Source organism: Trichomycterus rosablanca, chromosome 13, assembly GCF_030014385.1.
Source record: "Trichomycterus rosablanca isolate fTriRos1 chromosome 13, fTriRos1.hap1, whole genome shotgun sequence".
NCBI lineage: Eukaryota > Metazoa > Chordata > Actinopteri > Siluriformes > Trichomycteridae > Trichomycterus > Trichomycterus rosablanca.
In genome coordinates, this window is record NC_086000.1 from 35040307 (window position 1) to 35184485 (window position 144179).

Here is a 144179-nt window from a genome sequence, read left to right on the forward strand (position 1 = left end):
CTTAAGCAAGACCCTTAACCCTCAATTGCTTACATAATATACTGTCACAGTACTGTAAGTTACTTTTGATAAAAGTGTCTGATAAATGCCAAAAATGAAAATGTAACTCTTGAAATTAAAGAGCTGACTGTGAAGTGTGGTGGTGGGAGCATCATGCTACTCAGAGGGAAGGACTAGAAGACCTGTAAGAATTAAAGGACGAATGAATGCAGCCAAATAAAGGAACAGAGGGTCTGTCTGAAAACTTAGTGATCTCTCTACATAGACACATTTCACGTCATCCTACACTCCCGAGAAGAGGGCGTGTCTAAATTCCTAGATCCCTTAAAATGTTCCTAGTGAGGCGCCTTAATTCTGATCGTCAATTCTACTGCCAGGTTGCCATTATTGGGCCCTTAAGCATGATCATTAAAATGCTTGGATTGTGTTCAGGAACAAAGTTGCTTTGGAGAAAAATCTCCTCTAGAGTGGCTGCTCTGTAGTTATGGAACTGGACTAGTAATCAAAAGGTTGCTGGTTCAAGCCCCACCACTAACTTTCAAATGGTCATTAACCCTTAATTGCTTGAATTGTATTCAGGAACAAGTAACTTTCAAATGCTTGGATAGTAACAACTGTAAGTTGCTGTAAAGAGAAGTGTCTGCTAAATATGGGCTAACTAAAGGGCAGTGGCTGCTCAGTGGTTAAGGTACTGGACTAGTAATCAGAAGGTTGCTGGTTCAAGACCCACTACTGCCAGATTGCCATTATTGGGCCCTTAAGCATGATCATTAAAATGCTTGGATTGTATTCAGGAACAAAGTTGCGTTGGAAAAAAATCTCCTCTAGTGTGGTAGCTCTGTGGTTATGGTACTGGACTAGTAATCAGAAGGTTCCTGGTTCAAGCCCCACCACAAACAGGTTGCCATTGTTGGGCCCTCGAGCATGGTCATTTACCCTTAATTGCTTGGATTATATTCAGGAACAAAGTTGCGTTGGAGGAAAAAAAATCTCTTCTAAAGAGTTTGGTCAGTGCTTATGGTACTAGACTAGTAATCAGAAGGTTGCTGGTTCAAGCCCCAGCACCACCAAGCTGCTAAATGCCGTAAATGTGAATATCCTAAATGCAAAAGTCGTTCGCTGCGGTCAAAATCACTAACAAGGAGCCAAAAGGTCGCAGTAACAAGTTAAACCACACTAAACTACACTAAACTGTCCCAGATTGATCCTCACACGTAAAGCTTTATGACGTGTTTGATGGTTCTGAGCAAGTTTTCCAGTCTTCAGTGGAAGATCGGTGGCGTGGAGTGCAGCGTGGTGCTTTAGTGAATTTATCTTCACGCTAATCCAGAGTCGTCACACGGCCGCCCGGGCTCGCCTGCTCTCGACTTAATTGGACGAGCTGGTGTCATTATGTACGGCATCAGAGTGTAATTGCGCTGGAATGTAGCGGTGTAAAGCTGTCTGCTAAATCAACACGCATGCTAACGTCGTCCGGCGCTTTAGAAGCGCGTGTCATGTCGGATTAGATACAGAATCCGTACGAATTTATTTAATTTACTATATGCTAATTATTCCAGATCATACTCCAGGCCTGGTGGACTGAATAAATTGAATTAGCCGAGGACCGGAGTGAACGGGGACCGGTGTGGAGATGGAGTGTGGATCCGAGGATCATTATATCCGATTGAGTTCACATTCGTCCGTCCTTTCCTTTTAATCATTGAATTCATTGTGATCATGGTCAGGGTCATGGTGGGTTTGGTGCCATGCAGAAAGCTGAAATACAGCCTGGTCAGGGTGCCAGTCGATCACAGTGAAACCAAAATCTGTGGTTCACTTGGTCAATTCTAGAGAAAATTTTAAGTAATTGGGTTAAACGTCATGCTTTTGGCAGGAGGGAGGAAACCAGAGTACCTGGAGGAAACACAGACAGACAGTGGGAGAACATGCAAAACTCTAGGAGAGACTAAAGACGCCGGGATCAAACCCACTCTACTACAGTCGTGATGTGTTTTTGGTCAATGATTCATTTATCTTCAGTAACATTGTGGATGGTAGTGAAGGCGCCACCAGAAGGTGCCATCCCCTTTTGTAAGTTGTTTTGCATGTTCTCTGCAAAGGTTTGTTCTGGGTACTACAGGTTTTCTCTAACCCTTTAAGGAACATGCCAGTAAATAGATGGGCTATTTTAAACTGCCCCTGTCCAGAAATCTAAAACTCACTCACTCACTTTCTTAACTGCTTATCCAATTAGGGTCGCGGGGGGCGCTGGAGCCTATCCCAGCTTTTCAATGGGCGCAAGGCACACAGTAACACCCAGGACAGGGTGCCAGTCCATCACAGGGCAGATACACACACATACACACACACACACACACACATTCACCTATAGGACAAATCAGGGACTCCAATGAACTATTTTTTTTTAATGCATTTTCTCCTCTTTTTCTCCCTCTTTAACACGTCCAATTGCCCAGTTTGCATCACGCATCCTCTCTGCCTCTGCTGATCCCTGCCCTGACCGAGGAGATCGAAGCTAACCCACATCCCCTCCGACACGTGAGCAGCAAGCCGTATGCATCTTGCCACCCACACATTGACGAGTGTTGCGCCACCTAGCGTTGCGTGCGGAAAGACACACCCTAAGAGCACTCCTTCCTCATCTCCATGTAGGCGCCTCTAATCAGCCAGCAGAGGTCGTAACTGCACCATTCTGACAGAGAGAGTCCCGCCCAACTGAACAACAGGCCAATCGTTGTTCTTAAAGCCGCTCATCCTCGGCCGGTAAGGCAGAGCTGGATTCGATACGACATACTCGAGATCCAGCTCCGGTTGCAGTGTGTGTTTTTACCGCTGCGCCACCTGAGTGGCATGTCTCCAATTAACTTGACTGCATGTTTTTGGACTGTGGGAGGAAACCTGAGCACCCGGAGGAAACCCACGCAGACATGGGGAGAACATGCAAACTCCACACAGAAAGGGGATCGAACCCAGGACCTTCTTGCTGTGAGGCCCTAATAGATTAATTATATAAAGAAAATTCAATTCTTCCAACTTTGCAGCAACAGTTTAGGGAAGGCCCTGTCCTGTACCTCCTCCAGCATGACTGGAACTAAAGAGATGTTCAGCTTCACTCAACAGCTTTAGAATAAACTGGAACACCAAAATCCAGCTGTTGACTGAATGGGCACAAATTTCCATAAACATTTACTTGAAAAGCCTTCTTAGAAAAGTGTCTGTTGTTATAGCTGATAAAATCACATAGAGGTTACTCGGTTTTAATACTATTTCTTTTAAAATGGGATGTCCAACAAGCTCGTGGTCAGGTGTCTGAATACTTTAGGACCAGTGTATGTAAACAATCCTTCATAAATGAATGAGTTAAAGTGTTTTAAACCAATGAACTTTTAAACCAATAAACATCTGTGGGAGAATTTGGAAAACTGATTCATCGTTTGATCTTTGGGCACAAATTCCCACAGAAATGGATCCCAGAAGAGTGGAGGCTGTTAAAGCCGCCAACTGGGGTGGGCAGTTGATTTAAGTATATTAATAGCCATGATTTAGAAGTGGAATGGTGAAGAAGCTTATATTCAGGTGTCCACACATATGAATAGTAACATCACTGCTCGTAATCTAATGTGTCACTCTGTTCATTAGTGAGATTGAAGGTTTTGCATATTTAGCAATTTGGGACACTGAACATCTGCCTCAAACATGTTCATGTACACATCTGGAGAGTCACTGCACCCACCCACCCACACACCTGTCTTCATAAACTGAAATCAGATTTACAATTTAGACCAAGGGCAGCACGGTGGTGCAGTGGGTAGCGCTGTCATCTCACAGCAAGAAGGGCATGGGTTTGATTCCCCAGATGTCCTTTCTGTCCGTGTGGGTTTCCTCCGGGTGCGCTGGTTTCCTTCCACAAGTCCAAAGACATGCAGTCAGGACAACTGGAGATGTGTGTGTGTGTGCCCTGTGATGGACTGGTGACCTGTCTGGGGTGTTTCCTACCTTTTTCACATTAAATCAAACCCACTGCGACCCTGACCAGGATAAAGTGGTGGTAAAACAGACACCGAATGAATGTTATTATCAACTAATCAGCATTGTGGGCAACACGGTGGCTCAGTGGGTCGCACTGTCACCTCACAAGAAGGTCCTGGGTTCAATTCCCAGGTGGAGCGGTCTGGGTTTTTTCTGTGTAAAGTTTGCATGTTCTCCCCGAGTGTGCGTGGGTTTGCTCGCAGTCCAAAGACAAATTGTGTGTGTGTGTGTGCCCTGTGATGAACTGCCAACCTGTCCAGTGTTTTTTCCTACCTTTCACTTATTGAATCGGACCCACTGCGACCCTGACCAGGATAAAGTGGTGGTAAAACAGACACTGAGTGAATGTTTTCAAGCATTCATTAATGTTGTATTACAGTTTAACCACTGCTTTAACCTGGTCTGGGTTGTGGTGGGTCTATTTTTCCTGGAATCACTGGGTGCAATAGAGTACCACCCCTCCCCTCCGCAATGTCTGTATGTAGACGCCCGAATGGCTGATAGCATCGCTGGGGATTCAAACTCTGGGCTAGCATTATTTACCACTGCACCACCCATCATTTCATTTATTTATTTACTGGGTTCGATTCCCAGGTGGAGCGGTCCGGGTCCTTTCTGTGTGGAGTTTGCATGTTCTCCCCGTGTCTGTGTGGGTTTGTTCACAGTCCAAAGACATCCAGTCAAGTTAACTGGAGCTACTAATAATTGCTCTAAGTGTGTGTGTGTGTGTGTGTGTGTGTGTGCCCTGTGATGGACTGGCGACCTGTCTGAGGTGTTTCCTGCCTTTTGCCCAGTGAATCTGACCCATCATGACCCTGAATTGGATAAAGCAGTGGCAAAACAGACAATAAATGATTGAATTAATAAATGAATGATCAGGGTTGTGGTGGGTCCGGAGCCTTCATGGAAACACTGATCATGATTACGGATTTCACCCTGTTTAGGGTAACAATCGATTACAACCTACTGCATTGTAAGGTGACAGGGAGTTAACCAGAGTTCCCACATGGATAGAAGGAGAACATGTGAAAGACCACCCAGACAAGTGACCAGGGCTGAGATTCAGACCCAGGGCCTCAGCCACCACGGTAAATATATTTATTTATTATCTACTAATCAGTGTTACGGGCAGCACGGTGGCTCAGTGGGCAGCACTGTTGCCTCACAGCAAGAAGGTCCTGGGTTCTATTCCCTGGTGGAGTGATCCGGGTCCTTTCTGTGTGGAGTTTGCATGTTCTCCTCATGTCCGTGTGGGTTTGTATGTTTGTACTACGTTACTACGCAAGACGTAGTGCATTATTACCCCATTATAACCCCTCTCACCCCCTCACCCCCGCTTACAGAGCCATCACACTCAGAATTAAATAAAGTTGATGATTACTCAGAAATAGAGGGTAAAAAGAAAGCAAATAGCCAAAGGGGTCACATATGTACCCCCGATAAAGGTCATTTCTAATCCCATGTCGCTGTGCCCGCCTGCACCCCGACTCCTCGACAGCTGAGCAACAAACCGTCGTGGCGGCTCCCTGACTGACAGCTTTCCTAATTGTATCCAGTCATTCATGACAATTTGATTAAAATATTATACCAAAGTCTCGCCCCCTGTTTGTTCCATTCCTCCAAATCTAATTCTGATTTAGGGAAAAAAAGTGAAAGATTACCTCCACAAGCATGACTGAGGATGCTATTAACTTCTACTTAATCTTTATTACTGCAAAGATTTTAACATATGTATAGCTTTCGTCTCGCGCCCGTCGTCTTTAACTCCCGGATTCTGAATTGTGAGCTGAGATTTGGGATTTGAAACAAAAGATTTGTGATAATTTGTGATTCAGAAATGAATAAATAACTAAATAAATGAAAGCAACAGCTACAACTTATATTCATCATCATCATCATCATCATTATTATTATTCATTATTATTATTCATTGTTATTATTATTATTATTGTTATTCGTTATTATTATTATTTATTATTATTATTATTATTATTATTATTATTATTATTTATTATTATTATTTATTATTATTATTATTATTATTATTATTATTATTCATTAATTCATGTCTGTTTTACCACCGCTTTATCCTGGTCAGGGTCACAATGGGTCTGATTCATTAGGTGAAAGACAGGAACCACCCCCCCTACCCCCCCATCTTAACTGCTAGGCTAAACAAAGGTTAACCTTTCTACACTCACTGTCCATTTTATCAGCTCCACTTACCATATAGAAGCACTTTGTAGTTCTACAATTACTGACTGTAGTCCATCTGTTTCTCAGCATACTTTTTAGCCCCCTTTCATGCTGTTCTTCAATGGTCAGGACCCCCACAGGACCACCACAGAGCAGGTATTATTTAGGTGGTGGATCATTCTCAGCACTGCTGTGACACTGACATGGTGGTGGTGTGTTAGTGTGTGTTGTGCTGGTATGAGTGGATCAGACACAGCAGCGCTGCTGGAGTTTTTAAATACCGTGTCCACTCACTGTCCACTCTTAGACACTCCTACCTAGTTGGTCCACCTTGTAGATGTAAAGTCAGAGACGATCGCTCATCTATTGCTGCTGTTTGCGTTGGTCATCTTCTAGACCTTCATCAGTGGTCACAGGACGCTGCCCACGGTGCGCTGTTGGCTGGATGTTTTTGGTTGGTGGACTATTCTCAGTCCAGCAGTGACAGTGAGGTGTTTAAAAACTTCAGCAGAGCTGGTGGTCCTGGGGGAGTCTTGACCATTGAAGAACAGCATGAAAGGGGGCAACAAAGCATGCAGAGAAACAGATGGACTACAGTCAGTAATTGTAGAACTACAAAGTGCTTCTATATGGTAAGTGGAGCTGATAAAATGGACAGTGAGTGTAGAAACAAGGAGGTGGTTTTAATGTTATGGCTGATCAGTGTATGTATAATGTATAATATGTTGAGACTTTCAGCAGAAGTCACATGATCTGAAGTGCAACTCAATTATGGACGACCGTACAATCCGTTATCTAGCAAATCTGAATAATTTAATTAGAAATTTAAATAAAAATCATCTGATTATTTTCACATTCTGTCATAATCCTTCTCATCCACATCAGAATTAATTAGAAACACACAGAGATGATGTAACAGTAATGAGAAATGGCGAAGCCGATCCGGGAGCCGGGAGCCCGCAGGACTCCTGCCGAATTTCTGCGCCTCGCTTCTGCTGCAGAGCGATCAAACGAAACACCAGACGAAACATTAACACTTCTGAATCGTCTCCGAGTCGCTGCGGTGATCTGACAAACGTGCGGCGCGTCCGTCCTTGTTTTAGATCATCGGTTCAATTAGAACACGCAGCTACGCCTCCGACGCGACAATAAATCTACACACGCGAGCGCGCGGACCTCAGCCTGCAGCTAAAATCAGGTTCAATAAAGAAGAACGATATTGTAATGTGATCTCAACCAGCAAGACCGAGCGCTCGGCAACCAGGTGTGGGTGGGGCGGCGGTTCGGCTCGGAGGGTTTGAAGAAATACGTACAGTGTATCACGAAAGTGAGTACACCCCTCACATTTCTGCAAATATTTCATTATATCTTTTCATGGGACAACACTATAGACATGAAACTTGGATATAACTTAGAGTAGTCAGTGTACAACTTGTATAGCAGTGTAGATTTACTGTCTTCTGAAAATAACTCAACACACAGCCATTAATGTCTAAATAGCTGGCAACATAAGTGAGTACACCCCACAGTGAACATGTCCAAATTGTGCCTAAAGTGTCAATATTTTGTGTGACCACCATTATTATCACTGCCTTAACCCTCCTGGGCATGGAATTCACCAGAGCTGCACAGGTTGCTACTGGAATCCTCTTCCACTCCTCCGTGATGACATCACGGAGCTGGTGGATGTTAGACACCTTAAACTCCTCCACCTTCCACTTGAGGATGCGCCACAGGTGCTCAATTGGGTTTAGTCCATCACCTTTACCTTCAGCTTCCTCAGCAAGGCAGTTGTCATCTTGGAGGTTGTGTTTGGGGTCGTTATCCTGTTGGAAAACTGCCATGAGGCCCAGTTTTCGAAGGGAGGGGATCATGCTCTGTTTCAGAATGTCACAGTACATGTTGGAATTCATGTTTCCCTCAATGAACCGCAGCTCCCCAGTGCCAGCAACACTCATGCAGCCCAAGACCATGATGCTACCACCACCATGCTTGACTGTAGGCAAGATACAGTTGTCTTGGTACTTCTCACCAGGGCGCCGCCACACATGCTGGACACCATCTGAGCCAAACAAGTTTATCTTGGTCTCGTCAGACCACAGGGCATTCCAGTAATCCATGTTCTTGGACTGCTTGTCTTCAGCAAACTGTTTGCTGGCTTTCTTGTGCGTCAGCTTCCTTCTGAAATGACGACCATGCAGACCGAGTTGATGCAGTGTGCGGCGTATGGTCTGAGCACTGACAGGCTGACCTCCCACGTCTTCAACCTCTGCAGCAATGCTGGCAGCACTCATGTGTCTATTTTTTAAAGCCAACCTCTGGATATGACGCCGAACACGTGGACTCGACTTCTTTGGTCGACCCTGGCGAAGCCTGTTCCGAGTGGAACCTGTCCTGGAAAACCGCTGTATGACCTTGGCCACCATGCTGTAGCTCAGTTTCAGGGTGTTAGCAATCTTCTTATAGCCCAGGCCATCTTTGTGGAGAGCAACAATTCTATTTCTCACATCCTCAGAGAGTTCTTTGCCATGAGGTGCCATGTTGAATATCCAGTGGCCAGTATGAGAGAATTGTACCCAAAACACCAAATTTAACAGCCCTGCTCCCCATTTACACCTGGGACCTTGACACATGACACCAGGGAGGGACAACGACACATTTGGGCACAATTTGGACATGTTCACTGTGGGGTGTACTCACTTATGTTGCCAGCTATTTAGACATTAATGGCTGTGTGTTGAGTTATTTTCAGAAGACAGTAAATCTACACTGCTATACAAGCTGTACACTGACTACTCTAAGTTATATCCAAGTTTCATGTCTATAGTGTTGTCCCATGAAAAGATATAATGAAATATTTGCAGAAATGTGAGGGGTGTACTTACTTTCGTGATACACTGTATATCATTCACCTGATTTGAATCGTAGCTCCTTTTTTTGAGCTTCTGCCAATTCATTTTGTACATTAAAAATTGGTCAGGCTTGATAAGGTTCCATTTTCATGGTTGGCAATGCAGAACTGGAGAAAGAATACAATTACAGACCCCCGAGTAAACTCTCGCAATGTCAACCTGATCTACAGCAACACAAAGGTACAGCTTCAACATCTCCACCTTTACTCTCTCTCTCTCTCTCTCTCTCTCGTTCACTCTCTCAGACTAAACTCTCACAATTCCAACTTGATCCACATGATGAAAAGCAGCAACACAGCTTCAACATCTCCACCTTTACACATTCGTTCCCTCACTCACTCACTCATTCTCTTTTTCTCTTTCAGACTAAACTCTCGCAATTTTAACCTGATCTACAGCAACACAAAGGTACAGCTTCAACATCTCCACCCTTACTCTCTCTCTCCCTCTCTCTCTCTCTCTCTCTCTCAAAGTAAACTCTCACACCTTCAACTTGATCTACAACCTTAAATCAGAAAAAGTATGGAAAATGCAAATAAAATAAGAACACAGAGTTTCCTACATATACTTTGACTTTTATTTGATGTCAGACAGGATGAAGCTGAGATATTATTAATAAACATCCATTCCTGCATTTCAGGCCTAAAACACATTCCAAAAAAAGTTGGGATGGGAGCCATTTAGGGCTAGTAATGAGGTGAAAAAACTAAATAATGATGTGATTCCAAACAGGTGATTGTAATCATGGTTTGGTACAAAAGCAGCATCCAGGAAAGGCTGAGAGTCTCTGATGAGTAAAGATGATCAGAGGATCCAGTTTGTCCACAAATGTGTGAGAAAATGATTGAAATGTTTAAAAACAATGAACCTCAAAGAAAGATTGGAAGGGATTTGCATATTTCTCCCTCTACAGTGCAGAATATCATTAAACCATTCAAGGAATCGGGAGGAATTTCAGTGTGTAAAGGACAAGGGCGCAAGCTTAATCTGAACGCTCGTGATCTTCCATCCCTCAGACGGCGCCGCATCAAGAACCTCCACTCAACAATAGCTGATATAATCACATGGGTGAGGGATTAGTTTATCAAACCTTTATCAAGCTCTGCACAAATGATACTTAAAACTTTACTGTGCAAAAAATAAGCCTTATGTTAACCATGTCCAGAAAAGTACATTGAGATCTCAGAGCTGCCTTCAAGCAGTCATCTTTTCCAGGGACGTCCAGCATTTTTCAACAAAAAAAATGCAAAACTACCTGCTGCACACAGTACAAAGGCATGGCTTTGATGAGCAAAGATCTCAATGTACTTTTCTGCATTAATGCTGCCATCACAGAGTGTAAATTACCTTTGCCAAAGGCACTGACACACCCCCATACCATGCCAGACCCTGGTACTGACACGACCTCATACCATGACAGACCCTGGTACTGACACACCCCCATACCATGCCAGACCCTGGTACTGACACGACCTCATACCATGACAGACCCTGGTACTGACACACCCCCATACCATGACAGACCCTGGTACTGACACACCCCATACCATGACAGACCCTGGTACTGACACACCCCATACCATGACAGACCCTGGCACTGACACCGCCCCATACCATGACAGACCCTGGTACTGACTCCGCCCCATACCATGACAGACCCTGATACTGACACACCCCCATACCATGACAGACCCTGGTACTGACACCCCCCCATACCATGACAGACCCTGGCACTGACACACCCCCATACCATGACAGACCCTGGCACTGACACCGCCCCATACCATGACAGACCCTGGCTTTTGGACTTGTTGCTCCTAACAGTCTGGATGGTCCTTTTCATCTTTGGTCTGGAGCACACGGCGTCCATTTTTTCCAAAAAAAACCTGGAATGCTGATTCATCTGACCACAATACACATTTCCACTTTGTGATGGTCCATCCTATATGCCTCTGAGCCCAGAGAAGTCGACATGGTTAACATAAGGCTTTTTTTTTGCACAGTAAAGTTTTAAGTATCATTTGTGCAGTAACTCTGTATTGTAGAGCTTGATAAAGGTTTGATAAACTAATCCCTCACCCATGTGGTTATATCAGATTTTGTTGAGTGGAGGTTCTTGATGTGGCGCCATCTGAGGAATGGAAGATCACGAGCGTTCAGCTTAAGCTTGCGCCATTGTCCTTTACACACTGAAATTCCTCCTGATTCCTTGAATGGTTTAATGATATTCTGCACTGTAGAGGGAGAAATATGCAAATCCCTTCCAATCTTTCTTTGAGGTTCATTGTTTTTAAACATTTCAATAATTTTCTTAGACATTTGTAGACAAACTGGATCCTCTGATCATCTTTGTTCATCAGAGACTCTCAGCCTTTCCTGGATGCTGCTTTTGTACCAAACCATGATTACAATCACCTGTTGACGTCACCTATTTTATTACGTTTTTTCACCTCATTACTCGCCCTAAATTGCCCCCGTCCCAACCTTTTTTGGAATGTGTTGCAGGCCTGAAATGCAGGAATGGATGTTTATTAATAAATGAAATGAAGATGAGCAGATAGAACATGAAATATCTCGGGTTCATTCTGTCTGACATCAAATAAAAGTCAAGGTAAATGTAAGGAACATTTATATATACAGTGTATCACAAAAGTGAGTACACCCCTCACATTTCTGCAGATATTTAAGTATATCTTTTCATGGGACAACACTGACAAAATGACACTTTGACACAATGAAAAGTAGTTTGTGTGCAGCTTATATAACAGTGTAAATTTATTCTTCCCTCAAAATAACTCAATATACAGCCATTAATGTCTAAACCACCGGCAACAAAAGTGAGTACACCCCTTAGTGAAAGTTCCTGAAGTGTCAATATTTTGTGTGGCCACCATTATTTCTTAGAACTGCCTTAACTCTCCTGGGCATGGAGTTTACCAGAGCTTCACAGGTTGCCACTGGAATGCTTTTCCACTCCTCCATGACGACATCACGGAGCTGGCGGATATTCGAGACTTTGCGCTCCTCCACCTTCCGCTTGAGGATGCCCCAAAGATGTTCTATTGGGTTTAGGTCTGGAGACATGCTTGGCCAGTCCATCACCTTTACCCTCAGCCTCTTCAATAAAGCAGTGGTTGTCTTAGAGGCGTGTTTGGGGTCATTATCATGCTGGAACACTGCCCTGCGACCCAGTTTACGGAGGGAGGGGATCATTCTCTGCTTCAGTATTTCACAGTACATATTGGAGTTCGTGTGTCCCTCAATGAAATGTAACTCCCCAACACCTGCTGCACTCATGCAGCCCCAGACCATGGCATTCCCACCACCATGCTTGACTGTAGGCATGACACACTTATCTTTGTACTCCTCACCTGATTGCCGCCACACATGCTTGAGACCATCTGAACCAAACAAATTAATCTTGGTCTCATCAGACCATAGGACATGGTTCCAGTAATCCATGTCCTTTGTTGACATGTCTTCAGCAAACTGTTTGTGGGCTTTCTTGTGTAGAGACTTCAGAAGAGGCTTCCTTCTGGGGTGACAGCCATGCAGACCAATTTGATGTAGTGTGCGGCGTATGGTCTGAGCACTGACAGGCTGACCCCCCACCTTTTCAATCTCTGCAGCAATGCTGACAGCACTCCTGCGCCTATCTTTCAAAGACAGCAGTTGGATGTGATGCTGAGCACGTGCACTCAGCTTCTTTGGACGACCAACGCGAGGTCTGTTCTGAGTGGACCCTGCTCTTTTAAAACGCTGGATGATCTTGGCCACTGTGCTGCAGCTCAGTTTCAGGGTGTTGGCAATCTTCTTGTAGCCTTGGCCATCTTCATATAGCGCAACAATTCGTCTTTTAAGATCCTCAGAGAGTTCTTTGCCATGAGGTGCCATGTTGGAACTTTCAGTGACCAGTATGAGAGAGTGTGAGAGCTGTACTACTAAATTGAACACACCTGCTCCCTATGCACACCTGAGACCTAGTAACACTAACAAATCACATGACATTTTGGAGGGAAAATGACAAGCAGTGCTCAATTTGGACATTTAGGGGTGTAGTCTCTTAGGGGTGTACTCACTTTTGTTGCCGGTTGTTTAGACATTAATGGCTGTATATTGAGTTATTTTGAGGGAAGAATAAATTTACGCTGTTATATAAGCTGCACACAGACTACTTTTCATTGTGTCAAAGTGTCATTTTGTCAGTGTTGTCCCATGAAAAGATATACTTAAATATCTGCAGAAATGTGAGGGGTGTACTCACTTTTGTGATACACTGTATATACCATTAACCTGATAAATCACTGTTTTTAGTAGAAATGCTATTTCTACATAGCAAAAAATTTACTTGAAAGTGTAGTACAGTAATGAAAACAAAACAGTTAGCCAATTAGCCAACCCAGCCAATGATCACCTCCAGATTGATCAAGGAACATCTGAAGTTACCAGTGAGTACAGAATATGATCAAGTGAAGCCAATTTACCAGCAATAACTCCTTACAAAGTCCCGTTGTTAAGAAAAAGACGTTTCCTGAATGGGTTCACATTTGCCAAGGAACACATTGACTGGTCCAACGAGAAATGGCTCAACATTTTGTGGACTGATGAAAGCAAAATTGTTCTTCTTGGGTCTAGTGGCCGTAGACAGTATGTCAGACGACCCTCGAGCACTGAATTCAAGCCAAAGTTCTCTGTGAAGACAGTAAAACATGGTGGTGCAAAATGATGATATGGGATGTTTTTCATACCATGGTGTTACGCCTATTTATCACATACGAGGGATCATGGATCAGTTTAAATATATCAGAATACTTGAGGAGATCATGTTGCCCTATGTCGAAGAAGAAATGTCCTTAAAATGGGTGTTTCAACATGACAATGACCCAAAACATCTTGGTTACAGACAAACAAGATTGAGGTAATAGAGTGACCAGCACAATCCCCTGACTTCAATCCCATTGAGAAGTCGACACTGCTTCTGGACATGGTTAACATAAGGCTTTTTTTTTGCACAGTAAAGTTTTAAGTATCATTTGTGCAGTAACTCTGTATTGTAGAGCTTGATAAAGGTTTGATAAACTAATCCCTCACCCATGTGGTTATATCAGATTTTGTTGAGTGGAGGCTCTTGATGTGGCGCCATCTGAGGGATGGCTAAATTTTGTTAATGTTTTGATTTAGAATTGAAAGTGTAGTATTTTCAGTGCATTTGCATTTATGGAAATAAAAGTTATTATAATGAATTTGTGCTTTATTCGCTTTTTTAAAATCACTGCTATTTTTTTTGAACACCACTGTATATATAGTATATGTCTATTCAATCAAATTTTTATTCAGTTAAATATCCTCAAGCCACCAAGGAAGATGAGCGTCCCAAGTAAGTCTGGTTTTAATTTCTTCCTTATAATATTTAGGGAGATTTAACTTGCCACTGTTGCCCTCTGCTTTGGTCATAAGGGATTTCGGACCTGGAACCTGTAAAGACGCTTTGAAACGTCCAGTGTTCATTGTAAAAAGGGCCAAAATAAATTAATTTGACCTGAATATTTTTTCTCTAATATATTTTACATAGCAGCAGTAAATGGTCAGTGGAAATTTGGTTATCACACGCTGAACATTTGGACTAAGGTGTACAATAAAAAAAGAATTAAAATCTCAGTATGTACCACGTTTTTTTTTTATTAAAGGTTAAAGATCAACATTAATGCTTGTGGTTTTGGGTACAATTTCCAAATATCGGGCATCTGTAAATGATATTAAGCTATAAGTAACAGGCTCAGATGCATATACGCTCTCTTTGTGTAGCTTAAACATTCGCAGTAAACATCCACAGATGAGTTACGTCAGGCCCGGTGACCACAGAGAGACCTGGGAGACGAATTCGCCTGTTCGGGATGCACATTTCTAATTGGGGGCTTGTGATGGAGCCACATGATCGGCTGCATTAGAAGCCTGTAGCTCTTGCTCCGGTGTCTGTCAGTCTTGTTAGCGATGAATGTTTTCTTCCTGTATTATTACCCAGGGTTTAAGGTCAGGATGAATATATGCACGGACAGCTGAGCTTGGCATCAAGGCCTCCGTAAGGTTAATGTGTTATTCTGTGCATAGGAACACAATAATATTTCTTCTTTACGGCGGGATTTTCTGAGCCTTTGATGTTGGATGCTCCCGTTTTCACGTATTTGTATTGCAATTAGCTGTTTACCCTTTAAGAGCAAGCTAATTAAGCAGAGCAGGCAGCGCAACGTAATGAAAGAAACAGATTTCACCAATTTGCATTTAGCAGAGCTACGTGGACGCAAACAGTACATCAGGCTGAAAATGGGGCTGAGCGTTCCCCTGCGGACGGACTATCAGAGACGCGGGGAAACTGGATTACGGCGAGTAGATTCAGTGCGTGTTGGAGTGCCGTCCACACAGCAGAAAGCGAGAGGGTGAGGAGATACACGGGCAGAAAATGGCTAGCTCTGACGGGTAGATGGATGATGAGCGGAGTGTAAACGCCAGCTTCATTCTGAGGACCGTTTTGCTCTTATGGTGCTATCATCACATCGCACAGGTTCAGTGTATGTTACCCCACAGCCAAAACCGAAAGTGGAACAGTGGAAGATAAACCTCCAGGGCTGACAGGAGGATTAACAGTGGAAAGCGGTCAGACGTATTTGCTCTGAGTCGCACAGACCGGTCAAACAGGTGGTTCAACTGATATATTCATTCATTCATATATATATATATACTGTATATATACACTGATCATCCATAACATTAAAACCACCTCCTTGTTTCCACACTCACTGTCCATTTTATCAGCTCCACTTACCCCCACAGGACCAGGTATCCACTACCTAAATAATACCTGCTCTGTGGTGGTCCTGTGGGGGTCCTGACCATTGAAGAACAGCTTGAAAGGGGGTAACAAAGCATGTAGAGAAACAGATGGACTACAGTCAGTAATTGTAGAACTACAAGGTGCTTCTATATGGTAAGTTGAGCTGATAAAAGGGACAGTGATTGTAGAAACAAGGAGGTGGTTTTAATGTTATGGCTGATCAGTGTATACTTCCAACTGTGCAGCAACAATTTAGGGAAGGTCCTTTCCTGTTCCAGCATGACAAGCTCTATAAAGACATGAAGAAAATCTTGATTTAAAGAAACCCCAGTGTCCTGCACAGAGTCCTGACCTCAGTCTCCCTCAACAGCTCTGGAATGAACTGGAACATCAACTGAGGCTTTCTTGACCAACATCAGCAAACCAGAGTACAGACAGGAAAACCCAGTTGGCATTGGGAAAACATGACCCAACACGACCCAAATTGGTGTCCAGCACCTACACTACTTGCTGTACCACTGTTCCACCTGTAATATTATTATGTTTGATGTTGCTCATGTGACCTTAATTATGATGAAGCAGCTACTAAAAATAAATAAATAAATACATTAATTAATGTTATTTGATGATAGATGACTGTGATCTCATTGCACACCACCTGACTTTACATCACAGAGCCCACATCGAGTACCAACAGGCCAGACGACATCAGTGACCCATCAGTGACCCCAAGAGACACTTTCATGCACCGAGCACATGTAGCTACACACTCACTGCCACATCATGCTGGACATGTGTCCTGCGCCCGCTCCGGTCTGGCACAGTTGTACACAGCATCAGGGAGGCATCATGCAAATCAAAGCTGACACCATTTGCGGAGTGGAAATGAGGTTGAGCTGGTAGAGTCTGATGCCCGCGTGGCATTGCCCTCCCTAATGACCACATGGCCGTCTCTGAAAGCCGAAGGAACGGGCCCTGACAGCCATCTGATGCTGCACACGGAAAAAAAGGAAGCGGCTGGGATGGAGGTTACTTTATTATGCAGCGAATTAGAAAAATTCATAATTTATCATTACACCCAGCCGAAATGCCACCCGACTGAGCCTCACCCTGTGAAAAACATCACGCGGAAAGTGCTGTCGGAGGCCTGAGGCAGCCAACGGGCGAAATTAATATGCAAATGTATGCAAGAAATTAAAATGCAGAATTACACAGGCAAATGAGGTAGCTACACTTGAATTGTTAGGATTATGAATAATTACTGCGAATTTCCTGCTCCTAATATAACTTGTTTTTTGATAAACAAAGACTTAATTATCGAGATGCGCTGGAGAATTTCCGCGGCACTCATTAATCTTGCAGAAAAAAACAAGTCCCCGGTGGCCGGCGGTAATGAAGAGAGCGTGCCCTGAATCGGCAGAAAGATCAGAGGCACCAGGGGTGCCAGGGTGGAGGAAAGGAGCCGGCGGTGCCACTGTCCCGCTCGCACACCCGAGAGTGTCATAACTTCTTCCGTTAACAATCAAAGAGACTTATTTATGCTGGCAACTCAGCCATAAGTCCAATTTTACGAGGCCTGGAGCGCTTTGAGCTATGACGCCGCTGATGCGCTCTGGAAACGCCGCTCTCCTAAACTCCCCCAGCTCTGATAGCGAGCGCTAATGGACCTGAAGATGCCTGGCAGAGTGCAGCACATGGCTTGGCACACCACGGTGCCAACCTTAAGGGGACCATGCAGCTTGGCGCCACAGGGACCCACACTGTAGGTCCCAGCAAAAGAGCCGGAGTCCAGTGTGTGTGTGTGTTTGTGTGTGTGTGTGTGTGTGTGTGTGTGTGTGTGTGTGCGTTGGGGGAAGAGAGAGACTCCCGATGGAGCACCGAGCAGATAAACAAGGACACATGCTACAGATGGCTTTAATGGGGCCTGCAGGTACCGTTAGTTCTACAGGGAAATCAGTAATCGTCCAAACCTTTCCACCGAGCAGTCGGAGACAGACAGGACATCCACACCAAGAGAACGAGCACCGCCCAGAGACCATAAACAATAAAGACAAAGAGAGAAAGGGAGAGAAACAGTCAGTTAAAATCAAAACTTAGAGATATGTACTGTCAGATCTCATGCCAGTTTCACTTAGATTCAATAATCAGAACACATAATTCTTAGTCCAGATCAATAAATAAAACAAGTCTTTTATAAACTGAACTGTACTAGTGCACGGGTGTCAATAACCAGACCCGACTGCCGTGGATTTAGAAGATGCTGTGGATCATGATGTGATCCGCCAAAAACTTTAATCACCTTTAAAGCCTGCTAGACAGTAAACAGTGACCACATTGTTCCATGTTTATTCTGCTTTTTTATATTGCACCTTACAGTACATATACATATGCTTTTATTTTTGCTATTCTTTTTAATAGTTTTTATACTTAGATCACGACAGAAATGTGAAGTCCTAGATCCTAAAACTTGTAAAGTTTTCAGTTTCCTGATTGCATGTGAATCTGTCCTGTTTCTGTCTAATTTTAAGAAATTGTTCTATATTTGTTGTTCTCTCTCATAATTTAGCTAATTTTTAATGAACTGTCTTATGCTGCTCTCTTTGTTTTTATCTTAATTATTCTTGATGTTGATGTACTATTTTGATTTTGTACTATGATTTGTATGGTGTATGTATTTGTTTTGATTATTTGTCTTATGTAAAGCGTCTTTGAGTATCTTGAAAAGCGCTATATAAATAAAATGTATTATTATTATTATTATATACACTGATCAGCCATAACATTAAAACCACCTCCTTGTTTCTACACTCACTGTCCATTTTATCAGCTCCACTTACCATATAGAAGCACCTTGCTGTTCTACAATTACTGACTGTAGTCCATCTGTTTCTCTACAGAGCAGGTATTATTTAGGTGGTGGATCATTCTCAGCACTGCAGTGACACTGACATGGTGGTGGTGTGTTAGTGTGTGTTGTGCTGGTATGAGTGGATCAGACACAGCAGCGCTGCTGGAGTTTTAAAACACCTCACTGTCACTGCTGGACTGAGAATAGTCCACCAACCAAAAACATATCCAGAAACTTATGAAGGTCTAGAAGATGACCAACTCAAACAGCTGCAATAGATGAGCGATCGTCTCTGACTTTACATCTACAAGGTGGACCAACTAGGTAGGAGTGTCTAATAGAGTGGACAGTGAGTGGACACGGTATTTAAAAACTCCATCAGCGCTGCTGTGTCTGATCCACTCATACCAGCACAACACACACTAACACACCTAAACATATAATAAACATATAATATATAAACATATAATCAAAAGCCTGAGAAAACATATTTATTTTCTCAGGCTTTTGATTAGTATAGACAGAGGCGCAGAGCTTGGGGGTTCTTGGTCATAGAAACTTGTGGTGATCAGGGATGTTGGGTTGCTGTCGTTCTGCCTCTCTTATCCAATCACTCAGGTTTGATGACGGTGTGGGAGGTGGGCGCTGATGTCCTGTGAAAGCCTTCATGACCTTGTTACCTGCTCGCTCTCCCTTTTAGTTATGCTGTAATAATTAGGGCTGCCGGAGTCTAAAACTCTCTATAAAACTGTTTTACTTCACTAGCATTGTACATTATTAACTACATTCTCTGTTGTTTTACCCCGAGGGCATTCTGATGGAAACCTGTTTACCCGCCGAGGTTAAGGATTAAAGTCGAGACTGCAGTGCCAATATTGCTGCTCCTGCCAGATGTGACGGGTCTGGAGTAATTGCACCAAGAATGACAAGAACTAACTACAGACTTTATTAAAGACTAAACCGAATAATAACTCTATTATTATTTATTTATCTATTTATTACCAGTTCTAACTTTTAGTTCATTTAATTCTGTGTTTGTATGATTTGTGTAAATCCTATTTATTTGAAGTATCCTCCAGACCACCCAAGAAGGATGGGGGGCCCTGCTGAGTCTGGTTCCTCTCAAGGTTTCTTCCTGTAATTTTCAGGGAGTTTTTCCTTGCCACAGTCGCCCTCGGCTTGCTCAACAGGGGTTTTTGTATCTGTTGGTCCTGGATTTTGTAAAGTTGCTTTGAGACAATGTCTATTGTAAAAAGCGCTATATAAATAAAGTTGACTTGACTTGACTAACACACCACCACCATGTCAGTGTCACTGCAGTGCTGAGAATGATCCACCACCTAAATAATACCTGCTCTGTGCTGGTCCTGTGGGGGTCCTGACCATTGAAGAACAGCATGAAAGGGGGCTAACAAAGCATGTAGAGAAACAGATGAACTACAGTCAGTAATTGTAGAACTACAAAGTGCTTCTATATGGTAAGTGGAGCTGATAAAATAGACAGTGATTGAAGAAACAAGGAGGTGGTTTTAATGTTATGGCTGATCGATGTATATGCAGTCCTACAGAACCATGGAACACATTAACAGGTTTCCCAAACATTCTTATGGGAAAAAATACCTTGAAACTCAACTTCTTTTGAACTTGACGCCACTCTCAGAACCAACTGACGTCGAGTTTTAAGGTACCACTGTAAATAAAACAAGTCCGACATGAATTGAAACCTACTGGAGCATGGGTGTCAGTATCCAGAACCAGCATTAACCTCCTTTTAATTTTAATCAGTTTAAGTTTAAGCAGTTTACTCTTACAGTAGCTCATCTGTTGGATCAGACCACACAGGTCACCCTTTGCTCCCCACGTGCATCAATGAGCCTTGGACGCCCATGACCCTGTCGCCGGTTTACCCGTTCCTTTCTTGGACCACTTTTTAACCCTAGATACTGACCACTGCAGACCGGGAACACCCCACAAGGGCTGGAGTTTTGCAATACTTTTATCCATTTAGTGTAGGTTGGGTTGGATTTTCCAGTAGGACAGTGATCTAGATTAACAGAAAACCAGTATGATGACAACAGAAGTAAGTTTGTGCCATGGTTATCCCATTCCAGAGTCCTTAAGAGAGGACAACTGCTAACGTGTGTATAAAATCAATTATATACAATAAATTATTTAACCCTAAAAGTCTAAGGAAAGCCTCACAAATGCTTTTTTTAACTTAATGGGCACAAATTCCCACAAATAGAAACCCCAAAAGCTTGTAGAAATTGTTCTAGGAGCAAAATGAAAGGACCAACTACAGTACATATTAATGCTTCATTGATTTAGAATGGGATGTCTAACAAGCTCAAAGTCAGGTGTCCAAACACTTTTGGCCATATAGTATACTAGCTGTCTCAAACTGCCTTTGTATGTACTATTTAATATACACCCATCAGCCATAACATTATGACCACCTCCTTGTTTCTACACTCACTGTCCATTTTATCAGCTCCACTTACCATATATAAGCACTTTGTAGTTCTACAATTACTGACTGTAGTCCATCTGTTTCTCTACATACTTTGTTAGCCCCCTTTCACCCTGTTCTTCAATGCTCAGAACTCCCACAGGACCACCACAGAGCAGGTATTATTTAGGTGGTGGATCATTCTCAGCACTGCAGTGACACTGACATGGTGGTGGTGTGTTAGTGTGTGTTGTGCTGGTATGAGAGAATCAGACACAGCAGCGCTGCTGGAGTTTTTAAATACTGTGTCCACTAACTGTCCACTCTATTAGACACTCCTACCTAGTTGGTCCACCCTGTGCATCTCCAAGGGCGCTGTTGGCTGGTTGTTTTTTGTTGGTGGACAATTCTCAGCAGTGACAGTGAGGTGTTTAAAAACTCCAGCAGCGCTGCTGTGTTTGATCCACTCATACCAGCACAACACACACTAACACACCATCACCATGTCAGTGTCACTGCAGTGCTGAGAATGATCCATCACCTAAATAATACCTGCTCTGTGAGGGTCCTGTGGGGGTCCTGACCATTGAAGAACAGCATGAAAGGGGGCTAATAAAGCATGCAGAGAAACAGATGGACTACAGTCAGTAATTGTAGAACTACAAAGTGCTTCTGTATGGTAAGTGGAGCTGATAAAATGGACAGTGAGTGTAGAAACAAGGAGGTGGTTTTAATGTTATGGCTGATCGGTGTATATATACTCATATTTTGTACATTTTCTTATGTAAAATCAAAGCAGTGGGAATGCGGGACCCTGACTGTGAACTGCTTGTGCACATCAAATAATGGCCAGTGCATCAACACAGGCCCTAATGCACACTGCAAAGAGGCCAAACTGGTCCCAGTTGTTTTGCGTAGCCCAGTGTGCAACACCAGTTTAGTGCCTGCAAAGTGGCTGCAAAGTGGCCACAGGAGGTCATGGAGCCTGCACCATTAATAGGCTACTAAGGCCCAATTAAATGCAGGTGACCCAAAGGAACCGAGTCCTCTCCCTCCATCTGGCCTCTGTGGGGCTTCATTAAAGAGAAAGATGCAGGAGGTGCATCTCCAAGGATGTCATGGACACAGCAGCAACCCCTCCACCACCTTTCAGCACACACACACACACACACACACACACAAACACTCACACAAACACGACAAATTACACCGGCGAGAACACAAACAACGACGAAGGGCCAAGGCCGGGAAACGATGAGCATGCAATTAAGCCAACAGGGAAAAAAACAACGTGCCGTGTGCTGGAGACGCTGCGGCCCGGACGTGCTCACGTACAGCGCCGGTGATTACATCAGCACTGCTGACAGAAAGCCATCAGGCTCAGTAATGAACGTGTGACATGTAGAGTTCAGGTAAAACATCATCAGCACCAAGACCTGAAAATCTAATCAGCAAAGTTAACTTGTTTAGTTTTGGACTGACCAACAAGGTACTGAGTTAAATCGACTTGTTGAAAGCCCCGAAACTGTGATGCTCTGTGTATTCTGACACCTTTCTATCAGAACCAGAATTAACTTCTTCAGCAATTTGAGCTACAGTAGCTCGTCTGTTGGATCGGACCCACGTGCATCAATGAGCCTTGGCTGCCCATGACCCTGTTGCCGGTTTACCACTGTTCCTTCCTTGGACCACTTTTGATAGTTACTGACCACTGCAGACCGGGAACACCTCACAAGAGCTGCAGTTTTGGAGACGCTCTGACCCAGTCGTCCAGTCATCACAATTTGGTCCTCACGCTCGCCCATTTTTCCTGCTTCTAACATCAACTTTGAGGATAAAATGTTCACATGCTGCCCAATATATCCCCCCCCCCCCCCCCACCTAAAAGGTGGGAGATAATCAATGTTATTCACTTCACCTGTCAGTGGTCATAATGTTATGCCTGGTCGGTGTACAAAAGGAAAACAATAATATAAATGAATAATAAGTAAAATGCAAGTACAGTGGAACCTCGGTATACGTCCACTTTGGAATAAGTCCAACTTGGAATACGTCCTGTTTGGACGCGAAAAATTTTGCTTAGTATACGACCTTTGTTTGGAATACGACTCGCGTGCTAGAACTTGTACGGGTCAAAATGAGTCATGACACCGCGCGCTACCCTTGTTTACCTCTCGCGAGACAAAGCCACGAGCTTCATTACGCCAGTTGCTACCATCCAGTGAACAACCCGTGCTATAACTCTCTGTGAATTTAATGATTAGGATTACTGTTTATATTAATCTGGACATTTCCATGTATAGTACATGACTTAAAATAGTGTTCAACCAAGTTTGTACTTTTTCTTTTCAGTGGCGTATTAATATGGAATGATGTGAGGTGGTCATAGGTGCGCATATTTCAGGGATTTTACAACGGCTTTGAACGCAGCTCAGCCAATCAGATTTTAGGACCGGAACTATCCGTTTTATAAATTATTTTATACAACCCCATCAACGTATGATATGCCAATAACAATAGGATTTTTTTTCACGGGAATGGATTAATAATTTTCCCTTTATTTCTTATGGGAAAAATTTGTTTGGTATACGTCCTGTTTGGTATAAGTCCAAGGATCTGGAACGGATTAAGGACGTATACCGAGGTACCACTGTAAGTGAAAAGAAAAATGATGCTTCCAAGATAAGGAAGAAAAGGAGTTTTAACCCTTTAAAGGTCTGCTCATTAATTTCGTTGAGCTTACTTGGGTAAAAATAAGTTGTATTTAAATAATCTTGTTAGGGCCGTATCTACTCCTTGGTTGACGTATTTAACTCAAAAATACACCAATCAGGCTTAACATTATGACCACTGAAAGGCGAAGTGAATAACACCGATTATCTCTTCATCGCGGCACCTGTTACTGGGTGGGATATATTAGGCAGCAAGTGACATTTTATCCTCAAAGTTGATGTTAGAAGCAGGAAAAATGGACGAGAGGATCTGAGCGAGTTTGACGAGGGCCAAATTGTGATGGCTAGACAACTGGGTCAGATCGTCTCCAAAACTGCAGCTCTTGTGGGGTGTTCCCGATCTGCAGTGGTCAGTATCTATCAAAAGTGGTGCAAGGAAGGAACAGTGGTAAACCGGCGACAGGGTCATGGGCGGCCAGGGCTCATCGATGCACGTGGGTCCGATCCAACAGACGAGCTACTGTAGCTCAAACTGCTGAAGAAGTTAATGCTGGTTCTGATAGAAAGGTGTCAGAATACACAGTGCAGCACAGTTTGTTGTGTATGGGGCAGCACAGCTGCAGACCAGTCAGTTAGCAAGGTGGTCATAATGTTATGCCTGATTGGTGTATTGGTAGATGACCCTGGGGTTTTAAGAAAACAGCCTTTCAAACCATTGTCAACTTGCAGCTGCAGCTGAAAAATCATCCATGAAAGTTGAATCATTTTTGTGATTGTATCAACTCTTTGGTAGAGGCCCATTAAAAAATACTGTGTGCACTAGTAAAAAATATTAATAGTTTGTTGTTGGTATAGTCCATGGAACTAAGAAATGCAAAGAAATAATTTTTAAATGTTATTTTCTTGATGGGAACAAATAGTCCATCAGTTTAGGAGCAATGTATTTTATTGCACGATTGCATGGAATTTTGAGATTTCCCCATCAATAGTCCATAACATTATTGAAAGATTAAGAGAATCATCTTTGATGGCTTCTCAACTCTGAAGGGTACGTATGTATTTTGGATCAACATACGCTGCTATCTAGACAACAACTTTGTAGGACTGTCTCTTACTGCAATTGTGTGGTGATCCAGTATTTAACATGTACATTTTTGGCATTTAGGAGACGCTTTTATTCAAAGTGGCGTACAGGTATAATGTCTATTGAAGTTCAAGGGACTTACTCAGAGGTCCAGCAGTTAAAACCTTGCGGTGGTGGGGCTTGAACCAGCGACCTTTTAATTACTAGTCCAGTACCTTCACCGCAAGGCTACAACTGCCCTACAGTTTAAGGGTCCTTTTTAAGTGGAGTTTGTATGTTCTCCCTGTGTCCACATGGGTTTCCTCCCACAAGTCCAAAGACATGCAGTCAGGTGAATTGTCCTAACAGTGTGTGGGTGCCCTGTGATGGACCTTATATAGACCTTTAAGATAAAGAAATCTGGGTTTTGGGTGACGGACAGTTCACATTTTATTATTAATATTATTATGACCAAAATTCCTCCCGATGCACCTTTACAGATGTAAACCTCTGGCTAGAGAAATTTTTTGCTATAAGATCATTCACGTATTTAAAAAAGCAGTTCGCTGTGTGTGTGCGGCAGGCTCGGCTGCACGGAGAGACGCACACCGTGGTTGTTATAGCGGACGTGATTGCGCTGGCAGTCGAACCGCGGCGGCTGGTGTGAAGAGGTGATTAACAGACGTAGGAGATCACACATATACGTGTCATCAAGCGGAGCTGTTGATGTTAGCCTGGGGACCGAGGGGAGCGGCTTCCGAGCTCATACGTAGCGCTCGTGCGGGTGTGTTTGCATGTTCGCAGCAGGCCGAAGGGAGAGAAATATAAAAACCTAAAGCAAAAACAGTCAGAAAGTGAGAGGATTTACGAGCTGATTCTGCACAGGATGCTGGTGAGAGCTCAGTAAACAGAAAACAAAATACCTTGTTTGTGCACCATGTCTTCCTGCAGAAGCAAATCCTGCTCAGCATAAAACATAGATAACAAGGGTTTTACAAGGGTTCTTCAAAAGGTTTAACATTATGTCCACCTCGTTGTTTCTACACTCACTGTCCATTTCATCAGCTCCACTTACCATACAGAAGCACTTTGTAGTTCTACAATTACTGACTGTAGTCCATCTGTTTCTCTACATACTTTTTTAACCCCTTTTCTCCCTGTTCTTCAATGGTAAGGACCCCCACAGGACCACCACAGAGCAGGTATTATTTAGGTGTTGGATCATTCTCAGCACTGCAGTGACACTGACATGGTGGTGGTGTGTTAGTGTGTGTTGTGCTGGTATGAGTGGATCAGACACAGCAGCGCTGCTGGAATTTTTAAATACCGTGTCCACTCACTGTTAGACACTCACTCTATTAGACACTCCTACCTAGTTGATCCACCTTGTAGATGTAAAGTCAGAGACGATCGCTCATCTATTGCTGCTGTTTGAGTCGGTCATCTTCTAGACCTTTATCAGTGGTCACAGGACGCTGCCCACAGGGGCGCATTTGGCTGGATATTTTTGGTTGGTGGACTATTCTCAGTCCAGCAGTGACAGTGAGGTGTTTAAAAACTCCAGCAGCACTGCTGTGTCTGATCCACTCATACCAGCACAACACACACTAACACACTGCAGTGCTGAGAATGATCCACCACCTAAATAATACCTGCTCTGTGGTGGTCCTGACCATTGAAGAACAGGGTGAAAGGGGGCTAACAAAGCATGTAGAGAAACAGATGGACTACAGTCAGTAATTGTAGAACTACAAAGTGCTTCTATATGGTAACTGGAGCTGATAAAATGGACAGTGAGTGTAGAAACAAGGTGGGGTTTTAATGTTATGGCTGATCGGTGTATTAAAGTTCAGAAACTTTCTAAAGATCCCTCATATTTCCTTGTGAGCTAATCTGGATAAAGCAGATATTAGAAGGTGGATAAATGAACGTAGCTATACGACAGAGGGAGCTTGTCCTTCAGATGGAAGAGAAAAGGGAGGCGGTGAGAGGCGGGTGTGAGGCGGGTGTGAGGCGGGTGGGCAGAGGCCACATTTCCATCCGCAGAGGGCAAATCAAACATGCGTTAAACAGTCCAACATCCAGTCGCCGCCGCTCTCTCTGCATGTCAGATCATTTGAAATGCATATTGATTCCACTAATTAATTCCAAATATTTCACAAGAGCAAAAAAGGGGAGGGGGGGGGCAGGCACAGAGACAAATTCATACACACACACACACACACACACACACACACGATGTGTAATTAACTTTTCTGTGCTTGAACTTTTTTGTGCTGAACGGTTTGTGACACTGCACTATTGTGTAAGGGTGTGAATATAGGGGTGTGTGTGTGTGTGTGTGTGTGTGTGTGTGTGTGTGTGTGTGTGTGCGTCCCAGAGGAAGCCCGCACACTAGCCGTTTTAATGAAGTCCCACAGAAGGGAGCGAAACCTGTCTTGTTTTTTTTTCCAGCCCTCCTCTCGCACCCATAGCGTAATTGGGGACTGAGTATCCAATTAATGCCGAACAATCGAGGGGCGCATGTGGAGAGCATAAGGTGACTTGGTTAATATTGTTTGTAGGACCGGCGTAACGTTAGGGTGGAAGGATGAGCCGGCGCTTTGGGACACGAGGGTCTAATGGAAGCGGCGTTTAATCCGCTAGCCAGAGGGACGATTAATGCAGAGGGAGGGAAGCTGGCGATCGTTTACTGTAAGTGGGCGCTCTTTTCTCCGAGGAGGTCCGGCTTACTGAGCAACAAACAAAAAGGTGGTGTTGATGAGTGAGAACATCTGTCGCATTTTTGAAATTTTACCTTTAAGATTAATTGTCGAATAAAGATTTAAGATTAATTATCATATAAATAATAATGATTTGCAGTGCTGTGGTCAATATTTTATGGCACTTATGGTTGCAGGTATCACTAATGAGGAGGAAATATCTGGAGAACAGGATGAAACAGAACTGTCGAAACAACGTCATTAAAACAAATTCATGACATGGCTGAGAATAAAACATTCTGTTCCTTCTGCTAATCGCATTATAGACAAGTTTACAATGTTTTACTCTTCTAGAATCTTGTTTCATGCATTTGTTCTAATCTAGTTTTATTCAATGAGTCAATGTAGCGGTTTAACACATGTCCGAGGAGGCATGTGCTAGCAGAGGTATCCAGAGTGCACAGCAAAACTAAGTTGATGAAAGGGACCAGAGGCAGAGAGACGAGTCACGAGTCGAGTCCGAGTCATTTGAAACGAGTCCGAGTCGCACCTAAGTCGCACACACAGCGACTTCAGACTCGACTCGGACTCGTTTCAAATGACTCGGACTCGACTCGTGACTCGTAAAAAATTACTTGTGGACAACAAGCACAACATTAGTTACGTGTGACAATTATATATATATATATATATATATATATACAGTGTATCACAAAAGTGAGTACACCCCTCACATTTCTGCAAATATTTTATTATATCTTTTCATGGGACAACACTATAGAAAATAAAACTTGGATATAAGTTAGAGTAGTCAGTGTACAACTTGTATAGCAGTGTAGATTTACTGTCTTCTGAAAATAACTCAACACACAGCCATTAATGTCTAAATGGCTGGCAACATAAGTGAGTACACCCCACAGTGAACATGTCCAAATTGTGCCCAAATGTGTCAATATTTTGTGTGACCACCATTATTATCCAGCACTGCCTTAACCCTTCTGGGCATGGAATTCACCAGAGCTGCACAGGTTGCTACTGGAATCCTCTTCCACTCCTCCATGATGACATCACGGAGCTGGTGGATGTTAGACACCTTGAACTCCTCCACCTTCCACTTGAGGATGCGCCACAGGTGCTCAATTGGGTTTAGTCCATCACCTTTACCTTCAGCTTCCTCAGCAAGGCAGTTGTCATCTTGGAGGTTGTGTTTGGGGTCGTTATCCTGTTGGAAAACTGCCATGAGGCCCAGTTTTCGAAGGGAGGGGATCATGCTTTGTTTCAGAATGTCACAGTACATGTTGGAATTCATGTTTCCCTCAATGAACTGCAGCTCCCCAGTGCCAGCAACACTCATGCAGCCCAAGACCATGATGCTACCACCACCATGCTTGACTGTAGGCAAGATACAGTTGTCTTGGTACTTCTCACCAGGGCGCCGCCACACAGGCTGGACACCATCTGAGCCAAACAAGTTTATCTTGGTCTCGTCAGACCACAGGGCATTCCAGTAATCCATGTTCTTGGACTGCTTGTCTTCAGCAAACTGTTTGCTGGCTTTCTTGTGCGTCAGCTTCCTTCTGGGATGACGACCATGCAGACCGAGTTGATGCAGTGTGCGGCGTATGGTCTGAGCTCTGACAGGCTGACCTCCCACGTCTTCAACCTCTGCAGCAATGCTGGCAGCACTCATGTGTCTATTTTTTAAAGCCAACCTCTGGATATGACGCCGAACACGTGGACTCAACTTCTTTGGTCGACCCTGGCGAAGCCTGTTCCGAGTGGAACCTGTCCTGGAAAACCGCTGTATGACCTTGGCCACCATGCTGTAGCTCAGTTTCAGGGTGTTAGCAATCTTCTTATAGCCCAGGCCATCTTTGTGGAGAGCAACAATTCTATTTCTCACATCCTCAGAGAGTTCTTTGCAATGAGGTGCCATGTTGAATATCCAGTGGCCAGTATGAGAGAATTGTACCCAAAACACCAAATTTAACAGCCCTGCTCCCCATTTACACCTGGGACCTTGACACATGACACCAGGGAGGGACAACGACACATTTGGGCACAATTTGGACATGTTCACTGTGGGGTGTACTCACTTATGTTGCCAGCTATTTAGACATTAATGGCTGTGTGTTGAGTTATTTTCAGAAGACAGTAAATCTACACTGCTATACAAGCTGTACACTGACTACTCTAAGTTATATCCAAGTTTCATGTCTATAGTGTTGTCCCATGAAAAGATATAATGAAATATTTGCAGAAATGTGAGGAGTGTACTCACTTTTGTGATACACTGTATATATATATGATCCGACATCATTCTGATCGTGTCATTTTCTGCTCTCTAATAACGCTCCGGCCGTCTTAACCAGCAACACACGCGATGGGTAAATATTACAGCCAGCTTCTGGTGAAGTGATAAAGCGTCGCTCCCTACTTACAGTGGTGGAATACCCTACGTAGTGCACTTCACAGTAACAGATAATGTGAATGGAACGCTCCTACAGAATTGGCACTAATGATTGTAAGAACCGCTTTCTGAACCAATCAGACCTTCTGATTTTAATTGTTAGTAAGAAATGCTGTTATTTGTATTTATTCAGTTTGCAGCGTCACACAGATGACGTGGTAATGAAACACTTGATCGACTTTCTAACGAGTTTGTGTTTTACTTCACAACCGGGAAAAGTTTGGAGGTTTTTAATTATAAGCACATTTACAAAATAATGGATTTAATAGCATCTGGAAGAACAGAAGCTAAGGTAAGCAGTGAATATGACTGTTTTTGCTGTGAGTCCAATACCAGTGTGGTTTATGCCAATCCAGCAAACTAATCTCACTGGTCTAACTAATCGATGGTCCTCTCCTGTGAGCTTGTGTGGCTTTGTGGTTGAGCTGTTGATGCTTCAGACCAGTAGTTTCCAAACCGTTTTATTATTAACTAGGCTGCACCAGGCCACAACACTGACCAAATGGGCCACACTGATCAATATAATATAATATCAATATATACACTGATCAGCCATAACATTAAAACCACCTCCTTGTTTCTACACTCACTGTCCATGTTTTTCAGCTCCACTTACCATATAGAAGCACCTTGTAGTTCTACAATTACTGACTGTAGTCCATCTGTTTCTCTACATGCTTTTTTAACCTGCTTTCACCCTGTTCTTCAATGGTCAGGACCCCCACAGGACCACCACAGAGCAGCTATTATTTAGGTGGTGGATCATTCTCAGCACTGCAGTGACAATGACATGGTGGTGGTGTGTTAGTGTGTGTTGTGGCAGTGGTAGCTCAGTGGTTAAAGTACTAGACCAATAATCAGAAGGTTGCCGAGTAAAACCCCACCACTGCCAAGTTGCCACTGTTGGGCCCCTGAGCAAGGTCCTTAACCCTCAATTGCTCAAAAATTTTGTTCAGTCATAACTGTAAGTAGCTTTGGATAAAAGCGTCTGCTAAATAGTGAAAATTTAAATGTTGTGCTGGTATGAGTGGATCAGAAACAGCAGCGCTGATGGAGTTTTTAAATACCATGTCCACTCACTGTCCACTCACTAGACACTTCATTAGACACTTCTACCTAGTTGGTCCACCTTGTAGATGTAAGGTCAGAGCCGATCGCTCCTCTATTGCTGCTGTTTGAGTTGGTCATCTTCTAGACCTTCATCAGTGGTCACAGGACGCTGCCCACGGGGCGCTGTTGGCTGGATAATTTTTGGTTGGTGGACTATTCTCAGTCCAGCAGTGACAGTGAGGTGTTTAAAAACTCCAGCAGCGCTGCTGCTGTGTCCAGAGGCGATTTAACCTGCCTGTGGGCCCAGGGGCTACAGCTGCTTGTGGGCCCCCACGTATAGTTTTCATAAAATCAGTACACAACGCAAGACAACAGAGTTCAGTGGCAGCTCATGGGCCCCAGTACAAATATAAATATATATATAGTCTAGTAACGTTAAGCAGGTTACACAGATTCCCAAAATCGCTTGCTGTGCACTCACTGTGTATTGTGATTACATGTATTTTGATATTTCATTGTCTTTTAGTTATTTTTATATTTTACTTAACGAAAACATTGCCGTGTTTTTTTTTTTTACTTTCGCTATCGCAGCACTTTACCGCTAGCATTAGCCACTTGCTACTGTAGAGGGTCGGCTCACCTATAGCCGCTGTCCGGTGGGGATGCATGGGTCTTTTGCTGTGCGGTGGTGGAGGTGTGGGAATAAAGGCACACGACAGGGTAGAGTCACTTTAACTGTTTAGTCAGGACTTCAATGAGCGTTACAGCACTTTAGATCGCCGAGCTTCAGAACCCGAACTTCAATGCTGGGACCATAAGGCGAGACTCATATACAAAACTAACTGCAGAACGTCCGAACGCACGTGTATAAACCTGGTGCTGCATTCTGATTGGCTGAGCTGAATGTCACTCACATACTAGCTCTAACCAGAGCGGTAGAGAGAACAGAGTGGCGACACTCCCACAGGGAACCGTTGGAAAGGGGGCGGGACATTTTTTCTGCGCAGCTTCCGGGTTGTGGAGCTCTGTATAGTTCCAAACAACCCATAAAGCCCCATTCATTTCCACTACTTATCAAACATTTTTAGCTGTTTGTTGCTTTGTTTTAAAAAAATTATGAATTTAATGTCATTAATATACTTAATACTGTTATTGTTTAGCATTTGCTCAGCACTAAATGTTACATGTTTATCTTAATTAATAGGTATAACCCAATTTAGCTTAGTCAGTTAAGCTTAATTAATGACACACGAGTCTTTTCACCTAAAATGAGTTGATTAATCAAGAGTCTTGTTACAGAAATGATCATAAAACATTAGAACCACAATAAATCATTATACTTTTACTTTCATACTTAAGTACATTTGAAGGTAAATTTAGTTTAGTACTTTAGTGGAGGTAAAGAGTATTTTTACTTTTACTACTACTTTTACTGGAGTAATATGTTACCTTGGATATCTCTACTTTAACTCAACTACACGGTTTGTGTACCTTGTCCACCACTTACATTAGACAAAATGAACTAGTGCATATTCATAATTAATTCATTCATGTATTACATGTAGGAATCAATTATTAATCACTCATGAAATAAGAGATGAATGAATGCTTTTTCATGTACCTGCACTATAATGTTTTTGGTACGGTAATGTGTTTATCAATCTGTTCATTCAGTGCAGGTAAACCTTATGAATCCAGCCACATGACTTAGTGTTTAGCCAAAATGATTATTATTATGAATCCTCAGGAAAGTGAAGGGAGATTAATTTATGCAAAAAACAAAACATAAAAAACTTTAATGTCTATATTGTATATTGTATCTACTACTTAATGATATCGCATTATGTAATGTATGCTAATATAATGTACTGTGTGTTAACAAGAACGACCTATTAACAAGTCATTATAAACATCAATCTTCCACTTTATATACCAAATTGACATTAAAGCAGATGCAGTAAATGTAAACGCAGTTGAAAATACCCAGAAATTGTACAAATGTTTATTATTTGCCGTTTAATATTTACTGCTGCCTGTCCCATATGAGAACATGACAGCGCCGGGTTTGTTTGGAACTATTGAGGGTTACATGAACCACGTGACCGCGTAGCGGCGAGATCAAGGAGTGTCGCAACTCTCTCTATCTACGGCTCTGGCTCTAACGTTCACGTTGCTTAACTGAAACCACCAATCAGAATTACAGCAGCTCGTTTATCTGGCCAATCAACAGCCAGAAATATGAATAACACGTAAATGATTTTGTAAGCTTCCCCATTCTTATTAACCAAAATAACTAAATAAAACAGCCAATCCGGGGCCCACAATTATTCGGGGCCCCTGGGCTGAAGCCCAGGTAAGCCCGTGCATTAAACCGCCCCTGGCTGTGTCTGATCCACTCATACCAGCACATACCAGCACAACACACACTAACACACCACCACCATCACTGCAGTGCTGAGAATGATCCACCACCTAAATAATACCTGCTCTGTGGTGGTCCTGACCATAGAAGAACAGCAGGAAAGGGGGTAACAAATCATGCAGAAGTGGAGCTGATAAAATGGACAGTGAGAGTAGAAACAAGGAGGTGGTTTTAATGTTATGGCTGATCGGTGTATATTTTATTTAGGTGTTGCACAGTGGATCTAGTCACACAACATCCCTATTTCTATCCACGCTTGTGAGCACTGGAAAGGGCGCCTCCCAATGGCTGGGCTGTTTCGCCCACCACATTCCCCCCATTTTGACATTCCATGCAGATGCCCAAACAGATCTCAGCAGTAGTGAGCTAATGGGCTACTTTTACCTCTGCGCCACATGAGCGCCCTCTAGATCAATATATAGGAATAACAGACCTATAGCATAACGCAGGCCAAAAACAGCCCACGTGCCACAGGTTCAGAGGATCTACGCTCTGTGTTTTATATCACACTAACAACACCGACAGCTGAAGAAAGTCAAAGACAGAAGGTCACTAAGCTCCTAAATATAATTAATTCTCCTGTATGGTTGTCTGCTTCATTTCGAGCAATTTATTTCGTTAAACCTATTAATTATAAGAAACGATGGTGATCCGCTGATTATGCCATAATCACACCATGGTTTCTTTTACACGGTGTCCTTCCACTCGACCAGCATCTAGGTCACGACTAAGCACAGCGAGAAAAGCAGCAGCGACGGCGGCGGTGGCGTCTACCGAGGGGGCAAAATCGCATTAATGCCACAGGGACAGGGAGTCCCTCAATCCCTTCTTCATTAAAATGAAATAAAAACACAGGGTCATTTATCTCTTTTCCTCTAAAGCCATAAACACAAACAGCTTCACTCCACTATTTTTCTTTCACTCAACACCGCGGCATAGATCACGGACAATAAAAGTCGAGCTGTCATGATCCACGGGGCTAAATTGGAATGTAATCAAGAGGGGTGTAATTGGAAGAGATGTGGTGTAAATAATGGCACCGGGTTACTCTCCGCTTACCTCTTTTAAATAAATAATAAATAAATAAAAAAGCCGTGGGAAATCACAAAGCCGTGCTGGTCAGTCAAACCCTCTCTTTTCTTTTAAATAACGCCCACCTACGCACGCCACAAACACATCATTAAAAGAACAATGGCCAGCATGGCAGTGTCGGCAGAGCCATGGGAAAGCAGGGGTGAAAGAGGGTTGCGGGGTGTACAGCTGGGACCACTAAAAAACACGCAGGGTGCAGGAGGTAGGTACTCTAGGTACATCACTGTGTCTGTTATTAATTGGATTACAATTAGCCGGATTTAACTCGTATTAATGAAGTCCCCATAAGGGTGACACGGCACACCCCTTGCCGTCCTCAGTGCCACCGTGCTCTTTGTGGAAACGGAAAGCAGCACGACGGTGACAAATCATTTCTAAATGATAATAAGCTCACTTTTGTGAGCGGGGCAAATTGTACCCGTTAACCCTTTGAAGTGATTCTAGATTTGGGACATTTTGCAATACATTCAATTAAATCTCATTATTATAAATATCATCATTAATATCAAACAATCAATTATTATTTAGTCTGGTCAGGTCAGGTCAAGTCTGGTCAAGTCAGGTCAAGTCTGGTCAGGTCAGGTGAAGTCAAATCAGGTCAAGTCTAGTCTGGTCAGGCCAAGTCTGGTCAGGCCAAGTCTGGTCAGGTATAGTCATGTCTGGTCAGGTGAAGTCATGTCTGGTCAGTCTGGTCAGGTGAAGTCAGGTCAAGTCTGGTCAGGTGAAGTCAGGTCAAGTCTGGTCAGGTGAAGTCAGGTGAAGTCAGGTCAAGTCTGGTCAGGTGAAGTCATGTCTGGTCAGCCTGGTCAGGTGAAGTCTGGTCAGGTCAAGTCAGGTGAAGTCTGGTCAGGTCAAGTCAGGTGAAGTATTTTAGGAAAAGTCTGGTCAGGTGAAGTCAGGTCAGGTGAAGTCAAGTCAGCTCAGGTCAAGTCTGGTCAGGTGAAGTCATGTCTGGTCAGTCTGCTCAGGTGAAGTCATGTCTGGTCAGTCTGGTTAGGTGAAGTCAGGTCAAGTCTGGTCAGGCTGAAGTCAAGTGAAGCTAGGTATTTCAGGTCAGGTCTGGTCAGGTCAGGTCACGTTAAGTCAAGTTAAATAAAGTCAGGTCAAGTCAAGTTAATACAATAACACAGCTACAAGAGAAGACAGAACTAAATAATGCACTTGTGCAGACAAAACAGAACAGTGCAGACAAAACAGAACAGTGCAGGACAAAAGTAAGCTAACAATCATTCATTCATCAATTTATTTATTTATTGGTTCACCACCGCTTTATCTCGGTCAGGGTCACAGTGCATCTGATTCATTGGGCAAAAGTCAGGTAACACCATGGACAGGTCTATCACAGAACACACACACACACACACACACACACACACTCCAATAGTCCGATCTGCATGTGTTTGTACTGCGGGAGGAAACCGGAGCACCTGGAGAAACCCACACAGACATCGGGAGAACATGCAAACCACACAGAAATGACAGCATTATTATTATTATTATTATTATTCTTAACAATAATTGTTTGTTTATTTATTCTGAGGAGGGAGGTGAATTATAAAGGCTACTTCATCTAGTTCTACTTCATTCAGGACATCTTAGTAGAATTTAAAATTAAACGTTTATTAATGCATTATAATCTACATCAAGGTTTTTAAGGGGTTTTTAAGGGGTTTTTAAGGGGGTGCATCGTCTCATTTTGGGTAATAAATGTTTTTCTCCAAACCGGCCATGTGAAAGTCAGTGTGTTTTTAAAGGTCTCTAAAAGTGAATGTTACCAAGGGGACAGTCTCCAGGCCCGGGTCACGAGGGCCGACCGAGAGAGGGAACATTATTACCATGGCTTGAGCACAACAGAAGCACCACAGGGGGCAACAGATCAGGCTCATCATTTAAATTGGCTCGTTCGTTATGCTTGCTGATTGGACGAGAGGATCGAACAAAGCGCTGACTCATTTAAACCTGAGCTAGAGCTTCAGAAAGAGTCACGTCAGTGAAATCAGTTAAATTACATCTCAACAGCATTTTCATTCATTCTGTTCTCTTTAAAACCACTTCACCCCGGTCCGGGTCACAGTGGGTTCCAACGGGCACATTGTGGAAATACAGCCTGGACAGGAAGCCGGTCTATTACAGGGTCATACACTTTCACATTATCTTACTCACACCAAAGGTCAGTTAAGGTGGTCGAACCTGTGGACAAATGATTGGAACAAATTAACTAACAAAGAAAGTAAGTAAGTAGGTAGGAAGAAAGAAAGACAGGAGGAAATAAAGAAAGAAAGAAAGAAAGAAAGAAAGAAAGAAAGGAAGGAAGGAAGGAAGGAAGGAAGGAAGGAAGGAAGGAAGGAAGAAGAGAAGAGAAGAGAAGAGAAGAGAAGAGAAGAGAAGAGAAGAGAAGAGAAGAGAAAAAACGGGAAGAAAGAAAGGAAAGACAGATGGATAGACAGACAGATAGACCAAAAAGGACAGACAGGAAGGACAGAGAGAGAGAAAGAGAGAAAGAGAGAGAGAGAGACAGAAAGAAAGAAAGGAAGGAAGGAAGGAAGGAAGGAAGGAAGGAAGGAAGAAAGGAAGAAAGAAAGAAAGAAAGAAAGAAAGACAGAAAAAAAAGAAAGAAAGAAAGAAAGAAAGAAAGAAAGAAAGAAAGAAAGAAAGAAAGAAAGAAAGAAAGAAAGAAAGAAAGGACAGGAGAGACGAGAAAAGAAGACAAGACAAGAGAAAAAAGAGAAGACGAGAAAAAAGAGAAGACAAGAGAAAAAAGAGAAGACGTGAGGAAAAAAGAAAAGACAAAAGAACAGAAAATAAGAGAAAACAAGAGAAGAGAAAAGAAGAAAGAAAATACAAACGAGGAGAAAAAAGAGAAGACGACAAGAGAACAGAAAAAAAGAGAAGCCAAGAGAGGAGAAAAAAAAGAGAAGCGAAGACAAGACAAGAGAACAGAAAAGAAGAGAAGACAAGAGAACAAAAGAGAAGAGAAAAGAAGAGAACAGAACAGAAAAAAAACAAGACAAGAGAACAGAAGAGAAGAAAAGAGAAGAGAAGAGAAAACAAGACAAAAGAACAGAAACGAATAGAAAAAACAAAAAAGATGAGAAAAGAAGAGAAGACAAGAAAACAGAAAGAAAGAAAGAAAGAAAGAAAGAAAGAAAGAAAAGGACAGGACATACGAGAAGAGAAGAGTTTAAATGCATTCATGTTAACAGACTATATGGTTCATATTATGTGGACACCGGACTGTATGACTTATTTTGGTGTGACTGAAAACATTTGAATGATTTGGTCCAGATTTTTGACACATATAGCACCAGCCACCTTTATTCTGAAGCTGTTTACAATACCAGGCACGTCCTAAAATCTTTGACATGTTTTACCTACAACCCGTTCTGTGATGCACCCGGTGTTTATAAATTAGTTACCGTTTAACCCCGGTCACACGGTGCATCTCTGTCCTCTCGTACCAAACCAGAATACAGGGGACAGTCTGTGTGAATGACACCTCTGTTACATGGACGGGCCGTGTGACCCTCTGGACTTCAACTTGACCCACGAATCGGATATCAAAACACACGGCCATCTGGCCTCGGTCGCGGTCCGGCGCGGGTTCAGGAGCACGAGGTTAATATCATACAGTTAGGGAGCGGAATAGATACCACGATCATCTCCAATTCCAGGACACTAAATCCCATTATTCGGGGCCGCCTCGGACAGATGGAGGGGCAGCCACGTCCTCTTCCATTCCTGAGCAAGCCAATCTGGTGGCGGGAGTCTCAGCCGAGGGGAAGGTACACAATGGTGGGAGAGGGCAGGAGGGCGGCGAGGTTACCTCTCGTTTTTCGTGACGGGGAGCGGCCCTCTGTGAAACCTGAGCTGGGACCGGCGGCTTCGTCTCCTCCCCACAGTTCGGCCGCCACAATAGGAACCTGCGGGGCCGTTTGAAAGCCACCGACAGCAACCGCGGGGAGGTGAAGCGACAGATGAAGACGTCCCACGGGAACCACTTCTACGATGGGGTACAAAGACCTTCGCAATCAGCAAAAATCTGACTAAATACAGGGCATGGACTCCAACTAAAAAGCTTTTTAAAAAAGCCTCACGACTTCCTTCCACTAAAAGCAGCAGTGCTGGTGCTGGTGTTTCCCAGGCTGGATTTACAGAGGTTTATGTACAACCAGACCCCAGAGAGCTGCTTTACAGAGTGAGACAAGGCCCCAGCTCATTTAAGCAAAGTACATTAGATAGATCAAACACCGGCTTCAAACTAATTGAAACAAATACGTCCTTGTAGAGTCCTTGTAGAGAAAATAAATACATACAGTTAATGGTGCAGCACTTTTCTCTTACACTTCTGAAAACGAGGCTTCATGCACGAGCACAAATCCTCCATCCGTCGTCAGTAAAGAGTACAAAAGTGGGGGTTACCTGTGGGTCATAAAGTCTCTGCAAGAGGTGGATTGGTTTTATGTCTTGTTCTTTATGTTACATGGCTTTTTTTTTATATCACAAGAACATCAAGAACAACTGAAAAGAAAAGAAAAGAAAAGAAAAGAAAGAAAGAAAGAAAGAAAGAAAGAAAGAAAGAAAGAAAGAAAGAAAGAAAGGAAAAAAGGAAAAAAGAATGAAGAATGAAGAAAGAAAGAACAAAAAAAGAAAGAGAAAAGAAAAGTGAAACAGACAAAAAGAAAGAAAAAAGAACTATAAAAAAGAAAGAAAAGAAAAAAGAAAGAAAAAAGAACTATAGAAAAAAGAAAGACAGAAAGAAAAAAGAAAAAAAAGAAAAAAAGAACTAAAGAAAGAAAAAGAGAAAAGAAAGAAAGAAAAAAGAACTACAGAAAAAAAGGACAGAAAGAGAAAAGAAAAGAAAGACAGACAAAAAGAAAGAAAAAAGATCTAAAGAAAGAAAAAAAAGAAAAAAAAATTATAGAAAGAAAAGAAAAAAGAAAGAAAAAGAGAAAAGAAAGAGAAAAAGGAAAAGGAAAAAATAATGAAAGAAAGAAAGAACTAAAGAAAGAAAAAGGAAAAAAGAATGAAGAAAGAAAGAACTAAAGAGAAAAAGAAAGACAGAAAGAGAAAAGAAAGAAAGAACTACAGAAAGAAGACAAAAAGAAAAGGGAAAGAACTAATGAAAAAAAAGAAAAAGAAAGAAAAAAGAAAGAAAAAGAACTAAAGAAAAAAGAAAAAGAAAAAAGAAAGACAAAAAGAAAGAAAAAGGAATGAAAGAAAATAAGAGAAAGAAAAAAAAACAAGTGAAAGAAAGAAAATACGAAAGAAAAGCAAAGAAGAAAGAAGAAACATCCTATAATACAATTTATCCTTTGTGAGTCACCTAATTCTCTCCTGTCTGAAGCTGATGACGTTTCTGTGCCCATATAAAAAACATATAAACGTTTGTGTGCTGTACTTGCATCCAAACGTTTTTAACCAGGCAGATTTTCGGCACAGGTTCCCACAGATATACTTTAAAGTCTTGTGAGAAGCCTTTAGAGCGGGCGTTATAGCTGAAAAGATCAATGGCCAGGGTATCCAAATACTTTTGCTGGATCTCATATTTACTGTTATAACTCTGTAATCCAGAAATAATGCAAAGGTGAAATTATTGATGATATTTCATCATCTTGTACCATGTGACCATGAGAACAGTGTAAAACAGATCCGTCTCGATTAGCGAGCGCTTAGCATCGCGCTCCAGAGCACACCGACCACAATCATGATTAGTACTTTCACCTGTGGGGTGTAAATTTACCACACAAAGAGCTGCAGGGCAGAAACCATGAATCTCCCGTAATGACCACAGCTAAAGTGACCACAATGGTGGTGTTTGTGACCACAAAGAGCCATAGCATGAGTGCAGTGTGAGAAATCGCCCCGGGCTCTTTACAGGGCACCATATTGCACTGGTGCGCTGCTGTTCCACAGTGATTTCACACGAGACCAGTTCACCATTACTGACTCACTCACAACCAACCACCATATCCTTATATTTTACTGGACTATAAGTGACCTGACAGTCTGAGAAACGTCCCCTCATAAACACAGCTGAAATCAAATACAATATATGGTCAAAAGTATATGGACACCTAAATATGAGCCTGCTGGACATCACCATTTAAAAGTTATTAAAATAGAACAACCTCGATGTGATCTTTTCATCTATATAAGAACAGCTGCTTCTGAGATGCTTCTCACCAGACTTTGGAGTATGTCTGTGGGAATTTGTGCCCATTCAGTCAAAAGATGACAGCATTTGTATGACTGGGTGCTGCCGTTGGTCCAGTTCATTCTGGTCATCATACTGTATAACCAACCCACAGGTCTTGTTTTCTTTTAACATGACAGCATACTACTACTACTACTACTACTACAATAACAATAATAATAATAATAATAATAATAATAATAAATACACTACTACTACTACTAATAATAATATAATAATCAATATCAAATACTACTATTACTACTACTACTACTAATAATAATAATACTAATAATAATAAATACACTACTACTACTACTAATAATAATAATACTAATAATAATAAATACACTACTACTACTACTAATAATAATAATAATAAATACACTACTACTACTACTACTACTAATATAATAATTAATATCAAATACTACTATTACTACTACTACTACTACTAATAATAATAATAATCAATATCAAATACTACTATTACTACTACTACTACTACTAATAATAATAATAATATAATAATCAATATCAAATACTACTATTACTACTACTACTACTAATAATAATCATAATAAAAATTATAATAATAATAATATGATAATAATAATAATATAGGACAATTATAATAAAAAATAATAATTATTATTAGTAGTATTTGTTATTGATTATTATTATATAATTATTATTATTATTATATAATTATTATATACTTATACTGTAGTTACTTGTCAACATTTAAAAATGTAGGTACATTTCGTACAAGCAAATGTTATTTATAATTTTAGTTTCCCACATACAGTAGATGCCTTTATTTATATCCACTGTTAGTATAATAATTAACGAGTTTAAAACAATCAGATTTGCTATGAATGCATCAAGTGCTTCTGGTGTAAAATAAGAACCTACATACAGTATAAGCGTAAAGCTAAACGTGAAGCTAAAGTTTAATCAGGATTTGTGATTATTTGGGGATGTTATTCCTTTAAAGGCCACAGGAACCTATGATACACGGCATTATGGATCCTCTGCCAAAATGCTAAAACTGGGTCTAAAAGGACTAAAATAATACAAAACATATGAACAGACACACCAGACAACGTTTTATATGAGCAAAAATCTATCCAGGTCCTCTGATCTAAAGTCAAGTCTGAAGCTGTGGGGTGAGATGACAAGAGTCACAAAAGAGAAACTAACAGTCAGTAACTGTAAATACGGTGGCTTGGTGGGTAGCACAGTCACCTGAGCAGCAAGAAGGTCCTGGGTTCGATCCCCAGGTAGAGCAGTCCGGATCCTTTCAGTGTGGAGTTTGCATGTTCTCCCCGTGTATGTGTGGGTTTCCTGCCACAGTACAAAGATGTGCAAGTGAGGTGAACTGGAGATACAAAGTTGCCCGAGGTGTGTGTGTGTGTGTGTGTGCCCTGTGATGGACTGGCGATCTCTCCAGCATGTTTACTATCTTTCACCCAGTAATCAGACCCACCACGACCCTGAATCAGATAATAAAACGGACACGGTTCCTCACCTCACCGTGTTATTAGAAGGTTGGTGATCCTGAGGCTGGAACAGAAGTTGTAACTGAGTTCATTAGGACATCGAGCAGCGGTGGTGTGAAAATCTCTGCATGAGCAGCGGCTACATGTCGGTGTTGTGTTAATTAGCACGGCCACTTTCTCTAAAGTACCTTCTCAAGTGTCAGGATGACCGGGTTCAACTCAACGGGTCTGTCTGAAAACCTAGTGAGCTGCCTCGCTGCCTCAGTAGAGAGGATTCTAATAAGACATGGAACTCATGAGGCGGATTATTTAGAGAGATTACAGTGATTACGTCACCACAGTTTTAACTTACTAAGCTAACACAGCTAGCCTTAGGCCATTCAAACCAGCTAGCATGCCAGCTAAAATGGTTAAACTATCCCTGACGAGCCTAAATTTACAAATAAACGACACTTGTATAATTACACCTTTATACAAATTAAACATCAATGAGAATTTATTTATATTTGAAAAGAACTCAGTTGGTTGCTCCTCATTTGTCCGCCACGTTTGTCATTTTTTGTGAGAAAAGTCGTGCCGCACTGAATGCTGGGATTGCCTTCAGCGCTGAGGAGGCGTCGGACGCTCCCTCGTTATTCAGTCAGATTATCACTCAGAATTAAGGCGCCTCAGTAGGAGCATTTTAAGGGATCTAAGAATTTAGACACGCCCTCTTCTCAGCAGTGTAGGATGACCTAGCATGTGTCTATGTAGAGAGATCACTAGGTTTTCAGAGACACAAGGTTCAGCAAGCTTCTAGTGTAGAGGTGTGGGTTCAAATCTCACTTCTGACATGACACTTTGGGACAGTGGTAGCCTAGTGGGTCGAAAGATCTTCATTCAAAGTATCCTCCAGGCCATCCAATAACGATGGGGGTCCCTGCTGAATCTGGTTCCTCTCAAGGTTCCTTCCTGTGATTTTAAGAGAGTTTCTCCTCGCCACTGTTGCCCTCGGCTTGCTCAACAGGGGTTTTTGGTCTGTTGATCCTGGATACTATACAGTTACTTTGAGACGATGTCTACTGTAAACAGGGCTATATAAATACATTTATCTTAAATTTAATTTTTGGTTCAAATCCAGCCTCTGCCATGCAGCCACTGTTGGGCTCTCGAGTGAGGACCTAAACCCTGTCCACTCCAGAGGACAACGCCTGACCCTTCGCTCTCACCCCAGATTCCTGTTTTTTACTGACTGTAGTTCATCTGTTTCTCTGCATGCTTTGTTAGCCCCCTTTCATGCTGTTCTTCAATGGTCAGGACCCCCACAGGACCACCACAGAGCAGGTAATTTTTAGGTGGTGGATGATTCTCAGCACTGCAGTGACACTGACATGGTGGTGGTGTGTTAGTGTGTGTTGTGCTGGTATGAGTGGATCAGATGCAACAGCACTGATAAGAGTTTTTAAACACCTCACTGTCACTGCTGGACTGAGAATAGTCCACCAATCCAGCAAACAGCACCCTGTGGGCAGCGTCCTGTGACCACTGATGAAGGTCTAGAAGATGACCGACTCAAACAGCAGCAATAGATGAGCGATCGTCTCTGACTTTACATCTACAAGGTGGACCAACTGGGTAGGTACTGAGGTCAGGGCTCTGTGCAGGTCACTGGAGTTTCTTTAACCTGAGCTTTTCTTCATGTCTTTATAAAGCTTCATTTGTGCACAGGGGCACAGACATGCTGGAACAGGAAAGGGCCTTCCCTAAACTGTTGAATTCAATCATTAGAAGGGGTGCCCCAATACTTTTGTCCATAGAGTGTATGTGAGCAAAGAGAACGCAATGTCAATAAGTTACGCCTTCCAAGTTCAAGACAACTTTTGACTTACCAAGTGATGCTGAAAACAAATCTACACCAAGAATAATATGGACAGCCAACCCTCCTCCTCCTGCACCCCCTCCAACATGAACAAATAAATGATTTGATCAAAAAATATAATAATTTAAACAAATAATTCAGCCCTAATTCTGGTGCTTACCCTCCTAACGTTGCTGCCAAGGCCAAGTCAGATGAAAGCATTCATTTAGGCCTAAACAAAGCCCAGACTCGCCCGGATCTGATTAGCATTCGGGATTTTTTTTTCATTGTTTTTCCTAAAATTACAGACACAAAAAACAGTGTACTATAAACTCAAGAGGCACCCTGCAGAAGCAAAGAAAAGGAATCTTCAACCTGCTTATTTCTATCGAGTTTCTCCATGGTTTCACCCAAAACAGAAATTAAACGTGTATCTACATTTGATCATGTCTGCGATCTGCTTTGAAAATTGCAGGTAGCGGAGTGTTTAACATTCTCTAGTCAAGCGCCCTCCCCCCCGCCGAGACAATAAATGCCTGTCCAGTTTTACTCGCAGCGGCGGCGGCAGATTAGAAACAGCAGGAGGAACGGCGCAGCGCGAATACAATACCGATAAGAACGCTCCTCTCAGCCCCATCGCTATGCCTCGCGTTCCGCCGATGTGAGAGTGAACCCGCTGTTTTCTAATATTTACACAAAACTAGAATCACAAATGTACCATAACTGCACTGAAAGAGTGCAGTTATGTCGGCCGGCCCAAATCGCCCCGTATATATCTTTCTTTCCACGGGTGTTTCGGGATGGAGGGCGCGAGGGCTGCGAGGATAAATAGAAACACAATGAGAGTGAAATTCATTTTCATCGAAACAAGAGCACGAAACAAAAGGGTGAAAATTCACGAAGCCGGAGAGAAGAAAATGAGAGATGAGATTTCTCCGCACAATGCAGATAGATGTTGGATTAACGTGGCTCATATTTTTCAAAAAAAACACCCGAATCTAATCTGCTATTTTATTGAGTCTTGACCTAAAGCTCTGATCTGATCTGCACGACCCAACGGTCCCAAATCTGAACCCTTCAACGTCAAGAACATCATTTATCACGACTGTACGAATGAGCGGGGTGGCGTCTCTCGACCCCGGGGCCGGTATAGCATTACGTGTAAGCTGGAGAGCTTTATGAGGTATGAGTGAAGTGCCTGAAGGTGCGCTGATTGATTGACGTTACCCCTCCACGCTGATCGCACCGGCTTTCACAAGGCTGTGAAACGAATCAAGCTTTGGCACGGGGGAGCTGACCCGGAGTCGGAGGGAAGGGTCTCCATCAGCTCCTCGTTCACGTTGATTCTGTGGAGAACTGGGCGCGTTTACTCGGTCAGGTTGACAGGGACGTGAGGAAGCAGCCCGTGTCTTTATTGCTTCCAGTTTTGGCTTCAGTAAAGAATGCAGAATGCCATTATTTGTCCTCACGCTCGCCCATTTTTCCTGCTTCTAACATCAACTTTGAGGATAAAATGTCACTTGCTGCCTAATATATCCCCCCCACTAACAGGTGCCGTGATGAAGAGATAATCAGTGTTATTCACTTCACCTGTCAGTGCTCATAATGTTATGCCTGGCAGCAAAAGCCAAATTGTGATGGCTAGACGACTGGGTCAGAGCATCTCCAAAACTGCAGCTCTTGTGGGGTGTTCCCGGTCTGCAGTGGTCAGTATCTATCAAAAGTGGTCCAAGGAGGGAACAGTGGTAAACCGGCAACAGGGTCATGTTTGGCCAAGGCTCATTGATGCACGTGGGGAGCGAAGGCTGGCCCATGTGGTCTGATCTAACAGACGAGCTACTGAAGAAGTTAATGCTGGTTCTGATAGAAAGGTGTCAGAATACACAGAGCATCACAGTTGCAGGACTGTTTTGGCAGCAATAAGGGGACCAACACAATATTAGGAAGGTGGTCATAATGTTATGACTAATCAGTGTATTTGACAGCATTTTTGGATCAACCTACTTGTCTAAATATCAGTCCACCCTTACTGATGAACACAGTTGGCATCAGCAGCTACTGTCCAGACTACATAAACCTGTCTGACACCATTCAGTGCAAATCATCAGAATAAGGTCAGTGTGATTTTTCAGTCGCTTGCCCTGTTATGCTGAATATCAATATAGGCAATTGAAGCACATTTATAAGAACTACAAAGGTTTTTTGAAAAATTATGAGGCCGATCTTTTAAAAAGTAGATCGTGATGACCTGTCGACAGAAATAGTAGATCTCAAGCCACAAAAAAGTGTGGGCACCCCTGACATGTACAGTACAACAAAATTCTTTCTTCGCATATCACAGCTAGATTGGAAGCTAGGGTCAGAGCGCAGGGTCAGCAATTGTTCAGCGCCTCTTGAGCCGAGAGGGTTAAGGGCTTTGCACAAGGACCCAACAGTGTCTGCATGGCAGAGCTGGGATTCGAACTCCCAACGTTTCAGTTGATAGCCCAAAGCCCCATCCACTGGGCTACAACTGTCCTAGTGGGTAAAACAGACATCAGTGTCCCCATCATTTGTTGACAGGAATCCTTTAGAATGTCACGAACCCCCGAGTAGATTTAATTCATGAATTCACTGCAATGTTTTCACTGCCAGGCTCTGAGAAATGTATTTATTAGGATTTTAATGTCATGTTAGTACAGGACAGGTAGTTACTGCTTACACAAGATTCATCAGTTCAAGTTTAATATCAAACACAGTCATGGACAATTTTGTATCTCCAGTTTACCTCACTTGCATGTCTTTGGACTGTGGGAGGAAACCGGAGAACATGCAGGGAGAACATGCAAACTCCACACAGAAAGAACCCGGACCGTTCCACCTGAGGATCGAACCCAGGACCTTCCTGCTGTGAGGCGACAGTGCTACCCTCCGAGCCACTGGCTACAGTAAAGAATGCTTGAAAGCTAGGGTCAGAGCGCAGGGTCAGTCATTGTTTGGTGGATGATTAAGGGCCTTGCTTAAAGACTCACCAGTGGCTGCATGGCATAGCTGGGATTCGAACTCTCAACCTTTCAGTCGATAGCCCAGTCGAAGCTACCACTGTCCTAGTGGGTAAAACAGACAATGAATGAATGAATGAAGATTGCACTCACTAGCTTTGTGTAATGTTAGGATCCATCAGTGTTCCCATTGTCTGTTAACAAGAATCTTTTAGAAAGGCAGAAACCTCCGGGTAGATTTAATTTATATCCGTGAATTAAACATTGAGGGAGGGGCGCAAATCTACCCGGGGGTTCCTGCCATTCTAACACACTGACGGATCTTAATACTACACAAAGCTAGTGAGTGCAATCTTCATTCATTCATTCATTGTCTGTTTTACCACTGCTTTATCCTGGTCAGGGTCGAGGTGGGTACAATTCACTGGCTAAAAGGTAGAAACACACACACATATACCTAGGGGCAGTTTTAGTACCCTGACCTCATGTCTTTGAATTTTGGAAGAAAACCGGAACTCCCGGAGGAAACCCACATGAACACTGAACACGTGGAGAACATGCAAACTCCACACAGAAGGGACCCGAACCGCTCAACCTTCTTGCTGTGAGGCGACTGTGCTACCCACAGAGCCACCGTGCCACCTAGAGAGGGCATTTTGAGCATATCTGAATACTGGGGGCACATTTCTCCACCTGAATATATATTGTGATTACAGCCTTACATATCCATGCAAATATTTGCCCATACAAGTTTAAAACACACCTATAGTTAAGCTACTGGACTATTGGTCAGAAGTTTGCTGGTACAAGCCCCGTCACCGCCTAGTTCCCACTGCTGGGTTCTTGCGCAAGGTCCTTAAGCCTCAATTTTGTGTATTGTATTCGGTCACAATAGTAAGTCGAATCTATAATGAAATCCATTAATAGCCGTATAAATAATGCCATTTTAATTAAAGTGAACGTAGAAAACAATAGCTGGAGCAGGAAAGCCAACAAAAAATGCATTTAAATTTAACTCGCGGAAGCTAAAATATTAACAGAAGTAATTAAAAAAAAAACTCCAGTCAATCAGTCAATATATTTGGTTCTGAGTGGGAAAATAGGTCACAGTGTTTTAAGAGGAGAAAGGAAACCAGAACGTCCACAGAAAAAAAACAGGGAGACAAAAATAACATGACAAACTCCAGATAGTGACCAGAGGCTAGCTTTCGAACCAGAGTTCCCAGGACCCTGAAGCTCTGCTGCATCACTGTACCACCACAGTGCTTTCCCCGTCAACCATCAGCCAGTGGGTTTCCCACCCAACCAAAGAAAATTGCAGCCAAAGAACTTCTAGAAGGGCCATCATTCAAAAAAAAAAAATACCTGGAATGCTGATTCATCTGACCACAATACACGTTTCACTGTGTGATGGTCCATCCTAGATGCCCCCGAGCCCAGAGAAGTCGACGCCGCTTCTGGACATGGTTAACATAAGGCTTCTTTTTTGCACAGTAAAGTTTTAAGTATCATTTGTGCAGTAACTCTGTATTGTAGAGCTTGATAAAGGTTTGATAAACTAATCCCTCACCCATGTGGTTATATCAGCTGGTGTTGAGTGGAGGTTCTTGATGTGGTGCGTTCAGTAACACTGCATTTAAATTTTATTGACATTTTCCATACTGTCCCAACTTTTTCTGATTTGTGGTTGTAAACAAATAAAGAAATAAAAAATCAAGGCACATGCTAGCCCAGTGCTGACATCTAAAGCTCTTCGAATCTTAATCCTGCTAACAGCCGTCTAGGCACCTCCACGGCCAATAATTTGCTTATAATAATCCGAGGGAGGGAGGGCTGTAGGGATTCCTCATAACTACTGAAATTACGACCTCTGCTGGCTGATCGATGGTGCTGCACAGAGACGGGGGATAATGGAGATCAGTGTGTGACTCTCTGTGCGCGATACGGATCTCCATATACACCTGTTTTGTTCAAATAAAAGGGGAAAACAAGTGGCTACTGCACACGTGTCGGAGGGGGCGTGTGTTGATTACGACCCTCCTCAGTCAGGAGTGGAGGTCTCCAACAGTAGAGGTAACTGGAAATAACTAGACTGGGGGAAAATGAATACATAAATAAATAAATAAATAACACACACACACACACACACACACACTTGGGGCAACATTTAGTAGCTTCAGTTAATTTAACTCCAAGTCTTTGGACTTTTGGGAGGAAACCAGAGCATCCAGAAGAAACACACACGCAAACTCCACACAGAATGGACCTTGGCCGGGGAATTGAACCTGGATCCTTCTCGCTGTGAGGCTACAGTGCTACTCCACCACTGTGCCGCTCCATTGCTTACAGGTATATTCACTCACTTTCTTAACCGCTTATCCAATTAAGGTTGTGGGGAAGGGGGGGTGTTGCTGGAGCCTATCCCAGCTTTTCAATGGGTGCGAGGCACACAGTAACACCCGCGCATCCATTGCAGAGCAGATGCACATACATACACACACACACACACACACACACACACACACACATCCATTCATGTATAGGGCAATTCAGTGTCTCCAATTAACCTGACTGCATGTTTTTGGACTGTGGGAGGAAACCGGAGCACCAGGAGGAAACCCACACAGACACAAGCAGAACATGCAAACTCCACACAGAAAGGACCCTGGCCGCCCGTCCAGGAAACCCAGGCCCTTCTTGCTGTGAGGCTACAGTGCTACTCACTCCACCACTGTGCCACCTCATTGCTAACAGGTTTTTTCAATTATTTCTATAAAATTAATTATAGGTTTTCAACTTTGGGGGCAGGAGGAAAGTCATTCCTGTTCCCGCATGACTACACCTCAAGCACTCAAGTCTCAGAGAGTCTCAGGAAGTGATGGTTTACCCTGTTCAGTGTTTCAATTAACGTAATAATCTGTAAAGCAATTGGGCATCATTTTGTGATTAATTATTATGAAGCAAAATAGAAAATTCAGTGCATCTTTCTGAGCTATTGCACCATCACCACCAGTCCCCCCACCTTTCACCTCCACAGCTGGAAAACACATCACCGACCCTGCATTGGAGGCATACGTACCTGACATCCACATCAGGAGGTACAAGGGGGTCCAGAGTGCAGTTTAAACCACTGCTGAGAGAGATTGGTGGTTCAGCATGATGTCCTCTACCAAACCCCCACGATCAGAGAGAAGCACCGAGCAGTGGATATAAACGCAGGTCAATCAATGACCACGCTCGGGCCCATCAGAGCAGCACGGCTCCGCCGCGTGCGGCCCCGTGTCGGGAACAGGTGCCGAAGTTACGTTTAAACGCTGCGCCCACCCCAAGTGCCCCGAGTGCGCCATCATTATGTGCTACTGCCCCCTACGGAGACGCAATGGCTGTGCGCCCCTGAGGTCAGTAGTAAGTGAAGGGAAGAAAGCAAGCAGGGGGGGCACTTTACTCCACGTGGCTGGAGCGGTCGATAACGGCGCCCCTGCAGCTCGGCTCGGAAAAACAAACATCAAGTGGAGCGGCTCCCTCTCCATATCCCCGGCCCTAACCAGAGTTAACAGGGCGAGCAGAGCCGCGGTTCCACGGCTTACAAAACACAAGTACAATCAGTGTATAGTATGTTACCATGCCAAATAATCAATGAAAATTAAATCAGCACGTGTACAGAGGACTAAAAACTAAAATATAATATAAATAATATTGACAATATACAAGGGTATATTGCAAAAAAAATGCATATATGGAATTTGGAGGAGTGTTCTCATTCAAGCTGGAGCAGAGGTTAGTTCACAGTGGTTTCACTGTTTGTTTGTTTATTAAGATTTTAATGTCATGTTTTACACTTTACATTCTGTTACGTTCATGACATAAATGGTAATTATTTGTCACACAAGATTCATCAGTTCACAAGTTTATCGTCAAACACAGTCATGGACACTTTATATCTCCAATTCACCTCACTTGCACGTGTTTGGGAGGAAACCGGAGCTCCCAAAGGAAACCCATGTAGACACGGGGAGAACATGCACACAGAAAGTACCCAGACCACCTCACCTGGGGATCAAACCCAGGACCTTTTATATTTTGGTTATGGCTACACACTCAACCAAAAGCAGTTTTTGCTGATGGTATTAAAAAGTTGGAACGACGCTGGAAAAATGCATCTGAAGGTGACGATGTAGAAAAGCGATGTTATTTGTTTTTAAAATTCTTAGTAAATATAGTTTAAAAAGTGTGGAAACTTTTGAAGAACCCTTGTATATTGTCAATATTATTTATATTATTATATTTCTATATTAATTTTGTGTACATTTCTTAATACAACTATTGAGTATTTTAGTTTTTAGTCCTCTGTACACGAGCTGATTTAATTTTCATTTATTATTTGGCATGGTAACATACTATACACTGATTAGCCATAACATTAGAACCACCTCCTTGTTTCTACACTCACTTTCACCTGTTCTTCAATGGTCAGGACCCCCACAGAGCAGGTATTATTTAGGTGGTGGATCATTCTCAGCACTGCAGTGACACTGACATGGTGCTGGTATGAGTGGATCAGACACAGCAGCGCTGCTGGAGTTTTTAAATACCGTGTCCACTCACCGTCCACTCTATTAGACACTCCTACCTAATTGGTCCACCTTGTAGATGTAAAGTCAGAGACGATCGCTCATCTATTGCTGCTGTTTGAGTCGCTCATCTTCTAGACCTTCATCAGGGGTCACAGGACGCTGCCCACGGGGCGCTGTTGGCTGGATATTTTTGGTTGGTGGACTTTTCTGTCCAGCGGTGACAGTGAGGTGTTTAAAAACTTCAGCAGCGCTGCTGTGTCTGATCCACTCATACCAGCACAACACACACTAACACACCACCACCATGTCAGTGTCACTGCAGTGCTGAGAATTATCCACCACCTAAATAATACCTGCTCTGTGGTGGTCATGACCATTGAAGAACAGCATGAAAGGGGGCTAACAAAGTATGTAGAGAAACAGATGGACTACAGTCAGTAATTGTAGAACTACAAAGTGCTTCTATATGGTAAGTGGAGCTGATCAAATGGACAGTGAGTGTAGAAACAAGGAGGTGGTTTTAATGTTATGGCTGATCAGTGTATGCTGGCCATGTACCAGGGCAGTGGTAGCTCAGTGTTAAAGTTCTCTCCTAGTACTTGGAAGGTTGATGTGGGCCCTTGAGAGAGGCCCCTAAGCCTCAACTGTTTGGACTGTCTTCAGTCACAATGGCAAGTTGCACTTGGGAAAAAAAAAAAAAAAAAAAAAAAAAACAGTTGCAGCATATTGCTGGCTCTTTTAATGTTGTAGTACTGCTAACCCTGGTCAGGGTTGTGGTGGGTCAGGTTTTCCCAGAACCACTCAGTGAAAGGAGGTAAAACATCCCAGACAGTATGAGAATTCACCACACATCCCACAAACATAGCTCATCAAGTCTTTAAGCAAAGATGAACAACTGACCGACAGTACCACTGGGGATTTGAACCCTGCATAGCAATAAAGGCCTAAAATAATTTACAGCTGCGCTAACCAAGCCCCTAAATGTTTATTCACTTTCTTACTTTCTAAACCGCTTATCCAATCAGGGTTGCAGGGGGGTGCTGGAGCCTATACCAGCTTTTCAATGGGCACAAGGCACACAGTAACACCCTGGACAGGGCACCAGTCCATCACAGGGCACACACACACACCCATTCACCTATAGGGTGACACAATTCAGTGTCTCCAATTAACCTGACTGCATGTTTTTGGACTGTGGGAGGAAACTGGAGCTCCCAAATAACATCCACGCAGACACGGGGAGAACATGCAAACTCCACACAGAAAGGACCCGGACGAACCCGCCTGGGGATCGAACCCAGGACCTTCTTGCTGTGAGGTGACCGTGCTACCCACCGAGCCACCCCATACATGTTTATTAATGACAATCAAACAAAGATCTAAACGAGCTTGTTTCCTCCTACTGTATTTTTGTAATTCATTTAATCAACGGCTTCATCCTGGTCAGGGTCATGATTGATCCGGTTTAACTGGAAGACACTGGGCACAGGGTAGGAATACTCTGGACAGGGCTCTAGTCCATCGCAGGGCATCGGTCATCCCACTATCAGACCCCCCACATAACATGCTATAGGTATTACTTTTGAAAGGTTCAAAATATAAAGCTAAAATTTTAAATAATAACTAACGTCCATGGGACAGTTGTGGCCTAGCGGTTAAGGTACTGGACTAGTAATCCAAAGGTTGCTGGTTCAAGCCCCAATACTGCCAGGTTGCCACTGTTGGGTCCTTGAGCAAGGCCCTTAACCCTCAATTGCTTAGACAATATAGTGTCACTGTACTGTAAGTCACCTTGGATATAAGAGTCTGCTAAATGCTGAAAATGTAAATGTACTCATATAGTGGAACGCAGCACAACTTCATAGTGCAGGTTCAAGTCAAAGCCGCAGAGATGAAACTCAGCTCAAACCAGTCGGATTTTCATCCATCTTACATTATCTGCACTCTTTTCAAAACAGTGTTTAAAAAAACGTCGCCTCAATGGAGAGTGACAAACTCTGCAGACACTCCAGCTTTATTACCCCTGTACAGAGCACATCATCATTTTTTTCCCATCAGTCCTCATCTATCTCCGAGCGATTCCTGCCCTCGCAATGTCACGGCGAATACAGCGAGCGGAAGACGTCTAAAACGACGCCTGGCCTTAAAACTCCTCGCTATCAAACCCGATGACAAAGTTACAACAGACGATCCCGAGTAACGCGCCCGCGACTAACTTTTAATGATAGCTGCGTGGAGACGCGGAACCCGAGCTGCGCGGTGACAAACAGCGGGACCCGAGCGTTCCTCTTTCGTCTCGCGCTGATCAAATGGCGAAGGAGCGAAGAGGTAAGGCGGCGTGCACCGAGCCCCTTTCCCCCGAAGAGCGCCTCAGCTCCGGGATCAAAGCGCAGGAAGAAGAAGGGAGCGCCAGGCGCACCTCGGCTTTCATTGCGCAACACGAGAGAGAGCGGCGTGGAAAGAGTCGACACTCGGCGAGCTCCTTCGGGGATTTCCTTATGGAGGGCAAAGCAATCCCCTCTGGACCTCGACGGCACAGGCCTGATTATTCAAACCATTACAAAGAGGATGAAAATAACTCACGACTCAAAGCCAGCAGACGTTTTTTTTGTCTCTGTTATTTATTATTTTACTCAGAATGTGCCCAACACACTGCAAAAACAAGTTTAAGAAAAAAAATACACAGAGAGGAACAGATACCGACAGTAGGAAAGGGTTAAAAAGAGAAGGGAGCTGAATAAAAGAGAAGAGTTATGTGGTTTTCTTGGTTCTGCCGCGGCTTTTCTTCACCTCGATCGCGGGAGACGTCTGAGTGCTCGACTCTACCAGGCGCTTCTTCGGACTGGCCTTCTTTACTGCCGCCTTCCTGACGCCGTTCACTTCTGTATCATGTTTATAAAAATAACACATTTGTTTTTTATTTGAAGCAACATTAACAACTGTAATGTAGATTTTATAGCCAAAAGTATGTGGACACCTGACCATAAGGGCCATTCCGCCGAATGGGTGCCATTTCCGTCCCCAGGGCAAAAATAATCAACTTTAAAATGCAGTTCTTTTTTTTTTTTTTTTACCCCTTTTTCTCCCCTTTTAGCGCATCCAATTGTTCAATTAGCATCGTGCTTCCTCTCTGTCTATGCCGAACCCTGCCCTGACCGAGGTGATTGAAGCTAACCCGTATCCCCTCCGAAACACGAGCAGCAGCCAGATGCATCTTTGCCACCCACACATCGACGAGTTTGGCGCCACCTAGCGTTGCATGCGGAGAGACACACCCTAAGGGCACCCTCTCCCATCTCTGTGTAAGCGCCTCCAATCAGCCGGCAGAGAACGCAATCGCATTCTGACAGAGAGAGACCCACATCCGGTTCTTTGTCCCACCCCCCACATGAGCAACCGGCCAATCGTTGCTCATATAGCCACTCAGCTTCGAACCGGTAAAGCAAGGCTGGATTCGATACCACGCTCTCAGAATCCAGCCCTGGTTGCAGCGCGTTTCTTTTTACCGCTGCGCCACCTGAGCGGACTAAAATGCAGTTCTTTAATAAACAAAGTGTCCTGCACATTGATCTAACTGCAAATGTAGCATATATAATTGAAAACGTGAATAAGAAAAACTCCCTGAAACACTGAGAACAATAGTGTATTTTCATGTCCCCACTCTCTAACACGACACTTTACAATATAATGAGTTGTTGTTTAATTCTTAACGCCATGTCAGCTGCTTTGGCTATCATCATGGCTAGCTAATAGTCTTTAAAAGTCGAAATGGTGGGTCGATTTGCTTTCTTAACAAGTCTGTATGGTGGTTCGAGTGATTATGTAACAGTGGGTATAGAGTTTGAATTGTTTTTTCTTTATCTTTCCTTATATGGTGTTGAGTGATTCCAAGCATTTAAGCCGTTTTTGAGGGTTGACCGAGGTGAAAATTTCCCTTTAGCTGTCAGTACTGTAGAACTTTGCTCTGATGGCGTTCATCTGTTTGCACGAATGGAGAATGTGTTTAACAGAAGTTCTTGATCCACAGAATGAGTAAGTGGAGGCCTGGTCTCCTTTTAGCACGTAGGTATGGGTCAATTTGGTGTGTCCTCGGCGGCATCTTGTGTATATACATTGTTCCCATCATTTTTTGGGGGGTATTGAGTTTTATCTGTTTTTATGGTAGGGTGGATCTCGTAAAGTTTGTTCGTGGTATGAGTTTTTGCCACACTGCTGTGGTGTATGCTTTTATAATTGGTTTAATCGGATAATATAACGTGTAAAATCTGTCAGAAATCCTTTTTTCCTGCATTGTTTGGTGACTCCAGAACCCATCTATGTTTTTAATACTTACTGTCCATAAGAAATGTATTATAATGTGGAGAAAATAAAGTGAAAATTAAGAATTTTAATTTTTTTTAATTTTTACCCCTTTTTCTCCCCTTTTAGCGCATCCAATTGTTCAATTAGCATCGTGCTTCCTCTCTGTCTATGCCGAACCCTGCCCTGACCGAGGTGATTGAAGCTAACCCGTATCCCCTCCGAAACACGAGCAGCAGCCGGATGCATCTTTGCCACCCACACATCGACGAGTTTGGCGCCACCTAGCGTTGCATGCGGAGAGACACACCCTAAGGGCACCCTCTCCCATCTCTGTGTAAGCGCCTCCAATCAGCCGGCAGAGAACGCAATCGCATTCTGACAGAGAGAGACCCACATCCGGTTCTTTGTCCCACCCCCCACATGAGCAACCGGCCAATCGTTGCTCATATAGCCACTCAGCTTCGAACCGGTAAAGCAAGGCTGGATTCGATACCACGCTCTCAGAATCCAGCCCTGGTTGCAGCGCGTTTCTTTTTACCGCTGCGCCACCTGAGCGGACTAAAATGCAGTTCTTTAATAAACAAAGTGTCCTGCACATTGATCTAACTGCAAATGTAGCATATATAATTGAAAACGTGAATAAGAAAAACTCCCTGAAACACTGAGAACAATAGTGTATTTTCATGTCCCCACTCTCTAACACGACACTTTACAATATAATGAGTTGTTGTTTAATTCTTAACGCCATGTCAGCTGCTTTGGCTATCATCATGGCTAGCTAATAGTCTTTAAAAGTCGAAATGGTGGGTCGATTTGCTTTCTTAACAAGTCTGTATGGTGGTTCGAGTGATTATGTAACAGTGGGTATAGAGTTTGAATTGTTTTTTCTTTATCTTTCCTTATATGGTGTTGAGTGATTCCAAGCATTTAAGCCGTTTTTGAGGGTTGACCGAGGTGAAAATTTCCCTTTAGCTGTCAGTACTGTAGAACTTTGCTCTGATGGCGTTCATCTGTTTGCACGAATGGAGAATGTGTTTAACAGAAGTTCTTGATCCACAGAATGAGTAAGTGGAGGCCTGGTCTCCTTTTAGCACGTAGGTATGGGTCAATTTGGTGTGTCCTCGGCGGCATCTTGTGTATATACATTGTTCCCATCATTTTTTGGGGGGTATTGAGTTTTATCTGTTTTTATGGTAGGGTGGATCTCGTAAAGTTTGTTCGTGGTATGAGTTTTTGCCACACTGCTGTGGTGTATGCTTTTATAATTGGTTTAATCGGATAATATAACGTGTAAAATCTGTCAGAAATCCTTTTTTCCTGCATTGTTTGGTGACTCCAGAACCCATCTATGTTTTTAATACTTACTGTCCATAAGAAATGTATTATAATGTGGAGAAAATAAAGTGAAAATTAAGAATTTTAATTTTTTTTAATTTTTACCCCTTTTTCTCCCCTTTTAGCGCATCCAATTGTTCAATTAGCATCGTGCTTCCTCTCTGTCTATGCCGAACCCTGCCCTGACCGAGGTGATTGAAGCTAACCCGTATCCCCTCCGAAACACGAGCAGCAGCCAGATGCATCTTTGCCACCCACACATTGACGAGTTTGGCGCCACCTAGCGTTGCATGCGGAGAGACACACCCTAAGGGCACCCTCTCCCATCTCTGTGTAAGCGCCTCCAATCAGCCGGCAGAGAACGCAATCGCATTCTGACAGAGAGAGACCCACATCCGGTTCTTTGTCCCACCCCCCACATGAGCAACCGGCCAATCGTTGCTCATATAGCCACTCAGCTTCGAACCGGTAAAGCAAGGCTGGATTCGATACCACGCTCTCAGAATCCAGCCCTGGTTGCAGCGCGTTTCTTTTTACCGCTGCGCCACCTGAGCGGACTAAAATGCAGTTCTTTAATAAACAAAGTGTCCTGCACATTGATCTAACTGCAAATGTAGCATATATAATTGAAAACGTGAATAAGAAAAACTCCCTGAAACACTGAGAACAATAGTGTATTTTCATGTCCCCACTCTCTAACACGACACTTTACAATATAATGAGTTGTTGTTTAATTCTTAACGCCATGTCAGCTGCTTTGGCTATCATCATGGCTAGCTAATAGTCTTTAAAAGTCGAAATGGTGGGTCGATTTGCTTTCTTAACAAGTCTGTATGGTGGTTCGAGTGATTATGTAACAGTGGGTATAGAGTTTGAATTGTTTTTTCTTTATCTTTCCTTATATGGTGTTGAGTGATTCCAAGCATTTAAGCCGTTTTTGAGGGTTGACCGAGGTGAAAATTTCCCTTTAGCTGTCAGTACTGTAGAACTTTGCTCTGATGGCGTTCATCTGTTTGCACGAATGGAGAATGTGTTTAACAGAAGTTCTTGATCCACAGAATGAGTAAGTGGAGGCCTGGTCTCCTTTTAGCACGTAGGTATGGGTCAATTTGGTGTGTCCTCGGCGGCATCTTGTGTATATACATTGTTCCCATCATTTTTTGGGGGGTATTGAGTTTTATCTGTTTTTATGGTAGGGTGGATCTCGTAAAGTTTGTTCGTGGTATGAGTTTTTGCCACACTGCTGTGGTGTATGCTTTTATAATTGGTTTAATCGGATAATATAACGTGTAAAATCTGTCAGAAATCCTTTTTTCCTGCATTGTTTGGTGACTCCAGAACCCATCTATGTTTTTAATACTTACTGTCCATAAGAAATGTATTATAATGTGGAGAAAATAAAGTGAAAATTAAGAATTTTAATTTTTTTTAATTTTTACCCCTTTTTCTCCCCTTTTAGCGCATCCAATTGTTCAATTAGCATCGTGCTTCCTCTCTGTCTATGCCGAACCCTGCCCTGACCGAGGTGATTGAAGCTAACCCGTATCCCCTCCGAAACACGAGCAGCAGCCAGATGCATCTTTGCCACCCACACATCGACGAGTTTGGCGCCACCTAGCGTTGCATGCGGAGAGACACACCCTAAGGGCACCCTCTCCCATCTCTGTGTAAGCGCCTCCAATCAGCCGGCAGAGAACGCAATCGCATTCTGACAGAGAGAGACCCACATCCGGTTCTTTGTCCCACCCCCCACATGAGCAACCGGCCAATCGTTGCTCATATAGCCACTCAGCTTCGAACCGGTAAAGCAAGGCTGGATTCGATACCACGCTCTCAGAATCCAGCCCTGGTTGCAGCGCGTTTCTTTTTACCGCTGCGCCACCTGAGCGGACTAAAATGCAGTTCTTTAATAAACAAAGTGTCCTGCACATTGATCTAACTGCAAATGTAGCATATATAATTGAAAACGTGAATAAGAAAAACTCCCTGAAACACTGAGAACAATAGTGTATTTTCATGTCCCCACTCTCTAACACGACACTTTACAATATAATGAGTTGTTGTTTAATTCTTAACGCCATGTCAGCTGCTTTGGCTATCATCATGGCTAGCTAATAGTCTTTAAAAGTCGAAATGGTGGGTCGATTTGCTTTCTTAACAAGTCTGTATGGTGGTTCGAGTGATTATGTAACAGTGGGTATAGAGTTTGAATTGTTTTTTCTTTATCTTTCCTTATATGGTGTTGAGTGATTCCAAGCATTTAAGCCGTTTTTGAGGGTTGACCGAGGTGAAAATTTCCCTTTAGCTGTCAGTACTGTAGAACTTTGCTCTGATGGCGTTCATCTGTTTGCACGAATGGAGAATGTGTTTAACAGAAGTTCTTGATCCACAGAATGAGTAAGTGGAGGCCTGGTCTCCTTTTAGCACGTAGGTATGGGTCAATTTGGTGTGTCCTAGGCGGCATCTTGTGTATATACATTGTTCCCATCATTTTTTGGGGGGTATTGAGTTTTATCTGTTTTTATGGTAGGGTGGATCTCGTAAAGTTTGTTCGTGGTATGAGTTTTTGCCACACTGCTGTGGTGTATGCTTTTATAATTGGTTTAATCGGATAATATAACGTGTAAAATCTGTCAGAAATCCTTTTTTCCTGCATTGTTTGGTGACTCCAGAACCCATCTATGTTTTTAATACTTACTGTCCGTCCATAAGAAATGTATTATAATGTGGAGAAAATAAAGTGAAAATTAAGAATTTTAATTTTTTTTAATTTTTACCCCTTTTTCTCCCCTTTTAGCGCATCCAATTGTTCAATTAGCATCGTGCTTCCTCTCTGTCTATGCCGAACCCTGCCCTGACCGAGGTGATTGAAGCTAACCCGTATCCCCTCCGAAACACGAGCAGCAGCCGGATGCATCTTTGCCACCCACACATTGACGAGTTTGGCGCCACCTAGCGTTGCATGCGGAGAGACACACCCTAAGGGCACCCTCTCCCATCTCTGTGTAAGCGCCTCCAATCAGCCGGCAGAGAACACAATCGCATTCTGACAGAGAGAGACCCACATCCGGTTCTTTGTCCCACCCCCCACATGAGCAACCGGCCAATCGTTGCTCATATAGCCACTCAGCTTCGAACCGGTAAAGCGAGGCTGGATTCGATACCACGCTCTCAGAATCCAGCCCTGGTTGCAGCACGTTTCTTTTTACCGCAGCGCCACCTGAGCGGCCTTTTTTTTTGTTTTTTAGAGTTTCTTTAATCGGAAGTAGTCTGTAGCTCGTCTACAGTATGTACTTGATGGAAGAAGCGGCGTTGACTGAAGGGAGTGAGTTCTTACCCTTTTTCTTGGCGGGTCGTCTCTTCTTGGCAGGGGAAGCGTCGATTTCATCATCAGATGCCTCTTTTTCTGCTGCTTTCTTTCGCTTAGAAGTCTTAACACAGAGAAAGAGAGAGAGAGAGAACGTGATAGAAAGAGAGAGCACAGAAATGGTCAAATCAGTCGCCTACAGCATGCTTACAGGGACTCCAAGTCAAATATTAAAAAGAGATCTTTGCTCAGAAACTATTACGCACGCCGTAAACCTTTCGCCTGTGAACGTGACATCCGAGCAAACGTAATTACGACTCTGCGATCCCGACAGGGCGAGGAAGAAAATATATCAGATCTATTTTAATACAGCTCAGAGTGATTCGGATCTTCAAGGTTACCTATGCGACGCGAGCGTGACTTTCATTCCCTCTAATGCTACGTTTTCGACTCCGAAACAATCGTTTATATTCGAGTTAATTGACTGCAACGGATTCATCCGCTTAAATCCGCCTGTTCTGTGTTAATTCGGGAGTGCGAGGACAAAGCGACTCCAATGAATAAAAAAATAAATAAAAAACATCACCCGAACCGAACCCGGGGTTAAAACGAAGACGCACTTAACGACGAGCAATCAGAACCCCCCTCTCCTCCACTCAGGCGGCGTAATGAATGCTCGCCCGTCTCTCAGACTGGAACCATCATCCTGCGTCCTCTTTTTTCTCCCCTCTCCATCCCCTCCTCACATTTCCCTGCCATTTTGCCAATTGCTGCCTCATGATTACCATCCAGACCCCGCTGAGCTGAACAGATTGGCTCGATAATTACATACAATAACTGCAGTGGGCAGGTAACCCTCAGCTGGCACGGGCCAGCTCCCCGGTGGCACCTTCCATATGCAAACTGCATTGTGGGAAGGCGGGGAGAGTCGGCCGTTTCCCGCGCCGCTGATTGCCGGCCCGGCGCTCGCTCCGAGGTTAGCGTGTCAGCAAATTTGTGATACATTAGCGGGGAATAAACACGGGCACTCAGGACCTGGAGGAGCGAGGGAGGAGAGGAGGGAGAGGGGAGGGGAGGAACAGCCGGATGATGCTGACGGGATTCGGTTATGAGGAGTTTTATAACGGACAGTGATGTCAAAGTACAAGCGAGTGCTTTTGTGCTAGAACAGTAAAGATCTAGAAATTTCTCAGAGTCTAAACCCCAGTACAACTTTAATCAACCAGTAAAGGTTTTGAAATACCATTTTAACATGACTGCACAAAATATACATGCTATTAAAATGTGCTTTTACATGAAGCTGTGACGTTCAGGGTTGATTTATACTTTCTGAACCGAGTGTAAAATATAATATAGGGACAAAAGTATTGGGATGCCTCTTCTAATTACTGAATTCATGCGTTTCAGCCACAACAATTGTTGACGTGTAATAAATCTATTATATAAAAGAAATTATTGAGGCGCTTAGCTGGCGCAGCGGCAAAAACACACTAGCACACCTCTAGCACACTCTGCCATCTGGCTGGGCTGGGCGCCTACATGAACAACGATTGGCTGTTGTTCAAGGGCAGGGAGCTGGACGGAGATTCCTCGTAACTGATGTAATTACGACCTCTGCTGGCTGGTCGATGCCGCCTACACAGAGTCGAAGGATAATGCTGATGGGTGTGGCTCTCCGTACATAAAGCTGATCTGCATATGAACCCGCCTCGTGCAGGTTAAAAGATGCAGTCGGCTACTGCACACGTGTCGGAGGGGGTTAATGAGGTTGTGCTGCACCCCTCGTTCAGTGAGGTTCTCACCTTGGCCTTGGTCGCTGACGTACCCGCACCAGAACCAGTCAATGAGAAGTCCAGCTTGTCGTCATCGGTGGCGCCGATGCTCTTCAGGCCCTGCTGCAAAATCCCCCGTAACTTCTGATAGTCCGGCTTATCTGTGTAGTCCAGTGACTTCACTTCCTCCATGTACTTCACCATTTCCTCTGTCAGACACAAAAACGCCGGTTATCACTCAATATAACCATTTTATAATCTTTTGTAAATGTTCATCATATCTAGTGATGCTAAACAACTTTGACTTAAGCCAGTATCATTTTAAATCAACTCTAAAATCCTGCATTTTGTACATGATTGAAGTATTTTCTTATTATCTGCACTTATTATAGACAGAGAAAAAAAAACCAATTTCAAAAAATAATTGACAAATAAATAATAATATATAATATATATATATAATAATAAATAAACAAACAGCAGTGATTCGCAAATCCTGTAACACACACAATGATTTTTTTACACTCTCAAAATCTTTAACTAATGTTATGGACTGTAGATGGTGTGATTCCTGAATCCCTTTCAATCGTGCATTGGAAAAAAAAAAACTTTTCTTCAGTGGTTCCAACCTTTTAAAACAACAAGCAAAAAATAAGATTCAAACCAATTAAATAAAGACTAAAGTAACAAAATATTTTAATAAAGAAAAAAAAAAGAACAAGAAAAATATTAAATTAAATTAAGAACAAAGTAAAAATAAATAAATATAAAAAAAATCCAAAAATAAAAGAAAATTAGTTTTGTTCATTATTTTCCACAAAAAGGAAATAAACAATAAAATAATAAAAACAGAAAACAAAGAACCGGAAATTAAAAGAAAGAAAAAAATTGTGCTGGCGGAATATCTCGTTGCGCCACCTATTTAAAAATAAGCGAAAACATAAAGTCATGAAGTGAACTACCAAAAGAAGTAAGTAATGAAGTAAGACAAAAAATAATCATAAAAAATTATAAAAACAAAAAATAAAATAAAAGAATTAAGAAGCAAAGGAGAAAACAAGGAACCGCCAATTAAAAAAAGTAAAAAATAAAAAAACACAGAATAAATTATAATAATAAATTATTTAATTACCAAAAAGATAAATACATAAATAAATAAATAAGAATAAACTATTGAAGGAATCAAAGTAAAAAAAATAAATAAACCACCACCGTCAGCAACTGAATACACAAAATTAAATTGGAATATTTTAATCATCAGTTCTGAAGTCAATTACAACTCAGAAAGCCAAAAATTTAATGTTATTTATTTATCAATAAATCAAACTATATACAGGCTGTCATTAGTGATAAAAAAGAGAAAACGCTAACAGACTCAAAGTAAAAAAACATTTACATTACAAGTGAGAGATGTGTGTGTGTGTGTGTGTGTGTGTGTGTGTGTGTGTGTGTGTGTGTGTGTGTGTGTGTGTGTGTGTGTGTGTGTGTGAGCGTTAATACAGAATAAACTTCCTGTTGGTACTTCTCCTCACTGAGCACACACACACTCTGACCTTCAGGCTAACTTCAGCGGAGAAAAGAGGCCAACAAAACATCAGACGACGTTTCTTTGACTTCATCGCTTACAAACCGTTGTTTACCGACGGCTGCTAAAATTGTCACACCAAACAGAATTAGCCATGATGGCCTCGTCGAGCGCGCCGCCTCCCGTCACCTCGGCGTCGGGATGAGACGAGCGCGTTCGAGACAACAGCCCGAGGAGGGATCTCTCCGTCTGCTGCGCCGTCACCCAGCTTCAGAAGCGCCGTCGCATCAAGCGCCGAGCAAACGCCTTTGATTTTAAACCGACAAAATAAAAAAGAGCAGGAGCGCCGAAGTTTCTCAAAAGTAGCAGCAAGAGACGCGGTGACAGACACCGAAACCAATGTTGGAACCTTCAGTGGAGGACAGAAGGTACAACGCGTGCTTCACTTTTCCAGTCACCTCAGGTCATTCTCAACAACTGAGGAAAGTCAGTCAGAGCGACTGCAGGAATTTTAGGATGTTTTTACACCTGAATTACTGGAGACGCTTTGAGATCAAGACGCTCGACAGATCCAAGACTGAACCAGAACTCTCGTCTGAGTGCAAAGGTGAAGATACGTTCTCAGTTGTGCTTCTGATGAGTTTCATTTGAGCTACTTTCTAAGTTTGGTTTTAACACTAATTTAAACATAAATAAAAACAGCACATATTTACTTCTTTAGGTAATTGTACAAAAACAAGATTTTGTTTAGTGTTTTATAGTAACTAATGAACTGATTTTTATTATTTTTGTACTTGTACACGTATTCTATATTTATTGGCTGCCACACATTTATTTATTGGGGTTTTAACGTCTTGTTTTACACTTTGGTTCCATTCATGACAGGAACGTTTGTTACTCATTACACAAGATTCATCAGTTCACGAGGTTATATCAAACACAGTCATGGACAATTTAGTGTCTCCAATTCACCTCACTTGTACGTCTTTGGACTGTGGGAGAAAACCGGAGGACCCGGAGGAAACACGCGCGGACACGAAGAGAACATGCAAAATCCACACAGAAAAGACCCGGACCAGACACCTCCACCTGGGGATCGAACCCAGGACCTTCTTGCTGTGGCGACAGTGCTACCCACTTAGCCACCGTGCCGCCCTTTATTTTTATGCCAGTTCAAACGTATAAATGTTTATATAAATCCTTTATAAAACAGTGGACTGTATAAAAACAGCTGTTTTATATCATTCCTTTAATGAAGAATTGTTGTGCATTCCACTTTCATAAATTCTTATAATAATAATAACTTTTTAATTAATTATATAAATCCTTTACAAATAACACTTTTGTTCATTACATTGTAATAATCATAATAACATTTATACTGTTATTAATAACATTAATAATAATACAGTTTTCTATAAATCCTTTCCTTAATAATAGTAATAGTACTACTACTGATAATAATAATAAATAATAATAATTAAGTAGCTGTTTTATATAATTCCTTTATAAAAGAGTGGACAACACTTTTCCTTTACATTGTAATAATAATAATTAATAATAATAATAATAATAGCTGTTTTATATCAATTCTTTATAAATGTACAACACTTTTTTCCTTACAATGTGATAATAATAATCCTATTTACTGTTTTATATAAACTGTTTATGAGAGTGGAATGTACAACGCTTTCATTACATTGTAATAATAATAATAATGATAATAATAATAATAATAAATTATAATAATGATAATAATAATAATAATAATAGTAATAATAATAATAATAGTAGTATTAATAATAATAGTAATAATATTAATAATAATGATAATAATACTAATAATAATGATGATAATAATTATGATATAATAATAATGATGATAATAATAATGATGATAATAAAGTAGCTGTTTTAAATAAATCCTTTTGAAAAAGTGGACAACACTTTCTTTACATCATAATAATAATAATAACAATAATAGCTGTTTTATATAAATCCTTTATAAAAAAAATTATATTCTTCATAAATAAGTGGAATGTGCAACACTTTTTTCCTTACAATAATAATAATAATATTCATTATGTTATATAAACCAGAAAGAGTGGAATGTCCAACACTTGTTTGTTATTTGTTCTGGTAGCTTGTTGGACACCATCTCATATTAAAACTCTTATTTAATATTAACACAACAGTGTAACAGTGAGGCCTTAAACCCTCAAGTGCTTCCAGTGTATCAGCTGCAGTTGCTTTGGATAAAGGCGGCTGCTAAATGCCATAAATGTAAACATGATATAAATATGAAATATAATATATTTGGGGCAGTAGTGGTTATGGTAATGGACTAGTGGTTAGAAGGTTGCCAGTTCAAGCCCCACCACTGGCAAAAATGCTACTACAAAAGTGTAATTACATTTACAACATTTAGCACTTTTATCCAAAGCGACTTACAGTAGTATGAAAGCATCTAGTCTAAGCCATTGAGGGTTAAGGGCCTTGCTCAAGGGCCCAACAGTGACAACCTGCCAGTGGTGGGGCCTGAACCAGCGACCTTTTGATTACTAGTCCAGGACAAGCTCGTGATGGCCTCGAGCCAAACTCACGTTCCTGTGACTTTCTCCTTCCTGAAGGTGGTGACACTTTGTCTGGAGTTGGAGTGAGAAGTTGCGGGGAATTAGCGCACATCCATTAGCCCCAATTAAGGCTAAATGAGCAGGTCGGCGCTCGTTATGAAGAGCACGAGCTCTCCGCGCTCCTGTTTATGCATTAGGATCAGGAAGTGCTTCAGTCCAATTACTGCTTGGCTGCGACACAAAGCCCAGTGTAATGTGCAGAAATGACAGGTGCTTTTAATGACCGCGGTTCTGTCCAGATTTTGGATTTGGTTGAAAGCCTTCGAACGTAATGAACGCTGGACGGCGGTGCTTTGGAGGATTAGGAGGATTTTCTCTCACCTGGTTCACTTCCAGGGCCAAAGCAGCTCTTCATGAACTCCCTGATGTTGTTACGACACCTAGAATAAAAATAAAAAAAACAGACCAAAAATGAAAGTCAGTTGAGTTTTATTTTACAGATTAAAGACAGAGTTTTTATTTTTATAAAGGCATTAAAAGCAAAACACATCAAAGCATTGTCAATCTTCTCTGACAGTGCCTTTAAGCTTTTTCTTTTTCTTGAGGACATTCAACTATGTACATTAGGGAATACACTGCACTCTATACAACAGCACAACCTTTTATTAAATAAATAAATATAATCATATCTAAACAGAGGACTGAGTTTGTAATTACAGATGTAACACACTACAAAATAACCCAAATCAGACCACTGCAGAATATCGTAGCAGATCCCACAAACACAATTGGTGGTGTTTGAGGAACGGAAGGTCAGACAGGGTCTCTTACTGCTACCGCTGTGATACGTCCGCTCAGACCTGTTCCAGAGAGTCAGTGAGGGGGGGAGCATCACTTGGAGCATAGCGTGACTCTCCATTTGTGATATGACTCTGTGTGTGAACCGAACACTAGCAGGTGATAAGAAACAGCAAAAGACTGGACAAGTGTCTCCTCGAGCTTCTCTGGTCTCCCAAACTACGTTTGGGGGTTTAATGACACCACGTCCAAAAATGCACGTCAACAAGTAGCGAGAGATCAACGTTTGTGTGCTGATGTGCAGCGTAAAAATAAGTGGGAAAAATAGGAGCAGCACGGATTGTTCTACAGTGAGTTGGAGGTTAATAAATATTTTTGCAATGCAGCGTGGGTGTTACGTTTTGTAGAGGACGATAAGATCAGAAATACTGTATAAAACTTGTGTGTGTGCTGATGTATTCTGATATCTTCTTCTTCCGGCTTTTTTCCCTTTTTCAGGGGTCGCGTCATCCTCATGATCGCTCATTGATTTGGCACAATTTTTACGCCGGATGCCCTTCCTGACACGACCCTCCCTAATTTATCCGGGCTTGGGACCGGCACTACAATGCACTTGTGCATCTAGCGGCTAGGTATCTATAGGACAATTCAGTGTTTCCAATTAACCTGGTGGCATGTTTTTGGACTGTGGGAGGAAACCGGAGTACACGGAGGAAACCCACGCGGACACGGGGAGAACATGAAAACTCCGCACAGAAAGGACCCGGACTGCCCCACCTGGGGATCGAACCCAGGACCTTTTTGTTGTGAGGCGACAGTGCTACCCACTAAGCCACCGTGCCGCCCTCTGATATAAACTATATTATGCCCCGTCCCACCTTTTTACACTCCTCGCCTGCGTTTTCCCTCACCCCGTATCTTGCCTTCTCATTGGCTGTGCGACATGGCACTCATTGCCAGTTGGGCAACTCAGATCCAGATATCTGACAAGCTAGAAATCCAGCTCGGATCGAGTTGTTGAGTGATGTCTCACACAGCGATTGAGAGTCGAGTTTAGAGCGCCGAGTTGCTCCCGAGCCGGCAAATCTAGCGAAAATCAGGGCACAAAATGGTGTAGTGTGAACTAGGCATAAGTGGCAGTGGATTCACGATTGGGAATTGGAAATTACTAAGTTGGAGGAGAGAGGGGGAAAAACAGTTGCAGGGCAGTTGTAGCCTAGTGGTTAAGGTGCTGGACTAGTAATCAAAAGGTCGCTGGTTGAAGCCCCACGACAGTGAGGTTGCCACTGTTGGGCCCTTGAGAAAGGATGTTAACCCTTAATTGCTTAGACCGTATACTGTCACAGTACTGTAATTCACTTTGGATAAAAGCGTCTGCTAAATGCTGAAAATGCAAATGAAAAACCCAGGAAGAATTTATTTATTTAACGTCTTGTTTTACACTTTGGTTACAGTCATGACAGGAACGGTTGTTACTCATTACACAAGATTCATCACTTCAAGTTTAATATCAAACACAGTCATGGACAATTTTGTATCTCCAGTTCACCTCACTTGCACGTCTTCGGACTGTGGGAGGAAACCGGAGCTCCCGGAGGAAACACACACAAACAAGGGGAGAACATGCAAACTCCACACAGAAAGGACCCGGACCGCCCTACCTGGGAATCGAACCCAGGACCTTCTTGCCGTGAGGCGACAGTGCTACCCACTGAGCCATGTTTTAGTGCAATAAGTCACGTTAAGCTTTGTTTGTACGGCCTGAGTCGCTTTACCCGCCTCATATCAAACAGTTCGTCTCATTGGAGGAGCTTTGAAAAGGTCAGCAGCAAACTGGATCGAACTGGCTCAGGGTAGCGCTGAGGAGCACCGCCACACCACCAAAGCGGTTTTGCCTCTTCTCATGTGAATGCGCCCTAACAGACCCAAACTCACCTTATTTTTGAGTCTCGGACGTAAACGGGATCTTGGAGTTTGTCCTCCCAGGGCAGCCGGCTGCACAGCCACTGAACCATGCAGTAACCCAGGATTTCCAGATCTGCTCTTCTGGAGGGAGCTGAGAGACAACATTTTAACCAGGACGTGTTTAACTATAGTAATTAATAAAAAATAAAACAATCGATTTGACTTACAAACTCCTTTATGTGCATCAATGCTGGTGAACTCGATGGTCCCATCATGGCACCTCTTTGGATCCTCTTTGTATTCCTTTGGAACGCCGTCTGGTGAGAATCTGTAGGTCAGCCCATAATCCACCAAGTAAACCTGTGTGTGATGAACAAACCGAACTAATTCAGATCGTATTTTTAATGTACAGTACAATCAGAGGAAGGCCAAACCTCCCAGTCCTAATACCACAGAAAAAATATCGTATTAGCCGGATTTAAAAGTCTAGCGGTGCACACGCACTAATCCCAACAGGCTGCTTTTAAATCTGTGTTTAAAAATACTGATTTAATAACACACCCCTGATTCATTCTCATGTCTCGCCATGTTTCAACCCCCCCCCCATCTTAATTTCTTTAAATGCTTACTTGCAGTCGTCCAATAGTTCCTGTTTACAAGCAAAGCATGAAAGACAAAAAAAAACACAAAAAGTGGCCTTTTGCATTTACACTACAGAATTCCAACAAGTGCTAAGATCAATAACTTTCCTTGGGATCAATAAATAAATAAAAAAATTTAAAAAGTAAGTAGGTATCTATCTACTTAAGCTCACAAGTTCAAATCTCAGCTATGCTACTGGCCGGCCGGGCGCATACAAGCGGACATTACTGGCTAACGTCTGCTGCAGACACGATTGGCTGGCGTCTGCCGGGTGGAAGGGACGAAAAGATTCTTCATCACTTCTCGATTACGACCTCTGCTGGCCGGCCGAGGTGCTGCACAGACGGGGGATAACGGAGTGCAGTGTATGACTGTCCGTGTGCAATACTGTTGATACCTGTGTGAACCCTGCTTGCGCATATCATATGTATTGGGTACGGAAAAAAAAGAAGTTGGCAATGGCACACAACAATAAATAAATAGAACGAAATAAATAAATACAATAACAGCATGAAGTGCAGAAAGAATAATGTTTCTATCTTTACACTAAGAACTAGAGATGGAACGATCGATCGGCTATGAATCCGTATCGGCCGATTTTTAATCAAAATATGCTATCTCCTAAAAGTAGCCGATCCGATCGTGTGATATATAAAGATCACGTTAAGCTCAGTGGATTGATCCAGACTTTGAGCTACGAAGCACCAACCATCACATCAAAATTCATCAACAATCGTACAGAAACCATCGTGAAAGCTCTTCATGACCTAAAATAACATCATTAACGTTGTGCATCATACATACGATGTAATTTTGCTGATTGTAATATTTACTTTAAAAAGATAATTCAACCCGGTCACATCTGAGTGGATTCTATCAGCACGTTATATAAACTCCTGGTTCACTTTGGTAAATCGTAAGCGGTTCTTGCTTGTGATGTAGATGAGAACAGAAAACGTTACAGAGCCAATCGGAGGCAAAAGTTTATTCATTACCAAATTCGTTAGTTCAAGATCATCTGCTGAACTTTTAGGATCATCAGAAAAATTTTAGCTCCTTAGACGGAACGAGTCTGAGTCGGTTACAGATCTGTGGTAATAGCAGTTTAATTAAACTTTTTAATGAAGCTTTTTAATGTAAGAGAGTCACACAGAATGTTCTGTATTAGTTGGTGTTTATTTAAAACCACGACATTTAATTAATAACAGTAAACACGGAGAGATAACTGAGAAGAGAAACTTACGCTTCGCGGAAAATGAATCGACTCGTGAATCACTTTAAGCGATACAGTGAACAGATCATTTCTCTTAAAGGCACAAACACACACAAACACACACACACACAAACACACACGCACACACACACAACACACACACACACACACACACACACACACACACACACACACACACACACACACACGCTGCTCCAGTTTATCTTCACTGTGAGGCTCTTTTTAAGTTTTTTTTCAGACTGAACTGGATAACATTAAACCTGCGTGTGTGTGTGGTCAGTTAGACTAATGAAATATGTCTCCTGTGGGTAAAAAAAAATTATTGTTTGATGTACTTTATTTACTGCTAAATTTGCAACACCCCCCCATCGGAATCGGCCGATATCCCTAAAAGGAGATCGGAGATCGGAATCGGTGCCAAAGACCCCGATCGGTACATCTCTACTAAGAACTAAAAAATAAATATCCTAAATCCAAAATAATCCTGTGCTTGTGGAAAAGCTGTTACAGTGTTTTAGAAGGGTCAAATTATTGGCCTGAATCAAAAAAAGAAAACTACAGATGAGAAGCTAAAATGACTGGATTTAGTAAAGTTCTCTCCACCAAATTATTAAAACCTTGAAGGTCATAAATAAAAATAAGCGTCTGCTACAAAAGTCAGATATTCTCACCTTATTTGTAGGGCTGTCAAACGATTAAAAATTTTAATCGCGATTAATCTCAGAATTTCATATAGTTAATCGCGATTAATCGCATTTTTTAAAAAAAGAACAAAACAAGGATTTTTAAGTGAAATGTTACAATTAAAATGGTGAACACATTTTATGCTAAATGCTTATGTTAAAAACTGCTGGGACAAGAGAAAACTGTAAGGGAGTTTTATTCACTCACATACTAGGCAGTAATACTATCCAGCAGAGACCCTTGACTTCGTATAAATGTCAGATTGTAGGTTAGAATTTCTCCATCAGCAAACATTGTAGATCAGCGGTGCTTTAGGTGGGATAAGGCGTAGTTATTGTAACAGACTTTTCTGTGCTTGTATCGTGACAATGGTTTGATGGACGTTTCTACACGAAGTGAGTGTGTTTTGACCCTTTGGGGCTTCCATAGTTCATGGAATAGCATGCTTGGCTAACGCGATGACTCTAGCTGTCCGCTATTCGGTACCGTAACAGAAGGAGTTAATAAAGTGTTCTGCTCCCGGCAACTTGTGAATATAGCGTGTATTTATTTATTTACTAAGCGAGTGCATCACTACGACGCTCGGTTACATTACGTTAACAAACCGCAAACGAAGAACGGTGGCAAGCCTCAACATGAACTACAGATGACTCGCAGGGCCAAATAGAATTTGCGTTAACGGCACTATTTTTTTTGATCGCGTTAAATTGAGATCGCGTTAATGCGTTATTATGGCGTTAACTTCGACAGCCCTACTTATTTGTAATACATAAAAAAGAAATACTAACCAGTGCAGATTTTATATTGCATAACAATAAACAAAAAGCTAAATAAAAAAATGGACCAACTGTCAAGTGTAGCGCTGTACAGTAAATGGACACAATAGGTAACGTGACGTTAATGATAAGGAGCAATTTAAGCTGTATATGAAGGATGGTCTGACACAGCAGCACTAGGGCTGCCACTAACGACTATTTTTCTATCGATTAATCTATAGACTATTTTATCGATAAATCAATTAATCTAACGATTAATTTTTCTTCAAAAAATTTTATTCAGGATCTCATTTAAGCTTCTTTTATTTAACAACAAACTGTATGACATAATAATATGGCTCAAAACTAAACGTAAACAGGGTTTACATGTCCATATTATCAATTTCTCAAGTGCTCAGTATTAAACAAAGTGCAGCACGTGTTTATGGTGTTCTGTACACAAAGCAAAGCGCTTAAACTTATAGCAGAAATAAAATAATTAGATGTAGCCACATCTCATTAAGTCCAACGTACAGTAACGACAGAATGAGCCCAGATTCTAACCTACACATTCACTCAACACTTACTTCACATTTAAGTGATGTAAACAAAGCGGTGAGCGTTACGGCACATTCACACGAGAAGCTTTTATCGCGAGCCCAACGCAGCAAAGTGCGCGACGTCTAACTGAACTTGCTAAGACATACGCTATTCCAAGATCTCTGCGATTAAGAAGCTTAATGAAACAATATAGAAGTAATAATGCGCCCTAACTGAACTCGCTAAGGAATACGGTATTCTAGGATCTCCGCGATTAAGAAGTTGAAACCTTATAGACGTGCAGCGTCAGGCAAGTGCCGCTGTGGTACCGTCAAAGCTTTGCACAGTGTACAAACCACGTTTTTGTTTTGTGCCAGTTGTTAGGATTTCCAAACTTTTGATGATTTGGGTCTTGGAAAACTTTTAGCTTTTCTTTGAAAGTTCTACAATGGGCCTCTGACGGCATTTTTTTAAGACTGCGCTTAATGCCAGCAACCAGTGACTGGACCAAATACGACTTGGGTCACACACACAGCAAGTAGTGCTGAGAAGAATCATATGAATGGAAACTTGGTAGAAATGAAAAAGGATCATTTATAAACATAGTTTTAAAAACGATGCATCGACCAATCGCGGCAGCCCTAAGCAGCACAGAAAGAAAGTAGTACTGACAGAAATCGGCACAGACAGAAATCATTACTGACCTGATTGGGATTGGTGTGTGAAAGCAGCAGGTTGGAGGCTTTAATATCAGCATGTACATATTCATGGTCGTGAACGTATTCCAGAATGTCAAGCTAAAAACGAAGAAACGCATTTGCAAAAATATTAGCAATAATTAACATCTTAACACCTTTAGTACAAAAATTTGGGAAAAACTCATACGTGAAAAAGCTCAAACATGTCCCGGCTATCAGAAACAAACTGATGCTTTATTCTTAATCAGAACTTACAAGTCTAAGACCCAGCTGAAGAACCAGCTTTCGTGAGAATCGTTTGCCTCCCTCCTCAAACTTCTTCTGTAGATCTGTTCCGAATCTGTCCATCACCATGAATCTGTACCTGAAATAATTACAGCAACGCCACAGTTATTTTTGGGTCAATCTTCCTTTAAAGCCAGTCTTTTAAACAAAAAAACTTTTGTAGAAGACTTTCACAGAAGAGAGGAGGCTGTTATAGCCGTACATGTGGAGGAATGAGTGGACTTGACTCTAATGGCTATGATTTTGGCATATTAGGTCCATTACTGTTTGGTCAGCCTCTGCTTTTCAGTACACTTTGTCACCACCCTGTACCCCATGTTTTAATGGAATGCAAAACTCTTAGGACCCTCAGTGGCCAGATTATTTCTCTGAACTGCAATGATAATAATACTATGGTACTAACATGATAGTATATGTTGTATTAGTGTATGAGGTACAGCAGTGTTGTTGGGATTTATACGACATCGGTGTCAGTGAAGCGACATCAAAAAGTGTCCACTGATAACAAACTAGTGGGAGATCAACACACTGTTAAAGCCTAAAATCACTCGATGGCACAGAGGTCTATCACTTTAGACCACCACCGCTAGTGCCTGTCCAGGGTGTTTATGTTTTTTGGTGAAACTGGCCACGTTTTGACCCTGACTGGGATAAAGTGGTAAATACCAACAGGAGAAATTCTCTCTTTAAAGATGGATTTTCAACAAAAACACTCCAATATTCTGTAGAAGGCTTTCACCGAAGAGAGGAGGCTGTTATAGCTGAAAATAGGAAATAAGGTGTGGCACTAATTGAAAACTTCACTTAATGGCTATGATTTTGGCATATGATGTCATTTAGTGTTTGGTCACCACCCTGTACCCCATTGTGTCTTAGGTGCAGCAATGTTGTTGGGATTTATAAGACATCAGTGTCAGTGAAGGTAAAAGAACTGAACTCCAAACAAAAATATAAAGCCAACAGAGTTGTGTGATCAAAAAGTGTCCACTGATAACAGACCAGAGGGAGATCAAAACCTTGTTAAAGCCTTAAATCACTTTGAACTGGGCACTCAAAGGCACAGCGGTCTGGGGGGGGCGGTTGATGGCTAGCGCCTGTCCAGGGTGTTCATGTTTCTCAGTGGAATCGGCCTCGTTGTGACCCTGACTGGGATAAAGCAGTCAATGAAATTAATATAATGAAAAATAAATAATCGCTTCGAATCCGACACACTAAAGACACGTTCCCATGAAAGACGTCTTGAGTATGTAAGGTAATACATTTATTTATTTATTTATTAAGATTTTAACGTCATGTTTTACACACTTTGGTTACATTCATGACAGGAACTGTAGATACTGGTTCATCAGATCAAGTCTTCCCATCTTAAACAGTCATGGACGATTTAGTATCTCCGGTTCACCTCACTTGCACGTCTTTGGATTGTGGGAAATAACCGAAGCTTCCGGAGGAAACCCACACAGACACTGGGAGAACATGCAAACTCGACACATAAAGGACCCAGACCTCCCCACCTGGGAAACGAACTCAGTGTGCCGCCCCCTTTTAACAGGTAGTTAACCTGGACTGGGGTGCTAATCTATTGCAGAGCTTTAACCAGCCGGTCAACGGAGGGCTGGCGTAACGCATCGCTGACCACATGAGTCTGCCACCAGGAAAACATCAACATAGAACTTGGCCTTTACATCGGTCTCACCTGTTGCCCCCTTTCTCATGGAGTCCGGAGCCCCAGTATTTTGGAACTCCTAAGTACTTCATCTTCCGGGACTTTATCCAAGTACTAACTGTAAAGAAAAAAAGAACAAAGTGAAAGACTGTGGGCTAAATAAATAATACTAAATAAATCACAACATTACACAGAATTCAGATCAGACAGACTGAATTAAAAAAGCACATAATGCACTACTGTGTTCTTTTTTCTGGCACTCAAACTAATATAAAGGTAAAATCCCTCGGGGATGATAGCCTGGCAGCCTTAAGCTAATCTACTGGCGGGACAAATATGTACCAGCGTTACAATAATCTAATGCATAAACCATGAGCGCTGCTTAGTAATATAAGAGTTAATTGTCGAGGGATGGTGACATTTCAGTTGTTATTAAATAAAACCTATTGCTGTGACCTTGGTGCGGCATAAAAAATAATCACCAACGGCATCGCAGTCATTGTTTGGATATATCCAGAAGGCCCACATGCTCAGCTCCAAACTTTCTTTAATTAAGGTAGGAGTTCTTCGAGTGTGTGTGTGTGTGTGTGTGTGTGTGTGTGTGTGTGTGTCATACTTAGATCAGGTTTTGCAGCTCTCATGTAAAACTTCAGCTCGGAGAACAAAGGCCCGTTATCACTCGGTTCCTACAGAAAGAAAATATTCATGATGTGACGAGCGGTTCAAACATAACGCTCAGAACAATTTATCTAAACATCGGGTCAAGACACCCGAATCTGTAATAATGAACAAAACGCTTGATGGTGCTACATAACAGAACCCACGTTCCCTGGAAAATTAGTGTCTGGGTTAAGCTTAAGTGAGAGGGAGATATACAATATGGACAAAGGTATTGGGGCATTTTTTAATTCAAATAAACACAGATCAGGCCTCCTTGTTTCTACACTCACTGTGCATTTTATCAGCTTTACTTACCATATAGAAGCACTTTGTAGTTCTACAATTACTGACTGTAGTCCATCTTTTTCTCTACATACTTTGTTACCCTCTTTCATGCTGTTCTTCAATGGTCAGGACCCCCACAGGACCACCACAGAGCAGGTATTATTTAGGTGGTGGATCATTCTCAGCACTGCAGTGACACTGACATGGTGGTGGTGTGTTAGTGTGTGTTGTGCTGGTATGAGTGGATCAGACACAGCAGCGCTGCTGGAGTTTTTAAACACCTCACTGTCACTGCTGGACTGAGAATAGTCCACCAACCAAAAATATCCAACCAACAGCGCCCCGTGGGCAGCGTCCTGTGACCACTGATGAAGGTCTAGAAGATGACCGACTCAAACAGCAGTGATAGATGAGCGATAGATCTACAAGGTGGACCAACTAGGTAGGAGTGTCTAATAGAGTGGACAGTGAGGTATTTAAAAACTCCAGCAGTGCTGCTGTGTCTGATCCACTCATACCAGCACAACACACACTAACACACCACCACCATGTCAGTCACTGCAGTGCTGAGAATGATCCACCACCTAAATAATACCTGCTCTGTGGTGGTCCTGTGGGGGTCCTGACCATTGAAGAACAGGGTGAAAGCAGGCTAAAAAGGTATGTAAAAAAAATGGATGGACTACAGTCAGTAATTGTAGAACTACAAAGTGCTTCTTTATGGTAAGTGGAGCTGATAAAATGGACAGTGGGTGTAGAAACAAGGAGGTGGTTTTAATGTTATGGCTGATCAGTGTATAAAGGAAATTATATGCAGCAACAGTTTAGGGAAGGCCCTTTCCGGTTCCAGCATGACTGTCCCCCTGTGCATGAAGCAAGATCTATATAGACATGAAGAAAATCTCAGTTTACCATCACAATCTCCGTTCGCTTTACCCCTGAAAAACAGTTTGATTGACAGCAGGTAAGCAACAAGTACCTACCCTTTCCGTCTGATCGGCCGTTTGTAAATTCGCTTCGGCATTGGTAAAAGTGTTTCACCTCTTGTAATTTTGTTTTTGTTGTAAATTTGTTTTTGTTTTTTTTGTAATTTTGCTTTCTACAATGTTAATTAGTTTTGCACTTCTCGGCCACCGTACTTTCTTGACTAATATCAGTGCCCATCTACGTATATAAAGGCTCTTTTGTACTACTGAATGGGCACAAATTCCCATACACAGCCATACTTCAAAGTCTTGTGATAAGCCTCCTCAAAAGAGAGGCTGTTGTTCTAGCTGAAAAGATCACATTGAAGTCACTTAGTTTTAATACAGTTTGTTTTTGTAACTGGACGCCCGACAAGCTCATGGCCATGTGTCCAAATACTTCTAGTGTATATGTGAGGGGAGAGGCACAGCGTCAGAGAGCCATGACAAAGTTCAATTTATCTGTCTGTCTGTGTATCTGTCTGTCTGTCACTGCGTCTCTGTCTATCTATCTCTGTGTCTCTGTGTATCTGTCTATCTGTCTATCGGTCTGTCTGTGTATCTGTCTATCTATCTCTGTGTCTCTGTCTGTCTGTCTGTCTGTCTGTCTGTCTGTCTGTCTATATATCTGTCTCTGTCTGTCTGTCTGTCTGTATCTATCTAGCTATTTGTCTGTCTGTCTGTCTATCGGTCTGTCTGTGTATCTGTCTATCTATCTGTCTGTCTATCTGTGTGTCTCTGTCTGTCTATCGGTCTGTCTCTGTGTCTCTGTCTGTCTGTCTATCTATCTGTCTGTCTGTCTGTCTGTCTGTCTATCCATCTGTCTCTGTCTGTCTGTCTATGTCTATCTCTGTGTCTCTGTCTGTCTGTCTGTCTGTCTACCTATCGGTCTGTCTGTGTATCTGTCTGTCTGTTTATTTGTCTATCTATCTGTCTCTGTCTATCTGTCTGTCTCTGTCTGTCTGTCTGTCTGTGTATCTGTCTATCTATCTGTCTCTGTCTATCTGTCTATCTCTGTCTGTGTCTGTCTGTCTATCTATCTATCTATATATCTGTCTCTGTCTGTCTGTCTAGCTATCTATCTATGTAGCTATTTGACTGTCTGTCTATCGGTCTGTCTGTGTATCTGTGTGTCTCTGTCTGTCTGTCTGTCTGTCTGTGTATTTGTCTATCTATCTGTCTATCTATCTATCTCTGTGTCTCTGTCTATCTGTCTGTCTGTGTATCTGTCTATCTATCTATCTGTCTCTGTCTGTCTGTGTCTGTCTGTGTCTGTCTGTGTCTGTCTGTCTGTCTATCTATCTGTCTCTATCTATCTATTTATCTATCGGTCTGTCTGTGTATCTGTCTCTGTCTATCTGTCTATCTGTCTATCTGTGTCTGTCTGTCTGTCTGTCTGTCTGTCTGTGTATTTGTCTATCTATCTATCTCTGTGTATCTGTCTATCTATCTGTCTCTATCTATCTATCTCTGTGTATCTGTCTATCTGTCTATCGGTCTGTGTGTATCTGTCTACCTGTCTCTGTCTATCTGTCTGTCTGTGTATTTGTCTATCTATCTGTCTCTGTCTAGCTATCAATCTATCTGGGATCATCAACTTTTGGTGCTTGATTAAGTTTGTGCTCCCTGGCGGTACATGTTGATGATCTATTGCAGAATTACATACAGAACTGAGGGGACAGGGTGCAGACTCACCACTTTGATGACATAAGGTGCGTCGGCTCCAGCAGTACCTGATGCTTCACTTGCTGAAACGAGAGAGAAAACATAAATAAATAAGCGGGATCACACCTCACCACTGTACATGACACCTAAAAATAGGTCTCATGCAAAAGCCTGTACACTCCTAATGAAAGTCTTTGATATGGTGATTTTTTTAGGGGTCGCCAAAATTGTTTTGGCACAGTTTTTACACACAGTTTTAGAACCCCGGATCTCAGTGGTAGTGGGCTAGCTTGATTTACCGCTGAGCTACCCAAGCACAAACAATGTAAGACGTCCTTTATAGCAAATGACACCATCCCTACACTCCAGGACACACCCCTATATCCTCAAGCCATGGTCTCCTATCTATACCAACACTCTAAAAGTCAATCCCACAAAACCTACATAACATTGCAACATTTTGGTCTTTCGAATTGCAGATGAAACCTCCTAACCCAGCTTTTGTTTTTTTTGTATCCTATAAAAATCAAACGTTGCTAAAAGTGGCATATATTACTGGCTTTAAAATGTGTGGATGTTTGTTCCCTGTACCCGATTTGTGAAATTAATAGGGTTATTCCAGCTCAACTCAACAATTTTTAAGCTGGAATGACCCAAAATTTGACCAGATCACTGACTCTTACCGAGATACAACAGGCCGAAGCCTCCCTGGCCGATCGGACGGCCGAGTTTCCAGCTTTTCTTTGTTGTATCCGTTAGCACTTCTCCTGGTGGGAACTCCTCGGCCAGCTTTCTCTTTGCCGGCGCTCTCCCTTTGCCAGCTGATTTGCCCTTGGGTGGCATCTGACCTGTCGACCGAAATACAAACCCTCCGTTAGCACCAAGATTAATAACAATAACAATCACAGCGGTTATTATAACAAGTAAGTTGATGGATACCTACATTTACATTTTCAGCATTTAGCTTTTATCCAAAGCAACTAACAGTACTGTGACAGTATACTGTCTAAGCAATCGAGGGTTGAGGGCCCTGCACAAGGGCCCAACAGTGATGGCAGTGATTACTAGTCCAGTACCTTAACCGCTAGGCTACAGCTGCCCTACCATACCACCAGTCTGATTTTTCCTGCATGAAAGATTTACTACTTTCATTAGTGGGTGCTCGAGGTGGAACAGTGGCATATTATGCTAGATCACTGCTAAAAAACTAGGTTCGAATCTCAGTGGTCAAATATCGACTGGCCGAGCATCTACGATAACATGCTTGGCTATGACTGTGGGTGGGGTTTGATGGCCGAAGCCTCGAGATGAACTGGTGCCTGGGTTTCCTAGTGGAACTGGACCCACGGCAGCAGGTTTAAGTTCAGTCAAAATAAGATGGTATCTCTGACATGTTCTGACTCTTCACAGTAGTTACACAGGGGCCGTGTGTTCCCCTGGTAAGCGACGCACACGCACCCGGCCATCCATGTGATGTAAAAGAAAACGTGATTCATCAGACCAGGCCACCTTCTTCCATTGCTTCGTGGTCCAGTTCCGATGCTCATGTGCCCATCGTTGGCGCTTTCGGTGGTAGACAGGAGTCACCCTGACCCCATACGCAACAAACTGTGATGCTCTGTGTATTCTGACACCTTTCTATCAGAACCAGCATTAACTTCTTCAGCAGTTTGAGCTACAGTAGCTCGTCTGTTGGATCGGACCACACGGACCAGCCTTCGCTCCCCACGTGCACCAACGAGCCTTGGCCGCCGGTTCACCACTGTTCCTTCCTTGGACCACTTTTGATAGATACTGACCACTGCAGGCCAGGAACACCCCACAAGAGCTCCAGTTTTGGAGATGCTCTGACCAAGTCGTCTAGCCATCACAATTTGGTCCTCGTCAAACTCGCTCAGATCCTCACGCTCGTCCATTTTTCCTGCTTCTAACATCAACTTTGAGGATAAAATGTTCACTTCACCAGTCAGTGCTCAAAATATACTATAATCTTACTATATAACACATATTACATTTTATTTTAGCTCATCTTAGTTGTTGCTCTTGAAACAGCTCATGCATCAGCTCATATTGAGATGAACTACGTCATTTGAGCCTGCTGAAACTGTCCACAACCAAGCAAGCTTTACACTACCATGAGCTTGAAGACTACAGTGCACGAAATAATCCAAAACTTGACTAAATTTTGTTGCTTAAGGACAAAAAAAAGCCTTCTAGAGAAGGGCAGGTTATGACTTTTAGATCATTTAATTCTGTGTTTGTATGATTTGTGTAAATCGTGTATTTATTTAAAGTATCCTCCAGGCCACCCAAGAAGGATGGGCCCTGCTGAGTCTGGTTCCTCTCAAGGTCTCTTCCTGTAATTTTCAGGGAGTTTTTCCTTGCCACAGTCGCCCTCGGCTTGCTCAACAGGGGTTTTTGTATCTGTTGGTCCTGGATTTTGTAAAGTTGCTTTGAGACAATGTCTATTGTAAAAAGCGCTATATATATATAAAGTTGACTTGACTTGTACTTACATGAAACAGAAAGTTATTTAGCCAGCATGACTAGTAGTTTGTTTGTGTTAGTTTCACTTTATTTAGCATGAATTCCAAATAGCTATTTAGGTAAAACCTAAAACACTACACAGTGAGCAAACTGTATTATTTTAAACCCTGTGTAGTGCACTTGCTATACAAACTACTGAGTGATTCGGGACCTGATTAAGGGGATTCCTATAGTACTGAAACCCGCATTAGCATGTTAGCTATCATGCGCACATCACTTATTTGCACAGATAAACTATATATCAACATGACTTTGACTATAGTATACGCAAATTTGAAATTATTTAATATTCCGCATGATTATTAAGAGTTTTGGAAGGAAAATTGGGTTTATTAATGTGCTAAAGCTAATAGTTACCAATAGAATACGGCCGCGTACCGAATCGAGTATTACACACTACCTAGTGCACTAGAAAAACTCAGAGTTACATTGGAAGCACACAAATCTAGCACACTACGTAGGGCATTAGAGGGCGAATTGACACGCAGCCGTTAATGTACCGCGTAGGCAACACTTCCTCGTTTATAAAAAGAAACCTAACCCACAAATCGCTTTAAAACATCATTTATGTATTTTATAGAACGTATTCATTAATAAACAATCATCAGACAAATCTCAAACATCACACACCTTTATACAGCTGAAGTTATGATATGAAAGCAGCACCTCCAAAGTTCCCGCACAACTCTCGAACTGTTTTGAAGCCGATGAATCTGATTGGCTTAGACGAGGATACGCAATTTCTCTCCGCCGCAGTGCTTCATGGGATGTGTAGTTCTTGAGTGCAAGCTGCCTCAAATTCTACTTTAAGCTTAAGGAAAGCAAATACATTAAATTTACCTAAACACGATGCATTCGAATTTTCTTCCTGCAATTATAATAATAATAATAATAACTGAATAATAATAATCATCATTATAATAATAATAAAATAGTCTATTTATTTATTTATTTATTTATGGGCTGCACGGTGGTTTGGTGGGTAGCACTGTTGCCGCACAGCAAGAAGGTCCTGGGTTCTTTTTGTGCAGAGTTTGCATGTTCTCCCCGTGTCTGTGTGGGTTTCCTCCGGGAGCTCTGGTTTCCTCCCACAGTCCAAAAACATGCAGTCAGGTTAATTGGAGACACTAAATTGCCCTATAAGTGAATGTGTGTGTGTGTGTGTGTGTGTGTGTGTATGTGTGTGTGTCTGCCCAGCAATGGACTGGCGTCCCGTCCAGGGTGTTACTGTGTGCCTTGCGCCCATTGAAAAGCTGTGCGACCCTAATTGGATGAGCAGATAAGAAAATAAATGAATGAATAAATGAATATTTGTTTATTATACACAAGATTCATCAGTTCACAAGTTTAATGTCAAACACAGTCATGCGCAATTTTGTATCTTTAGTTCACCTCACTTGCACGTCTTTGGACTGTGGGAGGAAACCGACATGGACACGAGGAGAACATGCAAACTCCACAGAGAAAAGACCCAGACCGCCCAACCTAGGGATCGAATTCAGGACCTTCTTGCCCATAACTCTAGGCAAACTATCTTCAATTCACTTTTTATTAAAAAGAGTAAGTAAAGATCCACTGTAAACTTGTAATGAAAGTCACTCACTCACTTTCTTATCCGCTTATCCAATTAGGGTCGCGGGGTGGTGCTGGAGCCTATTCCAGCTTTTCAATGGGCGCAAGGTACACAGTAATACCCTGGACGGGGAGCCAGTCCATTGCAGGGCAGACACACACACATACACTCATACACACACCTATTCACTAATAGGGCAATTCAGTGTCTCCAATTAACCTGCATGTTTTTGTACTGTGGGAGGAAACCGGAGCTCCCGTAGGAAACCCACGCGGACACGCGCAAACTTCACACAGGACTGCCCCGCCTGGGGATCAAACCCAGGACCTTCTTGCTGTGAGGCGACAGTGCTACCCACCGAGCCACCGTGCCGCCCTGTAATGAAAGTCAATTCAGAAAATGAGGTAGACATTTTTTAAATTTACGAAAATTATGTGGATATTTAGCATCATGTCCCACTATAAAAAAAATACAAATATTGTTTTGGCTGACCACTTTAATAGTATTTTTAACTGTAAGGCAGTTGCAGCCTAGTTAAGGTACTGGACTAGTAATCAAAAGGTTGCTGGTTCAAGCCCCACCACTGGGCCCTTGAGCGTGGCTTAGACAGTACGCTGTCACAGTACTGTAAGTCACCAAAAATGTAAATGTACTGGACTAGCGAATTGAACGTTTGTTCAAGTCCCACATCGCCAAGTTGCCACGGTTGGACCCCTGAACAAGGCTCAGCAAGACTAACCCTCAATTGCTCAAATTGTATTCAGTCACATTTGTAAGTCGCTTTGGATGAAGGTTTCCACTAAATGCTGCAGATGTACATCCCTGCAACAAACTGGATTTTCTTCATGCCAAAATTGCCAAGCCATGTCTTTATAGGCCAAGGTTTGTCCAAAACCAAGAAGGATGGAGGTCCCTGCTGAGTCTGGTTCCTTTCAAGGTTTCTTCCTGTAATTTTAAGGGAGTTTTTCCCTGCCACTGTCGCCCTCGGCTTGCTCAATAGGGGGTTTTGGTCTGTTGGTCCTAGATTCTGTAAAGTTGCTTTGAGACAATGTCCATTGTAAAAAGCACTATATAAATACATTTGACTTGACTTGTCCACATACTTTTGGTAACAGAGTGTATTTGCCGTTATGTACAGTAGAATCAAAGACAGTTTTAAACTCTGTATTTTTATTGTAGCATCTCTCTGTGTGCATATCTTATGTGCGAATGGAGTTTCTTCCAGCAGCCGCTCGGCTCATTCATTATTGACGCTGTGGTGTCCCGTAACTGCTTTGTAAATGTGTAAAGCAGAGGTTTAAAGTTTCCTCTTCAGATCCACAGTAGAACGGATCCTAGTGGAACGTGCAGTTTGTTGACTAGTTTGTTGTCAGCTGGAGCAAGAATTGGACCGTTATCATGGGAACAGATGACAGAACTGAAGCTACTTTACCAAATATATACTTTTATTATAGAACTGAATACATCATTTTAGTTTAAACACTTAGACGCTAATATTTGGATGGCTTGAATCGAGAATACCTGATTAGCTGGACTGATAACAATGATGGGTCACATAGAGGAAGAGGTATCATGGCCGCTTGGCAAAAAGGGCAAGCGTGTTTCCTTTCCTCCGGATGAACTGATGGTGTCAGGCTTTGCAGAGAGCAAGGATGCACTCCAGGATGGTAATAAAGCCAAAATTTTATATAAATTCTGTCTTTCGAATCAGAGATTCTGCTTATTTAATCATTAGTGGTGTTTTGGGTTGTGTGTGTGCTATATAGCTTCAGAGTGTTGGGGACCTTGGTTCAATCCTCACCTCCAGTCACTATTAGTAAGGAAGTTGGTATGTTCTCATCATGTTTACATGAGTTTCCTCTGGTTTCCGGGTTTTCCAGTTACCTCAGACCTTCCAAATCATTCGTTCCATGTATTGATTGGCTACTATAAATAAACTATAAGTAAGTAAGTGAGTAAATGTGCAAGTGTTGGCTTGTAATGAACTGGTTCCTTGTCCAGCATTTACGTCTGCCTGGCATCAAGTGGGATACAGACTCACCATAACACTGTCCAGTTAATGTAAGAATATCTGTTTGAATCAGTATCAGAATAATCCAATACTTCATGCTTTAGGATAGAATTGAAAATTAGGAAAAAATGGTACTGGATCGTCCCACTGAAATATATTATATGGCCAAAAGTATTTGGTCACCTGAACATAAGCTTGCTGGACGTCCTATTTCATAAACAAACACTATTAAAATAGAGTGACCTCTATGTGATCTTTTCAGCTATAACAGCAGCCGCTGTTCTTAAAAGGCATCTCACAATATTTTGAAGTTTGTCTGTGTATGGAAATTTGTGCCCATACAGTCAGAAGATGACAGCATTTTTATGGCTGGGCACTGATGTAGGTCAAGAAACCCTCAGCTGATGTTCCAGTTTATTCCAAAGCTGTTAAGTGGGGCTGAGGTCAGGGCTCTGTGCAGGACACTGGAGTTTCTTTAAACTGAGATTTTCTTCATGTCTGTATAGAAGTCATTCTGGAACTGGAAAGGGCCTTCCCTAAACTGGAAGCATATAATTTCCTTCATATAATTAATTTATCACACCTTTTAGCAATACATGAATTTAAACACATGAATTCAATAATTAGAATGGGTGTCCCAATACATTTGTTCATGTAGTGTATAACATGCATAATGGTGATGTGATATAAAGTTATGTATGTATGAACTATTATTAATTGCAAGTATTAGGGGTAATTTACTCCCAATAGATAGATAGATGGATGGATGGATGGATGGATGGATGGATGGATGGATGGATGGATGGGTGGGTGGGTAGTTAGGTAGGTAGGTAGGTAGGTAGGCAGGCAGACAGACAGACAGATCTCTTTAACCCCTAAAGCACTGTAAGGTTCTTCTTGAACAATGCGTTAAAATCCAAGCACTAGCCATTTACTTTATGAAGGCATTCTGAGATAAATAAAAGCTGTTTTAGAGCAATGCATGGCCCTACATTTAGAAACATTGTTAAATAGAGATATTGGCAGCAGATACAAATTTGTAATTATGTCATATTTTGTCTATCATTATATATACAGGGTGTCTCAAAAGTAAAAGGGCGGCACGGTGGCTAAGTGGGTAGCACTGTCGCCTCACAGCAAGAAGGTCCTGTGTTTGATCCCCAGGTGGGGCGGTCCAGGTCCTTTCTGTGTGGAGTTTGCATGTTCTCCCCGTGTCCGCGTGGGTTTCCTCCGGGTGCTCCGGTTTCCTCCCACAGTACAAAGACGTGCAAGTGAGGTGAATTGGAGACTCTAAATTGTCCATGACTGTGTTTGATATAAACTTGTGAACTGATGAATCTTGTGTAATGAGTAACTACCGTTCCTGTCATGAATGTAACCAAAGTGTAAAACATGATGTTAAAATCCTAATAAACAAACAAACAAACAAACAACATCAGCCTTCATACTAATGTAACTTCATTTGATCTCATGTTAAATCAATGATTTACATTTTATATGTGTGTATCCTAATTTTTGAGACACTCTATTTCTAATTATCTTTTAATCTTTTATAGTTTGCCAATAATATCTGGTCTTCCAAAACACAGAACACAGATTTTCTACCACCATCGTTGGTCCACAGTGTATGTCATGTGGTGAAAGACAGCAATTAATAAATATAATATAAATTAAACTGCAGGATCTCAATTATGAATCCAACCAGATTTATTTTGGCATTAGACTTTTGTATTTTCCATTTTCTAACTTTTTTTTCTGCGAGTAAACCGAGTGCTCATGGTTTGTGTGAGGTAAAACACTTTTATCTTGCTTTAATGAAGTAGCAGAAAAAGGAAGCATTTTAAAAATGCCTTCATCAGCGGTGCTAATTGTAAAGCGCTCATTAAGACACAATAAACACTAGATTAGTGCATCAGCAATGAAAGCTTGATGCTGCTGCTGCTGTTGTTGTTGAGATTTTATTTCTGTGCTATTTTAGGTGCCAGTCGAACCTTGGAAGATATCATTTTGGCCTACGAGCAAAGCTGCATAAAGCATGAAGTGAAGCCCAATCTGAAGATAATGGAGCAAATAAAGGTAAAGCAGGTTCATGTGCATTATTTTAATTATATGTATTCGCAGAGTTGCATCAACCGATGCTAATGGTGGATATCAGTGTCTGTTGTTGTGGTCTATAGTACACTCACTGGCCACTTTATAATAAACAGAAATTCTAGTGCCCAGGTTGCCACCGGTCGGCTGGGCGCCATCTGCTCGTTTCTGCTAGGTCGGGATGGGTGGGGTCTTCAAACGCTGTGTAAGGACCCTGATTGGCAGATAGAGAGGCGCCTGTGCAGAGTGCATAGGTGAAAAAGGGTTCCACAAAGAGCTGTGCGCGGGTTGGAGATGCACGGCAAGAGCTTTGGTTCCATTAAACATCACCTTTGTCCATAACTTTGTCAAATGTTGATCAGTTTTTAAAATTCTTTCACTGTTGGACACAACAAGGTCATTAAACGTAGTTAAAATATTTTTGAGTGGCACGGTGGCTCGGTGGGTGGCTCTGTCGCCTCACAGCGAGAAGGTCGTGGGTTTGATTCCCAGGTGGAACGATCCCTGTGTCTGTGTGGGTTTACTCCAGGAGCTCCGGTTTCCACCCGCAGTCCAAAGACGTGCAAGTGAGGTGCACGAGATACAAATTTGTCCATGACTGTTTGATATTAAACTTGAACCGATGAATCTTGTGTAAGCAGTAACTACCGTTCCTGTCATGAATGTAACGAAAGACTGTAAAACACGATGTTAAAATCCTAATAAATAAAAATATTGGTTACCATGACAATCACTTGTGTTTCCACTCAACGACAGCAGACGACAATATCGTAACACAAGATAACATGGTTTTTACCACTGAAGACAGAATGTTAATGAAGAACTTGTATCTGTTTAAAGGCTATAAACTTAAAAAATTGCTATGTAGCCGCTCAGGTGGCGCAGTGGTAAAACACGCTAGCACACCAGAGCTGACATTTCAAACTCGTCGGTTCGAAACTCAGCTCTGCCATCCGACTGGGCCGGGCGGCTACATGAACAACGGGTTCATACAGGAAGGGAAAAACCGGATAGGGACCTCATAACTGATGCAATTACGACCTCTGCTGGCTGATTGGTGACGCCAATCGAGGGATAATGCGATCAGGGTCTGTCTCTCCGTACATAAAGATGATCCGCATATGAACTGAGAAGATGCAGTCGGATGGGGCGTGTGACAGTCTCGCTCTCCTCAATCGGGGCGGGGGTCAGCACCAGTAAAGAGGAAGCATAACGCAATTGGGTAAAAATTGGACACGCTAAAAAAACAGGAGAAAAGAGAGAAAATGCATAAACAAAAAAAAACAATTTGAGAGGGTGAGTGGCTAAAACAGCCTAGCCATGGGGAGGCGCACTTCTCAGTGCAGGTCCCGAGCCCGGATAGAAATAGGTGGGTTGTGTCAAGTAGGGTATCCTGTGTAAAAACTGTGGCAAAAAAGGGACTTAAAAATTGCTGCGTAAGATCTGTGAAACTGGAGGCCACAAAGCGAACATGCCAACTGAAAAGCATGTGTACCTATGACATCAAAGTGTAAATTCAAGAACTGGTGGTCAGCCAAAAGGACAAACCTCAGACCCATCGGTCAAAACGTCACATTTCTAGGGACATTTCTAGGGACTTAGTCAATTGTCACTATTTATTATGTATCGTGGTCTGGTGCTTGACACCTTAAACTTTTTAATGCATGCAGATGTCACACAGAATTTAGTGCACTTTCTTTTTTTGATCACTTGTATTATCACCTCTTTGCATTAATCAGAAATTAGATCAAGCAGAATTATTAGTAGAAATTGTGGCGCAATGAGTGCTCACATTAAACGCACGTGTGTGTGTGTGTGTGTGTGTGTGTGTGTGTCACACGTGCTAATGAGAATCACTGCTCTAAAGCTAATGTAGGTGCTTAAAAACATGTATGTATGCCGCAGATATTTAGCAGAATGCTGCACGTGAATGCATAATAAGGCGAATAAAATAGAACTCGCTGCTTAAAGAGCAAATTTATCAAATTAGGTGTTTTCAGGCAGGGCGGCCCCTCAGGACGGCTGAAGAAAACTATTTAAAGCTGTTTTATTGTACCCGGGGGCTTTCATTTTGTTTTTATATGATCTAAGTGGATAAAACAGAATTGCTTTAGTTACAGCTTCATAAAAGCACAGAAACCAATAATGGGGAACCTGGGGAATTCCAAATCTGAATATTATTATTATTATTATTATTATTATTATTATTATTATTAATTATTATTATTATTATTATTATTATTATTATTATTATTATTGTTATTATTATTATTATTATTATTATTAATTATTAATTATTATTATTGTTATTATTATTATTGTTATTATTATTGTTATTTTTATTATTATTATTATTATTATTATTATTATTATTATTATTATTATTACTACTACTACTTCTACTACTATTATTATTATTATTATTATTATTGTTATTATTATTATTATTATTATTATTATTACTACTACTACTTCTACTTCTACTATTATTATTATTATTATTATTATTATTGTTATTATTATTACTGCTACTGCTACTATTATTATTACTATTATTATTATTATTATTATTATTACTATTATTATTACTATTATTATTATTTATTACTATTATTATTAGTATTATTATTATTAATTACTATTATTATGATTACTATTATTATTACTATTATTAGTATTATTATTATTAATAATTACTATTATTATTATTATTATTATTAAAATTATTATGATTATGATGATGATGATTATTATTATTATGGCTTGCTTTGAGGCCAAATGAAAATATATTCCCGGTCAAAATATACACACAGCAAATTCCTAATTAGTTGTGGTACACAGTTGTATTACTCTGTGTCCATAAGCAGTTGTAGCGGTTAAGGTACTGGACTAGTACCACTCCCAGTCTGCTGCTGTTGGGCCCTTGAGCAAGGCTCTTAACCCTCAAATGTCCCTGCTCCTGCTTTTATTTCATTTGTGTGATCAGTAAAGAAGAAGTACAGCAGTTCAAACCATGCCGATTATAAGCTTATTTGACTGTGGCCAGTATCGCCACATGGGTTTGAATGTCAGGTCGGGCATCTGCATAGACATCATTGCATAATGTCTAGGGTTGCGGGGGTGGGGGTGGTTAAAACAGCTAGCCATTGGTCTTCTCAGTGCAGGTCACTGTGTGGAGTGACTCGTATTGTATGGCAGTGACACTGACATGGTGGTGGTGTGTTAGTGTGTGTTGTTCTGGTAAAGTGGATAAGTGGATTTTTTTAATCCAGAGAAAAGTCCACCAACCAAAAATATCCAGCCAACAGCGCCCCATGGGCAGCGTCCTGTGACCACTGATGAAGGTCTAGAAGATGACCGACTCAAACAGCAGCAATAGATGAGCGATCGTCTCTGACTTTACATCTACAAGGTGGACCAACTAGGTAGGAGTGTCTAACAGAGTGGACAGTGAGTGGACACGGTATTTAAAAACTCCATCAGCGCTGCTGTGTCTGATCCACTCATAACAGCACAACACACACTAACACACCACCACCATGTCAGTGTCACTGCAGTGCTGAGAATCATCCACCACCTAAATAATACCTGCTCTGTGGTGGTCCTGTGGGGGTCCTGACCATTGAAGAACGTAGAGAAATAGATGGACTACAGTCAGTAATTGTAGAACTACAAAGTGCTTCTATATGGTAAGTGGAGCTGATAAAATGGACAGTGAGTGTAGAAACAAGGAGGTGGTTTTAATGTAATGGCTGATCAGTGTATATGTAATGTAAATTAATGCAGCGGTGCTACTGGCAGGTCGGGCGTCTTCCTAGATATTATTGGCTAATGTTGTGAATTGAGGGGTGTCGGTGGCTGAAACAGCCTAGACATCGGGAGGCGCTTTTCTCAGTGCGCTCTTTGTGCAGGTTCCGAGCCCAGGTATAAATAGAAGGTTTGTGTCCAAACTGTGCTAAGATCCAGCCAAAAGAAGATAAAATTGCCCCCTGTCTCTCTCTCTCTCTCTCTCTCTCTGTTAATCTCTTTCTCTCTGATCTGAAGAGACCGTCCTTCGATCTGTGTGGAGTGACTCGTATCTAAACATCATCTAGTATAAATAACTTCCACACATTTAAACTTTAATGCCCGTCATGCCCCCTGGACCGTACTGATGCACTGATGAAAGGTTCGGCAGCATGAAGGAGACATGTTTATTTCTCCTGCATCCTCATACACACATCTTATCTCTTGAATGATACTGTATTAACATCACATGAACCTGATTTATAAATAAAAAAAAACACACAGTCCATTTCTGGGCGACGACGAGAACACCAGGCCGATATTTTAAAAATCAATTAAAAATTTTGTGTATGTTGTAATTTCTTAATGACAAATTGAGTTAGTCATTTTGTCCGTGCTCTTTCTAGACACTGCGGGTTTAATTGCTAATTGTTAAGCGGGGATGAATATATTTGCATATTAATTAGCGCCCGCATTTACATTTTTAATTCGCTGCCTTCAAAGGGTGCGAGATAAAAAGGTCGTGTTATTTTAAATAATTTATCCTTTATTGCAGGAAAGATGCCGAGAGGAAAAAGTGCGGGCGATTTTTAACCCCCGTGAGCATATCATGTTCTTTTTTTTCCTGCTAAAAATGTTCTGAAATATTTTCAGCTAATTAAAAATGGAAAACGGTCCTAATGCAAAGCCACACGAGCAGCTTAGCGAGAAACGCACGGGTAAACCGTGTCCCCATCTTTTTTATCCTTTGTTTTGTCCGTCTCCCTGCTGACACATCAGTACGTTTCTGTCGTACGCGGTCGGCTGCAAAGGGCCTCACGAATTTCCACATTTATTAAGATGAAAAGTGTGAAACAAAAGGGGAAGGCTGGACCGCGGGACCCTGAGCTATCACTGCCGAGACTGTTTGCGCTATATGGGCGTGTTCACCCGCTCCCGGTCTTATTTATTTTCTTCCTGCGCTCACACGGTCCAATCAGACCCGATCAGACATCTTGTTAATGTTTACAGCAGATTGATCTAGCTTGATCGGTCTGATTCCTACTAGCTGCTACGTTCGGTACCATCTGCTGTCTGTCTGCTACATAAACGCCTGCGTACACATAAATTAATCATTTACAGAATATTAATATAGTGCTTTTTTAATCATTTAGTCATTCATTATTACTAATCGCTTCATCATGGTTGTGATCAAGTTGGGTCCGTCACCCTCTTGAAATACTGAAGAGGTCAAGATTACGCACTGGACAGGGCACCAGTTTATCACAGGACACAAACAAACCTAAACACACATTTTACATTCACATTTTATCCAGAGTGATTTACAGTACTGACATTATATTGTCTGAGCAATTGAGGGTTAAGGGCCTTGCAGTGGCAACCTGGCAGTGGAGGGGCTTGAACCAGCAATCTTCTGATTACTAGTCCAGTACCTTACCTGCTAGGCTACAACTGCCCTATAACACACACATTCACAGTGTGCAAAAATAGTCCAACCGATTAATTCCTTGCTTCTGCAGCACCTTTAGGATGAACCAGAACATTAACAGAGAGACAGGCTGTCTCATCCAACATCAGAATCTTTCTATATTTAATTTTTCTTAATTATTTATTATGCTTATTTAATATTTTTTGACAATCTGGTCTTTACAGAGGAGTGGAGCCCAGCCATACAAATGCTTCCATCTTTTGACTAAATAAGCACAAATTCCCATAGGCATACCTCAAAGTCTTGTGAGAAGCCTTCTCAGAACAGTGGCTGTTGTTCTAGCTGAAAGGATCCCAAAGACATCACTCTATTTATTGATTTATTTATTTATCAGTATTTTAACGTCATGTTTTACTCACTTTGGTTACATTCATGGTTACACAAGATTCATCAGTTCAGGTTTAATGTCAAACACAGTCATGGATAATTTATTATCTCCAGTTCACCTCACTTGCACGTCTTTGTACTGTGGGAGGAAACCGGAGCACCCAGAAGAAACCCACACAGACACGGGGAGAACATGCAAACTCCACACAGAAAAGACCCGGACCGCCCCACCTGGGAATCGAACCTTCTTGCTGTGAGGTGATAGTGCTACCCACAGAGCCAACGTGCTGGCCCCAACCAATTAATTCCTTTGGGCACCTTTGGGATGAACTGGAACATCAAGGCCTTCTTATCCAACATCAGTATTTGACTTCACAAAAGTTTTTTTGAATGTGCACACACACACACACCGACAGTCCAAAATCTTGTGGAAATTCTTTACAGAGGAGTGGAGTCTGATGTAACCCTAAATATGTAAATAAATATTGGACACTTAGACATAAGCTTTTTGGACATCACATTTTAAAGACGAATGGTATCTGTTTTTTGAAATGGGATGTCCGACAAGCTGTGTCCATCTCCATCTCGCCCTGTCCTTAACATCCTCCTCTGTTACACCAAACACCTGCATGTCCTCCCTCACCTCCTCTTCATTCACTCTGTCACTCTCATCCCTCCTCTGCACATGCTCGATCCATCTCAATCTCACATCTGTAACGTTGTCTCCAAAACATCCTTCCTGCACCGTCCCTCTAATAAACAGGTTCATAATCCTGTCCAAACTCGTCACCTCTGATCAGAATCTCAGCATCTTCATCTCTGCCACCTTCAGCTTCCTCTCCAACACCTTCATCTTTTCTATTTATTCATTAATTCATTGTGTTTTACCACTGCTTTATCCTATTTGGGGTCGGGGTGGGTCGGATTCACTGGGCGAAAAGCAGGAAACAACCCAGACAGGTCTCCAGTCCATCAGAGGACACACACACACACACACACACACACACACACACACAATCACTGTTTCTAATTGCCTTAATTGACCTGACTGCATGTCTTTGTACTGTGGGAGGAAACACACATGGAGAACATGCAAACTTTACACAGAAAGCACACAGAATCAAACCCAGGCCCTTCTTCACTGCTACTCACTGCCCCAACCTGCCTTCACACATTTCATTTGCACATACACTGATTAGCCATAACATTAAAACCACCTCCTTGTTTCTACACTCACTGTCCATTTTATCAGATCCACTTACCATATAGAAGCACTTTGTAGTTCTACAATTACTGACTGTAGTCCATCTGTTTCTCTACATACTTTTTTTAACCTGCTTTCACCCTGTTCTTCAATGGTCAGGACCCCCCCAGAGCAGGTATTATTTAGGTGGTGGATCATTTTCAGCACTGCAGTGACACTGACATGGTGGTGGTGTGTTAGTGTGTGTTGTGCTGGTATGAGTGGATCAGACACAGCAGCGCTGCTGCAGTTTTTAAATACCGTGTCCACTCTAATAAAACATTCCTACCTAGTTGGTCCACCTTGTAGATGTAAAGTCAGAGACGATCGCTCATCTATTGCTGCTGTTTGAGTTGGTCATCTTCTAGACCTTCACCAGTGGTCACAGGACGCTGCCCACAGGGGCGCTGTTGGCTGGATATTTTTGGTTGGTGGACTATTTTCAGTCCAGCAGTGACAGTGAGGTGTTTAAAAACAAAAATGTAATTATTACAGTTTATAATAAACGTTTGTTTGTTTGATAATAATTTTCAGACTCAGTGCTTTATAATAACTCAGTGTAGCTCGTGGTGTTTGTTTATTCCATCTGTACTAGGGTATAATTACAGCCTCATGTATTATTGTAAAGCATTTAAACGCTAAATATATTTCCAATAATTACAATCCAAAAGCTGTTTTGATTCAAACGTGATTGTACTTAAGTGCTAAATTATGGTTCGGCTTAATATAGAGGTCACAGATTTTAGGATGGAGGTTTCATTGCTGCAGAGCCGATCAGATTGTATTTCATCCTGGTCAGGGTCACAAGGGTCTGATTCATTGGGTGAAAGGTAGGGAACACTCCAGACAGGTCGCCAGTTCATCAGATGGCACATACAAACACACACACACACACACACACACACACACACACACACTTGTGTAACACAGTATACTGTCTAAGCAATAGAGGGTTAAGGGCCTTGCTCAAGGGTCCAACAGTGACAATCTGGCAGTAGTGGGGCTTGAACCTGTGGTGGAATTTTATTATATAAAAAAAAAATTATATTTTGTGTATGTATATGAGTGTGGCCATCTAGATATTAGTTGAAAGGCACAATGGTTTACACCTGGACTTTATGACTGTTATGAGATTACAGCAGGAACACCCATGGGGGGATTCACTGGAATTTACAACTGGGCTCATTTCTAAAGCTTTACATCTGTTTCACCCTGGGGGGGTCTCATGATTCCTGTGAACAATGCATGGTCAACGCATGGACATTTGTCATTAGCCAATGAGACTACACCACGAACTGTATGCAATTTCATGTTGAAAGGTGTTCCTGGACTATAAAAGACACAAGTGTTAACAGCTCTGGGAAGGTCTGGTCAGATTTGTTCTGAAGCCTTCCCGCTGGCGTTACATTCTTAAGAATAAAGGGTATTCTTAATTCCTAAGGCAAACTGGTCTGGTTAATATCGCGGAAAAGCATTTTTTGCCACTACAAACCAGCAACCTTTGGATTGCTAGTCCAATTAGCTAAGTAGTAGCTTAGTAGTAACTAAGCTACTACTGCACACACACACACACACGTCTTTGTACTGTGAGAGGAAACCCGCACAGACACAGGAAGAACATGTAAACTCCACACAGAAAGAACCCTGGCCATCAGTCTGGGGAATCGGGAATTGAACCCAGGCCCTTCCTTCTGTGAAGCGACAGCTCTACAAACTGCACCACTGTGATGCCCGAAAATGCTGTTGTGCATTCAGCATTTAGCAGACGCCTTCATCCAAAGTGACTTACATTACAAGCACTTGAGGATTAAGGGCCTTGCTCAAGGGTCCAACAGTGGCAACCTGGCAGTGGTGGGGCTTGAACCAGCGACCTTTGGATTGTAAGTCCAGTGTCTTATCTAGGCTACAACTGTCCATACACACATAGGCAATTTTTATTAGCTCCAGTTAACCTGACTGCATGTCTTAGTACTGTTGAGGGAACGTAGAGTAACCGGAGGAAACCCACACAGACACAGGGAGAACATGCAAACTCCACACAGAAAGGACCCTTGCCATCCAGCTGGGGAATCAAACCCAGGACCTTCCAATTATAGCCATATTTATATATTTATGTTTTATTTTTAGTGAATTTGTAATCAATAGGTATGATTTGTACTTTGGCGGTACCCAGAGATCATTATCACGTGTGTAGTTGCTTTAAATGTGAACATATCAGCACTGATAGAAGCTGTTTAAAAAGAACTGGGTGCATCACCACCAGCGTAAATGATAAACGACGATTTGTGCGATGATGGATCTGATTTATTTTATACACTCGGGCTCTTACGCTCACGCTTTATCATGTTTATTAGGAGACATTTTTCTCGTGTAGTTATTTTAAACAGTGACTGATGCATGCAGATTATGTACACGCATGGCAAGCAATGGTCTAATGAACGTGTCAGGAGATGACCAGCTGTTTGTAATTAATATACAGCGACTAATTAATATAGAGCATTTTAATTAAGAGGGAACAAACTGAAACGCATAATTAGTTCTTGTAGTGTGAACATCGCTAAACATTTAAATTGTTTAAATGAAAATCATTAGTTTTGACTAATTTGATTTTGTCTTGATGCTAAGACTCCTTTTTTTAATTTTTAATTTTTATATATGTTTATATTATGTTTTTTAATATATATTCTAATATAATTCTTTAATGGATGAGCACTTGTTTTAATATGCTGTACATACACTCAATGTATAGATGAATTAAAATGTCTGTGTTTTAATGTCTCTCTGCATGTCTGTGTGTTTGTATGTCTGTATGTGTGTTTTAGGTCTGTGTGTCTGTAAATTCCGCCTGGGTCTGTGTTTTTATGTCTGTGTCTTAATGTCTGTGCAATTGTTTTTCTGTCTCTGTGAGTCTGTGTTTTCTGTCTGTGTTTTTCAATGTGTCTGTCTGTCTGTTTTTATTTTATTTGAGTTTGTCTGTCTCTGTGACTGTGTGTCTGTCTTAACATCTGCTTTAATATTTGTGCCTGTGTGTTGGCTTTTCTGTTTGTGTGTCTGTGTTAACATTCATGTGTCTGTTTTTCTGTGTGTCTGTTTTTGTGTGTGTGTTTTCTGTCTGTGTATGTGTGTTTCTATCTGCCTGTCTGTCTGTGTTAACACGTGTGTCTGTTTTTCTGTGTCTGTTTTTCTGTGTCTGTTTTTGCGTGTGTTTCTATCTGCCTGTCTGTGTTAATGCCTGTGTCTGTTTTGTCAGTGCCTGTCTTTCTCTGTGATTGTGTGTCTGTCTTAACATCTGTGTCTTAATATTTCTGTCTGTTTTCTGTTTCTGTGTCGTTAATTTCTGTGTCTGTTTTTCTGTCTGTTTTTCTCTGTCTGTTTTTTGTCTATGTTTTTCGATCTGTTTTCTGTCTGTGTTTCTGTCTTTCTGTCTGTGTCTGTTTTTTGTGTCTGTCTTTCTGTCTGTGTCTGTTCTTTGTGTCTGTTTTTCTGTCTTTGTGTCTGTGTCTGTTTTTCTCTGTCTGTTTTTGAGTCGGTTTTTATGTCTGTATGTTTTATGTCTGTTTTTCTCTGTCTGTTTTTCTTTCTGTGTCTGTTTTTATGTTTTTTTGTGTCTGTTTTTTGTGTATGTTTTTCTGTCTGTCAGTTTTTCTATGTCTGTTTTTCTGTGTCTGTTTTTCTGTGTGTCTGTTTTTCTCTGTGTCTGTTTTTCTGTGTGTCTGCTTTTCTGTGTGTCTGCTTTTCTGTGTCTGTTTTTCTGTGTCTGTTTTTCTGTCTGTTTTTCTTTGTGTTTGTTTTTCTGTCTATATTTCTGTGTGTCTGTTTTTCTCTGTGTCTGTTTTTCTGTGTGTCTGCTTTTCTGTGTCTGTTTTTTCTGTGTCTGTTTTTCTTTGTATCTGTGTGTCTGTTTCTCTGTGTGTCTGTTTCTCTGTGTGTCTGTTTTTCTGTGTGTTTGTTTTTCTGTGTATCTGTGTCTGTCTGTATTTCTCTCTCACTGTCTGTTTTTCTTTGTATCTGTGTGTCTGTTTTTCTGTGTGTTTGTTTCTCTGTGTGTCTGTTTTTCTGTGTATCTGTTTTTGCGTGTGTGTTTCTATCTGCCTGTCTGTCTGTGTTAATGCCTGTGTCTGTTTTGTCCGTGCCTGTCTTTCTCTGTGATTGTGTGTCTGTCTTAACATCTGTGTCTTAATATTTCTGTCTGTTTTTCTCTGTCTGTTTTTTTGTCTGTATGTTTTTCTATCTGTTTTCTGTCTGTGTTTCTGTCTTTCTGTCTGTGTCAGTTTTTTGTGTCTGTTTTTCTGTCTTTCTGTCTGTGTCTGTTTTTCTCTGTCTGTTTTTGAGTCAGTTTTTATGTCTGTTTTTCTCTGTCAGTTTTTCTGTCTGTGTCTGTTTTTATGTTTTTTTTGTGTCAGTTTTTCTGTCTGTCAGTTTTTCTATGTCTGTTTTTCTCTGTGTCTGTTTTTCTGTGTGTCTGTTTTTCTGTGTGTCTGCTTTTCTGTGTCTGTTTTTCTGTGTCTGTTTTTCTGTGTCTGTTTTTCTGTCTGTTTTTCTTTGTGTTTTTTTTTCTGTCTGTATTTCTGTGTGTCTGTTTTTCTCTGTGTCTGTTTTTCTGTGTGTCTGCTTTTCTGTGTGTTTGTTTTTCTGTGTGTTTGTTTTTCTGTGTATCTGTGTCTGTCTGTATTTCTCTCTCACTGTCTGTTTTTCTTTGTATCTGTGTGTCTGTGTCTGTCTGTATTTCTCTCTCACTGTCTGTTTTTCTTTGTATCTGTGTGTCTGTGTCTGTCTGTATTTCTCTCTCACTGTTTTTCTGTGTGTCTGCTTTTCTGTGTCTGTTTTTTCTGTGTCTGTTTTTCTTTGTATCTGTGTGTCTGTTTCTCTGTGTGTCTGTTTCTCTGTGTGTCTGTTTTTCTGTGTGTTAGTTTTTCTGTGTATCTGTGTCTGTCTGTATTTCTCTCTCACTGTCTGTTTTTCTTTGTATCTGTGTGTCTGTGTCTGTCTGTATTTCTCTCTCACTGTTTTTCTGTGTATCTGTTTTTCTTTTTATCTGTGTATCTGTGTCTGTCTGTATTTCTCTCTCACTGTCTGTTTTTCTGTGTATCTGTGTCTGTCTGTATTTCTCTCTCACTGTCTGTTTTTCTGTGTATCTGTGTCTGTCTGTATTTCTCTCTCACTGTCTGTTTTTCTGTGTATCTGTGTCTGTCTGTATTTCTCTCTCACTGTTTTCCTGTGTATCTGTGTTTGTCTGTATTTTTTCTTTGACTGTCTGTTTTCCTGTGTATCTGTGTCTGTCTTTATTTCTCTCTCACTATTTTTCTGGGTGTCTGTGTCTGTCTGTATTTCTCTCTGACTGTCTGTTTTTCTGTGTATCTGTGTCTGTCTGTATTTCTCTCTGACTGTTTTTCTGTGTATCTGTGTCTGTATTTCTCTCTGACTGTTTTTCTGTGTATCTGTGTCTGTCTGTATTTCTCTCTCACTGTCTGTTTTTCTGGGTGTCTGTGTCTGTCTGTATTTCTCTCTGACTGTCTGTTGGCCTGTTTGTTTTCTCTGCAGGAAATTGTGTGTTTGAACATGAGAGCTGATCACCTAAACCTGAAGGGTGAGTAAACAGGTTATTTTTATTTGTGCTCTGCATCCCTTCACCTGTAAGAACAGAATTAGTTTTATGTTTCATACATACGGTGCATTCAGACGAGCTGGTTTGACACAGAGAAGCTGTTTGTGAGGAGTCTGCATGTTCCATTCTTATCTACTCAAACTTATTTAGGTTCACTGACTCAATCATTCACTCATTCATTCACTTACCCACTCACTCAATCATTCACTTATTCATTCACTCACTCACTCATTTACTCAGTCACTCATTCAATTATTCACTCACTCACTCATTTACTCACTCCCTCACTCACACACATTCACTCACTCATTCATTTACTCAGTCACTCATTTACTCACTCATTCATTTACTCATTCACTCACTTACTCATTTACTCACTCACTCACTTATTCATTTACTCACTCACTCATTCATTTACTCAGTCACTCATTCACTCACTCATTCACTTATTCACTCACTCATTTACTCATTCACTTATTCATTTACTCAGTCACTCATTCATTTACTCAGTCACTCATTCACTCACTCATTCACTCACTCATTCACTTATTCACTCACTCACTCATTCACTTATTCACTCACTCACTAACTCACTTATTCACTTACTCATTTATTCACTCACTCATTCACTCTCTCACTTACTCACTCATTTTTTCACTCACTCACTCATTTACTCACTCATTTACTTATTCATTCACTCACTCATTCATTTACTCACTCACTCACTCACTCATTCACTCACTCACACACTTAGACGTATATTTACTAACAATCACTCATTCACTCACTCACTGATTCGTTTACTCAGTCACTCATTTACTCACTCGCTCACTCACTCATTTACTTACTCATTCAAACACACACTCACTCACTCACACATACACACACACACATATATTTACTGACATAATCACTCATTCATTGACTTACTCACTCAATAATTCACTCACTCATGTACTTACTAATTCACTCACCCATTCATTCGCTCATTCACTTACTCCTCAATAATTCACTCACTCATTTACTCACTCACCCAATCATTCACGTATTCATTTACTCACTCATTCACTCACCAATTTACTCACTTACTTATGCATTCATTAATTCATTCATTTACTCACTCATTCAATCACTTACGCATACATTCACTCACTCACTCACTTCTGAAAAGTAGACTTCTCACAGGATTTTTGAGTGTGTCTGAGATTGTGTGCCCTTTTAGTCAAAGAAGCATTCCAATTCATCCCAAAACCATTTAGTGTACATTCAGTAAAGTCTTCCACTGTATCATTAGCACTACGTCGATGTTCTGTTCTTTCACCATATATGCTGTTTGTTTGGTAATTTTGCTAATTGAAGGCTTGAGGATTTGAAGGATGACCGAGTTTTTGACACGTGGGACTGGACCCAAATCCTCACAGCGAGATAATATCAAACTTTGCGACGGCTCTTAATTGAAATCTGCACCCAGATCCTGCAGGGCTCGGATTAAGGCGCTGGCATCGCTTTGATGAGAGGGAACAGCGGTTATTGATATGAACGTTCGGGAGATTTAAACGCAGGTCAGCGTCTTGCCGCTGATGGCATCTGACTGCACGAGTCGGTGTCATTATCAGAAAATGGCAGAGGGGATTAGAAAAATGGGATTTCAGATCCCCCTATGTAGGGTGCACTTAAGTGATTATTATAAAAAAAAATACAAATGATTATGCTAATGATGAATAAATTATCTTCTCTCCAGCACGCGGCGGTGAGAGATCAGGCTTCTCCCCGACCAGGAAGATAAGAGTTTCTGAAGGGAAGGGGGCCTGTGCAGCACGAGGCCAATAAAGATCCACTGCTGCGGCCATCAAAGTGTTTCTCTAGGCTTTGTTTAAAAGTCATCTGCTCCTGAAAAATGACTGACGCTTTGATATTCCTCTGCGTGATCGCCCTCATGCGTCGTTCTTACGCTCTATAATGAACGCCAACTGCCAAGACACATCTGTAGAAATGCAGAATGTAAAAAAATGTGTGCTGGGGGGTTTGGGATGGGTGCGTGCGATCATGGGGTTTTGCTCATTTTATGACTTTGATGCATTGTGAGCCTAGGCTTGCTGGTAAAGAAAATCCTCTAATATCACACCAGTTCTGGCTCAGTGTTTAGTCTAAACTCCTCCTGCTAACGTACATGGTTTAGACTTGGCCTGTTTACATGAACTCCTGCACCCTCACAGTCCTGCCTGAACGTTTAGGTCCTAGAGCGTTTATCTGCCCCTAAAACTCAGCTTAAAATTTACCTGTTTTCACAGAACTTTCATTCTTCCACTCTTTTCCCTTTGCCTCTGTAAAGTAAACTTGGGTATGAGAAAGGTGCTTTTTATTATTATTATTATTATCATCATCATTATTATTATTTTTTAATTATTATCGTTATTATCATTATTATTATCATTATTGTTAGTTATTATCATGATTATTATCATTAGTGTTATTATTATTATTATTATTATTATATTATGTTTTACTATTATTATTATTATTATCATTATTATTAGTAGTAGTATTATTATTATCATTATTATTATTATCATTATTATTATTATTAATATTATTATTAATATTATTATTAATATTATTATTATTTATATTATTATTATTATTTATATTATTGTAGTTATTGTTATTAAAATAACTTATTATTGTTATTATTATTATTATTCATAAATTAATAACAATTCTTTTTCTTCTTTTGGGATTTTAATGATTTCCATGACTTTTTTTTCTTCTTCTTGACTGAATGATTGCAAAATTCTTCTCAGTCAAAAAATAGTAATACACAACTAAAAAGAAGTGGTTGTCTACTGCTCAAGTGTTTGAGTGGGAGTGGAGTGGAGGTCTGCTGCAGTAGAGATGAAATACATTCAGGTAATTGGATATGACTAGATTGAGAGGAAAAATGGAGGAAAATACATACAAATATTTATGGTGATGTTTGGTGCTTGGTGAACAGGGCATTGTCATGACATTCCCCAAACTGTTGCCACACAATTCTAAGCTCACAATTTAAAAGTATTTTTTTCTTTTTCAGGCGTTGACTTAGATCATCACTCCTGTGAGTCTCTGGAGGAGATTCTGAAATGCATCAAGTTTAATCTGATCAACCTGCAAGAGGCAAAACTGGAGGAAAATGTGAGTTCATCTTCAATAACAACAACAAAAAACATTCATTTTTGGTTTTTGGTTCAGAACCACTTGTAAATGCTGGGTTTAAAGCAAGAATACACCCTTGATGGGGTGCCAATCCATTGCAAAACAATACACACTCACCCAGTAACTCAATCTTATACTTACACTTACCTTTGTTCAACCTTCAGGCTTTGGAGACCCTGGTGTTGAGGGTACAGCTGACTCTTTTACACACACACACACACACACACACACACACACACACACACACACACACACAATCCATTTTTTAAAATCTCCCACATCTCTTACTCCCTGATTAATTTGGCTTATTATTTTGGTTCATTCTGAACTCAATTTAATTATATTTTACCCACACTGGGGTTTCTGTGACCCCAAAAAGCAGGTCAGTAAAGTTAATGTCAGCAGAACACGAGGGTAAAAGCCTAAGTATCCTATGTTGTTAAAAAGCTACATACACTGTGAGCACTGTGACTGTCGTAACCGTTTGTTGTTGTTTCTTTAGGGAGCAGCATCACTTCTCGATATGATTTTATATTACGAATCAGCCACACAACTCGATCTTTCCTCCAGCACCAGTATGGGAATTTCAGGCTGGCAGGCCCTCTCACGTTTACTTAAACAGGTACAGAAATGACTTGTGAATTGTTATAAAAAATGGTGTAATAAAAAAAAGTTTACCCCCTTACAAAGACTTGAACAGTCTGTAATTTTTATGGAAGGTTTATTTTAACAGAGAGAGACAGAATATCAACAAAAAATAAATTAATTTGTATTTAATTAAGGGAAATAAGTATTTGATTCCCTACCAACCAGCAAGAATTCTGACCCCCACAGACCGGTTATGTGCCCATGAGGCACACAAATTAGTCCTGTCCCTGTATAAAAGACTCCTGTCACAGAATCAGTTTCTTCTGTTCAAATCTCTCAGCCACCATGGGCAAGACCAAAGAGCTATCAAAGGACGTCAGGGACAAGATTGTAGACCTGCACAAGGCTGGAATGGGCTACAAGACCATCAGCAAGAAGCTTGGTGAGAAAGAGACCACTGCTGGTGCGATAATTCAAAAATGGAAGAAATACAAGATCACAGTCAATCACCCTCACTCTGGAGCTCCATGCAAGATCTCACCTGGTGGGGTAAGAATGATTCTGAGAAAGGTGAGGTCAGTCCAGAATTACACGGGAGGAGCTTGTCAATGATCTCAAGGGAGCTGGGAGCACAGTCACCAAGAAAACCATTAGTAACACACTTTGCCGTAATGGATTACTGTGATCTTGTATTTCTTCCATTTTTGAATTATCGCACCAACAGTGGTCTCTTTCTCACCAAGCTTCTTGCTGATGGTCTTGTAGCCCATTCCAGCCTTGTGCAGGTCTACAATCTTGTCCCTGACGTCCTTTAATAGCTCTTTGGTCTTGCCCATGGTGGTCGAGAGATTTGAACGGAAGAAACTGATTCTGTGACAGGAGTCTTTTATACAGGGACAGGACTAATTTGTGTGCCTCATGGGCACATAACCGGTCTGTGGGGGTCAGAATTCTTGCTGGTTGGTAGGGGATCAAATACTTATTTCCCTTAATTAAATACAAGTTAATTTATACCCTTAATTTAAAGTTTTTTTTCTGGATTTTTTGTTGATATTCTGTCTCTCTCTGTTAAAATAAACCTTCCATAAAAATTATAGACTGTTCAAGTCTTTGTAAGGGGGTAAACTTACAAAATCAGCAGGGGATCAAATACTTATTTTCCCCACTGTACATTCCAGAAACGACAATAATTCATGATCATGTGATTTCATAGTGTGTAGTGCTGTACTTTTATAGACAACTGATCAGACATGGGGTGGCACAGTGGCGCAGTGGGCATTGCTGTCACCTCACAGGAACAAGGGTCTGGGTTTGATTTCCAGCCTTGGCACCCAGGGTTCTTTCTGTGTGGGGTTTGCATGTTCTCCCTGTGTCCTTGGGGGTTTCCTTCTGGTATTCTGATTTCCAGCCACAAGTCTAAAGACATGCAGTTGGGTTAATTGGAGCTACTAGAAATAACTAGAAAGGGTGTGTGTGTGTGTGTGTGTGTGTGTGTGTGTGTGTGTGTGTTTTGTGCCTTATGCAACCCAACTGCAACCCTGAACAGGATAAAGCGCTGGTAAAACAGACAGCGAACAAATGAATGAATGCCTGAAATAAGATTTATTCATTTATTCACTCATTTACAACCCAAAAACACAAGAAACATGAAAAGAACACACCCTGAACAGGGTGACAACCCATCACACACTCACCCATTCACTCCAATCACCCCGTTTAGTTAAGACAGAAATCCAATTAGAAAAAATTTATATTATATTATAACTTATATAAAAAAATTAATTTTATTATCAATTATAAAAAAAAAAAATATTATATTATAAATTATGTAAAAAATATATTATATTATAAATTATATAAAAAATATATATTATATTATAAATTACATTAAAAAATAATATTAATCATTATAATTCAAATTATAATATAATTATATAAGTTATTATATAATATAAGTTCATTCAAATTATATTATAATATTATATAATTATATAATAAATATATATTATATTACATATTATTTTATAAATTATATAAAAATATGTTATATTATAAATTATATAAAACATTTATTTTTAATTATACATTACATTATATATATACAGTATATATACATACAGTGTATCACAAAAGTGAGTACACCCCTCACATTTCTGCAGATATTTAAGTATATCTTTTCATGGGACAACACTGACAAAATGACACTTTGACACAATGAAAAGTAGTCTGTGTGCAGCTTATATAACAGTGTAAATTTATTCTTCCCTCAAAATAACTCAATATACAGCCATTAATGTCTAAACCACCGGCAACAAAAGTGAGTACACCCCTAAGAGACTACACCCCTAAATGTCCAAATTGAGCACTGCTTGTCATTTTCCCTCCAAAATGTCATGTGATTTGTTAGTGTTACTAGGTCTCAGGTGTGCATAGGGAGCAGGTGTGTTCAATTTAGTAGTACAGCTCTCACACTCTCTCATACTGGTCACTGAAAGTTCCAACATGGCACCTCATGGCAAAGAACTCTCTGAGGATCTTAAAAGATGAATTGTTGCGCTACATGAAGATGGCCAAGGCTACAAGAAGATTGCCAACACCCTGAAACTGAGCTGCAGCACAGTTGCCAAGATCATCCAGCGTTTTAAAAGAGCAGGGTCCACTCAGAACAGACCTCGCGTTGGTCGTTCAAAGAAGCTGAGTGCACGTGCTCAGCGTCACATCCAACTGCTGTCTTTGAAAGATAGGCGCAGGAGTGCTGTCAGCATTGCTGCAGAGATTGAAAAGGTGGGGGGTCAGCCTGTCAGTGCTCAGACCATACGCCGCACACTACATCAAATTGGTCTGCATGGCTGTCACCCCAGAGGGAAGCCTCTTCTGAAGTCTCTACACAAGAAAGCCCGCAAACAGTTTGCTGAAGACATGTCAACAAAGGACATGGATTACTGGAACCATGTCCTATGGTCTGATGAGACCAAGATTAATTTGTTTGGTTCAGATGGTCTCAAGCATGTGTGGCGGCAATCAGGTGAGGAGTACAAAGATAAGTGTGTCATGCCTACAGTCAAGCATGGTGGTGGGAATGCCATGGTCTGGGGCTGCATGAGTGCAGCAGGTGTTGGGGAGTTACATTTCATTGAGGGGCACATGAACTCCAATATGTACTGTGAAATACTGAAGCAGAGCATGATCCCCTCCCTCCGGAAACTGGGTCGCAGGGCAGTGTTCCAGCATGATAATGACCCCAAACACACCTCTAAGACGACCACTGCTTTATTGAAGAGGCTGAGGGTAAAGGTGATGGACTGGCCAAGCATGTCTCCAGACCTAAACCCAATAGAACATCTTTGGGGCATCCTCAAGCGGAAGGTGGAGGAGCGCAAAGTCTCGAATATCCGCCAGCTCCGTGATGTCGTCATGGAGGAGTGGAAAAGCATTCCAGTGGCAACCTGTGAAGCTCTGGTAAACTCCGTGCCCAGGAGAGTTAAGGCAGTTCTGGGAAATAATGGTGGCCACACAAAATATTGACACTTCAGGAACTTTCACTAAGGGGTGTACTCACTTTTGTTGCCGGTGGTTTAGACATTAATGGCTGTATATTGAGTTATTTTGAGGGAAGAATAAATTTACACTGTTATATAAGCTGCACACAGACTACTTTTCATTGTGTCAAAGTGTCATTTTGTCAGTGTTGTCCCATGAAAAGATATACTTAAATATCTGCAGAAATGTGAGGGGTGTACTCACTTTTGTGATACACTGTACATATATTATTATATTATAAATGATATAACTATATATATTATATTATAAATGATATAAATATATATATATTATATTATAAATTAGTAATTTTTGTCTAATAGAAGTTGATTGGCCAGGGGCGCATTGGTTCCTTTTTCTTATGAAAGGACATTTAATGATCGCTGATTATGATAACGACAGCAGTGTAAATAAAAATACTTCATATAAAGTGTGTCCACGAACATACTGAGCTTTTTTTTCAGCCCTATGATGGATTGGCATCATGTCCAGGGTGTTTCTTTCTTCTGCCCAGTGTTTACCGGCCTGGCACAACCCAGAGCAGGATGAAGTAGTTGGTAAAAAATAACTGATTTCTGAGTCAGACATATAGCTTTTTTTAGTGGGTAGGCACAGCGTATTCTCATATTTGATCGTCCATCTGATTTGTATTGAGAGTGCACTGGATGTTTTGAATTACGGTGCATCAGAAATCCAAAGTCGGTTGTCGCACTTCACTTCCCGCCGATATTATGTTCAATTAGCAGCGTCTCTAGATGAAAGGCACGACAACTTTGTGGACTTCAACGGTCAAACCAAAGGCACGCTCTTACTGCTCTTACCGGAGATCAATTGCATTTCCATCAACAACAAAAGAAAGGAGTCAAAACATCTGGGCACTTCTGAAGTATTGGATTTGGGGGGTGGAGATCATGTTTTTATTTAGGTTTTGACATCTCAGCTCATGAAATTCAGGCTGATGTTTGATAAAACTAAGACAGACACACCAGAGTCCACAGGAAAGGAAGAATTTGGCCTGATTTTTGTCATGTGTTTTCTCAGAGCGAGTGTTTGTGGAGGTTGGATTTGTGTAACGTCCCCATGCTGGAGTATCCTGCTCAGGCCCTGTCGAAAGCTCTTCTTACCAGCAGACTGACAGTCCTGCACCTCGAAAACACCTGCCTGAGTGGAAAGCCCCTCTTTACACTGGGTATGTGACTAACACACACACACACACACACACACACACACACAGGTCAGTTCATTAGTAACACCAAAGTAATAATGAGTAGGACTCTATCTATCATCTATCTATCTGTCTGTCTGTCTATCTATCTATCTATCTATCTATCTATCTATCTATCTATCTATCTATCTATCTATCTATCTATCTATCTATCTATCTATCTATCTATCTATCAATCTATCATCTATCTATCATCTGTCTGTCTGTCTGTCTGTCTGTCTGTCTGTCTGTCTGTCTGTCTATCTATCATCTGTCTGTCTATCTATCTGTCTGTGTCTGTCTGTCTGTCTGTCTGTCTGTCTGTCTGTCTGTCTGTCTGTCTATCTATCATCTATCTGTCTGTCTGTCTGTCTGTCTGTCTGTCTGTCTGTCTGTCTGTCTGTCTTTCTGTCTATCTATCTAACCTCTAAAACAAGGTGGATTGGCTGGATTGGTGGGTAAACGTGCTCGGGTGGCTCAGTTGTACAATACTCTAGATCAAGGGTTCGAATCTCTCTATTTGCAGGCCGTAAACATGAGTAGCTATGTCAGGTGGCGGAACCTTTCTGTGAAAAGTTTGCATGTTTTTCCTGTGTCTGTGTAGGTTTCCTCCCACAGTCCAAAGACATGCAAGTGAGGTGAATTGGAGATACAAAATTGTCTATGACCACCACGTCTCCAGCGTCGGATTTCTCCATGTTTGATGTTTTGCTGTATTTTAGCCACATGCTAAAATATTGGTTTGGATGTTTCCTTGCATGTACAGTTGTCAAGCGTCCATGACTTTTGGCTTAATGTCCACATCGAGCTGTCTGATTGCCGTAATGTCTCAGTGGAGTGGAGTGAGAGCTGTCCTGGACATGCTCCATTAACAAGAGAACCATTCGAGGACCTTAAATGAGCAGGAGGACTCAGGCAGCACATCCTGCTTTGTTTCTCCGAGTGCTGCTTAAATCTGTTTGATATTTTGGTGCCGCTCCTGTGCCCCCCCCGTGCTTTTCGGCAGAATGCCCGGCTGCGGCTCGCGCCCATTGATTTTCTCGGTCATGATTGCAGGACTCGCTAGCTCGCTCAGTGGAGTCCATCCGATCAATCCAATGATTGGTTCCTGCTGTGCATGATGGCGATGTTGGCATTCGGCATGAGACCGAAGGGGTCCGATCAGATCTGGTGCATTGATCCAGACACCGGGGCCGTGTGGGGCCTCAGACAAAAAGCTCACGAAAGAGTCCCAATCCTGAAAGGACGTTTAATGATCGCTGATTATGATAACGACAGCAGTGTAAATATAAAGAGTTAATATAAAGTGTGTCCACGAACATATTGAGCTTTCTTTTCAGAATGGCTGTTTGGGCTCTTTTCAATCACACTGTTTACACTGGGTCATTCTGGGTCAAATATATGCACTACAAAACCAAAAAGTATGTGGACACCTGAGCATGAGCTTCTTGATCAAAAGCCATTATCATTTATCTCTTGGAAGACTTTTCACAAGATAGATAGAAATACAGACAGAGAGACAAATACAGATTAAGATAGATAGATAGATGATAGATAGATAGATGATAGATAAATAGATAGATAGATAGATAGATAGATAGATAGATAGATAGATAGATAGATAGATAGATAGATAGATAGATAGATAGATAGATAGATAGATAGATAGATAGATAGATAGATAGATAGATGATAGATGGATGGATGGATGGATGGATAGACAGACAGAGAGATACATATAGATAGATAGATAGATAGATAGATAGATAGATAGATAGATAGATAGATAGATAGATAGATAGATAGATAGATAGACAGACGATAGATAGACAGACAGACAGACAGACAGACAGACAGACAGATAGATAGACACACATAGATAAACAGATAAATAGACAGACAGATACAGATAGATAGATAAACAGATAGATAGACAGACAGACAGACAGACAGACCGACCGACAGACAGACAGACAGACAGACAGACAGACAGACAGATAGATAGATAGACAGACAGACAGACAGACAGACAGACAGTTAGATAGATACACTTTATTAATCTCAAAGTGAAAGTCAAGTATCACAGCATCTCAAGGTACGTTAGAAAAATTATTAATTAAATCAATTCTAATTGGTCCATCGCGTTTGATTGACATCCACATCTTCCAGTTGTAGACACTTTGGACGACACGCTGTAAAGCAGATAAATACAGTTAAATACAGATCAAACTGCACTTTAAATTTTATTTTAAATGTTTTTACGGTGCTGTTAAACAAGCCAGAAATGCTGCTAAACGTTCTGTGTGTAAAAGTGAAAATAAAAACAGCAGTTGTGTATAAGTGTGATGTTGTAGCTTCTGTATTTATTCCTTTAGAATATTTGTTTCACATTCTGTGCGTTGTTATTTAGATTTTGCTACTTTACCCATGGTGCATTGAGACGTGTATTATTACTGCTTAGTTGTTTGAGAGGAGAAATGACGGTATCGGATTGGTATTGGTATCGGCAGATACTCAATTTGCAGTATCGGTACGGACATAAAAAGTGGTATTAAGACAGCCCTACTCACAAGTATACCTAAATGTTCTTTCTTCTCTTTCTTATAATATTTAATATTTTGTAGTCTCTCTGGCAGCAGATCTGGTGTTGAGTAAGATTTTCTCTTTATTTTTATGAGTCTGCTCTTTGAAGAAGAACACACTTCTACAGGAACTCTACCTCGGTGACAATAAGCTGAACAGCTTTCAGGACTCCATGCAGCTTGGAGAACTTCTCAAGTACAACTGTACCCTCAAAACCCTCGACCTCAGCAACAACGCCATATCTGACTCAGGTATCGTGTTTTAGTCCTCAAGTCTAAGGATTGTCACCAGGGTTCTTCAAAAAGTTTCTGCACTTTTTTAAACTCTGTTTATTATGAATTTTAAAAACAAACCACGTCACTTTTCTACATCATCTCCTTCTGATGCATTTTTCCAGCATCGTGCCTTTTCAATGCCATCAGAAAAACATGTTTTTGGTTGAGCTTGTAGCCACTGATGCAGCGCTGCTTTCACATCATCACATGAAAATCTTCTTCCCCTTAAAGCTTCTTTGAGCGTCCAATATGTGGAAATCAGATGGAGCTAAATCCGGACTATAAGCGTCCCTCTGTCTCTCAGACACGACCGATTACTACTCCTCCCACCCTCACAGTTTCACCGTTAGCCGAACTCCTGCACCCTTATCACCTAAACACTTACGTCCTCTGATACAGGGTGTCTATCAGTCCCAAAATTGAGATTTGTCACTGTTGGGGGCAGATCTTTCAGTGTCATTGCCCTCAAACTATGGAATTGTTGTATCACTTCCTATCTACCTTCAAAACTCAGCTTTTCACAGAACTTCTCATTTCTTTGCCTCTTAATTATATTTAGGCACTGTATTATTATTATTATTATTATTATTATTATTATTATTATTATTATTATTATTATTATTACTATTATTATTGACGAAGCTGCCTTTGGTAATTGGTTATGAGAATTGGTTATGGTAATTGAAAGGTACCTGGTTCAAGCCCCACTATTGCCAGGTTGCCATTATTGCGCTGTTAGGCCAGACCCTTAATTCCCAAGTGTTTGATTTGTGCACTGTCACAGTTTTAAGTCACACTGCATAATAGTGTCTGCTAAATGATCAGTTCATTTTGCACCGGGTAATACTTTCTGTGGGGCGGCATGGTGGCACAGGCGGTCACAACTGTGTAGGGAACTGAGGATGGCAGTTTACAGACGCTGACCATCCAATCTGATGGAGTTGTAAAGAATCTGTCATTAAAAATGGGATAAACTACCCAAATTCAGGTGTGCAAGTGTGTAAAAATTTAGCCAAGTAAACTTGCAACTGTTATTACTGCTAACAGGGTTTCTGCAAATAACTAAATAAAGGCTCTGAATACTGTATATGTTTGATATTAATGGTGATTAAGTGTACTTTAGTAGGTAAAAATTATATCCAGGGGTCTGAATACACACTGTGCCACCATGTTATCTTTATAAATTGGGTGAGGGGCAAACACTTTTTAACAGCACTGTTTGTACTTACTAAAGTTGTATGATTTAATGATATGGTTAATTTAGATTACGTTTGCTTCCATGTCCCAAAACACCCTCCTTTCGTCCCGAAGGTCTCGAAGAAGTGTGTGATGGTCTGAAGGTTCAGAAGTGTAGATTAAGAACGTTAGTGCTGTATAATAATCAGATTACTCATCATGGCATGAAGCATCTACAGCAGGTTCTGGTAAGTAGCGGCACATGTTCATTAAAATGCAGCTCAGTTCACCAATTAGTCTGATGAAGTGTGTGTTACGAGATACATTATCCACTCATTACGCAGGCAAAATGCTAAAATACTTTTCCTACACACCACCAGATCACAATATTAGGAACATGTCGTGGTCTAGTCCTTTTGTTGAGCACATGGTCTTTTAGTGTAACGTCCCGATGGACTAGAGTTTCTGTTGCACACTATTGTGGCTTCCTACATGTTTTATCAGCCAGTCTATCGGTTCGCTGCCTGATGGTCTTTATGTAGTGAGAAGCTGGGCATCAAAGCAGGAGTTAACGATAGCTGATTGTGATAAATCTACAAATTATTGGTAACGTTATTCTTGAGGAAATGGCATTAACAATGGGTGGTGAGACGAAGCACAAAGATGAGACTTTGTGCTGAATCTGACAGGCCAGTCAAAAAAGGAAATAAAACATTAATCTTACTTTATTTATGACTGAATGCATAGCTGCAGACCAGTCAGGGTGCCCATACTGACCCCTGACCACCGCCGAAAGCGGCAACTTGAGCATCGGAACGTGACCACAGAGCAATGTAAGAAGGTGGCCTGGTCTGATAAATCACGTTTTCTTTTACATCACGTGGACGTCCGGGTGTGTGTTGGTTGCTTACCTGGGTAACACACGGCACCAGGATGCACTATGAGAAGAAGGCAAGCTGGCGGAGGCAGTGTGATGCTTTGGGCAACGTTCTGCTAGGAAATCTTGGGTCCTGCCATCCATGTGGATGTTACTTTGACACGTACCACCTACCTAAGCATTGTTGCAGACCATGTTCACCCTTTCATGGAAACAATATTCCCTGATGGCTGTGGCCTCTTTCAGCAGGATGATGCTCCCTGCCACAAAGCTAAAATGCTTCAGGAACGGTTTGAGGAGCACAACAACCAGTTTGCCTCCAAATTCCCCAGATCTCAATCCAATCGAGCATCTGTGGGATGTGCTGGACAAACAAGTCCGATCCATGGAGGCGCCACCTCACAACTTACCGGAGTTAAGGGATCTGCTATCTCCCGGAAATGAGTTTTTGCAACTTGGGATGTCTGGGGAAAGTGGTCATAATGTTATGCCTGATTGTTGTATGTATATACGTATATTTATTTGTAACTGTACAGCTACTAGATTTCTTGTCTGGTAGTGTTTGACAGGACTGGGAAAAGGAAGCGAGAGAAAAAAAGAAACAGTCCGTCTGATCCACGCTGGATAGCTCATGTGTAATCCCTAATAATATCTGTGCCCCATTAGAAGCTCTGATTGTCAGAATAAACTGTACCTTTCTGTCATTTGAATGGCGATCCAAATCAAAAGGGTACAAATTACCGGGCCGCTTTTGTCTCCTCTCGGCCGCTGGCACGTTCATCCCACGAATCCATCCAGGCCAAAAATAAAGCTGGCTCATTCCATTTCACTGCGGCTAAATAGGAAGCGTTTGATTAAATAATAGATGTGTGTTTAGTGGGCTTTTTCATGCGCTCTGTCATTAAGAAGGATAAGTAGACATCCATGCGACCATAATGAATATAATTAGTGCAATGGCTGGTCATGTCAAATATGACACAGGAAGGGCTGTTATTAACCTCTCGCTTTCTTCTTTTTCTGAATTTCTTTATTCCGGGTGCCTTTAAAAGCAGGAGTAGATGAGATGAATGGGTTAGCCAGTCAGACTAAGAAACACGCTCGTGTCAGTGCAGGCTAATTAAATCATTTTTTATTTTTTTGGCGGATTTCTTTGGATGACGTTTATGGAGTTCTGTTATGTATCAGCAAACGTCCCTAATCATATCAGCCTGTATATGAAATTTGACCAAATTCAATGTGCTATACACAAAATATAGCCAAAAGTATATGGACACTTTTAGCCACACCAAAAAAATCAATAACCTGCTACCAAACGTAGCAGCTGTTAAGACCCTGTTATGTAATATCATGACTGAGCCCCTGTGCACAAAGCAAGGTCCAAAACTTAATGGTAATATTGGTTGGGAGGAACCACACAGACCCAGAACCACAGAGCCCTGACACCAATCCTTCCTTATCCTTAACAAATGCCAAATGGAAGTCTGAAAGTCTGGCAATTACACTAACTCACTACTTACTGCTGGGATCCAAGGTTTGGATCCCCATCGCTGCTATTGGCAGGTGGGGCGTCTCCATATAGGCATGATTTTCTATGTCTGGGGAGCCCTGCCATGGATTGGCGTTCTGTCATCTCGAACTCGTCGGTTCGAAACTCAGCTCTGCCATCCGGCTAGGTTGGGCACCTACATGAACAACGATTGGCTGTTGTTCTAGGGGAGCGCCGGAGGGGACCTCATAACTGATGCAATAATGACCTCTGCTGGCTGATTCATAGCGCCTGCACAGAGTCGTGGGATCAGGGTGTGGCTCTCCGATCAGCGTGACCTCTTAACTTTATATTTTATCTTGCAGACACTTTTAACGACACTGAAAATGTTGGACCTGGGCAAAAACGACCTGCAGGACCTAGGGATGCACACGCTGAAGGAGTCACTCATCAGTAACCGTTCTATAACACAACTCAGCCTGGCGTCAACAGGAATAACATGTGAGGGTAGGCATCGCCAGCACGTACGTCATCACTTCTCTGTTGCTCAGTCTCACCGGTTTAACCCTCGGCTGGTGTTTGCTGTTCACTTCAGGTGCTGTGGTGTTGGCAGAGTTTCTGGCTGAAAGTCGAATACTTCGTGCTCTGAATGTTGGGTGGAACCTCGTTCTGACGGGGGGTCTGATGGCTCTTGCGCTGGCCCTTAAAATAAATCGTTCTCTTGCTCGTTTAGATCTGGACCATAACCCCAAAGAGGAGGAGGTGAGTGATACGAACGCTTCATCTACAAACGATTTTCAATCTGACTTCTCTCAGCTGATTTTCTATCTTCTTAGTTCTGTCTCCTACCACTGGGTCCAGTTCAGACTTCTGGAACTTGGAGCTAGAGATGCTATTAATCTAATCAAACAGATGAATTAATCAACTGCATTAACAACCCCAAGTTAGAAAAAGTTGGGACAGGATGGAAAATGCTAATAAAATAAAAACCCAGAGTTTCTTACATTTACTTTGACTTTTATTTGATGTCAGACAGGATGAACCTGAGATATTTCATGTTCTATCTGCTCAACTTCATTTCATTTATTAATAAACATCCATTCCTGCATTTCAGGCCTGTAACACATTCCAAAAAAAGTTGGGACATGGGCAATTTAGGGCTAGTAATGAGGTGAAAAAAATAAATAATGACATGATTCCAAGCAGGTGACGTCAACAGGTGATTGTAATCATGGACTAAAAACGTGCATGAGCCTGTCATGGTATGGGGTGGGTGTCAGTACCAGGGTCTGTCATGGTATAAGGCAGTGTCAGTACCAGGGTCTGTCATGGTATGGGGCGTGTCAGTACCAGGGTCTGTCATGGTATGGGGTGTGTCAGTACCAGGGTCTGTCATGATATGGGGGTGTGTCAGTATCAGGGTCTGTCATGGTATGGGGGTGTGTCAGTATCAGGGTCTGTCATGGTATAGGACAGTGTCAGTACCAGGGTCTGTCATGGTATGGGGGTGTGTCAGTACCAGGGTCTGTCATGGTATGGGGGTGTGTCAGTACCAGGGTCTGTCATGATATGGGGGTGTGTCAGTATCAGGGTCTGTCATGGTATAGGACAGTGTCAGTACCAGGGTCTGTCATGATATGGGGCATGTCAGTATCAGGGTCTGTCATGGTATAGGGCAGTGTCAGTACCAGGGTCTGTCATGGTATGGGGTGTGTCAGTACCAGGGTCTGTCATGATATGGGGGTGTGTCAGTGCCAGGGTCTGTCATGGTATGGGGGTGTGTCAGTGCCAGGGTCTGTCATGGTATGGGGGTGTGTCAGTACCAGGGTCTGTCATGGTATGGGGGTGTGTCAGTACCAGGGTCTGTCATGGTATGGGGGTGTGTCAGTGCCAGGGTCTGTCATGGTATGGGGGTGTGTCAGTACCAGGGTCTGTCATGGTATGGGGGTGTGTCAGTGCCAGGGTCTGTCATGGTATGGGGGTGTGTCAGTACCAGGGTCTGTCATGGTATGGGGGTGTGTCAGTACCAGGGTCTGTCATGATATGGGGGTGTGTCAGTATCAGGGTCTGTCATGGTATAGGACAGTGTCAGTACCAGGGTCTGTCATGATATGGGGCATGTCAGTATCAGGGTCTGTCATGGTATAGGGCAGTGTCAGTACCAGGGTTTGTCATGATATGGGGCGGTGTCAGTACCAGGGTCTGTCATGGTATGGGGGTGTATCAGTACCAGGGTTTGTCATGATATGGGGCGGTGTCAGTACCAGGGTCTGTCATGGTATGGGGTGTGTCAGTACCAGGGTTTGTCATGATATGGGGCGGTGTCAGTACCAGGGTCTGTCATGGTATGGGGGTGTATCAGTACCAGGGTCTGTCATGGTATGGGGGTGTGTCAGTGCCAGGGTCTGTCATGGTATGGGGGTGTATCAGTACCAGGGTCTGTCATGGTATGGGGGTGTGTCAGTGCCAGGGTCTGTCATGGTATGGGGGTGTGTCAGTACCAGGGTCTGTCATGGTATGGGGGTGTGTCAGTGCCAGGGTCTGTCATGGTATGGGGGTGTGTCAGTGCCAGGGTCTGTCATGGTATGGGGGTGTGTCAGTACCAGGGTCTGTCATGGTATGGGGCGGTGTCAGTACCAGGGTCTGTCATGGTATGGGGGTGTATTAGTACCAGGGTCTGTCATGGTATGGGGGTGTGTCAGTGCCAGGGTCTGTCATGGTATGGGGGTGTGTCAGTGCCAGGGTCTGTCATAATAATAATAATAATAATAATACATTTTATTTATATAGCGCTTTTCAAGATACTCAAAGACACTTTACATAAGACAAATAATCAAAACAAATACGTACATACACCATACAAATCATAGTACAAAATCAAAATAGTACATCAACATCAAGAATAATTAAGATAAAAACAAAGAGAGCAGCATAAGACAGTTCATTAAAAATTAGCTAAATTATGAGAGAGAACAACAAATATAGAACAATTTCTTAAAATTAGACAGAAACAGGACAGATTTACATGCAATCAGGAAACTGAAAACTTTACAAGTTTTAGGATCTAGGACTTCACATTTCTGTCGTGATCTAAGTATAAAAACTATTAAAAAGAATAGCAAAAATAAAAGCATTTATTTCGTGTTGTTACAAGTTAAATGCCATATTGAATAGATGAGTTTTGAGAAGTGACTTGAATTTGGACAGGTCAGGACAATCTCGTAGGTGTTTGGGGAGAGCATTCCATAAAGATGGAGCAGCTATGGAAAAGGCCCTGTCACCCCAGGTCCGGTGCTTGGTCCTAGAGGGTATGGACAGTAGGTTAGCCTCAGAAGAGCGAAGGCTACGGGAGGGAATGTGCTGATGGAGCAGGTCGGTGAGGTAGGATGGGGCCTGATTATGGAGAGCTTTGTGAGTGAATAGAAGAATTTTGAATTGAATGCGTTGAGCAACGGGAAGCCAATGAAGTTTTTGTAGAACAGGTGTAATATGATCACGGGAGCGAGTATGAGTAAGGAGGCGAGCAGCTGAATTCTGGATATACTGAAGTTTTTTTAGGATTTTGTTAGATGTACCATAAAGGATGCTATTGCAATAATCAATTCTGGATGTAATAAAAGCATGAATCAAGGTTTCGGCGGCAGAAAAGGAGAGTGATGGACGTAGACGTGCTATGTTTTTTAGATGAAAGAAAGCAGTTTTGGTGATGTGATTTACATGGCGGTCAAAAGAGAGGTTGCTATCAAAAATTACACCAAGATTTCGGATGTTAGAAGACGGAGACAAAGTGTCATTATCAATGGTAATTTGAAAATTTTTTGTGGTTTTTGCCAGGGTTGTAGGACCTACGATGATCATATCTGATTTTTCACAGTTTAATTTGAGGAAATTAGCTTTCATCCACAATTTCATTTCAGTGATGCAATTTGTCAGAGTGGAGTGAAGTTCAGTATTAATGGATTTGGAGGAGATGTAAAGCTGAATATCATCAGCATAGCAGTGGAAATGTAAACCATGCCGACGTATGATGTCACCAAGGGGGAGCATATAAAGAATAAACAAAAGGGGACCTAACACTGAGCCTTGGGGAACGCCTTGGGACAGTGGAGCAATGGCAGAACTACAATTGTTGATATTAACAAACTGTTGTCTGTTTACGAGATATGACCTTAACCACAAAAGGGCAGTACCAGTGATGTTGACAGAGGATTCAAGGCGGGACAGAAGAATGGAGTGATTAATGGTGTCAAAAGCTGCAGTAAGATCAAGGAGGACGAGAATATTAATTTGTCCAGAGTCTGAGGAAAGAAGAAGGTCATTTGTGACTTTGAGGAGGGCTGACTCAGTGCTGTGCTGGGGGCGGAAACCAGACTGAAATGATTCAAATAGATTATTGGAATTTAGGTGATCTTTGAGCTGTGAGGCAACAACACGTTCCAGTATTTTCGACAGAAATGGAAGATTGGAAATGGGCCGAAAGTTACTCATAATGTTAGAGTCAAGTCCAGGTTTTTTAAGTATGGGAGTAACAGCAGCCAATTTGAGTGATTGAGGGACTGAGCCAGAACTAAGAGAGGAATTGATTATCTCTGTGATAAGTGATGAGATAACTGGAAAACAACCCTTAACAAGTTTTGATGGAGCAGGATCCAAAACACAAGTGGAGCTTCGCATCCCTGTTAAGATCTCAGATAGGTCCAAATGAGACACAGGTGAGAACTGAGACAGAGGCTGGGTAATAAATTGAGATGAGATAGGCGGAGAAACAGAGATGACAGGGGAAACTGTCAGAAAATTGTGGATATTCTCAACTTTTGTTTGAAAAAATGAGAGGTAAGAGTTACACTTGTCAACTGTAAAGGAATTGGTAGTATTGTCAACTGGTTTGAGAAGTTTATTTATTGTGGAAAAGAGAGTCTTAGGATTTGTTGATCCAGCATGTATGAGTTCGGAATAGTAAGTGGATCGGGCTGCCGTAAGAGCGTCTTTGTAATGTTGAAGATAATCAGAATAAATCTGATAATGTACTGTTAGACCGGTTTTCTTATAAAGTCTTTCAAGCTGGCGTTTACGGGATTTCATTTGGTGAAGCTCAATTGTGTACCATGGTGCAGAATGACTAAATGAAACAAATTTGGTTCTCAAAGGAGCCAGCTCATCAAGACATGAGGCGAGTATGTCATTATAGTAATCGACAAGGTCAGATGAATTACTAGACAGTACAGGACAGACAGACATCTTTTTAACAAGAGAATCTGAGAAAGCAGAGGGAGAGATATATTGAAGATTCCTGAAGGATATTTTACGTTTAGCTCTAGTGATGGGCCTAGTGACCTCAATGTCCATGATGATTGTCAAATGATCAGAGACAGTAAGGTCATGGCTGGACGGCTGATGAACTAGGACACCAGTAGAGCAGACAAGGTCAAGAGTATGACCTTTTTTATGAGTTGGAAAATGTATATGTTGTGTGAAATTAAAACACTGTAACAATTCCAAAAATTCCCTGGCAAATTTACAGTTGTTGTCATCAATATGGATGTTAAAATCACCCATAAGCAGTACAGAGGATGAGAGGGCACTAAGCTGGGTTAAAAAATCTGAAAAATCAGAGAGAAAGGAAGCGTTTGGCTTTGGCGGACGATAAACTACAGCAGTGACCAGAGGAGTAGGCCCTGACAACTTGAAAGCCAGGTGTTCAAAAGAAAGAGCAGCAGGAAAAGACAAAGTGGTTATTTTAATATCATCCCTATAGACTGCAGCAACACCACCACCTCGCCCTTCCATACGAGGTTCATCAATATACGAGTATCCCATTGGCGTGGTCTGATTTAACGTAAAATAATCCAAGGGTTTATGCCAAGTTTCAGTGAGACAGAAAAAGTCTAGTTCACTGTCAGATATAAATTCACTGAGTACAGTACTTTTTGTGTTGAGTGAACGAACATTAAGCAATGCCATTTTCAAGTGGTATTGTTGTGTAGTTGGCTGTGAGGAACGAGGAAGAGAACGGAGATTTGCTAAGTCCACTCCGCGTTTCCCATCCCACTCCGTGGACAGCGTTGTCATGGAGACTACACCGCTACTGGTGTGCAAGGCAGCAGCGCTCTGATGACGTGTTTGCGGAGCGACAGTGCGCACGGCTGACCAGAAGGATGGAATAGCGTTACCGTTTCGAAGATAAACAAGCTTTCTCCGGGAGCCCCTGTGAATATAACGAGGCCGGCGAAGGAGTCCAAGCTGTTTGATGACTGAAATACACGATGGAGTAGTGCAGTTGTTGAACTTCCTCAGCTGGTCAACGGAATAGTTCAACATCGTGCCGATCCCAGGAAAACTCATCCACCGTTCACCACCGGCCGCAGACGCGATGTACAGTAGAAAGAACAAAAAGTATCAAAAGCACAAATAAAAGTATCAAAAGTAACATAAAAGAAATAGATCCACAAGGTGTGTAAAAAGATGAAAACGAAAAACGATAAAAATACAATAAAATACGGTAAAATACGGTAACGGTAGCGGCAGCCAAATGCGCCAGCGTCCACTTACTCCAAGTCCATTTACTTCATGGTCCATTTACGTCATGGTATGGGGGTGTGTCAGTACCAGGGTCTGTCATGGTATGGGGGTGTGTCAGTGCCAGGGTCTGTCATGGTATGGGGGTGTATCAGTACCAGGGTCTGTCATGGTATGGGGGTGTGTCAGTGCCAGGGTCTGTCATGGTATGGGGGTGTGTCAGTACCAGGGTCTGTCATGGTATGGGGGTGTGTCAGTGCCAGGGTCTGTCATGGTATGGGGGTGTGTCAGTACCAGGGTCTGTCATGGTATGGGGCGGTGTCAGTGCCCTTGGCAAAGGTCATTAACCCTTCTGTGATGCAGAATTAATGCAGAAAAGTACACTGAGATCTTAGAGCAACATGTGCTGCCTTCAAGACGTCGTCTTTTCCAGGGACGTCTAGCATGCAAAACCACCTGCTGCACACATTACAAAGGCGTGGCTGCAGGAAAAGAGGGTACGGTTACTGGACTCTCCTGCCTGCAGTCCTGACCTGTCCCCAATAGAGAATGTGTAGAGAATTCTGAAAGGAAAAATGCCAAAACGACGACCCCCCGTACTGTTGCACATCTTGTTGCACAAAATCAAAGCTGAGACACTAAATCACTTGGTCTCCTCGGTGCCAAAACCTCTTTTAAGTGGTGAAAAGGAACGGCAACATTACAAAGTGGTAAATGCTTTACTGTCCCAACTTTTTTTGGAATGTGTTGCAGACCTGAAACCTTTATTAATAAATGAAATGACGTTGAGCAGATAAAACATGAAATATCTCAGGTTCATCCTGTCTGACATCAAATAAAAGTCAAAGTGAATGTAAGAAACTCTGTGTTTTTATTTTATTTGCATTTTCCATGCCGTCCCAACTTTTTCTGATTTGGGTTGTAGAAAAATGACCACGCAGTGATAAACACTTACTCCAGATCAACATTATTACTTCTACAGTTTCGTTTCCACTCTCGGGTTCACTTTAGTGTGTGTAGATAACGATTACTGCTGGATTTGCAGAGGTGCCACTTTCAGCAGGACTTATAAAGCCCTAAAATCATGTGTCGGCTTTAATGCCCACCCCTGCTCGACTAGGGTGGAAAATAATTAAGCTCAGTTGCCATCTGTTTGTCATGATTTTATCTCCTCAAACTTATTTGCATATTAAAGCATTAATTAAATTCTCCAAGGAAAGTCCGACTCACTTTTAAAACACACTCCCAAGTCTCGGCTCGCGTCTGCACCCGGACTGGGGTTCATTTTTCATTTCTGATCAATTAAATCTGTTCCTGCCAATCAGTTTGCTTTGTAAGATACACAGTTTTGTTTTTGTTGCTTTTTATTTATTTTGTACTTTTTATTTATTGAACCCTGGATCCCCAGATCTCACCCGAGCACTATATTTACCATGATAGTTTAGATGAAATGCATGCTACACTTGTGATCAAATAAGCTATTAGAGTCCAATATACACCGATCAGCCATAACATTAAAACCACCTCCTTGTTTCTACACTCACTGTCCATTTTATCAGCTCCACTTACCATATAGAAGCACTTTGTAGTTCTACAATTACTGACTGTAGTCCATCTGTTTCTCTACATACTTTTTTAACCTGCTTTTTAACCCTGTTCTTCAATGGTCAGGACCCCCACAGGACCCCCACAGAGCAGGTATTATTTAGGTGGTGGATCATTCTCAGCACTGCAGTGACACTGACATGGTGGTGGTGTGTTAGTGTGTGTTGTGCTGGTATGAGTGGATCAGACACAGCAGCGCTGCTGGAGTTTTTAAACACTGTGTCCACTCACTGTCCACTTTATTAGACACTCCTACCTAGCTGGTCCACCTTGTAGATGTAAAGTCAGAGACGATCGCTCATCTATTGCTGCTGTTTGAGTCGGTCATCTTCTAGACCTTCATCAGTGGTCACAGGACGCTGCCCACGGGGCGCTGTTGGCTGGATATTTTTGTTTGGTGGATGATTCTCAGTCCAGCAGTGACAGTGAGGTGTTTAAAAACTCCAGCAGCGCTGCTGTGTCTGATCCACTCATACCAGCACAACACACACTAACACACCACCACCATGTCAGTGTCACTGCAGTGCTGAGAATGATCCACCACCCAAATAATACCTGCTCTGTGGTGGTCCTGTGGGGGTCCTGACCATTGCAGAACAGCATGAAAGGAGCTAACAAAGTATGCAGAGAAACAGATGGACTACAGTCAGTAATTGTAGAATTACAGAGTGCTTCTATATGGTAAGTGGAGCTGATAAAATGGACAGTGAGTGTAGAAACAAGGAGGTGGTTTTAATGTTATGGCTGATTGGTGTATATATTCTTGCAATCTAGTCATATCCAGTTCCCCAGTTGTATCTCATCTACTGCTGCAGACCCCTGACTAAGTAGGGCCATACCTAAATACACCCCTGCTTCTTTTTACCTGTTCACACAGGGATTAGTATCACATACGAAGAGTCATACATTGATCTCCTTTATTCATAATGTTTGCACAGGCGCCATCCATCATCCAGCAGAGGCTTTAATTGCAGCAGTGAGGAGTCTATTTGGCCTGCCCACCCCCAGACATAGCCAATCATGTCTGTGTAGGTGCCTGGCCAGATAATAGCAGAGCTGAGATTCAAGCTCGCAGTGGTGTTCTAGCATGTTAAAACGTTGTTAGACGACTTGTGCTTACCTAGTATACTATCATACTGGAAGAAATCATTATACAGAACATTAGGATGGTAAATTGTGTTCATAAAATAAATGGACATGATTAGCAACACTGCACAGAAATGGAAGGACATGCTTGTGATGTACTAAAACCAGATACCATAGGATTCATTTAGATGTCTTTAGAGTCCATGTCCCAGCAGGTCAGAGCTGAGTAGTGTTAGCTGGATCGTCCTGCACTGCCTTCTTCTGTTGCTCCGATGTCCAGTTCCTGTTGCTCCATAGTGTTCGATGCACTGTGTTGTGACACATTCACCTTATAACAAGGATTAAAAATATTCCCCCAGATTATTCAAGCAGTAGAATAATAACGTTGGTCCATACTAGACGCCATAGCCTTTATGTACTCCGACATTAGTGAGTATTGGCCGCCCAACAACCTGTCGATGGTTTGTGGCTTTACCTCAAACCACTGTTGCTGGGTATCCACTACTGCCTGTGACACCAGTTGCTGTTTCAGTCACTCAGCTCTTGACGCTGATTAGATCTGCTGCATTTAACACGTGAACCATGAGCCACAGTATGTGTGTGTGTGTGTGTGTGTGTATGTGTGTGTTCTGTGATGGACTGGCAACCTATCTGGGGTGTTTCCTGCATTCTGCCTAATGAATCAGACAGACTGTGTGACCCTGTGATTCTTTGGTCCACCGCAACCCTGTGCTCCAACACACACACACACGCACACACACACACACACACACACACACACACTTAGCACAATTGTAGTAGCCCCAATTCACCTGACTGCATGAGGAAACCCAGGACACAGGGAGAACTGGCAGTCCTGGCTGGGGAATCGAACCCAGACCCTGGACTGGTAAGCAAGTCGAGGTAAATTTATCTTGACCTGAAATAAAAGTGCTGTTCTATGTAGACTCGTAACCACTATCTATTAGGTCGATTGGTATCACCATGCACATTTTGAGGGTCGTCCTAATGTTTTGGCTCTCGTGTATGTGTGTGAAAAAATGTGAGTGTGTGGTGTTTTCTGGGATGCTCGCGTTTGATAAGGAAGGAGGTGGCTGGGAAACCGTCGCTCCTTCAGTCTTTGTTTACTGATCTGACATGCGTGTGGATGCTCGGCGTCATTTGATCGTTGGCCTCTTCAGCATGAATGATTAATTATTTACCCAAATGAAATATTTATACGGCAAGTTTTAGGACATGCAGAACGGGATGAGCGTTCAGTGAGTGTAGGTACTCGTTTCTGTTGGTGTTTCAGCAGATGTTGACATGAATGATGGTTGTTCGCAGGGACAGTTTCATAAACACGCCTCTGTCCCAACTTTTTTAGAGTGTGTTGTGGGCATTAAATCCTAAATTGGTTCATATTTACAGACAATGTCACACCAACATGGGAAATGGGGTTTGTAGTACTGTAGCTTTATACAGTATTAGTGTGCACTTATACTGGATAGATAGATGGATGGATGGATGGATGGATGGATGGATGGATGGATGGATGGATGGATGGATGGATGGATGGATGGATGGATGGATAGATAGATAGATAGATAGATAGATAGATAGATAGATAGATAGATAGATAGATAGATAGATAGATAGATAGATAGATAGATAGATAGATAGATAGATAGATAGATACAATTACCCAATCATATTTCACATCTACTGCTGAAGACCTCCACTCCTGACCATGAAGGTCTGTAAAGGCCTTAGCATACTTCATGCGGAGACGACGTTCATCTGGCTTCGGCGAACAATGTGACATAATTGCGGAGAAAGCGAACAACCACGGACGTCGCAGAGGCTTCGCTTGCCCTGTCGCGCACATGGAAGCTGGGCGAACTCCGTGGACGACGTCACTCCGAGACAACGTCTGTGATTGGTTGGTAAAAAAAAGAGGCGTGCCATGAAAACAAACATGGATTTTGAGGATCGTCTCAACTGTGATCATCGGAAACGCTACTTTGATACTGAACAGTGCACAGGAGTGGGTGGTGTGTCAGAATATGCAGTATTCATTAAACAGTACGCAAAAAGTACTCGGATTATCTACTGCTTGGGCAGCATTTTGACCCCATTTCCTAAAAGCTGTGACTGTCTGTAAATATGAACTAATTTAGGATTTAATGCCTTTAACACACTCCAAAAAAGTTGGGACAGAGGCTTGTGTATGAAACTGTCCCTGCAAACAGCCATCATTCATGTCAACATCCACTTACGTATGTATGCACATACCGACATACACACACACTTGAGAATGGATTTATGCATGTTTTTCTTTTTATATGCATAATCTATATGCATTACGCATGTACTGTATATACACTGCCTGCACAACCACGCCTGGGTACGTTCACATGTTAATGCATAAACTCAATCACACACACACACACACACACACACACACACATGATGCTTTAACACGGCGCCTATCTGTTGCATGGAGAGCGTACCTGGAAATATTAAAACAACAGAGTGGATTTCAGTTCTGCTCACACTGATTACTTTAGTTACATTCAGCGTCACTAAAACGACTAGTAATGCAATCACTGCAACACGGCGTCTGCTTTTTTTATTTTTATTTTCTATTTTTTGTGATTGCGAGTGCCATTCTCAAGTATAGTTATATACACCGACCAGGCATAACATTATGACCACTGACAGGTGAAGTGAATAACACTGATTATCTCTTCATCACGGCACCTGTTAGTGGGGGGGATATATTAGACAGCAAGTGAACATTTCATCCTCAAAGTTGATGTTGATGGTTCAGAGCATCTCTAAAACTGCAGCTCTTGTGGGGTGTTCCCGGTCTGCAGTGGTCAGTATCTATCAAAAGTGGTCCAAGAAAGGAACAGAGGTAAACCGGAGACGGGGTCATGGGCGGCCAAGGCTCATTGATGCACGTGGGGAGTGAAGGCTGGCCCGTGTGGTCCGATCCAACAGAGGAACTACTGTAGCTCAGATTGCTGACGGTGCATGCTGGTTCTGATAGATTGATACACAGTCTCCATGTGTCTGGACCAGTCCAGATTGCTGTCTAGCTGAACTCCAAGGTACCTGTAGCTGGGTACAAGTTCCACCTCTGTTGCCTGCATGATAACTGGCTCTGGATCCACCACCATTTCTTTAGTTTTTGCTATGTTAAGTTGTAGGTGGCCTTGACCGTGCCCCTGTATTCCTCACGTCCTGCCTTAATACAACCCACTAATCACATTTGAAATGAATTGGAACATCAACTGTGAGCCAGGCGTTCTCATTAAACATCAGTTCTTGACCTCTCAAGTGCCTTTTTTTTCAATTCCATTCTTGTATTTTCCCTGCTGATCCTAATCCAGTCGTATCCAATTCCCCAGCACCCCAGTGAAGACCCCCACCCTGACTGAGGATACCATGTGCCCCCCTCTGACAGGTGCACAGTTGCTGACCACCCTTTTCTACCATCACAGAGATGCAGTACAGAGAGTCACGCAGTCAGTCTTGTCTGTGTGGGAGCCCAAGCAGAAGATAGCATAGCTAAGATACAAGCTTGAGATCTCAGCTGTGGTAGGCTAGTGCATCAAATCACTGTGCCACCCAAACGCTCCCACAAGTGCCCAAATGACTGAATGGGCACAACTTCACCTGGAATCTATGTAAACCATAAGATTTTTGGGCCCCCTGAGTGAAAAACATACAATAAAGCTTTTGTGATGTCAGTACTGGTATAAAATAATGTGAGGATCCAGCCTGCATCTTAAAACTTGCATAAAAATTGCTTTTTTGAATTTATCCTGTTTTTTTCTCATTCTCTCTCCCTGCGCCCTTGATCCAAACAGTCTTGCTCAGTTCCTGATTTATTTTCAGGGGCAAAACAGGCATATTTGCCAGCTGTGTAATTTAGTGTGGTGCTCATTTGCATATTAAAGCATTAATTAGCCCCTCAGAGTGTGCGAGCGCGTACAGTGTAATCACGGGCCGTGTAGTGTTTGGGTCGGGTGTTTGCACTGTCGGGTACGCGCGGGGGTCTCTGGGTGCCCGTGTTGACCATGCGGCGCGGGCTTGTTGCCTTTGTTTCTCTCTCCCTCCCCTTTTTTTTCTCACTCTCTCTCGCCCCCCTGCTGGAGAGGGGGATGAGGCGAGGTTGCATTGCTCAGTTTTTTAGGTTTTTTTTCCGGGCCCCTTTGATGTGTCACACTCGATCTGTCTCCCTGTCATTTTAATCGCTCTACTTTACCCCCATCAGAGCAGTCAGAGGTGTGACCTACAGTTTCGCAGGAAGGAGGTTGGTTTTTTTTTCTTCTGCTTCTTCTTTTCGGTTGATGCCGATGGTGTGTGTGTGTGTGTGTGTGTGTGTGTGTGTGTGTTGGGGGGTGTTGAGAAAAGGAGGTGGAAGAAAGTCAGAGAAACTAATGCACAACAAAGCTGGTTTAAAGGCTTTAACATTGCTGTGTATTAAAAAATATATATTATTATTATTATTATTATGAGGACAGACCCATATTACCTGATTTTGACAGGTTTTTTTTTAAGTTCAAGCTAAACAAGCAGCCAGTATACAGTACATATACAGTACATAACACTAATAAAAGACTCAAGTCTTGAGTTCAGGGCACAGCAGTGCAACTGGCCTTTCTGGGTTAATAATAATAATATTACAGTTACTCGGTGGGTAGCTTATTATTATTATTATTATTATTATTATTATTATTATTATTATTATTACTATACTAAGGGACAGTGATAGCCTAGTGGGGAAAGCTTTGGGCTATCAACTAAAAGGTTGAGAGTTTGAATCCCAGCTCTGCCATGCAGCCACTGTCTGCTCCAGGGGTGCCGTACGATGACCCTGTGCTCTGACCCCAGCTTCCAAACAAGCTGGGATATGTGGAAAAAGACTTTCAGTGTACTGCACACGTGTATCTATATGTATGACAAATAAAGGCATTCTATTATTATTATTTTTATTATTATTGTTATTATTATTACGGTGACTTGGTGAGTAGCATGTTCGGGTCTGCGTGGGTTTCATCCAGGTGCTCCAATTTCCTCCCACAGTCCAAAGACATGCAGTCAGGTTAATTGGAGATACAAAACTGAAAGGTGTGTGTGTGTCCAGGGTGTTTCCTACCTTGACTAGTGAATTGGACCCACTGCAACCTTATAATAATAATAATAATAATAATAATAATAACGTTGTGAAACAATTGAGGTAATATGGAGAGACCTCAGTCTGTGTTTGCTATATGTACTGTATATGCATGCTTAACCACACTCATTATCACAGTTTATTATATGAAGTGTTGGAGAATTATTTGTATTAATTACAAATATAAATAACTTTGAGCAATGTACTATCCTGATTCCCAAAATGTTGAGACAGTAAAAAATATATGAAATCAAACAAAATATTTGCAACTTTAACATGCATTTGATTAAAGAAAATAGAAAATATTAACTATTTAGCTATTTATTATTATTATTACTATTATTATTGTTATTATTATTATTATTATTGTAATTATTATTACTATTATTATTGTTATTACTGTTATTATTATTATTATTACTATTATTATTATTATTACTATTATGTATTATTATTATTACTTTTATTACTGTTATTATTATTATTATTTATTATTATTATTATTACTATTATTATTTTTACTGTTATTAATATTACTATTATTTATTATTATTATTACTATAATTATTATTATTATTATTTAATATTGTTATTATTATTATTACTATTATTATTATTATTACTATTGTTTATTGTTATTACTATTATTACTATTATTATTATTATTATTATTACTATTATTTTTATTATTATTATTTTTATTACTATTATTATTATTGTTGTTGTTGTTGTTGTGTACAGTTTATGTACTCTGTATGACAGGGCAGGACTTTTTTCTTGTCCTATGCTGCCTCTGTTTTAAATTATTATTATTATTATTATTATTATTATTATTATTATTATTACTATTACTATTATTTTTATTATTATTATTTTTATTACTATTACTATTATTATTATTGTTGTTGTTGTGTACAGTTTATATACTCTGTATGAAAGGGCAGGACTTTTTTCTTGTCCTATGCTGCCTCTGTTTTAATTAATGATCATTTTAATATGGTGAAATTAAGCACTATTGGACAATCTTGTCCTCAACTTATTTAAGAAAAAGTAAAATATGGTCTTTTTACTCCAAAAACTAGATACAGACAGTTTTAAAGTGCCAAACTTAAAACTCTGTTGGCTCATATTTTGATACGATTGGCCTCCATCTTCCCCTCCGTCTCCTCAGTTGGAAATGGCCCATTGGATAAAGCGGTCCATCAGAATTTTTTTGCATTTCCCTTTGGGCATGTCCTCCAACTCCATGCTCAGGTGCGCCGAGTCACCAGTGAGCCGAGAAGGAGCTCATCTGAATGTCATGAAGCCCTCGAGTCAGTGCCTTTATCAGGGGCTTCATCCACCGGGAACCTTCCTTTCCCTTTTCAGATATCGTGGCACCTTCCTCTTGAATATGGATGCTTTATTAAGTGTGAGTGGTGAGCAGCCCATCTCAGTCTGTCAGTGGGAGAAGATCTCGCAGGGAAGAGCTTAGCAGAACTTTACCTTCATCCTAATGCTCCTTCATACACCCATGATCTGTAACTTTGTACTTGTGTGCTGATTATAATCGCTGGTTAAAGTTTTTATTGCTTTTATTGGTTGCCAAAACCTTGAGTATGTTGAATAAAGTCACCCAAATTTTAAGGTTGCAGATAATGTTGCTGTTTGTAAAGTATTTAAGCAAAACTTTAATTTTTTGCAATTTTATTTTCCATTTTTATTCCAATTTTAGCCTAACCAATTAGTCTTCCGCTGCTGGGGACCCTGATTGCACCTGCGGAGGGTATATTTGCCAGACACACGCCCCCTCCGATGTGTGCACAGTCCTAGCAGACCCCTTTATTTTACGCCCGTGTTTCAGTGGATTCGCACAAGAGGTTCGTCCACTTTCAGCACAGGCGTTTCAGTCTGCTAACCAGGGTCCTTGCACAGCGTTTGAAGACCCCACCCAATTAGTCTGGCCATCCCCCCCACCCAGCAGACACGGTGGCCAATTACTGTCTGCTGCAGGCACTGCCAATTGTGCCCGCTAGATGGCGCCCAGCCGACCGGTAGCAGAGGCGAGATTCGAACCGGGGTGTTCAGGATCTTGGCGCTGGTGTGCTAGTGAGTATCCCGCTGCACCACCTGGGCACCTAAACTACTTTTTCACTGCTACTTTCTCCCTATTTCTTCCACTGCTGGGGACCCCAAACGTGTCCAATGAGGGTATATTTGCCAGACACTCGCTCCCTCCCACGCCCTGCACGGTCCACGACTCCTTCTTATTCGCCAGTACTTCAGTGGATTTGCTTGTGAGGCCAGTCCGGCGCATGGAGAGTCACACACTGATCTCCGCAGTCTCCTCGGGCTACTAACCAGGGTCCTTATACAGCATCAAAGACCCCGCCCACTTTTTGCATTTTCGGCATTTAGCAGATGCTTTTATCCAAAGTGACTTACAGCTGTAACAGTATATAATCTAAGCAACTGGCAACCTGGCAGGTGGGACTGGCAACCTTATGATTACTAGTCCAGTGCCTTAGCTGCTAGGCTACAACTGCTGACCGTTATTAGTTATTAGTCTGGTCTTTTCCCACTCACCAGACTTAGTGGCTATTTTGGGGCCATCTGCTGTTGGCCCCAGAGCTGGTGTGTTAGCGGACTATCCCGCTGCGCCAGCTAGGCGCCCCTGACTTAAAAAGTGACTGAAAAAATGCAGGAATAAAAAATAAAAAAGTGTGAGTGCTCAGGTGGCACAGTGGTAAAGTAAAATTGATTGTGTATGTGTGTGTGTATGGGTGTGTGTTAAAAATAAGAAATGATGTAGCATTTATCTACGATGTTTTATACTATTTTTTAGGAGAAAGGAGTCGATTACACACACTGAAAGGGCGTGAACACTTTTATACTGTGTACATATATAATCTGGTATTTTCTAATAACCTCTTAGCATGTGTGTGAGAGCCAGGTGTGTGTGTGAGAGCCAGGTTTGTGTTGTTCACAACAATAGCGAGTGTTGTTTACCTTTAACACGTCTGCAAACATGGAGCTGTTTAGTCTGGTAACAGAAACACCTTGTCTGAGGTGTAACTTTCTTCAGAACAAATTTTCTACCTCTGTTATATCATAATCATTACAGCTAAATTAGGGCTGGCACCGATCCGATGTCCGATATTGGCAGAAATCACTGGATCGGATATCGGAAGGAAAAAAACATGTAATCTGATCCGATACTGTTGTTTAATGTAAATAACACTTAATGTAAATAAGGACATTCAGAAATTTAAATACACTGATCTAGTTAAGTCACAACAAAAAACACTGTTTAAACACAATAAAAACACTTTATAAATGATAAATCGGTCACCTGAGATAAAGAAAACCTATCTTGTCCCGGTTTGGATCTCACATCCTCAACGATTAATCCATTAGTGTTATGAAATAAAACAAACTACACCGTTTCCCGTTTAGCCACAGACGTCCTCTTCAAAATCCCGCAGGTTTTTTTATAAGTGCACTTTGGTTTTTAATCATCTAAAAACGTGACAGAACTTTAACGGAAATTCTCAACTCTGCGTCAATTCTAATTGGTCCATCGCGTTTGATTGGCATCCACATCTTCCAACTGTAGACACTTTGGACGACATGATGGTATTGGATTGGTATCGGTATTGGCAGATACTCAATTTCCAGTCTCAGTATCGGTATCGCACATAAAAAAGTGGTATCGAGCCAGCCCTAAGCTAAATGATAAAACGGAATGCTGAATTAATCCTGATTGATTGATACTGTACGTTACAATCATGATACTGTAACGTCCTCCCTGGATTCTTTTACAGCAGAGGTGGGGAATTAAGTTTTACAAGGGGCCACATGAGAAACTGGGACTGTTGTGAAGGGCCGAACCAACAGGCTGAACTTCATTCTTTCTGAACTTCAACTTCAATCACATCATTTGCTGTTTTTCAGTTCTTTGCTATTGTTGGATTGTCTTTTTGGAACTCACAAAGCTGATCCTGACCGCTCCAGTCCTGGACGTGTAAAACTTTATAATAATAAAAAAAGTTAATGTTGCTTTTGTAGTTTAGCTAGCATACCTTCAGATGTCACCTCTATGCATCAATCAAGTTCTTGTATTTCTCTGTGTTTAGTACTGTAACAATATTTTAAATTGTTCTCCATAAACTACACACACAGCTTTACATCTGACTTCAGTAAAATAAATACTTAGAAGTCCATGACTTGTTCAAAACTCTACCGTCTTTATCAATCGCACTCAGTTCTGTTCACTAACACATTACGGTAAAGCTGTATACACCCCCACACACACACACACACACACACACACACACACACACACACACGTACATTGAAAAAATAGCAGTCCCTTCAAAATTAAAACAAAGCTATTGTATGTATGATGTACGTCTGATTTTTAATTACCACTGACCTCATGTGGGCCAGTCGGAGACAGCCAAAGGGCCGGCTGTGGTGTGGGGGCCATACAATGCCCAGATGTGTTCTACAGGTTGCCATTTTTATAGCTTCACCCCACATGTTTTGTTTACATGTTTAGGGTGCATTTATATGAGAGGCGGCAAAACCAATTTTGCGCCGGCTGTGCCGTTGTTTTCTATGGAGTGTGGCGGTGCTGCTTAGCTTGACACTGCGCTTTTTTGCACTTGCCGTGGTGCTCTAAGTTCACCTGATTACATTTGACCTAGTTTGCTGCTGACCTTTTCAAAGCTCCTCCAATGAGATGAACTGTTTGATATGACGCTGAACTTATGAGCAGTAATAATTAGGAGAAGTCTAGTGCTCCTGTGTCGTTCTTTTAATACATTAAACCACATTAAGCTTTATTTTTAACGATCAGCGTTTTAGACTCTCAGAAAAGCTGATTCTCACAATTTGTCTGAGCCTCGAGCTGTAACACAAGTTTAAAAGTGAAACAGGGAGGAAAATCCAGATAAACACAGATACATGTGGAGCTTTCAGACTGGATCTGATGGTTATTTCACACAAATGCAGATTCGTCTCATATTCACACTTTGATGATGTTTTACCACACCGCTCAAGCCACAAAACCCTCAGGTTTCATATGTTTGTCTTTCCGCCTTGTCTGTGATTTGTTCTGTAGAACACTGTGTGACCAGTTTCCTATCTCCTGATTAGTCTTAGCTAAGTGCTTCTTATGTTTGTTACCCCTTTGCCAAGTATTGCCATTTGCTCCTGTTCCTGTGCCCAGTGGGACAATGGTAGGAATCATATACACCTTTACCCCCTTTCAGATATTTTAACATATCACCCATCAAATAAACAGATCACTTATTTCATATTTTGTTTTATTTCATTGTCATGTTTTACCACCACTTAATCCTGGTCATGGTCTGGGTGGGTCCAGCTCTCTGGAATCCCTGAATGCAATGCAATAACACACCCCAGACAGGATGCCGGTCCATTACATGGCCTTGACCACCCCAAAATGTAGACGCCCAACAAGCTAATAGCTCAACTGGGGATTCGAACCCTGTATTCTCCCCCTGAACGCCACTAAATCAGTTATTAAGTAATTTGTATTTTTCTAAACCTCTTCCACTGACGTTTCACACATGAGCACCCAGTGTTGGCACCATGAGGAGCTCACAAGTTTAAACAATGACTGGGAAGAACAAAGTGAGTATGAATTCTTCCAGTGTGACTTTGAGGAGTTTTTTCACCCTCATCGTGCCCTCGCTCTCTTTTTCTTTCTTTTTCTGCACTGTGGTGGACCTCTAGAGTCCCACCTGACTGAACTGAACTGGCAGGCTGGTGGGGTGTTACCTTGCCCACAGTACCGGGTAAGCTGGTGGGGTAGGTAGTAGGCAGTAGGGCACTGGCCGTCGTCATCCCTGTCACACCGACCCAGGCTGCCTGGGCACCATGGAGGGGAGATAATTGGATTTGTTGTCACCTCCGGTGGCTGCCAGGAGCGGGCGTCTGCTCTGCTTAGCGATGAAGACATCAGCGTGACAGGGACCCTGTGAGAGGATCAGCTGGCATAACAGGCACCACTAATAAAGTGCCAGGTCCGCCTTGTCCAGCCGGGCAGGAGGAGGCCAGCTGTTCAGGCGCCCGTGTCATAAAGCCAAGCCGGAGAGAAGCTCGTGGGCATCCATCACTCGTTGGCAAAACTCTTGCTCCAGTTTCAAGAGGGATGAGTTTGACCTCTCGCCCTCTTACCCATGAGTAAACTGGGCAATGTGGCGGCACTGGCGCCGGACATGCATACTAGGGCTTTTTGCCACCCCATACTCATGGATGGCACCTGTTTGGCACTGGGCAGAGCTGATGACGGTGCTCGCAGGTGAGCCCACCAGTGGTAATCAGTCCTGGGCTGCCCATCGCTCCATCATCGCAACTCTAAAGCTGATTGTCTGCCACGCCCAGCAGTGAGCATGGCATCTTTCCCTTAGTAGCTGCAAACTTGAAGGAAAAAATCCAATTCCAGAAAATCTTAGAATATATGATGTATTAAATTAAAAAGTACGATAGCTAATGATATATGTGCCTTTGCAGTGTATTTGTGTGTGGGGATTTGTGCCCATGACTGCATTTGGCACTGCTGGGCACTGATATTGGTCAAGAAAGCCTCAGTTGATGTTCCGGTTCATTCCAGAGCTGTTGAGGGAGGCTGAGGTCAGGGCTCTTTGCATGACACTGGGGTTTCTTTAAAGCTAGATTTTCTTCACATCTTTATAGAGCTTGCTCATGATGAAACAGGAAAGGGCCTTCCCTAAACTGTTGCTTGATTTATTACAATTGATTTATTACACCTGCAACAAACGGTTGTGGCTGAAACACATCAATTCAGTAATTAGAAGGTGTGTCCCAATACATTTCGACCACACAGGGTGTGTCAAAAACCTGGTGATCTCTCTACACAGACACTTTACGTCATCCTACACTACTGAGAAGAGGGCGTGTCTAAATTCTTAGAATCCTTAAAATGCTCCTACTGAGGCGTCTTAATTCTGAGTGATGATTTGACTGAATAACGAGGGAGCGTCCGGCGCTGCCTCAGCGCTGAAGGCAATCCCAGCATTCAGTGCGGCACAACTTTTATCATCAAAAAATGACAAACATTCACCAGAGCTGAGATCTCAAATACATCTTTTCAAATCTCGGCTCTGCCTGCCGGCTGAGGCTGAGCGGCCACATGAACAACGATTGGCCTGTTGTTCAGATAGGGGCGGGGTTAAGCCGGATGAGGACTCGCTTTCAGACTAGTGCGATTACGACCTTTGCTGGCTGGTTGGTGGCGCCTGCACGGAGATGGGGAAGGAGTGCGGTAGAGGGTGTGTCCCTCCGTGCACAGATCTGTACCACACTGCACTCGTCAAGTGTAGGTGATAAGATGTTCGATTGCTGTGCACGTGTCGGAGGGGACGTGGGGCGGCCTCGTCCTCCCCAATCAGGAGCAGGGACCAGCATTAGTGAGAGGATGATTGACGGGTAGAAATTGGATGCGCTAAAAGTGGGAGAAAAAGGAGGGGGAAATGACAAACATGCTGGGCAAATGTGGAGCAACCAACAGAGTTCTTTTCAAATGCAAATAAATTCTCATTGATGTTTAATGTGTATAAAGGTGCACAAGTGTCGTTTATTTGTAAATTCGGGCTCATCAGGGACAGTTTTCGGTACACGGAGGGAGACATTAGCTGGCATTCTAGCGGGTTGTGCCGCCTCAGCACATTGGTTTGAATGGCCTGAGGCTAACTGTGTTAGCTTAGTAAGCTAAAACTACAGTGACTTAATTGCTATAATCTCTGTGTAAGTAGAGCGTCTAAATCAGGGGTCATCAAACTACGGCCCGCGGGCCGTATACGGCCCGATGCTTTAAGTTGACCGGCCCCTTTAACCACAGCAGCAATACATGTTGTCTGGCCACTGTTCATCTTCGAACTCACAGTATTATAACGGGGAAAAAAATAACAATGGAGTCTCAGTAGATTATACGGCAGCGATCCAACGGGTGGCGCTCCAAGCATGAGGGGAGTGATTGGCGCATCAATAGAGACATGAGTGACCGCAGCCACTGTGGGATTTCGTTATGAAAATCCTTGTGTCCTGTGTTAATTTCATTAAAGCTAATGCTCTTAACTACAGGCAGTTTCAGGAATTCTTGTCTGAGCTGAAGATGTGCTTTACTGAGATCCGCTGGCTGAGTCGGGGCGAGTTTTGAAATGTTTTAACGACCTGCTCCCGGAGATCAACGCATTTATGCATCCAAAATCAAAACTCAAGCACATTGTTTAATTTTTATGCTTCTCTTTCCATTGCTCCCCGATCTCAATAAAACATTGATAAAGCACTCAAAGTAACTACTGTTTTCGGGAGCATCTACTTCTGTGTGCAGACTTTTTCGAAGTTGAAACACCTTAAATCTCCAACCAGATCCAGACTCACTGATCAACATTTATTAGCTATTATGACTGGCAGTAACAAATATGGAACCTGACGCTTACTCTCGTCAGGCAAAAGCAGGCTCACAGTTCACACTGATTTTTTAAGGAAACACTGTATGAGGAAGGATAATGGAAATTATTAAAATAAATAAAGTTTCTGCATTATCATTATGAACTACAATTATACAAAGCCCAGACAATACATCCAGTATACATAGTAAATAGCTTTTTTGGGTGTGTTTACTATTTTACCAACGGTACGGCCCCCCCGAAACACTGAAGAACAGTAATCTGGCCCTTCGGTTAAAAAGTTTGAGGACCCCTGGTCTAAATAATCTGCCATATGAGTTCCATGTTTTATTAGAATCCTCTCTACTGAGGCAGCAAGGCAGCTCACTAGGTTTTCAGACAGACCCACAGTGTACCAGCCCTAGGGTGGCCAGCTGTCCGGCTTTCGGTCGGACAGTCCGGTTTTTCAGCTGCCAGTCCTCCGCCCATGCAACGCTAAGACGGACATTTAAAAATCCTCCTTTTGGAATGAACTGGTTAAATTTTTGATCAATATTATCTGTCATTGGCATGTACATGTCAAAACAAATGCTCGCCCACCACTGGCCAATCGCAGAAGGTCCGCCCTCTAAATGCTAGTCTGTAATTGGGTGGTTGAATTTTGCCCGCTCGCTCTGTTCTGCATACACCTCTACTTGAGTCAATTAGTAAACTTTTGGAGGCAACGAGGAACAGACTTGAATATGAAAAGTAGACACAACATGGTGAGTAAAACAGTAATTTGTTATAGAATTCTTGCTTAAATTGGTCAAAAACTCTGTTATATGGGTTCTGGTTTCATTCTGTGTGTTGCAGTATCATGTCCCCCTGTCCCTGGTATGACGTCCTCATTTTGGGGTGTAATGTCCTCCTTTTTGTGACTATGAATGTGGCCACCCTAACCAGCCCCCCGGGTTGCCCTGCGCTATTCAGTTCGACTTGATGCACGTTCTGACTGCATTGTACTCTCGGCCTTTAGTCAGGAAAGCAGAGTGAGCGAGTCGTGGTGGGGTAATTGGGGAAAAACATGTTTGTTGGACTTAGACATCTTTGTCCCCCCTGGGATCAATTACAGAAACACTCATTCAGCTCGCTTCATCTAAATGAAAACCTGAAGAGTCGAGGCTATTTGTGTGTATTGTTTATTTATTTATTTATTTATTTATTTTCAAAAGCTGTGGAAAAAAACCCTTTAAATTAAAACTACATCAGCAGGAGTTTGTACACAGAAGCTATAAAATTGCTTTTAAAAGGCTTTGCGGTTACTTTTTGATTTTAACTTAAAGAAGATTATACTTCATAAGCTTTCAGTTGAATGGTTGTGGGTTTTAGTACACTGTTGGGCCCTTAAACAAGGCCCTTAACCCTCTTGGCTCCAAACAATAGCTGGAATATGCAGCAAAAGCATTTCATTGTACTGTACACTGATCAGCCATAACATTAAAACCACCTCCTTGTTTCTACACTCACTGTACATTTTATCAGCTCCACTTACCATATAGAAGCACTTTGTAGTTCTACAATTACTGACTGTAGTCCATCTGCATGCTTTGTTAGCCTTCTTTCACCCTGTTCTTCAATGGTCAGGACCCCCACAGGACCACCACAGAGCAGGTATTATTTAGGTGGTGGATCATTCTCAGCATTGCGGTGACACTGACATGGTGGTGGTGTGTTAGTGTGTGTTGTCCACTCACTGTCCACTCTATTAGACACTCCTACCTAGTTGGTCCACCTTGTAGATGTAAAGTCAGAGACGATCGCTCATCTACTGCTGCTGTTTGAGTCGGTCATCTTCTAGACCGCCATCATTGGTAACAGGATGCTGCCCACGGGGCGCTGTTGGCTGGATATTTTTGATTGGTGGATTATTCTCGGTCCAGCAGTGACAGTGAGGTGTTTAAAAACTGTGTCTGATCCACTCATACCAACATAACTTCTCGGATATAAAAATGTGTTAAAAATGATCAATTTACAGCAAAATACTGGACTTTCGTCAACATATGGTGGATTCTGTCAATGTCCAGAACCAGCACTGCTCATCCTATACCCTGCCATGACATCAGTCTGTAAAAAAGGACACAGATAACGTATAGATGATGCCGCTCAGTCGCTGATTTCTGATCTTCATAGCATTAAAATGAGTCATTAAAATCAGCGCCCACTGTCCATTACTTCCTGCTTTATTCACACTGGATGCCTCTCATCACTTCGCACCACTTTGCTCTTCCTTCTATCAGCGCTTTTCTTTTTCTCCTGATTTGCCTGTCTTATTTTTTCTGATTCCGTGACAGCGTAGACCTCTACATTTCACTTTTAAACAGTGTCATAGCAGCTCATAGTGGTGCCACACAGCTTCAGGGACCTGGGTTCATTCTTTACTTGATAACTATTTGCGTGGAATTTGATATGTTCTAGTGTCAAGATATTTGTTTCCCACCTCATCTTCTTTTACGTTAACATTTTCAGCATTTAACAAATGCCTTTATAGCCGCTCAGGTGGTGCAGCGGTAAAACACACACTGGAACACCAGAGCTGGGATCTCGAATACATCGTATCGAATCTCAGCTCTGCCTGCCGGCTGGGCTGAGCAGCCACATGAACACTGATCGGCTTGTTGTTCAGATAGGGGTAGGATATAAAAAAACCGGATAGGGTCTCTCTTATAAATGCAATTATGACCTCTGCTGGCTGACTGATGGCACCTGCACAGAGATGGGAAAAGAGTGCTGTCAGGGTGTGTCTCTCCGTACACAGTGCTGATCTGCATTGCACTCGTCAAAGTGTAGGTAACAAAATGCATACGGCTGCTGCCCACGTGTCGAAGGGGGTGTGGGTTAGCTTTGTTCTCCTCAATCAGAGTGGGGATCGGCATTGGTGGAGAGGAAGCATGATGCAATCAGGCAATTGGGCGCGCTAAAAAGGAGAAAAAGGGGAGAAAATGCATAAACAAACAAAAAAAACAGATGTCTTTATTCAAAGCGACTTACAATTGAGACTGTATACATTGCAAGCAACTGAGGGTTGGGGGCCTTGCTCAAGGGCCCAACTGTGGTAAGCTGGCAGATGATTACTAGTCCTGTACCTTAACCACTGAGCTACCTCTGCCCTATCATCTACAATGGGTAGACAGACTAGTCTAAATACCCTCTAGGTGTATATGACTCAGTGAATGTACACTATACGGCCAAAAATATTTGGACGCCTGACCATGAGCTTGTCGGACGTCCCATTTCAAGTGCAAATACTATTAAAATAGAGTGACCTCTATGTGATCTCAGCTAGAACAACAGGCGCTCTTCTGAGAAGGCTGTCTCCCATGTCTGTGGGGATTTGTGTCTATTCAGTCAAAATATGGCAGCATTTGTATGGCTGGGCACTGATGTTGATGTTCCAGTTCATTCCAGAGCTGTTCAGTAGGGAGGGCTGAGGCCTGTTTCAGGGCTCTGCGCAGGACACTAAATGTTTCTTTAATCCAAGCTTTTCTTCATGTCTTTATAGAGCTTGATTTGTGCACTTTGAACAGAAATGGGCCTTCCTTAAACTGTTGCTGCAAAGTTGGAAGCATAAATGTCCTTTGTATCATTGATTTATTACACTTGTTAGCAACTATTGTAGCTGAAAGCACATGAATTCAATAATTACTAGGGGTGTCCCAATACTTTTGTCCGTGCTCTACATTTTGTAGTAATTGTTTATGTAATGTTTCCACTGAGAACGATGCTGCACTTGAAGTCTGAGTCACAGGGTGAGCAAACAAGGTGGTTTTACGGCAAGACAAGCCATTAGTCGGATCTAAACAGGCAAATCACCGTTATCAGCCGCGCTTCAACACAAAACCAATCCGCAGCTTCTCACCGCCACCATATTTTAACATGAACTCGTGGAGATCAATTAAACAAACAGCCGATGCAGTCAGTAGCACTTAATTCCGCCCCGGAAGTCACAGCGGGTCGTTTTTTAGCGCTTTTGTCTGATAATCGCCTCAAATCACAACTAAAGCACCAGTCCTACGTTCATTACTGGTACATGAGTGAGATAAACCAGATATACGTAAAAATATAATAGAAAGATACACCGATCAGCCATAACATTAAAACCACCTCCTTGTTTCTACACTCGCTGTCCATTTTATCAGCTTCACTTACCATATAGAAGCACTTTGTAGTTCTACAATTACTGACTGTAGTCCATCTGTTTCTCTGATCCAGGGTTGTGGTGGGTCTGATTCATTGGTCAAAAGGCAGGAAACACCCTGGACAGGTTGATATTTCATCACAGGGCAAACACACACACACACACACACACACACACACATTTAGGACAATTTCTCCACTTGTTCTGATGTCTTTAGACTTTTGGGTGGAAACCCACACAGACAGAAAGGACCCTACATCTTCTGTTGTGGTTTTGATAGAAATCTGTTCACCCTCTCGAGGTTAAAGACTGCAAGTCGAGACTCAGTGCCAACAATGCTGCTTCTACTAGATGTGACGGGAACCTGGCGTGTTTGCAACAAAATGTCCAGAACTTACAATGGACTTTATCACAGACTGGACTGAACAATGAAGAACTCCAATTATTTTTTTGCTAGTTACAACTTTCAGTTGAATTTAATTTTGTGTTTGTATGATTTGTGTAAATCCTATTTATTTAAAGTATCCTCCAGGCCACCCAAAGAGGACAGAGGTCCCTGCTGAGTCTGGCTCCTCTCAAGGTTTCTTCCTATAATTTTAAGGGAGTTTTTCTTGCCACTGTCACCCTCGGCTTGCTCAGTAGGGTTTTTTTTTGTCTGTTGGTCCTGGATTCTGTAAAGTTGCTTTGATACAATGTCAATTGTAAAAAGCGCTATATAAATAAATTTGACTTGACTTGACCCTGGCTGCACAGTCTGGGGAATCAAACCCAGGCCCTTCTTGCTGTGAGGTGCCAGAGTTACCCACTGTGCCACCCAGAAACAGATTTATTAAAAAAACACTTTGCACAAAAATGCACTTGGCCAGAAAATCCTGAACATCCTGGCTTTAATGTGGAGCCCATTACTATCATCAAGAATAAATATTATTAATTAACAAGAATAAATATAACTTACTTTTTTTAAATGGGAAGTTAGACATTTATAAGCAAAATGAGCTCGCTATAACACTTCCTGATCCATTAAGACGCTGGACACAATTTAAGAAGTCGTACTAACAGAAATGTCCAATCAGATGGTTGATTCAATCAGACTCGTTTCGTCAGTGAATGTCAGGTAGTCGCCACTGTTCACTGAAAGAAAAAAACAGATAAATCACACAAGCACAAACTGGAAAGAATATAAAGCATTTGAAATTACACACATATTGCGAGTGTTATTGAAAACCGGACCCACCGTGACCCTGACCAGGATAAAGCATTAGTAGAAAATGAATATTTAAATATATATTTATATTATTATAATATTAATCCATCTTTAGTACTTGCTTTATTGTAATCATAGTTGAGCTAATCCAGCTCACAATGCATTACAGTTACACATTCACATAAGTACCCGACAGCACCCGCACAAACCACACTGCTGGTAATATACATATTAAAAATTTTAGAAAATATAAGTCTATAAAAACACAGTTTTTAATTATGTTAATATTTTAAATGTTTATTTTAAAGCAACATGGTGATGCACCTGCTATCTTTGCCCATGTACTCCAGATTTCTTACTGGGTGAGTGTTTGATGCCCAGAAATGGTTGGTGATATTCCTGCCTTGTGCCCAGTGTTTTGGTGCCAGCGAAACATAGTGACACTAAACAGAATGAAATAAAATTAATTAATTGTATTATTATGCTAATAATAATACACATTAATTATATTCTGCAAAGTTCAGGGCATTAAAAAGACCTAATATATACTACATGGACAAAAGTATGTGAACATCCTCCCTAATTATTACACTTAAGTGTTTTACCTTTACCCATTCCTGACAGCTGTATGGTTTTGGTTGTATGAGGATTTGAAGACTTGACCTGAACCCTATTATACTTATTTACTATTAATTTAAAATGTTTCTTGCCAGTCAAGCCTTTTTATTTACTGCTTTTGTGGCATTTAGCAGATACTTTTATCTAAAGTGAT

At 41.8% G+C, this 144179-nt stretch overlaps 2 protein-coding genes across 2 annotated transcripts; one reads left to right on the plus strand and one right to left on the minus strand.

The window, feature by feature from the left end:
• Positions 1-54422: 54422 nt before the first annotated feature.
• vrk1 (VRK serine/threonine kinase 1) lies at positions 54423-82686 on the minus strand. The gene is made up of 13 exons (XM_063007447.1): positions 82598-82686; positions 80104-80268; positions 79451-79503; positions 76462-76531; positions 75876-75963; positions 74150-74258; positions 73901-73993; positions 69569-69701; positions 69372-69492; positions 67020-67078; positions 62571-62749; positions 60799-60892; positions 54423-54706 (listed from the first exon to the last, which is right to left on the minus strand). Exons 2-13 carry the CDS (start codon positions 80261-80263, stop codon positions 54576-54578), a joined length of 1290 nt encoding a protein of 429 aa, XP_062863517.1. The 5' UTR covers positions 80264-80268; positions 82598-82686; the 3' UTR covers positions 54423-54575.
• A 2400-nt stretch (positions 82687-85086) lies between these two features.
• On the plus strand, positions 85087-108828 carry si:dkey-288a3.2 (protein phosphatase 1 regulatory subunit 37). Its single transcript, XM_063006747.1, has 4 exons — positions 85087-85207; positions 103382-103482; positions 104006-104125; positions 108673-108828. Exons 1-4 carry the CDS (start codon positions 85087-85089, stop codon positions 108826-108828), a joined length of 498 nt encoding a protein of 165 aa, XP_062862817.1.
• The last annotated feature ends 35351 nt before the right edge of the window (positions 108829-144179 follow it).

What these genes read in the sequence shown, in the direction of transcription:
- vrk1 (XM_063007447.1), bottom strand. Translation starts at nt 80,263, where the DNA reads ATGCCACCCAAGGGCAAATCAGCTGGCAAAGGGAGAGCGCCGGCAAAG. An exon ending in CATGAGAAAGGGGGCAACAG is followed by an intron (nt 74,259 to 75,875) that starts GTGAGACCGATG and finishes TAATTATTTCAG; the next exon opens with GTACAGATTCATGGTGATGG. An exon ending in GTCCGAGACTCAAAAATAAG is followed by an intron (nt 67,079 to 69,371) that starts GTGAGTTTGGGT and finishes TTTTTATTCTAG; the next exon opens with GTGTCGTAACAACATCAGGG.
- si:dkey-288a3.2 (XM_063006747.1), top strand. Translation starts at nt 85,087, where the DNA reads ATGGGTCACATAGAGGAAGAGGTATCATGGCCGCTTGGCAAAAAGGGC. An exon ending in AGGCAAAACTGGAGGAAAAT is followed by an intron (nt 103,483 to 104,005) that starts GTGAGTTCATCT and finishes TTGTTTCTTTAG; the next exon opens with GGAGCAGCATCACTTCTCGA. An exon ending in TCTCACGTTTACTTAAACAG is followed by an intron (nt 104,126 to 108,672) that starts GTACAGAAATGA and finishes GTGTTTTCTCAG; the next exon opens with AGCGAGTGTTTGTGGAGGTT.